Genomic DNA, 144179 nt, shown 5'->3' with positions numbered 1-144179 from the left:
TGTTCTTGTAGAAATTGTTGGCAATGATGGTGACCTACTTACCAAATAGAATTCTATCTCTTCTTTTTCCTTTCCAGTGAGCAGTCTGTGGGGGTATTTCCACTTGTCATGGCATATATGGATACCATTCTTTATTTCCAAGTGATAAAGCAGGCATGCATGTTAGGAACATTATTGTACGGAAGACGTTGATGCAAAATTATCAGTGAACACATTCCATGGGAATTTAGTGAAGGATCTTTTCCCTAGGAATCAAATCTCATTTGTAACAAAGGGATTGAGAAGCATGCACATTGTAAACAACAGTTCTTGGATGATAGTAAATTAATATTGAAAGAACTATTTCTTGTCGGTAATACAAGTTGTAAATTTTTCTTGCTTGGAGTAAGCACATACTTGAATGACTTACTATTGTAGTGTCATGAATGGCTTATTATTGTAGTGTCATATCTAATTCAAACTTCAAAGTGATTGAAGATCTACAGAAGAGTTTGCATGTCAAGGCAGTTGGAGGTTATTAGACATTAGATATCAAAACTCAAAAGAGTCTATCTGAACAAATTGTCACCTTTCTCCTTTTTCTGGCACTGTATAGGTGTTCTATGTACTATGGCCAATGTAATTGAAGGTGGACGAAGTACTTTGATATATGGAAACATGGGGTTATCGGAAGCAGTATTATTATTTTCTATAATAGTGAATCCTCCCCTTTCCCAGTTTTCTATCCTAATGGTTCTCTATCTTAACTATAGGACTATGACCATTATCTCTACATAAATTTCATAATATCAGGAGGGATCGTCACACTTACGGATTTCATTTTCCAAGGGTTCATTTAATTTGCTTTTGCATTTTGATTTATGCACAGTATCAAATTTCGCTTCTTATTCTCATTTTGCTTTAGATTTGTACTTCATTCTTCATGATTCTGCCCTCCTTATATTTATTATTTTGTCACATTTCCTTGCTTTTGCACCATCTCCATCAAAGTCAACTTTATTGCAATGTTCATCATCTAACCATGTCTCAGCCTCTTTTATGTGCCCAATAGCCTGTCATCTTTCTTCTTCTAGCTGTCTGCTTCTTTCATCGTTGTTTGCTTTACTTTGTCATTTTCTTGCATAATTTTTCATATAATTATTTCAACTAAATTACTTGCACTAGATTTGTTGCTTCATTCTTCATGATCCTTTTCTTCTTGTACTTTTGTTGCACCAACTTCGTCAAAGTGAACTTTACTGCAATGTTCATCATCTAACCGACATGTGTCAGCCTCTTTTACGTGCCCAATAGCCTGTCTTCTTTCTTCTTCTAGCTGCCTTCTTCTTTTGTCTTTGTTTTCTTTACTTTCATCTTCATGTTTTCATTCTTCTTGCATAACTTTTTATAATTTCTTCAACTAAATTATTTGCAGAAAGTGTTTCTCGTTGGAGTGCACAATGTCCAACCATGCGATCTATGATAATATATGGGCAAACTTAATTGACACATTATTGTCATGATTTGACATGACTTGACTTGATTTTGACTTGAACTCAATGATTTGCATTAATTGACACATTATTGTCATGACTTGACATGATTTTGACTTTGAATTCAATAATTATTGTCACGACTTGACATGATTTTGACTTTGAATTCAATAATTTGAAACTTAATCAACACGTTGTTGTCATGATTTGACATGAATTGACTTGATTTTGATTTTGAATTCAATGATTTGAACGCTCAACCTTTTAGTCTCCACTGAATTATGCCCCTAAGGTGTTTTCTTGTTGTGGTGCACAATGTCCAATAAGGTACTATTGTCTTGATATGACATGACCAGCTTTGATTTTGATTTTGACTCTGACTATTTGAATGCTCAATTTTTTACTCTCAAATGTGTTTGGTTTGACTCTGCCTTTAACTCAATTGTCACTGAGACCAGCTTTGATTTTGATTTTGACTCTGACTCTGACTATTTGAATGCTCAACTTTTTACTCTCAAATGTGTTTGGTTTGACTCTGCCCCTAACTCAATTGTCACCGATGACTCAATTATCGTCTTACTCTAACTCAATTGTCACTAATGACTCAATTATCGTCTTACTCTAACTCAATTGTCACTGATGACTCAATTATCGTTATTGTTTTTTTTATAAAGAATAATGTTTTCTTTCAATTTTCCAATGTGGGATGGATGCTAGGAAACAACATACTTCTCGTACCTTGCTTGGGGATGAAGCCAATCAACATCTCTTTGTAATCACATATCTAAAACTGATCTTCACCTTCACGTTTCGCCTATTGAGAATCTGAATTGAATTTAGGAACCATATATCCATAGTACAATGAGAAGTCTAAAATTATTCTTCCAATATGACATGATCCGAGTTGTATTTGATTTCTACAAGGTAAACATGCACTTTAACATGTACATACTACAGTCCTCTCAATATGGAGGGACTATTATTGGTTGGAAAAACAACCACCTCCCTCTTCACATTATCTTTCAAGCTTTGTGCATAATCAAAGAAAGAGAGTAGGTGAGTGACGTTCTTCACTCACAACGAGTTTGGTTGTGTTGGTTCCTCACACCATCTCACTTGAATAATAATTTTAAGATGTAGGATGGGCTTTCAACATGAACAGTTTACGAGGTTGGAACAAAATGTCAACAAATTTGGAGCTTCAACTATCTCTCTCTTTGATAATACATGATCGAGATTGATATATACAACCTAATTGAGCAATTTTGAGTCTCAATCTTCAAGCTGAGATACATTTATAAGTACTTGCTTCCAATTGTTTCTCTTAAATTTGTCAATTTGTAAATTGAAGGAAGGTGGGTGTTATTAATTATTGCTTTAATTAGTTGTGATTTTGATTATGATGATTTTGTTGGAAAAGTTTATGTATGATGCTTCCTTTAACTATTAATTTTAATAATATCTATAATGTATGTTTTGTACATTTATACAAAAAGTGGGTTGCAATGTTCCCCAGATATAGTCCTTCAGTTATAACGGAATTCGTGTTATAGATACCTTGGGAAAATTTTAACCTGCCCACCAGAAGGTTGGCAAGAGTTTCAGGAAGGGTTCCTAAGATTATGTGTCGTCGTTTCTCCTTTATCTTCTAAGGACTTCGGGACGAAGTCCATTGTTAAGAGGGGGTGTATGTAGTGCCCACTCTAGTCTCCTGACCCTGATACGACATTATCTTAGACACTCTATTCTTCGAGGACCTCAGATTGAGGATCTGGACCCATGACACGATTATTAGCGATTGAGATATTCATGTTTGTGATGTTATGAATGCTTTCCATTGATATTATGGTAGCATGAATGGTTATGTATCTTATCTATCAGTATTCTGGTGATTGCAATATTAAATAGTTAAGTTGGTCTCTATTTGAAATTATGACGAGGGTAGTAAAGAATATGTATGCGCTCTACTAAAATCATAATGAGGATAAATTTTATGGATAGGTATATTTCTACGATGTTACGATGTTGATAGCTTAATGAATATGTATGTCTCCATTGATGATTATTGATGATAGCCATGAGGGATGTGTCCCCTATGTTACCTACTTCCTTTAGTTCAGACTTACAATGGACAATGATGTGAATGATCAGGAATTGTTAATGATGCTATTATGATAATTGACTAACATTGAGAAACCGTGTTACTGATGATTATTGAGTATGGCAGGGAACCATCAGAGGCACTCGCATATGACGAGTTGATGACACCTGGTTTGACGAAAATTCATATTATTTCATCTTTGAAAGTCTAAGTCGATCTTAGAATCTGCCATATATGTTTAACTATATTCTGATGATATATTAATGGTTGCAGGCACAGATTAGTTGCTTGACCAAATGACTCACATATGGGTGATGGGGTTGTACAAGTGGATGGAACTACATGGGAGGGGTGGGACAGAGTCCCTGATCCCACCCACTAGCACTCCCGCCGTGACTTGGGCTGGAAGGGTTGAAGCACCTTCGCCTTGAAGATCACAATGCCATGAGGGCAGGTTCCAAAGTTGGATCGCTCATGAGGACTTTACCGGGGGGCGCGCATCAAGGCGGATTCCTTGATCCCCGACACCATTAGTCTCACTATAGCAGGCAACATAAGAGATGATAGTGGTCTATGACGTTGCACTATATTTTCCCCTCGTAATCACTGGATGCTTGAAGGGCAAGAGGTGTGGCACCCTTGGAACTTCAGGGGAATTTCTTGAAGGGCACGACCAACTTGGCACCCTTGGCATCACAAATAAACTATTAGGTGTGGCACCCTTGGAACTTCTAGGGAAATTCTTGAAGGGCACAACCAAACTGGCACCCTTGACATCACAAATAAACTATTAGGTGTGGCACCCTTGGAACTTCTAGGGAAATTCTTGAAGGGCACAACCAAACTGGCACCCTTGACATCACAAATAAACTATTAGGTGTGGCACCCTTGGAACTTCTAGGGAAGTTCTTGAAGGGCACAACCAAACTGGCACCCTTGACATCGCAAATAAACTATTAGGTGTGGCACCCTTGGAACTTCTAGGGAAGTTCATGAAGGGCACAACCAAACTTGGCATCCTTGGAATCATTAAAAATAAATAATAATAAATAAATATAAGCAAGGAATGAAAACTAGGTAAATTTACATCAAGGATAAATGATGATTAGAAACCAATGTAATTAAATCAAAAATAAAACTTGGAATAAGGAGGATCATAGGAAGAATTAAAATAGAGTACCTTAAAAACTCTACCCTTCCCATTTTGGAAAATACTAGGAAGAGTATGTGGTTTAATTAGGAAAAAGGGGAAAGACAAACATAATGGTAAGGATAAAAATTAATCCTAAACTAATTTAAACCTAATTAAGAAAAGGGGAAGGTGAATTAAAATGAGAATAATAAATTAAATTTAGAGAAATGTAGAGAAGCTCCATGTGTCAACAACCAACATAAGAATATCCATCTAGGAGATAACCTGAGTTAAATTAGGGAGTAGATTGGGGATAAAATCTTGACTCATTAATTGACTTCAAGTAATGAACACAAATTAAGGAATAAAAGGGGGAAATAAAGAGACAACTAGGAGAAGAAATAGGAACCTTGTTGAGGTGAGGAAAATATTAGTTTTAAATAAAAATTTAAGTAAATAATTTTGGGAGACCCTTGATGTGAGAATGACACATGGGTGGGTGAATAATCAAGCTATTGAATTATAAAAAAATAATTAATTATGCATGACATGACAAGTGTCACCTATGAGGACTCCTATAAAAGAAGGGGCAAGCCATGGAAGAAGGGACTTTTTGGGGGGGAACCCTATTGTTGGATGGATGAGATGTTGTGAGAGCAGTGATTACGAAGCTATAGTGAGTTTGGTGTGGTAGAGGATTTAGAGAGGGGACTCTTGAGCCAAGGTGTGCTCTCCTCTACTAGCTAGTGATTGTCTCCATTGTACAACCCCATTGCAGCTCGGGGGTCCGCGGGGAAGAAGAGTACCCAAGGAGTAGGCTGGGAGGTCAACTGGTGAGTCTTCGCATTCGGATCAAGTGCGTCATCATTCACTCGCGGAGGTGACCAACTACAAGGGAATACCAGCAACAGCAGAGCAAGCGGAGTCTCGCCTTCTGGTGAACGGTACATATGTATTTTATTACTATTGATCTCAGTTAAAGGTATGAAAATGTTATGGTATGTTTCCTGAAATGAATGGCAGGAATGTGTGTGCTAAATAAAGTTGAATTTCAATGCGTTTCTTTTCTGGTTGTCATTGCTGTTTCAAAAAAAAAATTAAAAAAAAATATATATATAGTCTAGAGAGTTATGGTCCTTACACCAACAGTCTGACATGACACATTGTTACCCATAAACACAGAACTAACATTTACATTTTATACGAAGTAAACCAATTTCTATGTGGGCACATGTGATGCGAAGCACCAGAGTCTAACAGCCAGCTATCTAAACCCTGAGAGACATTACATTCAGGTGAAGTTTCATCTATCATACATAATTCTTCAGCAGATAAAACTTTTTCTATCATACCTGAATTGACCTGATTCACTTCGTTCTTCGGGTTTTTGGATTCCTTTCGTTTCCAACAGTCCTTTTTCAAGTGTCCAATTTTACCGCAGTTCCAACATTTTTCCTTACCCTTCTTTCCCTTCGATTTCGATCTGGAAGACCCCCTTGGTTTTTCTCCTCTTTCCTTTGAGCATCCTCTAGCAACCATGGCTTCTAATGCAGCTGTTTCAGTGCTGGATTTCCTTCATACTTCTTCAGACATGAGAGCTCCCACGATTGATTCAAACTTCAAAGAATCAGCAGAGCTGAAGCTGATTGAAGTTACGAAGTGATCCCACGATTCAGGCAGAGAACACAACAAGGTTATGGCTTTATCTTCTTCCTGTATTTTGACTTCCATATCTGTTAATTGACATATTAGTGTATTAAAAACATTCAAATGTTCTGCAATGTTTGAACCTTCTTTCATTCGAAGACTGTATAACTGTCTTTTCAGATAAATTATGTTGGTTAAAGACTTTGTCATATAGAGTTTTTCAAGTTTTTCCCACAATCCAGACGTCGTAGTCTCTTCAACAATATTGAAGAGAACTTCATCCGCTAGGCATAACCGGATGGTACTGAGAGCTTGGGCATCCAAGTCCTCCTAGTCTGAAGTAGTCATGGTTGCAGGTTTCTTAGTTGCCCCATCCAATGCCTTGTGCAACCCTTGTTGCACAAGCAGATCCCTAACCTTCAGTTTCCAAAAAGCAAAATTGCTCTTTTCGGTGAATTTCTCCACCTCGAATGTCGCATTCGACATCTTGGCCATTTTGTTCTTCTCCTAGGGTTTCAGTCTTCCAGCTATCCTTTTCTTAAAAAAAAAACTTTGTTTCCCTTTTTCTTAAAAAAAACTTTGTTTCCCTTTCTTAAAAAAACTGAGCCCTTTTTTTTTAAACAAAAAAAATTTACAAATTCCTTTCTTGCAAACCCCTTTGTTATTTTTTTCTTTTAACAAACAAGGAAAAAATCCTTCCTTTTTTTTCTCCAAAAACCACAACTTGACTTGATTTCAATCTTCTATCTTTGTTTAAAAAAAAAATTCTGTTGAAAATAAACAATTCTGGAAACTCTGATCAATACCCAGATTTAGCAGTGACTCAGCTTGCCTTCAATGGCTCTGGCATGCAAGTCCTCATGCAGACTTTGCCTGGTTCTAGCAGGCAGCACGCAGGCACCTCAACCCGACGGCTTCAGCAACGATTCCAGCAGGTCCACGCAGAGCAGAGAACAACTCTTCACGCAGGTCACACGGTTCCTTCACGCAGAAAACGCCCAGCAGGTCCACGCAGATCTCAGGGAGGTCGACGCAGGTCTCAACGCTTCCTTCACGCAGCAAATCCGCAGTTTGATTCAGTTTGATTCCCTCACGCAAGTACAGAAAACCTCACGCAGGTCTACCCTCCTTCACGCAGCAAATCCGAAAAAAACCTCAAGCAGGTCTTCTCAAGTTGCCTTTCACGCCTCGCCGATCTTCACACAGCTAAGAACCAATCGCCTCGCAACAATGAAATGCTTCACGCAGATCTCAGGGAGGTCTTGATTCCTTCTTCACGCAGACAACATCAATTCTTCACGCAGGGTCTTCACACAGCTTCTCACGCGGATAGGCTCTTTCACGGAAAAAAAAAAAACGCCTCACAACTGATACAGCTTCACGCCCAATCGCTCGGCCCTCGGAGCTCTGATACCACTTGTTGTACGAATAACGGAAATAATGAAGAAAAACAAAGAAACTGAACAGAATAACCAAGATAAGAAACTGAATTGGATTGGAATTTGTTATTCAACAATGATTCTCCGGTCATTACATTTCATGGGCATTTGTTAGTTTTATATCATCGACCGTCGTTACATAACTAATATTTTGGGATAAAACTGTCTAGTTACATTTTACCCAAAGTTACTAATTCGTTGCCAAACTAACAAATATGTGGGTTTATATCCTAAGGGTTTTTAAGCTCAGAAAAAAAAAATAAAAAAAATCACAAAAGTTCGAGCACATGACCACTTTGGCTTTAATGTGTCTGTGTTCTTTACCATGATCAAACATAAAGGAGAGGGTCATTGTGCCAACGAACTCATGAGGTGGTTGCACTGGCACGCTGATTTCACTTCGCACTACTTTCTGGCACATATTTTATTTTGATGAGACTCTTGGGTTCTCAAATGTTCCCAAGAAGAACACTAGTCCCCACATTGGAGCCAAATGTCCTAGGGATATTTTGTGATACAAGGCATTCGAACGAGGGTAACTGTATTAAAAAATGTTGTAATTATTCATGATGGAGGTGGTATGCCTGCTCAAATTCGTGGTAAACAGAGATGATGAAATGCGTATATACTGGATGTTTGAAGGACCTGGGCACATATATTTGAGTATACAAAAGTTTGCTTTGAAAACATATAAATCTGAATGATTTCCTTGACATTTTCACCTACAAACAGTCTTGTAGCATGCCTCCTTATATAAACAACAGTTTGAGGGTTGAAAGCGTGATAGAGGGGTCAAATTTAGAAATAAAGGAAGATCCAAGAAGGCCCAAAACAGAGAAATCTGGCAGATTCATACAGCAAAGTTCAAATGGTGGCCTGAAGATTCCTAAGGATACACACACATAGCAGGTGCTTTTGTTGAACTAGGGCATGGAAAGAACCAGAATTGATTTGGAAATTCCATGCCAAATCAGTTTTGTAGTAGCAGAAAAAGGATGCCAACTCATCTGAAGTTTAATCGAAGTCTACAAAAAAGAAGAAACAACAGAATGAAATCATGTTTTGTATGATGCTTTGTCAATTTTGCTCAATGCCTAAAGAAGTGTAAGCAAATTCCCCCTCTTGGCATGCATGAGAAGGAAGAGCAGCAAAATTTTGAATTTATAAAGAAAAATGTATGCTTGTTTATATATTAAGATGGACAAGATTATGAGGATACCCTATCCCCCAATTGTAATAGAAAAGTTGTTCCAAATGTTGTTGTTCAAGTTCAATCCTTAACAAGTGTAGTGTGAAGGAACCGTTCATGTAGAGTGGTTGAATAAGTTTCTTGTGATGTTATATGACAAATGGCATTTCTGTCACACATAAGGCATATACATGAATCGTGCTTTGCTTAGACAATGCTCTGTTAGTCTAGGTTTATGTGGTTTTTGGTGTATGGACAGTCGGTAAGGATAAATATTTTTAGAGTTTGCAAGCAATTCCAATAAAGTGGTGATTGCTAGATGTGTTTTTTGCATAATAGTTGCAGTGTAAATGAACACAAATTATCTACTTTTTTGAATTATATATGATTGAAAAACATGTTGAGTATTAGGAAATAGATAATTGTCTACTTGTTTAACATGAATTTATTGTTATTTTATTTTTCAGGGTTTTGAAGTGTAAAAAATGGTGCAAAAGTGGTGTTTATGCATTGAAGTGTCATGCTTTCCAAATCCAGGTCGAGCAGTTATTAAATTCGTCCTTTACAATATGGAAACAAGTCATTTATTTCATGGAAAGAGAGAAGTGCCTAGAATGACGACAAACAATGAGGCATATTACATTGCCCTTGTTGAAGGGTTAAAAGAGGCAAAACAACATGATGTCAATGATATTGAAGTCTTCACCAAGTCGGAGTTGATATGTAATCAGATGAAAGGCATCTATCAGGTTTGGAAGGACAATTTAAAACCTCTTCATAAGGAAGCAATAAATTGGAGTTGTCAATTTCAACATTTTACCATCAATCTGTCTGCAGATATTGAAAAGATGTCCATTGATATAATGTCCAGAGCATTTTTAAGTACATATGTAGATGTCAAATATGACATAGGATCACCATATACTGCAACAAAAATCATTGATCACCATCAATATAGATCCCCATTGTGCGATATTTTTTTTTCAATCAATTTTAAAGATTTAAGGAAAATATATTACATTTTTTAAATATAATTTTCTTTATTAAAAGAAACATAGAAATAAGATATATTTTCCATAAATTGGACTTTATTTATTTAATTTTTAATAATAAATTAATCGTCAAATATTTTTGTAAGTTAGACAATTAAATAACATAGGTAACTATATTCTTTTTAAATGAATTAATATCAAATTGGGATATAAAATATAACAATTTATAGGTTTGGTATTTATTGATAATGAATTGATCTATATTTTTTTCTCAATTGTATGATTCCTTTTAACTTTAGATTATTAGTCCATACCTTGTCGGGACTACAGAAATCACCTCGTGGTTAACAATCCCTAAACTTGGATTACTTTGCTGAGTTTTGTAATTTTAACCAAAGTTTCCAGAAAAATGTTGAATATTTGCATTTTCATGTAAATTAAAAAATATTTTTCTTGCTTTTGAAAATCTTATTTCTAATTTCCCATTGGTTGAAGGAGCCTTGATGTGACATAATTCCCTTTGTGGAGAGTGATTTAATCTCATTATTTGTTAGCGCATGACAAGTAATTTTAAAATGAAAAAAATACTATTTTCTTAAATGGGCATTCCATTGGTGAGTGCTCTAACACTAACACTAACATTGTTAGCTTGATAGTGACACTGATATTGTTAGGCTAGCATTGTTAGTCCTATGTCCAGGTCCTTTACGTAAGCAAGGGGTGGGGTGTGTGGTATCTGCAGTCGTGGTCATCTATGTGAGAGAATATGTGTGTAGAGGGAATGTGCGTGTGGAGCAAGAATTAAAACATTTTCTCGCAAATATGAAATTATTTTAATTGTGAGCAGAAACTTAAATTTTCGCTTTAAAATTTTACAACTTTAGCTATGTGGAACAATAGGTGTATGTAGTTAGGGATATGTGTGGAGTAAACGATATGTAGAACAAGGGGTATGTGTGGGAGAATGGGTGCACAGAGGCAATGTGTATGTGGAACAAGAACATAGACTTTTTTCCACACACATAAAATTATTTTAACGTTAAGAAAACGCTTTAAAATAAAAAACTACACAAATAATTGAGAAGTCAAAAGTTGTCCACAGGGTCTTGGATAGATGGTGATCGGGTGCTTTGTTAAGGCACTCCTTGATGTGAAGTCATTGGTTCAATTCCCCGCCCCAATTTGGGTGATATATTGAACATGATGAAGATGTAGTCCTGCCAAGATTACAAAAAAAAATGAGAAATCAAAAGTTGTTGTAACAGTTAACATATTTTTTCATTCTAAACTTGTACACATTCAGCTATGCAAAACGACTGGTGTATGGAACTAGTGATGTGTGCAGAGTGAAGTATTTTTGGAATAGGGGGGTATGTGCGAGAGAATGGGTGTGTTAAGGGAGTGCATGTGCGGAACAAGAATAAAAACTTTTTTCCTTTTACATGAAACTATTTTAATTTTAAGAAAACAAATTTAAGATAAAAAAAACTACACAAATAAATGAGAAATCAAAAGTTATTGCAACCATTAACATATTTTTTCATTTTAAATTTTTACACATTCTGTTATGCGGAACAACAAGTGTATGCAGTCGGTGATGTGTGCAGAGTAAAGGATATGCAGACAAGGAGGTAAGAGCAAGAGAACAGGTGTGCAGAGGGAATGCACGTGTAGAACAAGAACAAAAAATGTTTTCCACACACAAGAAATTATGTTAACTTTATGTAGAAACTTTAAAATAAAAAACTATACAAATAATTGGGAAATCAAAAGCTATTGCAATAGTTAACATATTTTTCCATTTTAAACTTTTACACATTAAGCTATGCAAAATAATAAGTGCATAGAGCTAGGGATGTGTGTGAAGCAAAGGATGTGCAGAACGAGAGGTATGTGCGGGAGAACGAGTATGTAGAGCGAATGCATGTGTGGAACAAAAAAATAAACTTTTTTTTCCACACACATGAAATTATTATGCAGAAACTATAAAATAGAAAACTACACAAATAATTGAGAAATCAAAAGCTACTGCAATAGTTAGCATATTTTTCGATTTTAAAATTTTACACATTAAGCTATGTAGAATAATAAGTGCATGGAGCCAGGGATGTGTGTGAAGAAAACAATGTGCAAAACAAGAGGTATGTGCGAGAGAACAAGTATGTAGAGGGAATGCGGATGTGGAAGAAAAACATTAAAAAAAAAATTCTACACACATGAAATTATTATACAGAAACTCTAAAATAGAAAACTACACAAATAATTGAGAAATCAAAAGCTATTGTAACAGTTAATATATTTTTCCATTTTAAACTTTTAGATAATCAACTATGCGAAACAATAGGCGTATGGAGCCCGTGATGTGTGTGGAGTAAAGCATATGTAGAACAAGAGGTATGTGCAAGAGAACAAGTGTGCAAAGGGAATGTGTGTGCGGAAAAAGAACATAAATTGTTTCAGCACACATGAAACTATTTTAACTTTATGCAAAAACTTTAAAATAAAATAAAATATAAATATAAATAAAAAATAAAAAACTGCACAAATAATTGGAAAATCAAAAGTTGTTGTAACAGTTAACATATTTTGTATTTTAAACTTTTACACATTCAACTATGCAAAATAACAAGTGTATGGGGTTGGGGATGTGTGTGGAGTAAAGGATGTGCAAAACAGGGGGTATGTGCAGGAGAACGGGTGTGAAGAGGATATGTGTATGCAAAGCAAGAACATAAATTGTTTCCTGCACACATAAAATTATTTTAACTTTAGGCAAAAACTTTAAAATTAAAAAACTGCACATATAATTGAGAAATCAAAAGTTGTTGTAGTAGTTAATATATTTTTACATTTTAAAGTTTTACACATTCAACTATGTGAAACAACAAGTGTGTGGAGTCAGTGATGTGTGCAGAATAAATGATGCACAAAACAAGGGGTATGTGCGGGAGAACTAGTGCGTAGATGGAGTACATGTGCAGAGAAAGAACATCAACATTTTCCCGCATACATGAAATTATTTTAACTTTAAGCAAGAACTTTGGATCATGGGCGCTCATGGCTACTCAACAATGGTTGTTAAAATAATTAATGATTGCCTTTGCTAAGGACTATAGTAATTGTCTCGTGGTCAATAGTCCCTTGACTATGGATTACTTTGCCAAGCTTTTGTGACTTTTTTCTTTTTAGAATGAAATTAGTTGAAAATTTGACCCATGATATTTTAATGATCTATAGTGGACTGGAATTATATTGGTATACAATGTTGTAGGATTTCATTGTATGTTTCGTTTGAAATACATATAGATGCTAGTGGCAAAAAATATGAGTGGATGGTATCTAGAAGGCATGAGACTTTTAACACTGGGAGGAAAGTATAATTGTGATCGTTATACATGTTAGTTAGTATCCAATATATATCATGATAACATATTATGAAAATAATATATCATGAAAAATAACATATCATGAATAACATATTGTCAATAGTTAGTATCTAAAACATATCATGAAATTTTAAAAGGTAATGTGATGATTCTAACCATTAATTTTATTTATTTTGTTTGTAGGAGAATTGGTCAAGTGTTCAAAATAAGATATCATGAATAACATATCATCATTAGTTAGTATGTAATACATATCTTGAAATTTTAAAAGGTAATGTGACAATTGTAACCACTAGTTCTAGTTATTTTTGTTTGTAGGTGGATTGTCATATGTTTATCATGCAGTATTTAGCATGCACATTGCTAACACATGTTCGAATACTTTTTGGGGGAGCTCATTACAAAAATATTTTGTTCATATTACTTTCCTAGGTGATCGTTTTTCTACTTGCATCACGTCAATGATTTATTCTCTGGGTTATACGATGGTCGTTCTAGTGGTTGCATGACGTGAGGGACTTTCTCTTGAAGTTATTTGGTTGTGTATTGCACAATTTATTTGCAGTGTGAAAAAGAAGCTCAATTCGAATACAAGCGCAAAAAGTGTAGCATCTTTGTTAGGTAGGCGACGTGTCCTTCTTTCTGTATGCAAGTGCTTAAAGTGTTCACACAATATACGTTACAACTATGTAGCAATGAGGTATGAAGCTCAAAATATGGATAATATGCGAGTACTTAAAACATTTATACGATATACGTTATCACTGTGTAGTAGTTAGGTCTAAGGATGAGAATGTGGATATTGAACTGGCCAATTTGTAATGTCGTGTCAGTGAGCTAATTGTATTGGAAATTGTTTTCGTATTATGATTTTAGAACTTTTTCTATGAGATGCTAATTGATTTGAGAGACATAAATTACTTTCTTTTTTTTTTTGGGGGGGGGGTGGGGGGCGCCTTGTTACAAAAGATGTCCTTGGAAATTATTTCCTGGGTCGCTTCTTTGCTAAATGTTTGAGGTGAACAATTTCGTGTTAAATATGAAGAGGATTGAAATAACGTAAATATAAATCTTCATTCATGTGAACACTTTGTTAAAACAAATCTACATTAATCACATAGAAAAGAAAACATTGAATTGTCTCAACTTTGCCTATAATCATAATTCAACCATAACTTGGTCCATCATCATTTTTCTATAGATATTGCAACCATCTTATTATTTTTAAATGAAGTGATATCTATATCCTATCTTGAAGTGTAGGTATCTATATAAATTGTTGGAAAACATTAAACATAACATAAATGAGATATAATAATAACAAGTTAATTTTAAAGCTACGGCTAAATTATATATTAAATTGGTGTACGGAACTCTTGTTATTCAACCATAACTTTCTCCACCATCTTCAAAGAGATCACAACTACCTTATTGTTTCCAAATTAAAGTGAGATTAGTATCCTATCTTAAAGAGTAGGAATCTATGTAAATGGTTGGAAAACTCTAAACATAACATAAATCATAACATAAATGCATAATAATAAGAATAATCTAATGTTAAGGTTATGGCCTAAGTTAAATATTAAATTGGTGTATGAGACTCCTTGTTTATTTGTGTTGGACACCTAATTCGTTGAGGGTTTGTGTGGTGGAATGTGAACAACCACTGGAGTCAAAGAAACCTTGGAATATGAAACCAACGGTCATAAGGATGTACTATAAATATATATCTTTGTGAATAATAAAACATTCAACATTCTATCTTATTGGTTTGTCCATTCCATGTGTGTGTTTAACATGGTATCAGAGTGGGTGTTCTCCTACCCTGCTCAAGTGTGAGCCACTTGTTTTTGTGGCCTTTGTAAACCTATGTTCCCCTCATTACGGGTTATGTGCTTTTCTAAACATTTGTGAGAACAAAAATAACATCTCTGAGCTCTACCATTCCTCTATCATGGGCATACATATCCCTTCTTTGTCCTCTGAAGTGTTGTCCTTTATTCATCTACGAATATTGGAGCATGAGTTATGTGTGTTGGAAGGCGACGTTGATTACTACATTTTCGTTTTGAAGAGTTGAAGGCTGAAGGAGAACATTATTTCTTTATTCTTTGTGTACACTAGTTGGAGCCTTTATACTAAGAATTTAAACATGCCTTGACTCCTTGAAGTTCGTGCGTTGAACACTTAGTATGCAGTGCATGCATTTTTAATAAAGAGTCTGTGTTTTATTTGATTATGTAGCTATTTTAATCCGCGAGTATTTTGGATTTTGCATTGAGAAAAATCGCGAGTTGTTTCATTGCTCTTCTTTTTTTTTCCTTTTTTTTATATTAAAGCATTAGAATGGAGCCCTAGTCTGTGGGTAACTTTTGGATTGAAAATCAAATTGCGTTGAACGCCATAAGAAATTGGTTGAGTCCTAGAAATTGGTTGGATAAAACTCTAGTATGTGTGTTGAATTGATTTCATATACGCTGGTCATTCTATTTATTAAGAACCGTCTTTGCTACTCTGCGTTGGCTATGGTAGCGTTGGCGATGGTTTGATTGCATATATTTCCAGCGTTGATATATATTGAATGTGTTATATATGCATTGTTGAATTGAGCATCCTATGTGGAAACATTGATCGACGTTGAGTGCAGACATTGAGAGGTTGGCAAAAGACAACATCCACAAAAGAACCAACTCCACCTCCAACTCATTTGGAACACCACCTCTCTAAAACTAAAAGTTGGTATTGCTGAAAGTTGAAGGCAAGTTGACCACGAGATTTGAACATGGGTGGGATGAATAACATTTTTTCAGTCGTACTCTTGGTTGGTTCATGTGTTGACGTTGAACTTGAATACTAAGCTGCTTCGTTCATGGGACGACATCCACATTAATTTATGGCCAAAACTGAGCGTGGAATCATTGAGAATAGAGACAGACTTTTCTCAAACATCTCAGGGGATGTCCCTAGAGTCGACGTACAACTAGTTGTTTCGCGAGTATTTGGAGTATCAAATCTCATCTATGGTCAAACACTAATGTCAGAGAAGTAGACATTGATTTAACAACCAAAACTTTAATTCTTCCCAGCATCATAGTGGCATTCTATGGTGTGGATTAATATGGTTTGTTGTTCTTTTTATATTATTCATGCACATTGATTTTTACCGTGTAACAGAATTGTTTGTGGTACGTATAAATGCCACTGCATTTTTGCAAAAAGAAACAATGTTTTCCCTACAGTTATTGTATTTAACAATATTGAAATTTAGGGCATTGTGGTGATTGTTATGATATGTTTTTTTTACAAGAACGGTTATAGGATTTCATTAACTGTTTGGCTAAAGGCCACACATTCGGTTACAAAGGAAGAAGCAATTTTCAGCATGTCTTTCTATCAAGTGGGAAATGGCTCTTGCTCTTATCAACTTCCTCTTTTTACAATTGTTAAAGTACTCTTTTGCTGCTAATTGTCCAAGCTGAAATATACAAACGAACTGATGTAAAAGAAAGCAGTAAAACATGGCTCTTTACGGGATGGGTGCCCACAGAATTTCCTTATTTTTAAGAATAGTTCCAGCCTCTAAGTGTACTGCCTTGTTTGCCTCAATGTTTGCTGCTTTATTATTTGATCTCAGTGCATGGAAATAATTCAGGTGTAGGGACTTTGACATGTTTTTGATCCTTGTAATTAACCTTGCTCGCTGCAGATCTGCTGGGTTGGAGTTGGTCGCCACTGCTCTTATGGTTACTTGGGAGTCTCCAAAGACATTTGCTTCCTGAATTCCCAACTCTTTGAGGAAGCTTACACCTTGTAAGAGAGCCAACACCTTGGCTTGGATGCTAGATGAATGGCCTAGTCCCCAAGCGAAATTGTGTGGAATTGTGTTGTCTCGCATAATAATGTGTCCTCCAGCATCGACCTTTCCTGGATTCCCTTTTGCTACCCCATCAAAGAATACGGAGGGGATTAGTTGATTGGACAGCCATTCCTGAAAATCTTCTTCCTTTTTCCTAATTTTCCAGTCTTCTAGAGTTGGAGGAGAGTTTCTTGACTTGTGAAAATTAAACTTAAGGATAGCTCCCAGGTCTCTGTCTTGCTGGCTGAGATTTGAGTCGTCTCCTTTGTCTTCCAGCCACTCGATTATCTGGCATTTCACTGAGTTGGCTACTATTCTATGATCTTGATCCTTGCTCCAGAATATCCTCTTATTCCTTTCCAACCACACCTGCCAACAGATGAATTTTGGCAATGCACTCCAAGTTGTCCTGATCGTTTTGTTTTTTGGTTGTGTGCCTGGATATCTGGCCATCCAGCCTGCGAACAAATCTTGAATAGGAGTAGGAAAAATGAAATCATAATTCCAAGGATCTCAACAGCTCCTACCAAATAGCTATTGTAAATTTGCATTCAATCATGAGATGGAAGGCAGTTTCTGAGTTTGCCTTGCAAAGAATGCATCTGGAAGGCCCATTGAAGCCTCTTTTCTGGAGTCTGTCCTCAGTGAGAATTTTTTGGTGACAGAGAATCCAACAAAAATGATCAATTTTGGGAATTGAGGGGAAATTCCATATGCCTACCCAAGGGGCAGGGTTGGGAGGAAAGTGGGGTCGCTCAAGACATTTAGAGTATCCATGCGAGATTGTATAACATGCTCGATTTTTCCCCCAGCCTCTCACGTCCAGCCTGCGTGCGTGGATAGGGGCTATCCCATGCAAAAGAATTCTGAGCGATGCCAACTCAGGTTGCAAGGCGATGGGCACAGGGAGGTGTTTCCAACCTACCCAGGTATCCTCTGTCCACAGCAATATGTCCCACAGAGTGTGGACGTTTGCTGCAGCAAGCCAATTTTTTAACTCTGTAAAATTTCCCAATTCTTCCAATGGAGGTTGATCCAGGATTCTGTCACTCCACAACTGAATTTGTTTGCCATTTCCAGGAATCCAGTGAGAGTAATTTTTTATCATCGGACCAATTCTGTTAATGAACGTGCTGAAGTGAGTTCTGAGAATGTTTTTAGACTAGTCCAAACATCTGAGCCTCATTGCTCTGAAGTATTTTTTCCACAATGCAATCTGTGCCCAATTTGGATTAGGAGCAATGATTTTCCAAATTAATTTGGCACCCATGGCTAGATTTTGAGCTCTGAGATCTTTAAAATTCAATCCCCCTTCAAAAATTGGTTTAGTGACTGTTTCCCAATTGATTAGGGAAAATCTCTTATCATTTTGTTTGCCTCCTTTCCAGAAGAATTGCCTGATTAATTCCTCCATCTTTTTGATGATTCCCACAGGTGCCAGGAGGATAGAGAATTTGAAAATCGGAAGACTACTGAGGACTGCCTTGATGAGCACGTTTTTCCGGCGATGTTGAGCCAAGAGGATCCCCAGGCTTGCATCTTTGCTTTAAATTTGTCTAGCTGAGGAGACCAGTCTTTGCTTGATGCCTTCTTATTAAATATTGGCAAACCAAGATATTTGAATGAGGACCAAGTAGAGGAGGCTGCAAAACCAAGGCATCTGGCTATGGAGTTTGCAGTAGAATCAGGAATGTTCCAATAGTATATTTGACATTTACCCTTGTTTAACACGTTACCTAAGATCTTACAGAAGTCGTCCAGAATTGCTTTGAATTTAATATTTGAATGCGGTGAGCAGCTCTCAGCAGTAGGGTATCATCGGCAAAGAGGGCATGATTGATGCGTTTCACCCCTCTTGCAATGCACAATCCAACAATGTCTTGTTCTTGCTGCTTTTTATTCAGATAGAAACTGAGAACAGAAGCTTGAATGACGAATAGGAGAGGTGAGAGAGGGCACCCCTACCTCAGCCCTCTAGAGGCTTTGAAGAATTTAACGGCCCTTCCATTCACCAGGGGGGAAATCCAAGGCTCCGATATGCAAGCTTTTATCCACTTTATGAGGCTTTGCCCGAATCCCAATTTATACATTACATCAAACAAAAACCTATGTCTAACATGGTCAAAGGCATTAGCTAGGTCTAATTTAATAACCATATCTTTTTCCTTTCGGTGTTGGCTGGAATGGATTGCCTCTTGCACCAGCACGAAGTTGTCCACCAGTTGCCTGCCCTGAATGAATCCCCCTTGATTGTCTGGGATGATTTTAGGGATAAATCTTTTCAAGTTGTTTGCTATCACTTTGGTGATCACTTTATACCCAATATTACATAGTGAAATTGGACGAAATCTGTTGAAAGAGTTTGCACCTTTTTCCTTGGGGATGAGGGCGAGAAATGCCGAATTTGTGCAGCCCCCAATCTTCTGACAGTCCTGGGATTTCTGAATCATTTTGAGGAATTCCTTCTCAATAATCTGCCAACAGGTTTGTAAAAATCTCGATGTGAAACCGTTCGGTCCCGGGGCTTTATCGGGATCCATAGCGAAGAGGGCCTCCTTGGTTTCCTTGTGTGTGATTTTGCTTTCTAGAACCTAATTCATCTTGGAGGTGATGAGTTTAGGGACAGTGTCCAGGAGTCTATCATTTTGCTCAGCTCGTATTTCTTCCTTGTACAACTTCTCAAAATGCTCTGAAGCTGCCTTTTTTATGCTTGCAAAGTCTTTCAGAACGTTGTCTTCTTCTTTTATTTCAGTGATGGAGTTGTCCTTTCCTAGCTTGTGCTTGTTTGTGAAAGAAAGAGGAGTTTTTGTTGCCAGATTTGAGCCAAAGACTTCTAGACTTGATCCTCCAGTACTCCTCTTCTGCCAGGCATGCCTTATGGAAGTTTTGCTGAAGCTTGGCCTCCTTTTCCAATTCCTCTTTGGTGATTTCAGCCATTTCAAGATGAAGATGCTGGTTTTCTAGTTCTATTTGAGATTTTTTCCTTTCCGCAGCTGGGTTGGGCAGGGTCTTGGCCCAATTTTTTAGCATGGCTTTAACTCTTCTGAGTTTTTCCTCCCACACAAAGAAGGCAGAACCCTTGACTGGGTCTTTCCAACAATCTCTAACCTTATCCATAAAGTCTGCCTCTTTGATCCAGAGAGAGTTGAACCTGAATGGAATAGGCCTCAGGTCCTTGGGGGTCAGCAGTTCCAAGCTAATAGGCTTGTGATCTGATATGTTGTTGTGAAGGATGTGCGATCTAGCTTCTAATCCTAGAAGCAGGAAGGAACTTTGCACCAAAAATCTGTCCAGTCTTGCAGCTATGTGTCCCGGGCCAACCCTCTTGTTTGACCACGTGTACTTGCCAGCAATTGACTTAATGTCTATCAGATCCCAATCCTGCATGAGATCTTCCACTGATTCTCTTGTCAGATCTCTAACAATACTGCCTCCTCTTTTTTCTGACGAGAGGAGGGTGAGATTGAGGTCTCCAGCTATGATAATGTTTTCCAAATTTTCCAGATCTGCCAAGTTTTTGATGGAGTCCCAGCATATTTTCTTTTCACCTGCATTGTTAGGAGCATATACATTGACCAGACTAATAATTTCCTTAGATTCTAAGTGCTACAATTTTAACAAAATCCAATGAGTGTTCAGGGACTTAGAGATTAGAGAACTTATTTGGATTCCAGAGCGATCCAAGTCCTCCCGATGCTCCCCGGGCAAAGGTTGCATGCGCTCCGCTTTTTTTCCAAAACTTTCTGCTTGCTTAGAGGAATGCTACATCCTCTAGCTTAGTCTCCTGGATGAGAAGAATGTCTGGGGCTTCCAATCTTATTAGACTATTCATTGCTTCTTCCTTGGCTTTGGAGCCCATTCCCCTACAATTCCAGGAGACTATATTCATCATTTACTTTTGCTGTGGTGAGCTCCTTTGGAGCTCTGGGTTTGGATCCTGTTCGTCTTCGGGGTTTTTGCTAGGAGTTTCTCTAGCATTGGCTGGCTGCCTTGAAGTTTGTCTTTGTATGTTTATTGATCTCTTTTTTCCTTTGTTGACATTTGACCTCTTGCATATCTTCTGGGGGTAGACTGTGAATCCCCTATTTCCCCTTCTTCCTCCAATCCCTCGGACTCTTGGGTTTCCTCCTCCTCTTCTGACATCTTCCCTTTTGATTCCTCTAGTACGCTTTTAGATTTAGGTGGAGAGACTTCTTTCAGAATTTCTGTCTCCTGCGTATTCAAGATTTCAGATCCAAGAATCTAAAATTTGTTCCCTTAGCTTTCCATGGGAGGATGCTGAGCAGGGCCCATTTGGGGGGCTCTCGCATTAACATTTTCAGTCTTCCTGAAAGAAGTTTTGGGTCTTTTTGCAGGATTCCATCCTTCTTCCTTCCCTTTTTCCTCTACCCCTTTGGATGGGCAATCTCTAGCGAAGTGCGTGTAGACTTGACACTTCCGACATTTGAACGGCAGTTGTTCATAGTCCAATTTCTGAACATGCATCCAAGGACCTACCCTTATTTTGAAGGCTTCTGGTAATCCGACCTCCAGATCTACGTCCACACAAATTCTGGCGCAGTCGTACTGATCCTTGCTGTTGGCCTTGTCTATGAATTTCCCAAGAGTGTTTCCGATGTGTTTCAGAGAGTCCCAGTTCCAACAGTGAACCGGGAGATTGGGGAGCCTTACCCAGACCGGGACCACAGAAGGCACATCCACCGCCTGATCGAAGTCTGTCGTCCATTTATTTAGATACAACCCTTGAGGACCCATGAAGTAGGGGCCATTTCTAAAAATGAGATCCTTGTCCTCTTTTTCTGAGAATTCAAATAGGAAGTATCCTCTTCCTAGGAAGTAAGATGTTACATTGTTCTTGATCAGCGGAGCCCAGTTTCTAGCAACCCAGTTCTCTGTTGATTTCGGGGAGGGCCGGAGACCTGTAAACTGACCGACCAGAGCACGATCCGCTAGAGATAAAGCTACTTGAATTGGGCCTTCAGGAGGAAGTGCGATTTCGGGGATGTCTTCTAGCCTTTTCACGAACTTGGCAGCTTCCACAGCTTTCTTCTTCGGTAGAGTGGCCAGCAAGGATCTGAAGGCCTCAGCGGCGGAAGGCAGAGAAGGGGAGGAAGAACCCTGAGGGGGAGCCGGTTCCTCCATGCTGAGCCAGCAGGTCAAACCCTAGCCGATCGCAGCCAGAAGCTAGGGCCTTCGGCGAACAAACCCTAGCCGATCGCAGTCAAAAGCTAGAGCCCTCGGCGGACCCTCTCGCAGGGATCAGAGTGTGTAGGAGCGGGCGCGCGCGCAGTCTTCAAGTTCCGCGGGTTGCAGATCTCGCTCGTTGCAGGGCTGAGCGAGCGCGCGCAACAGATTGGTGAAATAGTTTTAATGTTATTAATTTTACTAAATCATCGATTGCTATGATATGTTAAACCATTGGAGAAAATTGTATTTTCACATAAGTTTTTTGAGATTAATAGTGGGTATTGTGCATCATAATTGCTTTGACTAGTTGGCCTCTTGGTGCACATGAAATTGCAAAAGCACTTGAGGAGCTAGGAGTTGGTTGGAGCATCTTTCATTTACTTGACGTGGAGAAAATGACTAATGGAGTATTAGAGCTACTGAATTCTCTGATACATTCTACCGTTGATGCTACAATCACAATTAGAAAAATCCATCATCGTGAATGATGAGCCTTAGTATTGCAACAAGATTGTTGCAACTGTTGGGTCCCTATAATACTAGTGATTACCCCATTACTATTGTAGTTATACCCCTTATTTATATTTTTGTGCCCCTATTACCCCCATATTGTTATTTTTGTGCCCCATAGAATCCCTCTATTGTTATTTTTGTGGCTTTATATTATTATTGTTAGGTCGGCTGGATTATATTGTGACTCCTTAGACTCCTATATATAGAAAGGAGGTTTTGTCATTTGTATCATCCAAGAATTGTTCATTTATGTAATGTAAAGGAGGTTGCCCCCTCGAAGAGGCTGAATTCTAAGGCGTGGATCTATCTTTTCTATCTTTTCTTGAGCTGGTTTCATAACATTTGGTATCAGAGCTTTGGATTCTAGGGTTTCGCTGCTCCAAACAGGTCATCGTGGAATTTTCGCTATAACTTTTTTTCTGTGACGTTTCAGAAGTCGCAAAAAAAACCCATTTGAGAAGAATTGGCGCTGAACCTTGGGTCCGAATTTCAGAGCTTTTCGCGCAATATTTTCGGAGATATGATCTGAGGAAGTTGGTCTTTTTGCAGACTCCTGAATTACATTCAAAACAGGTGACCTGGGGAAAATCGTCATAACTTTCTCTCTGAGGATCGGATTGAAATTTCGTAAAAAGGTACAGAAAGAGGACGGACTGTAGTTTCTTGTATGTGTGTTTTAGATTCAAAGGTTGAAACAGTGACTCGTGGCACGTCGTACAAGTTCGCTCTACTGAACCAGTCTAAAAGCAAGTCACTGTGGGAGATTTCACATAACTCTTCCTTGGAGAATCCAATTTGGCTCAGACTTGTGGCATTGGAAAGAGGACACAGAAGGCTACTACAGGTAGCAATTTCAGAACTGGATGATTCGAAATTACAGAGATACATCAGATTCAATATCAGGCTTCTATAAAGTGAAAAAAGGTGTGTAGTTTTTTTTTTAAATTTTTGTGTAAGCTTGGTTTAACGGAATTCAAAGGGCATAGTAAAGCATTATTATCGGTAACTGATGCCCCGAGGAAAGAAAATGCAAACACCTAGTAAGGAACCTGAAAGCTCTAGCATGACTCATGAAGAAGAGGAAGAAATGCTACATGATATATCAAAATTACAAGAACAAGTGCAACAAATGTCACGCTCACAAAAGCTAACAGAAGCTAAGATAAGTGGCGTGGAATCTAAGATAAATGGAATGGAAGCTAAGATGGATGATTCGAAGACAGATTTGAAGAGAGACATGGCAGATTTGAAGATAGATTTGAAGACAGATATGGAAGAATTGAAGAAGTTGCTACAAGAAAGTGTCACTAATGGTGAAAAGGTAGTAAAGGAAACTCATGATGAGAACAAAAGAAATGTTAATCATGATACCATAGACGCTAATGTTGGATCGAAGACTCACCATGTTCCAAAAATCGATATGAGGAAGTTTGATGGCAAGGATCCCGCCACATGGATATTACAGATGGAGCAATTCTTCGATCTCAATAATGTGCAAAACACACAAAAGGTACGTATGGCAACTTTATATTTGGAACCAAATCAGTTTGTATGGTATCAATGGCTTTGTTCTCGTAAAAATTTATCACTTGGGCAATTTTTACGGAAGAATTGATAGCACATTATGAGGATACAAAAAGCAACACTTTTTTTAGCCAATTGATAAGTCTCAAACAAAAGGGTTCAATAATGGAGCACATTGAGGAGTTCCAAAAATTGAACATAAGGGTAAAAGATATTCCAGAGGAGCATAGGATTGATGTGTTCATAGGGTCTTTAAAGGATAATATCCAACATGATGTGCGCCTTTGGGAACCTGATTCATTAGAGAAGGCATTCAGGTTAGCAAGAAAAATGGAAAGCAAAATTATGGCAACTAGGAAGCATACCATTCACAACTATAAAGACGGAAGTGTTGTTGCCCATAGTCTTCCACAACCTACAAGGTTGACACCACAACAATTGGAAGAAAAAAGAGCAAAAGGGCTTTGTTACAATTGTGATAGCAAATACACAAAAGGTCATAAGTGTGCTGAGAAGAAATTATTCTACATAGATTGTGAAGAGGAAGAAGAAAAGGAGCAAGAAAGGTCAAAAGAAGAGGATATATTCCAGGAACAAAGCCTAGATGAAGAACAAATAAATCCGACCATATCTTGTAATGCATTGGCGGGAATTACCACTCCTCAAACCATCAAGATAGAAGGACAAATCAAGAAGAAAAAGGTAATAGTGTTGATTGATTCAGGAAGCACCCACAATTTTATTCATTGTAGGGTAGCAAAAGAATTGAATTGCTTCCTATATCCAGCACCAGAGTGTCAAGTGATGATTGCAAATGGAGGAACAATAAATTGTTCTGGAAAGTGCCATAATATCAAGCTATCCATGGGAGAATATGTATTGACTAGCCCAATGCTTTCCATTCCAATGGGAGGTGCTGATGTTGTACTAGGAGTCCAATGGCTACAATCCTTGGGTACAATAGCTTTTAATTTTCAAGAACTTTTCATGAAATTTTCTGTGGAAGGAAAGGAAGTTGAATTAAGGGGTATTGCAGGGAAACCAGGAAAGATAATCAGCTCTAATGGCATGACAAAGCTTCTAAAAAAGGAGCAAAGAGGTGTAATTGCACAATTATGTTCGCTAGATGTTTCCACATTGGAATCATCTATTTCTCCAGATCTCCAAAAAGTCCTGGACAATCATTCCAAGGTATTTGAGACTCCCAAAGGTCTCCCACCTATGCGTGATCATGATCATGCTATTCATCTGATTCCAGGAAGTGTTCCTCCAAACATCAGGCCGTACAGATATCCCTATGTCCAAAAAAGTGAAATTGAACGTATGGTTGCAGAAATGCTAGAGGCTGGTATAATTCAACCGAGTCAAAGTTCTTTCTCAGCTCCAGTAGTATTGGTGCACAAGAAGGATGGATCATGGCGCATGTGTCCAGATTATAGGGAGCTCAACAAGCTCACTATTAAAGATAAGTTCCCCATTCCTGTCATTGATGAATTACTGGATGAATTGCATGGATCAATTTACTTCACCAAGTTGGATCTTCGTTCGGGATATCATCAAATCAGAATGAAGATTGAAGACATTCCGAAAACGGCATTTAGAACTCATGAGGGTCATTATGAATTTTTGGTCATGCCTTTTGGCCTTACCAATGCACCTTCAACATTTCAAGGTTTGATGAATTCAATTTTCAAACCATTCCTTAGAAAATTTGTGTTAGTATTTTTTGATGATATACTAATCTACAGCAAGTCTTGGAAGGATCATGTTGAACATGTTGACAGGGTGCTACAACTATTGGAGGAGAAACAATTATATGCAAAAAGATCCAAATGTTTCTTTGGAGTCCAGGAGGTGGAATATTTGGGTCATATTGTATCTCATGAAGGAGTTAAGGTAGACCCTAGCAAAATTAAAGCCATTAAGGAATGGAAAATCCCCACATCCATAAAGCATCTGCGAGGATTTCTTGGGTTGACAGGGTATTATCGCAAGTTTGTTAAGAATTATGGGAGAATAGCAGCACCTCTAACAACATTATTGAAGAAAGATTCATTTTCATGGACTCCGGAAGCAACAAAGGCCTTTGAACATCTTAAAGAGGCAATGTGCCAAGCACCGGTCTTAGCTACACCGGACTTCACAAAAACCTTTATTGTGGAATGTGATGCTTCAGGAAATGGAATTGGTGTTGTTCTAATGCAAGATGAAAGACCCATTGCTTTTGAAAGTCGTCCAATCAAGGGAAAGTTTTTAAGCAAAGCTATTTATGAGAAGGAAATGTTGGCAATACTCCATGCACTTAAGAAATGGCGACCCTACCTAATGGGAAGACACTTCAAGGTAAAAACGGATCATGATAGCCTTAAATACTTTTTAGAACAAAGATTATCCTCTGAAGAGCAACAAAAGTGGGTCACAAAGATGTTGGGTTATGACTTTGAAATCATCTACAAAAAAGGGAAGCAAAATGTGGTGGCAGATGCACTCTCAAGAAAGGATGAGGATGTGGAAGCATTGTTGTGTGCCATTTCTATTATCCAACCAGATTGGATAAACGAAGCAAGGGAGGAATGGAAGAATGACGAAGAAGTGTGGGCACTTATTCGAAAGCTACAACAAGATTCCAGTACTTCTGATACATTTAGCTGGCAAAATGATTCGTTATGGTACAAAGATCGCTTATACCTCTGTAAGAATTCCCAGCTAAAACAAAAGATTCTTATGGAATTGCACACTTCTCCCTTAGGAGGGCACTCAGGATTTTTAAAAACTTACCACAGGGTTAAGAAGGAATTTTTTTGGGATGGCCTTAAATCAGATATTCAAAAGTTTGTGGCGGAATGTTTGGTTTGCCAACAAAATAAAGTTGAAACAATTAAGACACCGGGTCTATTACAACCTTTATCCATTCCAAGCCAACGTTGGGAGGAGGTTTCAATGGATTTTATCACAGGTTTACCCAAGTCTGAGGGAAAGAGTGTCATCATGGTGGTAGTTGACAGACTTACCAAGTATGCACACTTTTGTGCATTATCACATCCATTTAAAGCCAGTACAGTTTCTACTGCATTTATGGAAACAGTTCAAAAGCTACATGGAAACCCAAAGATTATTGTAAGTGACAGAGATCCCATTTTCACTGGAAATTTTTGGACAGAATTATTTTCTTGTCTTGGTACTCAGTTAGCTCATAGCTCATCTTATCATCCTCAATCTGATGGGCAAACTGAGATAGTAAACAAATGTTTGGAAGGATATCTTCGTTGCTTTGTATCTGATAAACAGACACAATGGGTCAAATGGTTGCCTCTGGCTGAATGGTGGTATAACACTTCCTTCCATACAGCAACAAAAATGACCCCATTTATGGCACTTTATGGGTATCAACCACCATCCATCACATCATATTTAAGAGAAAATTCTAAGGTTCAGGCAGTGGAACATCACATCGAACATCAACAACAAGTCCTCCAACTCTTAAAGGATAACCTCGTGTTGGCACAAAATAGAATGAAACAACAGGCAGATCAACATCGCAGTGAAAGAAGTTTTGATGTAGGTGATTGGGTATTCCTACGGCTACAACCATATAAGCAAATGTCCCTAAAGCAAGCTAAGAAGGATAATAAATTATCACCAAAGTATTATGGTCCGTACAAGGTGTTGCAAAAGATTGGTACTATGGCATACAAATTGGAGCTTCCTGCAGCTTCTCGATTGCACCCAGTTTTCCATGTTTCATGTTTAAAGAAGGTTATAGGCGACAAGCTCCCAGTTCAAACAATATTGCCAGAACTTGACGAGGAAGGAAAAATTATATTGGAACCGGAAGCAGTCACAGAAACAAGAACTCGACAGCTACGAAATCGATCAATTTCAGAGTATCTTATCAAGTGGAAGAACTTATCCGCTGAAGATTCCACATGGGAGGATGAGAATTTTATGCAGAAGTATCCAGAACTACTCAAGCGTTGAGGACAACACTTTTTTGAAGGAGAGGGGCATGTTGGGTCCCTATAATACTAGTGATTACCCCATTACTATTGTAGTTATACCCCTTATTTATATTGTTGTGCCCCTATTACCCCCATATTGTTATTTATGTGCCCCATAGAATCCCTCTATTGTTATTTTTGTGGCTTTATATTATTATTGTTAGGTCGGCTGGATTATATTGTGACTCCTTAGACTCCTATATATAGAAAGGAGGTTTTGTCATTTGTATCATCCAAGAATTGTTCATTTATGTAATGTAAAGGAGGTTGCCCCCTCGAAGAGGCTGAATTCTAAGGCGTGGATCTATCTTTTCTATCTTTTCTTGAGCTGGTTTCATAACAGCAACTCCCAAGGCTACCAACTTAAATTATCAACCCAGGGTTCGTACAAACTTAAGAAGTGTCGAAACTATATGTGCAACTTACAATGTGTCCATCTTTCGTTAATCTAATGTAATATAGTGAATATCATGAAATCTAACCTAAACTAATTGTAGAAATAGAAATCAAACACTAGCCTAATTACAGGATGTGAAAGTTGCATTGAAAAGGGAACCTAGTCATAACTTAAAAATAAAGAAAGTAAACTAATATAACATGCATGAAGGAAAGAGAATGTAATCAATCACTTCATTCATAAGAGGTTAGATCCATTGACAGAGTTCATTATATACTTCATGTGGCAATCAAGGAAATCATTATTGTGTTATCCAATTGGTCTTACCCAATCATGGATTTAGAGCTTAGGGATCATTATTTATCTAGACTAAGTCAAATTTGTGGTGGGGATAAAAAATGGTGAAGGAAAGTGATGCTACAGGTTTTCTACAATCGATTGCTACAAGAGGCTTGTAATGATACAGGAGCGAGAATCTTACTAAATTCCCAAGTAAATAAAACTCAAATGGGATGGAAGTTTTTTTTTATTAAGTATGATTTCTTAGGCCTCCATTCCACGTGGAATCACTCCAAAATACCCCTGTTAACATGTGCTTAAAAATAGCAGAAATTTACTGCTCTAAAATCTCGAAATTCAAGAACTAGTGAGCTAGTTAACCTATCAAATGCCTAACCTAATCAAGTAAAAATGTATTGAGGTAATTTTTTTTATTAACTTGAATTATTTTATGACCTAATCCAAGTTGAATCAACTCAAATTAAGCTCATTAACACGTTCTAAAAAATAACAGAAAATTACTACTATTTTGCTACATGGCACTTCCAGAAATTCTAGATTTGTGAACTAGTAAACCAATCCAAGTAGCTCAATGATGAAGATGATTTTTTTCAAAGTTTTTCTAAGGATGAATTATGCTTGTGACTCTATAAATAACCTACAAAATAACTTACTTCAATCAATTAACCCAATCCTACAACAAAAGAAGCTTAGCTTACACTTCCCAGTTCAAAATGTTCATGATTAGCTTACACTTCCCAAGCCCATCATCAAAACTTGGGAAGAGATTATTAACAACAAAAATAGAGCCAGTCTTGGATATGACAAGGATGTGTCCTTTCAGATTTTGGACTATATACCAATCCAATTCAATTTCAGAGTGCTAGATTTCTTTAGGATGGTTCACATACACTTGTTCCAGATTGTGCTCCTCCATAACTACATATTGTTAGATGCCAACATTGTGAGAGAGTTGGTCATGTGAAAAATCATTGTTTTGATCTTCATCCTTGTAAGCATTGTGGTCAACACTCTCATTCTTCAAACATATGCTTCAAAAACAAGCCTCCTACAAGAACAAAGGTTCACCTTGGATGGATCTCTTCTTAGTAATGAGTTTCAACAACTAAAAATATATTTAGATCATACCATAGAATTTGTTCTAGAATATTAAAAATCCTTGCAGTTGAGTTTCCTTCATCTTCTCACCTTGTATCTGATAAGGGGGGAAGCAATGGTCATCTACAAGTTTCAAATATACATCAAGCGAGCTTGAGCCACAACATGAACTTGTTGCTTGAGCCTACATCCATAGGCAACCACACCCAAATTTAGAGTTGTAGCCTTCCTTAAACCACTGTAGGTTGTAGCATTCCTTAGAGTTGGTGGCCTTCCTTAGAGTTGGTGACCTTCCTTAAACTAATTTAGGTTGAGACCTCCCTTTTCAGGCTGAGATTCTCCCTTTTTCTGTAGGTTGAGACCTCCCTTTTCCAAGTTGGTGGTCTCCCTTTTCAGAACATTAGGGACACTTCCTCTAGTAGAAGACTTTAGCTTCTTGCCAGATTTGGAGTTCCAAGAACTGCACTAAGTGTTTCCAGTTGAGACCCCAATGGTCTCCATTTTCAAAACAATAGGGAGCACTTCCTCTAGCATAAGATTAATGACTTCTTGCCATATTTGGAAGAGTTCTAGGAACTGCACTAAGCATTCTAGTGTTGATGGTCATTCTTAAACCATCGTTGGTTAAGACCTTGAGTTCTCCCACCTTATGGCATTTTTTCAAAGAACACATTCAACTATTGGTTGCCACTTTTGTATTACAACTCTCTTCTTGGACTCATATATACCCCTTCAGATTAAGGTGGGGAATGTTGGACACCTAATATGCTAAGGGTTGGTGTGGTGGAACGTGAATAGTCACCGGAGTCCAAGAGACCTTGGAATATGAAACCAACAGTCATAAGGATGTATTATAAATGGTTTGCGAATAATAAAACATTCAACGTTATATCTTATTGCAATGTCCATTCCATGTGTGTGTTTAACAATTTGAAAAGGGATGTGATTTTGTGCAATGTGACTACCAAAATCGAAGAAGTTGTACATACTCTATCCCATTATAGATTTGAACTTGTAACTTCTTAAGAGAAAACACATGTTATTAACCATTGGACCTAGAAAAACTACACCCATACATGATATGAAAATCTACGAAAATAATGAAATATAAAACTTCATATGTATTTATGAGGAACGCAATATGTATAATGTATACTTAAAGAGAAAAATATGAAGGTAGTTTGTGATCCCTAGCCAAAATGTTGACAACAATCTTGAACCTATAACCTTTTAAAGAAAACATGTTATTAAACATTAAACCCAATCATACTGCACCCATACATAAATGTAGGTAGTTTGTGACACCTAGTCAAAGTGTTTACAACGATCTTGAACATGCATCCTCTTAAGGGACAATACATGTTAATAACCATTAAACCCAATCAAATTACACCCATACATGAATGTAGGTAGTTTGTGATCCCTAGCCAAATTGTTTACAATGATCTTGAACCTACACCCTTTTAAGAGAAACTATGTTAAGAACCATCAATCTTGATCAAACTACACCCGTATCCATACATAAATGCATACCTATCTAATTTAAAAATGCTAGCACAATAATCAAATATAAAATTCATATAGATTTATGGTGAAAGCAATATGTACACTATATACAACATGTGTGGTTTTGCTTGAATAACAATGACAAGTCAGCTTGCATTGATAGTAGCTCATCATGGTTATCCCCATTGTTGGTTTGACAATTGAGTTATAATATGTTTTCCTAGTTGATAAAAATATATATACACTATATGGTTCAATAGAGAAATATGAAGGTTGTTTATGGTCCTCGACCATAATGTTTACCAAGATTTGTTGTCTTTGCACGTCCTTTCCAATCAAACTAGCGAGTATCATTACTTCTTCATACCATGGACGAAATTTCAGCAATGAAATGAAAGAAAGAAAAACCATGGATACTCTGCAATTGAATCAATGAGGCCTCCACATTAAACCACACTTGCAACTTTGAATCCCAATATATATACGAGTGGAAGAAGATGGTATTTAATGTGTATGCTCCACACTCTAGAGTTATGATATTTGGTCTGACAAAGTGGAGTAGTAATGACTCCAGTGATTGTAAAACATGGTTGATTGATTTGATTGACGTTTACAAAGTTAAATAGTCTAAGGAACCAAAAAAATAATCATCCTAACTCATTTTCATATTCTTTTCAATATCAATGACTAAAAAACTTGCAATCCAATTGATTTTATCTTATTTAATACATATTGTTGACCTTTACATTGTTTTCCTATTAAAACTAATATTCTTATAAACTACACGTTCTATAATAAAATGCCATTTTGTCTTCACCACCATTATTACTTATTACTAAATATGCATTTAAGTGCGAAGTATTACGTAAGTGTTGGTCAATATTCTAATAACATTTAAAAAAAAAATGTTTTCGTTAAATATGTTTGGTGGCACCGAAAACCGCTACAAGGATAGAAGGTTTGAGAATGTTTCGTTAAATACGTTTGGTGAAAACCGCTACAAGGATAGACGGTTTAAAAATATCTCGTTAAATACGTTTGGTGGCACTGAAAACCGCTACAATGTTATAAGGTATAAAAATGTTTCGTTAAATACGTTTGGTGACACTGAAAACCGCTATAATGATAGAAGGTTTCTCAATTACCATGACGGTCGATAATGATATGCACACGTGGTATGCTTTTTCATATGAAGTAAACTTTCATCGATATTATCCACACGTGGTATGATTTCATATGAAGTAAACTTTCATCGATAGTTATCCGGTTATCTTGCACGTGGATTTAAAAAGGGAAAGATAATATTATACGGAATTTGGAATTTGTAATTGTGTACGGGCTAAAATTTTCGGAGATCAATTTTTTCACTGATAATGCAGTTGAGGTTTCTGTGATTTATCATAGTTATAAGAAGAATTTTGGCGTAAATCACATATAGAATCACATATAGAAAGACCTTTGTCGACGCGTTTCGAACTAACTAATGTGGTTCATAGTCAGGACAAGTGACAAGTAGAAGAAACAGATCCATTCTAACATGTTAAATAGTCTAAGCAGAGACTCCAACGGCTACAAAACCAACTTGTCCTCTAGCATGTTAAATAGTCTAAGCAGAGACTCCAACGACTACAAAACCAACCTGTCCTCTAGCATGTTAAATAGTCTAAGCAGAGACTCCAACGGCTACAAAACCAACTTGTCCCGATGAACCACACTAGTGGCCTTTCTAAGGTCTTTCTATATGTGCCGAAATTCTCTTATAACTATGATAATTGGACTTTTTATTAATATGTTCTTGTTTATAAGTGATATTTTTTGAAAAGTTCTAGATTTATTTTTTAATTTAAATTGTTTAGAATTTGGTAGGAATTTATTGAAATTATAAGTTTGATGGGTAATTTTTTCAGAACCAAAGGGAAAATCTAAAAAATCTCACATCTAGACAACTTATTTATTTATTTTTATTAAAAACTCTCACCCCACAAATATTTATTTTAAAATATCATAATATATTTTAAATCATGATAATATTTTATGCTTTTAACCCAACTTAATTGAAAAAAAAAACTAAACTATTAAATTAGATATTTTCTTATTAAATGATTTGACAATTTTATTAATACTTTTTTTGCAACTTCACATCAACTAATATTTATTTTGGAAAAAAAAAACTAAACTATTAAATTGGATATTTTCTTATTAAATGATTTGACAATTTTATTAATACTTTTTTTTGCAACTTCACATCAACTAATATTTATTTTGGAAAATCATTACATATTTTATACTATATAATTTTGGTAAATATTTTATTGATAACTAAATTGTTTATCCAACAAAATTGAACCCTACATAAATGTTAACAAGTATATAGGAAGATATAATTTTGGAATTTTTATTTTCTAAAAATTAGAAAATTATGAATAGTTTAGTTTTAATAATTTGAGAATATTTTTAATTGTATATACAATTTAACAAATTAAATTAAAGGCCTTTTTAACAATTTTTCCATTTTGTCAGGCCAGGGTAACTCCAGCAATTAATGAGCGCAAGACAGAACTAGTGATTTTATTCATTTAGACAATTGTTATTTATACATATGCAAAACGGATCAGTTCATCTTCTAGATGACTATCCAGCTTCACCTCATCCGTTTAGGATTAGGTGTCAACATTCCCCCCCTTAATCTGAAGGGATGTTGGTGAGTCCAAGCATCGTTCTGAATCTTTCAAGCTTTTCTCTTCCAAGCGCTTTGGTGAAGATGTCTGCAATTTGCTCGTTTGTGGAACAATGACGGAGATGGATTGTTTTGGCCTCAACATGATGTCGGATCAGATGATATTTAGTATTGATGTGCTTAGTACGATCATGGAACTTTGGGTTCTTGGCCAACTTTATTGCAGAGGCGTTATCAATCATGAGTGGAGTTGATTGTATTTGTTTTACCTGCAAATCTTCAAGAATTTTCCTGAGCCACACAATTTCTTTCGTTGCTTCAGCTGCTGCCACATATTCTGCTTCTGTTGTGGAATCTGCTGGTACTGATTGTTTGCGTGATCTCTAGGAGACAGCTCCCGATCCAAGACTCATAGCATATCCTGAAGTAGATACCCCAGTTTCTTTGTCTCCATCGAAGTCTGAATCAGAGTATCCAATCAAGTTGAAGTCGTCCACCTGTGTATACTTGATTCCAAGGTCTTGAGTTCCCTTCAAGTACCTTAGAACTCTTTTTGCAGCAGACCAATGTCCCTCACAAGGCTTTTGCATAAACCTGGAGAGGATTCCAACAGCAAATGAAATGTCTGGTCTGGTAGTAGTGAGGTAGATGAGACTTCCTACAAGCTGTCTATACTTTGTTGCATCCTCAAATTCCTTTCCTTCAATAGATGTGAGCTTCAAGTTTTGTTCCATTGGAGTAGAAAGGGGATTGCACTCTGTCATGCCAAATCTGTTTAACAAATCTCCAATGTATTTCTTTTGAGAAAGAAATATGGACTTTGGATGTTGGGTTACTTCAATGCCAAGATAGTAATGAACATAGCCCAAATCAGTCATTTCAAAAAAAATTTCCTAATTCTTTCTTTATGGATGCAATATAGCTTTCATTGTTCCCTGTCATTAAAAGATCATCTACATATACCACAAGATATACAACTGTTTTGCCAACTTTCTTGACAAATAAAGTTGCATCATCAAGATCAAAATGTTTGAAGTTGAGTTTCAGAAGATGCTCAGTTAGTTTTTCATACCAGGCTCGTGGTGCTTGTTTGAGGCCATACAAGGACTTCACAAGTTTGCATACTTTGTGTTCATGTCCTTTCACAACAAATCCTTCAGGCTGGGACATAAAAACATTCTCTTTTAGATCTCCATTCAAGAATGCAGTTTTTACATCCATTTGATGGACTTTCCAACCGTTCTGAGCAGCTAGTGCAAAGAGTGTCCGGATGGTGGCCCATTTTGCTGTGGGAGCAAAAGTTTCCTCATAATCGACCCCTTCCTTCTGTGCAAAACCTTTTGCCACAAGCCTAGCTTTGTGCTTGTCAAGTGAGCCATCAGCTTTGTACTTGTTCTTGTAGACCCACTTGCAGCCAATTGGTTTTGTTCCAAATGGAGGATCAACCAGCTTCCAAGTGCCATTCTTTATGAGGGCATCATACTCCTTCTGCATCGCTTCTTTCCATTCATCATGAGAAGCAGCTTCTTTGAAGGAAGTTGGTTCAAAATCTGTAGACAAGTTCAATTCACAATCATAAGTAATATCCATATCAACAGGTGAATTAGAGTTATCTACATCACCTCCATCTTGTCGGTTTGTATTTCTGGTTCCTGTTTTTCCAATTTCATCAGGATGAACACTTTCAAGTGTCTTTGTCAGCCACTTTGGGGGACCTTTCTGAGATGGTCCAGGCTGTTCTGTTGATTGAGTTGGGACTGAATCAAGATTAAGTCTCCCAATTCTATCAATTACATCACTTAAAGCATCATCCGTTGTTGGAGTGTCATGCAGGGGAGATTGTTCTTCAGAAGGAGATTCCACATGTTGATCTAGTATAGGAATCCCCCCTTCAAGATGTGGAATCTGATTATCAAACTCTTGAAATGATTTCGGTTTTGTGAATCTATCCAAGCGATCAAGTTGCCGCTCAACAACACTGTCAGATTTGGATGATTCAAGAAAAATGACATCTCTAGATAAAACAAACTTTTTATTTACTTCATCATAAAGGCGGTATGCTTTAGATGTGTTTGAATACCCCAGGAAGATACACTTACGACTTCTAGCACCAAGTTTGTTTCTATGTACCTTTGGTATTAAAGCATAACAGGTGGAACCAAATATCCTGAGATGTTTTACCGAAGGGACATGTCCATACCACAATTCATAAGGAGTCTTGTTTCTTATAGCACTAGATGGACATCTATTCTTTATATATGCAGCACATAGAACAGCATCAGCCCAAAACATTGTCTTTACATTTTTGAAGAAAAGCATGGATCGTACCATATTCAAAATTGTTCTGTTCATTCTTTCATCTACACCATTCTGTTGAGGATTATAAGGCACAGTTGTTTGATGTTTAATCCCATGTTGGCGAAGATAGTGTTCAAATTCATTTGATGTATATTCTTTTCCATTATCAGTGCGAATAGACCCAATATGAGATTGAGCATCATTTTCAATCCACTTATGAAAATTCTTGAATGTTTGAAAAGCATCAGATTTGTTCTTCAATAAGTAAACCCAACACATTCTGGTGTAATCATCAATAAATGTCACGATATATTTATTTCCATTTGCAGAAGGAACAGGCATTGGACCACATAAATCTGAATGAATAAGTTCAAGCTTCCTATGTGCTCTTGAATGTGAATCATGAAAAGACTGTTTGCTATGCTTTCCTAGAATGCAAGCATCACATTGTTTATGTTTTCTAGGAATTGTAGGCAAACCAGCAACACCATTTTTCTTCAATAAGCGGAGACTATCATAGTTTAAATGTCCAAATCTAGCATGCCATAATAAACTTGATGGAAGTGCACCTTCTTCATGATGAGAAATATATGAGAAATGTTGTGCATGAGCAGAGGTTCCTTGCAGTTTAAGAAGTCTTTCTTCTTCTATACCCCTCATGACAAGTGAGTGGTCAGATGCCTTTCTTACCTCAAGCTTGCCATCAAACATGTGAATGGAGTGACCTTGCTGGCGGATGTGGACCAAGGACAGCAAGTTTCTCTTCAGCTGTGGGAGATATAGAACATGATCCAGAAGAAAGTCTGGAAGACCAGGCAGTTTAAGCCTGATTGTGCCAAGCCCTGATGGCTTGATTTTTGACTGATCTGCAAAGTATACTGCTCCATCAACATTGTCAGTGAAATCTTCAAAGAAATCTTTCCTATGAGTCATATGACAGGTTGCTCCTGAATCAAGCAACCAGTCATTTTTTGAAGAAGCAAGTGAAGCATTAAACAGATCTTCATTTACTCCAATGTTACATTATGCCTCAATATAGTGAGCGGATTCAGGTGCTTTACCTTTGTCTGTGTCATCAGTTTTACCTTTCTGCTGATTTCTTCTCTGCTCAACCTTGTCCCATGGTAGCTTGCATGTAGAAGCATCATGTGATCCATTTCGTTTGCAACGAATGCAATGCAGATCTGCCTTTTCTGCTTGAGGATGTCTGCCCCCCTGCCTCTGAAGTATCTTCCTCTTCCTCTTCGTCCACCTCTTCCTCTTGTAGAATCTTGAGCAGGATGCTTTTCTTTATGAGCAAGGCAAACAGTCTCTTCAGAAGATTCAGGGACTGTTTTCTTTCCAAAGGCTTTCTCTCTTTCAGCAAACTTTTTCACAAGAGTGTCAAAGGTTATATCTTTAAGATTTCCATTTGCTTGTAAAGACTCAAGATAGTTAGAGTAGGTAGGATAGAGTGCTTTGAGAAAGGCAATAAGAGAGATATCCAGCTCAACCTTAGTGGATTTAATATCATGCACTATAGAATTTATTTCAGATGCAAGAGTAAGAGGATCATTGTTTTTCAGTTCAAGGGTGAAGAGTTTAATCATGAGCTGAACAACTTCAAGTGCAGAATGTGTATCATAGAGTTCTTTCAGCTTTTGTAAAGCTTCAAAGGCAGTGGAATAGGATGAAATATGACGACTTACTTCCTCATTTACAGATGCTGCGATCAATGCAAAGGCTTTGCTGTTCTTGTTTTCCCAAATGGCGAGTTCTTTGTCTGATGTGGGCTGCACAGGGTCTTTGTCTTCTTCTCCGACACACACTCCTTTCCACAGCTCATTGTAGATAAGGGTGTGTTTTACCATCCGGGACCATTCAGAATAGTTCTCCTTGCCAGTGAGAACTATTCCGACCATAGAAATGATTGAATGCATTCTGTAAAAAAAATATCTCTGCCAAAAACTTATGTTAAAAAAAAATCCTTATATCATAGCCTTATGCATCAGCATCACCATTTCTTATATCACTGCCACACTACTGTGTTTTGAGAGAAAAAAAGGCGCTAAGGGATCTCTTCAACATATATCACTTCAATATATATCAATGCATATCATGTAATACTACAGATGCTTTAGACCCAAAACTGCTCAACCACAAACTGCTATCATCACATAAAACTGCTCAATCAAAAAAGGCTGTGGAATATTTAAAGGCTGGTGCTGCCAAATCAACAACTCATAAAAAAACTTCAACGCTTACATATACTGATGACAATACTCTGCTCATGTCACAACAATTCCATGGAAAACGCAGTGATACCAATAGATACACAAGCAGCGCTTCAATAGAATCTTATAAAAAAAAATGCAGCGATACCACAGTCTTTACAAAAGCGCAGTCGCAATGAAGAAATATACAGTTGAACAACCACACCACCAATTCATTGCCGTTCTATGATGTCATTATACATTAAAAAAATGTTCTTCAGTTTTATATGATTGCCAGACATTCAAAATCCAATGGATAAAGTATGGTATACTTTATTAGTTAATGGTAATGACACGGAATAACTTCAACCAACAATTTCTGGAATAATCAAATCGGAATAACTTCAACCAACAATTTCTGGAATACCCCGCATCTCCACCATTCTTACCACAGTCCACGGGTTCTCAAACCGTTGTGCAGTTCTGGCGCCCACGGGTTCTCAAACCGTTGTGCATACAATGGGTGTGAATCCTGGTTACGGGTGCTTGTTGCGTGCAACAATAGGAGCAGTCAAACAAAACGCAGCGAATACCACAGTCATCATTCTTTTTATAAAAAGGCAGTCACCATTCTATTAAAAACGCAGTCACCGCAGTCACTACTTACATAAAGCCTTATCCATTTGAATTCAGAAAACCAGGGAACCTGGCTCTTTTTAAATGCAGCGACACACACCTGTCAATTCCACAGTTTATGGGAATAGCGTATATGGGAGCAGAGTGTTTATGGGAGCAGCGTATATGGGACGCAGAGTGTATATGGGAGCAGCGTACTCAAGAAAAAAAACGGATGCACAGATGCGTTGTCAGGTCAGACCCGGGACAGATATGTCAGGTCAGACATACCATGTCAGAGCAGGTATGTCAGAGGCAGCGCAGAGAAGGGCAGCGAATTGCCTGAATGAAACGCATGACAGAGGCAGCGTATTCAAGCCAGAGAGCGCAGAGGCAGGAGTTACAGCTAATTTTAGGGACTGGGACCTGAGCTCTGATACCATGTCAGGCCAGGGTAACTCCAGCAATTAATGAGCGCAAGACAGAACTAGTGATTTTATTCATTTAGACAATTGTTATTTATACATATGCAAAACGGATCAGTTCATCTTCTAGATGACTGTCCAGCTTCACCTCATCCGTTTCGGATTAGGTGTCAACACATTTCCAATCACCACTCCTATTTTTACATTAGAAAGTCTCACATTACAAATAACACAAGTATTTTGAATTATTTTTGTTTACTAGGTTATGTGAGTCCTATGATGACTAACAAGCCTAACGAATGGCTTCAATAACCATACCAAGGACATTTAGGCCATCAAAATCACATCACACCTGGGATTGTACTTGATCTTGACACCTCGTGTCACGCCCCTACACCGCGGTAGTCTTCCAACCGCTTGTAGCAAGGTGCGGCACCACCGAATGCTTTCTTTTCACCAATACTAACATTCGTGGACTACGCCTACTTCCACATTAACATTACTTAGCTTGTGTTTCGCAACCAAGTAAACATGTATTTATCCTTTATACTTAATGAAGCCCATACTCATTCATTATCATCATGCAATTATAACAAGAACAACCACAATTACAACAAGTATAAAGGGGAGGGGCAACTCCCCGTAATGTAAGTCTGCCCGACAATTTATTAAGAATATCAGTTTACAATAAACAAGCGTGTCTTCGCCAAACCAAGTCTCACACTTAACCAAATAATACAAAGAGAGGCAACCCTGCCTTTTACAACAGTCTTGTGCACCTCTTGCACAAAGGACGGTGCTCACCTGAGGCACCTAGAATCCTAAGCCAAGTCTTGCACCAAAACCGCACCTTAGAATCCACCTCGGGCACACCTGCCCAACCTTCAACAATGGAAAAACCCTTAACATTCCAAAACCTAACCCTAGGAGATGAAACGCCAAACTGTGGGCCCCGTTTGGGGGTAAGTTGGTACATCAACTTCCCGGGGTCATAACTTTGGCATATGATCTCCGTTTGACGCCTACAATAGCTCATTAGAAAGATCTATCCGAGCACTATCATTATTGGAACGGGCAACACCAGTCCATTCCATGGACTCGTGTTGCCCCGGATTCCCCAAAAAATGTCGTTTAGGGCCTCAAAACGGCTCCGGAAGTTCAGGACCCGAAAAACTGCTAAAAATAGTAAGTTGTGCTACAATTAAGGAAACTGAAAATGCTGAGAAAGACAATGGTGGGGGTCCAGGTGGACTTGGCAGGTGGCCACCAATATCCACCTGGATCATTCCTCCCCCCTTAGGAAGCAATGGTCCCCATTGCGTTGAGCTCCTCCATGAGATGAGGAAACTTCTGCTGAACTTGTTCCCTGGTGAGCCACTTGCCCTGCTGAAGGAGTTGGCCCGCTTTGACAACTCGATACAGTTGGATATTCTGTTGGCGAGTGTTCTTGATCTGTGTGTCCATGATCCGATCAGTTGCAGCTTGTTCCATGCAATCTGGATTTAATTCTGTGGGTTTGAGCTGTTCTGCAATGTCGGATGTGTCTAGCAATGGTGGAAAGTATGGCCGAAGGCGGTCCACATTAAATACTGGGTGCAGGCCAAGGAATGGGGGAATGCTGAGCTCAAATGCATTGTCTCCCATAGCCTTAGTAATGGTGTAAGGACCATATCGGAGTGGTCTCAATTTCCGATAGGCTCCAGTAAGGCGTTCCTTTTGCAAATGCAACCAGACTTTGTCGCCCACCTGAAACTTGTGTGGCACCCGATGTTGATCATGTCGCTGCTTGTACTTGGCATTTGATTTCTCAAGAATGTCATGGACCTGCTGGCGAATATGTTGGATGCGCTCAATGAAGCTGGTGGCCTTATCTGTTTCGGACTGGACATGAGCTGAATTCATGTGAGTAGCTGCAAGTGGCATGGCCACATCAATGGGGCATAGTGGCTGGAATCCCAAACCCACCTGAAAAGGGCTATGGCCAGTGGAGCTGTGAAGAGCTCGGTTGTAGCTGTGCTGAACGTAGGGGAGGCTCTCGTCCCATGTGCGTGGATGCTTTGAGTTATACATGCGCAGAATGTGCACAATCATCCTATTGACAACCTCTGTCTGGCCATCAGTTTGAGGATGGAAGGCTGTGGACTTCGTGAGTTTGGTGTCCAGCATTGACCAGAGACTGGACCAAAAGGTGCTGAGAAACCGACTGTCCCGATCTGAGATGATAGACTGTGGGATCCCAAAGTGCACCCACACTCGTTCAAAGAAGAGTTTAGCAGTGGCTTCTGCTGTGATATTCTTCTTGCAGGCCATCATAATGGCCATCTTTGAGAACCTGTCGACGACCACAAAAACACAGTCATTTCCATGCTTAGTGGAAGGAAGGCCTGACATGTAATCCATGGAGATGGATTCCCAAGGTCGACTAGGGGTAGGCAACGGGGTATAGAGGCCTTGCTTCTTAATGGTCGGTTTGGCAATGGCACAGGCAGTACATGATCGGATGTACTTCCCAACATCCTGTCGAAGATTCGGCCAATAGAAATAGTTTTGCAGTACTGCCACTGTTTTCTCGACCCCGAAATGCCCAGCAGCCCGACTGTAGTGTGCTTCCCAAATCATCTTGGCACGCTCGCTTGAAGGAACACAAAGGTGACCGAGGTGGCATAATAGGGCATCCTGGAGGTGAAAATCTGCAACTTGCCGACCCTCCAAGAGTGTCTGGTATGTGTGGCCGAATTCTGGGTCGCTTTTGTAGAGAAGTGGCCAATCAGAAGTCTCGTGCCCGCAAGAGTTGAGCACGGTGGTTAGCGCCATGATCGGTGGTCGACTGAGGCAATCTGCAACATTATTGGTGCTGCCCTTTTTATACTTGATATTCAAGTGAAACTGTTGCAGGTATGTAGACCACTTCTGATGGCGATCATTCTGCAATTTCCCTTGGGTCTGTATGAACTGCAGAGGTCGGTGGTCTGTGTGGATGACCGTTTCCTTCCCCAAAATGTAATGCTTCCATTGTCGGCAGGCCTGTACAATGGAATACATCTCTTTATCATAAGTGGGGTACTTCCGGACTGTGTCTGAAAGTGTTTCACTGTGATATGCCACTGGATGTCCATGTTGAGTAAGGACTGCCCCAATAGCATAGTCAGAGGCATCTGTCTCGACCTCAAATGGTTGTTGTAAATCTGGTAACGCGAGCACTGGTGCCGTGCAGAGGCGATCCTTCAACTCCCTGAATGCCTTCTGTTGAGATTCAGACCAAAAGAATTTTGCTTTCGCCCCGCCCTTGGTGACTTGACTCAAGGGCCAAGAAATATGAGAAAATCCCAACACAAACCTGCGGTAGAAGTTGGCAAGACCTAGAAAGCTGCGGAGCTCTGTTAGAGTGGTTGGAGAGGGCCAATCCCGAATGACTTGGACCTTGGCTGGATCGACATGCACCCCCTGTTCATCAATGATGTATCCCAGATACTGAACCTCGGTCATGCCAAAAGTGCATTTCTCCAAATTGGCACATAGCTTGTGTTGCCGCAGTGTTTGGAGAACCTGTCGGATGTGGTGGAGGTGCTCTTCCCAACTCTGGCTGAAGATCAGAATGTCATCCAAGTATACTACTACAAAGGAGTTGGTGAATGGCCGCAAGATGTCATCCATTAGCCTCATAAAGGTTGCAGGAGCATTCGTCAATCCGAAAGGCATGACCAACCATTCGAAGAGGCCCTCCTTGGATTTGAAGGCAGTCTTCCACACATCTGAGGGTTCAATTGGTACCTGGTGATATCCTGACTTCAGATCGATCTTGCTGAAATATTTCGCCCCCTTTAGTTGGTCTAGGAGGTCATCAATCCGCGGGATCGGGTACCTATTACGGACAGTGATCTTGTTCAGCGCCCGATAGTCAATACAGAGTCTCCACGTCCCATCCTTCTTCTGTACCAACACTATCGGGCTCCCACAGGGCGAAGAACTCGGACGGATGTGACCTTTCTGCAGGAGCTCCTGAATCTGCCTCTTGATTTCATTGTTCTCCAGAACGGAGCGCCGATAAATTGGTCCATTGGGTAGCGGCGCACCTGGGGTCAGATCGATGGAGTGCTTGACTTGACAGTGCAGAGGAACCCCTGCCGGGGAGGTGAAGATGTCTTCGTACTCCTCCACAATCTTGTCCATCTGTAGCTGCCGTGCAGAGGGACCCCGTTTGGAGGCCGCGGCCACTGTCTTCTTCTTCCCTTGAGGGCGTATCATCAGGAAAACAAATTTCCTGGTTTTGGAAATGATCTTACTGCATTGTTTTGCAGTAATCAAAGAGATGGCGGCAGGTGGTGCTACCTCTGGTATCCTGAACAACTTATTTCCCAATGTAATAATAACAGCACAGGGCCTTGATTCATACACAGCATGTCACTTCCACAAGTATGGTTGTCCTAGTAATACATCACAAACTTCAAGGGGAGCAATGTCACACAATACCTCATCCGTGAAGGGCTTGATGTTGTATGGAAGGCGACACTGCTGGCTCACGCGAAGATCTCGCCCTTGGTGAAGCCACCCAATGGTGTATGGTTGTGGATGTGCTGTGGTCGGTAAGCCCAACCGCTTCACGACCTCTGCCGAAATGAGGTTCTTTTGACTCCCGCTATCAACAATGAACTGTATCGGGGAGCCCTTTACCCACATCTAGGAGTGGAAGAGACGCTCCTCCTCCTCTGGATCTTCGGGTTCATTTTTCTGGATCTTTGCGGTAGCAACAGTGGCGCTGGGATCCGCATCAATGATCTGCTTCCCTTTTTCATACCCCTTATCGGGTTCTGACTCAGAGTCGGAACATGCATCTGATTCTGAAACCTTTAGCTCAGCCACCAGTGACTGCTTGGCCCGACACTCACTTGTGTTGTGAGTGGAGCTCTTATGGAACTCGCACCATTTTCCAGTGTCCTTTCTCGGCTTCGCGGCGTTGCTCTTTGCTTGCAGCTTCGGCTGGTTGTCTTGGGCTGTCCCGCCTTGGCTTTGTCCTTTGTTCTGTGGTTTAGGGGCACCTTTCCCCTGCTTTGGATTCGCAGATCCAAAGTCTCGCTTCTTTTGTTTAAACTTCTGCTCGACCTTGACGGCATACCGGTATGCTGCGCCGAGCGAGGGGATGTTTAGGAACTGTATTTCTTCCTGGATGTACTTGTGCAGGCAGCCACGGTATTTGAGTATCAAATGTTGCTCCGAATCCTTGATACCCAACTTTGTGCGAAGGGTATGGAAAAGATTGGTGAACTCCGGCACGTCTTGGTCCCTTCCCTGCCGCAGCGTGGTCCACTTTATGTATTCATCCTCATAGCTTCCGACAGGGTAGTACTGCTCCTTGATGGCATCCCGGAACGAATCCCAGGTGGGTGCGGCTGAAAATAGTGAGCCAGTACTTTCATCCTTCTGCTCGCAGTAGGTTTCCCACCAGTCCTTGACGTGGGGGGCTGCTTTGAGAAGAGCAAAAACAATCTTTTCCCGACTCGAAAATTCATGAACAGAAAAATAACCCTCTAGCAGATTTAACCATTTATCTACGGCATCGGCGTCTATCTGACCCTCGAATATGGGGATTTCAAAATTAACTTGTACCTTAAAGGGTGTGGCGTTTCCAGAGGAGCTGCTGGAAGCCGATGCGCCGCTTCTGGGTAGCCGCTGAAGGATCTGCGCAAAGCTGTCCATCATCGCGTTCCGTTGTCGCTCGAGCGCTTCTTCGAGCAAGATTTTGATGGGATCTCTTGCCCCCTCGTCTTTCTTCTCGTCCGCCATGGGAGGCCGTCGGGATTTGCGAGGCTGGTCTTGCAAAGGTTCAACCAGTTCAAGCCCTAACTCCTTATATCCCGACCTTGTTGGGGACATGCAAAGAAAAACAGAGAAAAAGCAGACCGCTCTGATACCACTGATCCGGATTTAAACAGGAACGCAACAAATTACAGAGAACCATATACACAAAGATGCAGCGGAAATAATACTTCATTTCATTAATGGAAAATACTGAAATATGCTTACAAACAGGAATGGCAATAAACTAGCTAGGGTGATGGTAGCTTATCTATGAGAAGAGATGTGATGGCTACATGCCTCTGAACTGTGTTACAATGAGGCTCGAAGGCCTATTTATTGTTGAGAAACAATGGAAAAACCCTTAACATTCCAAAACCTAACCCTAGGAGATGAAACGCCAAACTGTGGGCCCCGTTTGGGGGTAAGTTGGTACATCAACTTCCCGGGGTCGTAACTTTGGCATATGATCTCCGTTTGACGCGTACAATAGCTCATTAGAAAGATCTATCCGAGCACTATCATTGTTGGAACGGGCAACACTAGTCCATTCCATGGACTTGTGTTGCCCCCGGATTCCCCAAAAAACGTCGTTTAGGGCCTCAAAACGGCTCCGGAAGTTCAGGACCCGAAAAACTGCTAAAAATAGTAAGTTGTGCTACAATTAAGGAAACTGAAAATGCTGAGAAAGACAATGGTGGGGGTCCAGGTGGACTTGGCAGGTGGCCACCAATATCCACCTGGATCAGCTTCTTTATGGGTTTACATGGGGTGTGCAGCCCCCTGTCCGACCCCCAAACCATATATAATGCGCCCCCATAAGGGCCTTTACCAAGTCGGCTTGCCCTTACCGCAAGCTCCTTCCAAGTCGTTATATAAAGGTTCAACACTTAGTCGCATTCTTAAAGTGTCGCTGGTTTCGTCGCACATGACTCTTGTAAACGTCGCATTTCTTCCGCACTCCCGTCGCACTTTCGTTCGTCGCGCGCCCGTCGTGCGCCCGCGCGCCTGCCCGCGCCCTCGTGCACAGCGACTTCGCCCAGTGCCCGTCGCACAATCGCCCAGAGGCCTTACATCCTCCTCCACCTGAAATCGTTGTCGTCCTCGACAACATATCATCTTGGTAGCTCTCCACCAAGATCATCATCATCCATGATGTTGACTTCTCCACACAAAGCAAACATCCTTGCAACATATGTAGAGCCTCATCTCCATCATGCCTCGACTTAGTGACCAACTGCCACCAAGCTCACCATACCAAGGTATGCACCTCAACGGTATGCTCTCCATCAGATGTCATCTTGATCCATGATTACCGACCTCTTCGTTGCAACCTCCATTGCAACATCTCATGTTGTCTTCATCATGTGTCCCCATGTGAACTGCTGCCATGATACTCCAACATAATGCTAACACATCTCTGCCCACTGCATGCCCTCATGTCTCGAACTAGTCGGGTGATCAGTCCAACTATCACGCTCAAACCATGAGAGTGAACATCCTCATGCCATCATCAGTTGTTCCTCAAACATCTGCCACATCCTCGACTCATCAAGAATCTATCTCCATAATCCATGCTCAGGTCCATGGAACTCCATCCATCTCATCTGCAACATGTTGTCCATGATGTTTGGTGTCAATGTGCTACATGAAATTAGCCACATCTATCCCAACATCATCATCCATGTGTGTGTCTCCTCCATATGAAGAGATCATCTCCTCAAACCAACTCTCGATGTGCCACATTCAGGTCCATGAAGCAACCTCCATCATATCTGCAATGTGTCATCCCTCAAGTCATCCATAGAAACAAGTATGCACTTGTCTCATCTATCCATGTGCTGCCCATGATCATAGATCAATCAGCTCCCATGTGTCAAAGTAGTTGAGTCTCGACTCAACCCAAGCCCAAGTCAAGGCATCATCATCATCGTAACTCCATCACTCCAAAGTGTCTCATATCGATCTTCCACATCAAGTCACTCTTCCAAGCCATGCCCATACATGTACTTTGAAAGTATGCATCCCATACTGCATCAAAGTCTCTTGACCTTAGCTCCTTAATGCATTAGATCCTCTAAGTCCACCATATATGAAGTCCCTAAAAGTCACAACAATCTCATGTCATCATGAGCTCCATAATCAGCTCACAAATCCAACCAAGTCCATGGCCTTGTTGTACAAGAGTGCACAACCTCTCCATCAACTCATAAGTAATAAGTCTCCATGTCACACTAGCAAATCCATCCGCACAACATCCCTGCCTTGGCACTCTTCCTTGGATGTCCATGACACCTCTACAAGTGCTCCCACATAATGTCCCTGCATAAGACTGCCATGCTCCATGTCTCCAACCTGATGTCCATGACTAAGTTGCCCATGTAGTCCAACCAAGTAGACCCATCACAACAATCGGTCATCCTCATCCAAGCTGCAATCTTCGGTCTAGTGAACTCGGTCACCCAACCATATCATCATGTCATGAGTCCCTCCATCATAGCTCCTCCACCAAAGTGTCCACCAAGACTATCTCTTGGTCTCGGCCATGAGAAGTCCACCTAAGAGTGTGGCCTCCAATCCGTCCATGAGTCATGCCAGGCACTTAGCCAATCTTCCATATGGCTAAAGCACGACCCATTCCTCCACAACGATCATCATGTTCCTCCCTTGTCAAGAGCCTTTGTACCTTCTACCATAAGGTTACAAAAAACCCCAACAAGTCCTGCAACAATCGACAATCCTTGCTTCTCCATACAAGGTCTCATCCTAGTCATCCATGGAAAGATCCTCCATAGCATAGGCAAACTGGCTTTGCTCTTCTCTGCATACGGTCCATCCACCAAATGCCCAAATGAAACACAAGTATCAATACTTACATCATTGTGAGGCTTTTCCTCATTCATCAATGTCCGCAAATTGCACGATCCTGGTCCAACTTGATCAATCTCAAGTTCATCCTCCATCGTTATCATGTCTGCAACATCTTCAAACATCACGGCTTATTCTTCCTTGATAGCACAATCTGCAACTTCACCTTGCTCCATTGTCCATCCAAGTTGAAGAAGCTCGTCTTCAACATTCTTTTCCAAGACTTCAAGTTCCTTCCGGATCCGGGGCTTTTCTTCCTTCAACCTTTTCAACCTGTATAAGGTAAGCAAGAGCTTCCCTTCACCTTCTACCAGACTTGCCATGCCTTGTCGTTCAGCTTGGTCAAAGCACTAAGCTTTACCTCTGCTAAACCTGCTTCCACTGTCATGAGTAACCCTGCTCAAACCGAGTCTTGAAACTACCTTCAAATGCTTCAACACCTGAACCTTGTTCAAGCCTCAATATCACCTACACTTGGAAGTTCACTTACTTCACCCAGCTTCCTGCAAGACTTCTCCAAGTCTTTAGACCTGCTCTAATACCAACTGTCACGCCCCTACACCTGCGGTAGTCTTCGAACCACTTGTAGCAAGTTGCGGCACCACCGAACGCTTTCTTTTCACCAATACTAACATTCGTGGACTATGCCTACTTCCACATTAACATTACTTAGCTTGTGTTTCGCAACCAAGTAAACATGTATTTATCCTTTATACTTAATGAAGCCCATACTCATTCATTATCATCATGCAATTATAACAAGAACAACCACAACTGCAACAAGTATAAAGGGGAGGGGCAACTCCCCGTAATGTGAGTCTGCCCCGACAATTTATTAAGAATATCAATTTACAATAAACAAGCGTGTCTTGGCCGAACCAAGTCTCACACTTAACCAAATAATACAAAGAGAGGCAACCTTGCCTTTTACAACAGTCTTGTGCACCTCTTGCATAAAGGATGGTGCTCACTCGAGCCACCTAGAATCCTAAGCCAAGTCTTACACCAAAACCGCACCTTAGAATCCACCCCGGGCACACCTACCCAACCTTCGACTTAATTCCAAGTTCACCTTCCAAGTGTGCAACCCCTTAAGAGCTGAGCGCATGAGATATGCGCATCTCTCTTCTCAATCTGTGCACTTCTCTTGAACTCTGCGAAGATGTGTGAGATTCGTTGATGAGTTATGAGCTCTCATGCTCCACTCATATATATGCTTCTTTGTGGGTTTACATGGGGTGTGCAGCCCCTTGGCCGACCCCCAAACCATACATAATGCGCCCCCATAAGGGCCTTTACCAAGTCGGCTTGCCCTCACCGCAAGCTCCTTCCAAGTCGTTATATAAAGGTTCAACACTTAGTCGCATTCTTAAAGTGTCGCTGGTTTCGTCGCACATGACTCTTGTAAACGTCGCATTTCTTCCGCACTCCCGTCGCACTTCCGTTCGTCGCGTGCCCGTTGTGCGCCTGTGGTGCGCCCGCACGCTCGCCCGCGCCCTCGTGCACGACGACTTCGCCCGGCGCCCGTCGCACAATCGCCCGGAGGCCTTACACCTCGACCCTTAACATCTCTTAATTTTTGTCCATTTAACATAATAACCTTTTTACTACAAAATATCTTAACAAAGCACCCTTCCACACCTCATGAACATAATTATTTTAATTATTACGATATTTATCATGTAAATATTTTTATTTATTTTTTTGTATTCAAAGTTCTGTGATCCATAGTGAATTAAACAAAGTCTTTCGGTAATCACATGAGATATTTTTTTGAGATTTTTCTTTTGGTCGACGCCTTTCGAACCAACAAGTATGCTTCATCATCAAGACCAGATGAAGAGGCAAACCATGGCAAAGGCTTACATCGAGAGCAATGTAGAGACATAATTTCAAGTAACGGCTATATTTGAATGAAGAGGCTAACCATGGCAAAGGCTTAAATCGAGAGCAATGTAGAGACTAAATTTCAAGTAACGACTATATTTGAACAATAATGATTAAATTATAATATTAATTTATTAATATATTAAAAACAAATATTATTAAGTAATGGATTTTTGAAAAAAATATTTAAATATTTCATTAATTTATTAAAAATATTAATAGGTAACGACTATATCAAACAGTTAGTTTAAAAAAAATAATATTTAAATTAATTTATTAAAACCAAATATTATTAGTTCTTGAAAAATAATATTTAAATAATGATATTAGTTTATTAAAATATTAATATGTAAGGGCTATATTAAACCACTAGTTTTTGAAAAAATATTTAAATAATAATATTATTTCATTAATTTATTAAAAATATTAATAGGTAACGGCTATATGAAATGGCTAGTTTTAAAAAAATCATATTTAAATTAATTTATTAAAACCAAATATTACTAGTTTTTGAAAAATAATATTTAAATAATGATAATTAGTTTATTAGAATATTAATATGTAATGGTTAGTTTTTGAAAAATAATATTTAAATTAATTTATTAAAACCAAATATTACTAGTTTTGGGAAAATAATATTTATACTGTGATATTAGTTTATTAAAAAAAATATTAATAAGTAACCGCTATATTAAACAACTAGTTTCCTTTAAAGATTCTCGTGAGGAGCAAAGACCGGAAAAATCAAGTCAGAAGGTCGCTAGAAAGTATGAGAATGACGATAATTTCACAGATGTGACCTAAAGAGGAGAAAAAGCAGTAAAAATATTATCAAGAGTGACATAAAAGAAAGGGAAAAGCAGTAAAAATATCTTGCCATGCTAAGAAGGCAACTTAAAAGAAAGGGAAAGCAGTAAAAATATCTTGCCATGCTAAGAAGGCAACTCAACAGATATTTAGAAAAAGCAGTTACACTTCAAATCAATGGTTGAAAGTGTTTCCCTTGATCTAACGGCGTAGGGTAAAAGTGTTGACGATTATTGATGCATAGGAAAGCCTATCGGCCTAAATATATGGGACTTGTCAAAACCGGAAAAGTCGCATGAAAATCTTGTGGACTTTTTCAGGCGGTAAAAGACGCAATAGATCGCACAGCAGAAGATATTGAAAGCATAGCAGAGTCATTTATAAAGAAAATGTAAATGTTCCTGAAATATGAGCAGCTATGGAACTCTGAGATCTTAAAGATAACGCCAGAACTAAAATATACTTATGACCCGCTATGGAATTTTGAGATCTTAAAGATAACGCCTAAATTGCAAAATTCCACATAGCTACATTAAAGACTTCATCGGGGACTTGGAATGTTTTCAATCCTTGGAAACTCAGATGAAACAGCTTTCTCTCTGCCCAACATAGGCTTAACATGGAAACGCGTTAAATCCTTGTAATAAATTTCCAGAAGCATTGGTGCCCGCGTACCCCGCTGGAAAGCTTTCAATAGAAAGAAAATATGACATTCATATATTTAAACGGTCAAAAGCCAAACGCAGGGAAGATATCGACAATTTCGTATTACAGAGGAAAAACACGCATCACCTTAAGCCTTCAACGGATCATGAATCTACAAAACGAATCAAACTAAATTTTCAGAAATTCAAAGCACAGAGCAATAGATGTTGAAATATTATTGAGTTTTCCTCTAAAGATTATTGAGTTTCCTTTAAAGATTCTCGTGAGGAGCAAAGACCGGAAAAATCCAGTCAGAAGGTCGCTAGAAAGTATGAGAATGACGATAATTTCACAGATGTGACCTAAAGAGGAGAAAAAGCAGTAAAAATATTATCAAGAGTGACATAAAAGAAAGGGAAAAGCAATAAAAATATCTTGCCATGCTAAGAAGGCAACTTAAAAGAAAGGGAAAGCAGTAAAAATATCTTGCCATGCTAAGAAGGCAATTCAACAGATATTTAGAAAAAGCAGTTACACTTCAAATCAATGGTTGAAAGTGTTTCCCTTGATCTAACGGCGTAGGGTAAAAGTGTTGACGATTGTTGATGCATAGGAAGGCCTATCGGCCTAATTATAGATTTGAACTTGTAATTTCTTAAGAGAAAACACATGTTATTAACCATTGGACCTAGCAAAACTACACCCATACATGATATGAAAATCTACGAAAATAATGAAATATAAAACTTCATATGTATTTATGAGGAACGCAATATGTATAATGTATACTTAAAAAGAAAAATATGAAGGTAGTTTGTGATCCCTAGCCAAAATGTTTACAACAATATTGAACCTATAACCTTTTAAAGAAAACATGTTATTAAACATTAAACCCAATCATACTACACCCATACATAAATGTAGGTAGTTTGTGACACCTAGTCAAAGTGTTTACAACGATCTTGAACATGCATCCTTTTAAGAGACAATACATGTTAATAACCATTAAACCCAATCAAATTACACCCATACATGAATGCAGGTAGTTTGTGATCCCTAGCCAAATTGTTTACAATGATCTTGAACCTACACCCTTTTAAGAGAAACCATGTTAATAACCATCAATATTGATCAAACTACACCCGTACCCATACATAAATGCATACCTATCTAATTTAAAAATGGTAGCACAATAATCAAATATAAAATTCATATATATTTATGGTGAAAGCAATATGTACACTATATACAACATGTGTGGTTTTGCTTGAATAACAATAACAAGTTAGCTTGCATTTCTGGATAGTAGCTCATCATGGTTATCCCCATTGTTGGTTTGACAATTGAGTTAATATGTTTTCCTAGTTGATAAAAATATATATACACTATATGGTTCAATAGAGAAATATGAAGGTTGTTTATGGTCCCGACCATAATGTTTACAAGATTTGTTGTCTTTGCACGTCCTTTCCAATCAAACTAGCGAGTATCATTACTTCTTCATACCATGGATGAAATTTCAGCAATGAAATGAAAGAAAAAAAAACCATGGATACTCTGCAATTGAATCAATGAGGCCTCCACATTAAACCACACTTCCACACTTGCAACTTTGAATCCCAATATATATACGAGTGGAAGAAAATGGTATTTAATGTGTATGCTCCACACTCTAGAGTTATGATTCTGACAAAGTGGAGTAGTAATGACTCCAGAAACATGGTTGATTGATTTAATTGACGTTTACAAAGTTGAATAGTCTAAAGAACCAAAAAAATAATCATCCTAACTCATTTTCATATTCTTTTCAATGTCAATAACTAGAAAACTTGCAATCCAATTAATTTTATCCTCATAAAATAAATAATACATATTTTTGACCTTTACAGTGTTTTCCTATTAAAACTAATATTCTTATAAACTACACGTTCTATAATAAAATGCCATTTTCTCTTCACCACCATTATTACTTATTACTAAATATGCATTTAAGTGCGAATTATCACGCAAGTGTTGGTCAATATTCTAATAACATTTAAAAAAAAATGTTTTCAATATTCTAATAACATTTAAAAAAAAAAATGTTTTCGTTAAATATGTTTGGTGGCACCGAAAACCGCTACAAGGATAGAAGGTTTGAGAATGTTTCGTTAAATACGTTTGGTGACACTGAAAACCGCTACAAGGATAGACGGTTTAAAAATATTTCGTTAAATACGTTTGGTGGCACTGAAAACCGCTACAATGTTATAAGGTATAAAAATGTTTCGTTAAGTACGTTTGGTGACACTGAAAACCGCTACAATGATAGAAGGTTTCTCAATTACCAAGACGGTTGGTGGCACTGAAAACCGCTACAATGTTATAAGGTATAAAAATGTTTCGTTAAGTACGTTTGGTGACACTGAAAACCGCTACAATGATAGAAGGTTTCTCAATTACCAAGACGGTCGATAATGATATGCACACGTGGTATGCTTTCATATCAAGTAAACTTTCATCGATAGTTATCCGGTTATCTTGCACGTGGGGAAAGATAATATTATACGGAATTTGTGATGATGATGATTATTTTGCACGTGGGGAAAGATAATATTATACGGAATTTGTGATGATGATGATTATTTTGCACGTGGGGAAAGATAATATTATACGGAATTTCTGATGACGATGAATAATTTTTGGAGATCATTTTTTTAATTGATAATTAGACATTTTTTTTAATACGATTGTTCTTGTTTATAAGTGAGATTTTTTGAAAAGTTTTCGATTTATTTTTTAATTTAAATTGTTTAGAATTTGGTAGAAATTTATTGAAATTATAAGTTTGATGGGTAATTTTTTCAGAATCAAAGGGGTTTTTGAAGGTGTTAAATTCATATATGTAGTAAAAAAAACCAGTTTAAACAACACAAATCAAGATTTTACCACAATTTTTTCACCGACTATAATTTTACTAAAAGAATCTAAAAAATCTAGCATCTAGACAACTCATTTATTTATTTTTATTGAAAACTCTCACCCCACAAATATTTATTTTAAAATATCATAATATATTTTAAATCATGATAATATTTTATGCTTTTAACCTAACTTAATCGAAAAAAAACTAAACTATTAAATTGGATATTTTCTTATTAAATGATTTGACAATTTTATTAATAATTTTTTTTGCAACTTCACATCAACTAATATTTATTTTGGAAAATCATTACATATTTTATACTATATAATTTTGGTAAATATTTTTTTGATAACTAAATTTTTTATCCAGCAAAATTGAACCCTACATAAATGTTAATAGTATATTTTATTGATAACTAAATTGTTTATCTAGCAAAATTGAACCCTACATAAATGTTAACAGGTATATACTCCATTACATATTTTATACTATATAATTTTGGTAAATATTTTTTTGATAACTAAATGGTTTATCCAACAAAATTGAACCCTACATAAATGTTAATAGTATATATTTTATTGATAACTAAATTGTTTATCTAGCAAAATTGAACCCTACATAAATGTTAACACGTATAGTATATAGGAAGATATAATTTTGGAATTTTTATTTTCTAAAAATTAGAAAATTATGAATAGTTTAGTTTTAATAATTTGAGAATATTTTTAATTGTATATACAATTTAACAAATTAAATAAAAGGTTTTTTTTTAAAATAATTTTTTCATTTCCAATCACCACTCATATTTTTACATTACAAAGTCTTACATTACAAATAACACAAGTACTTTGAATTATTTTTGTTTACTAGGTTATGAGTCCTATGATGACTAACAAGCCTAACTAATGGTTTCAATAACCAGACCAAGGGCATTTAGGCCATCAAAATCACATCACACCTGGGATTGTACTTGATCATGACACCTCGACCCTTAACATCTCTTAATTTTTGCCCATTTAATATAATAACCTTTTTACTACAAAATATCTTAACAAAGCACCCTTCCACACCTCATGAACATAATTATTTTAATTATTACGATATTTATCATGTAAATATTTTTATTTTTTTTTGTATTCAAAATTCTGTGATCCATAATGAATTAAACAAAGTCCTTTCGGTAATCACATGAGAGAAATTTTTTTTTTTGGCCGATGCCTTTCGAACCAACAAGTATGTTGCTTCATCATTAAGACCAGATGAAGAGGCAAACCATGGCAAAGACTTAAATTCAAGTAACGGCTATATTTGAATGAAGAGGCTAACCATGGCAAAGGCTTAAATCGAGAGCAATGTAGAGACTTAATTTCAAGTAACGACTATATTTGAACAACAATGATTAAATTATAATATTAATTTATTAATATATTAAAAACAAATATTATTAAGTAATGGATTTTTGAAAAAAATATTTAAATATTTCATTAATTTATTAAAAATATTAATAGGTAAAGGCTATATTAAACGATTAGTTTTTAAATAATAATATTTAAATTAATTTATTAAAACCAAATATTATTAGTTCTTTAAAAATAATATTTAAATAATGATATTAGTTTATTAAAATATTAATATATAAGGGCTATATTAAACCACTAGTTTTTGAAAAATATTTAAATAATAATATTATTTCATTAATTTATTAAAAATATTAATAGGTAACGGCTATATGAAATGGCTAGTTTTTGAAAAATAATATTTAAATTAATTTATTAAAACCAAATATTAGAAAAATAATATTTAAATAATCATAATTAGTTTATTAATTTATTAGAATATTAATATGTAATGGCGAGTTTTTGAAAAATAATATTTAAATTAATTTATTAAAACCAAATATTACTAATTTTGGGAAAATAATATTTAAACTGTGATATTAGTTTATTAAAAAAAATATTAATAAGTAACCGCTATATTAAACAACTAGTTTTTAAAATAAATAAATAAATAATCAAAGTCAAACTTTAAAGGAAAGAAGTCAAAAATTATAAAAACTAGTAGAGACCCTAATCAAGATAAGATCATTTGATAAATAAAATAATTAATGAAAATAAAATAAAATAAATTAATAATAATAAATGGAAAAATAAATAAAATAAAACAAAATATACACAAGTCAAAATAAAACAAAATATAAATAAAATATAAATAAATGAATAAAAATAAAATAAAAATAAATAAATAAATAAAAAACAAAAATATATATATATCAAAAAAATAATCAATAAATAAACAAAATAAAGAATTACGTATTAAATGTTTTTTCATTAGAATTTATGCCGTGTTAGAAACATTTTTCCAGGTGTTTTTTGAAAACAATTTTACTTTATTTTTCAAATCATAAACATAAACATAGGAAAACAATATGGGCCCTCTCGAAAACGATGAAATTTGAATTGGGTGTCAATATAGTAAACGGCTTAATGGTTAGGAGATTGAAGATTCTAGGGCTGTGTATCATAGAAACCAGAGTCGTTTTTATCTAATTATCTGCAACAAAGTTTTGTCACTTTCTAAATTTAGTAGCCCATGTCACCTTCCCATGTTGACACCTCACTTTGGTACTATAAATATAAATACGGGCGCTTGACAACTTGTTTTCTAAATGCTATAAAACCCTCTCATCTTATTTGGCAGACCTCTGGAATTCTATACAGAATCTGTAATTTTATTTGGCGGATTCTGGATAACCTCGGCAGCGGGATTTCATAAAATTCGGCTTCTCACTGCAAAGCAATGGCCAATGATCGAACATCTCACTTGGGTCTGCCGGCGATGGATATTTCGCAGGCTTTTCCTCAAGCTACTCCGGCTTCCAAGTTCCCTCCTTGTGGCAAGTCCTCTAAACATACATCTTTATTCCCATAAGACTTAATGACATTTTTTCAATTTGCCTATAGCTTTTGTTATGTAGATGTTCTGAAAATAAATCCCGGAATGACCATCTCTGTATAATGATTTAAATTTTTGATATGCTCAACGATCTCTGTGTTTTGTTGGGTACACTTCAATCGTCAAATATCGTCCCTGGAATCACCAGTTTCATGGATTGCATTAATACCTAAATTGAATTTATTCAAACATATTCCAGAGATTTTCATTTTCCGCCTGATGCATTTTTTGTCTTCATTCTGAGAAGGGAACATTATTCTGATTTGGGAATTTGATCACTTTAAGTTGGATTTATTGCGGCTTTGGAAAATGGTTAGCAATTAATGTCGGAGAGGGAAGCTAACGAATGACTTCTGCAATTACTCGTATCAATTCCATGGAGTTGGGAATTCAAACAACATAGATACTAGATCACAGAGCCAATGGCCGTATGGTCAATGTCTTCTCTCTGTTTGGGGAAAGCCTAGGTGGAACAATAATGGCTTTTTATCCATCACCCATCTTCTTCTTGATTATATATTTTATGTGGAGGTAATTTGAAGAGTGTCTTGGGTCACCTGAGTTGCTACAAGGGGCATTCATAAGCAGATAGATCATGATAATCAAGATAACTGGCAATTTGTAAGCCCTTCCAAGTCACGGTGAGAATATGAGTGTTCAATAAATATGGAAAAACATTTGAACCCTGAGCATCACTTACTCAAAATCAGAGAACAAATTTTTAAAAGCACCATAACGGGTCCTGTTAAGAACTCCAGACTAATTGGATGGACTGTGGAAGTATATTAAAAGCACCATAACGGGTTCCGTTAAGAACTCTAGACTATATGGATGGATTGTGGAAGTATAAAAAAGGGATTTTTTTGGAATGGATTGTGGGAGTATTAAAAAAGGATTTTTTTTGATGGATTGTGTAAGTATAAAAATAGGGGATTTTCTTGAATTTCGTAACTTATTTTTATTTTATAATAATAATAATAATTATATTCTAAAGTTATAATAGAATTAGATATCAAATCAATACACTAAACATCAAATTAGTTAATAAAATAACAGTAGTAAATTCTGTACAACATGTTTCCATTTTGATACATCTTTTTATCATAGATTCGCTAGCAACAAAATAGTGATGAATGACTATGAACTCTGTATCATCAGGTCTTTAAATTTTTTTAGTGTTTTGTTGCTACAGCCTTATATATCCACAGGTCTGTAAGTCTTATGATGCGGTTTTTCCTCAGGAACACATTATATAGTTTCATATTTCTCTGTGTCCGATATGCTTTGGCTGTCCGCATCGTTTTTTTGAAGCGGAATATCTCCATATGTGGCCGATCTGCTTATGCCGGTCCTTTTCTTTGTTTCCTGCCCACAGTCTCTACAGTCTTTTTCAGTTGGTGGGAGTTCCGGTTTTTATAGCCCTGTCTCCCCAGTATTTTGTCTATGGTTTTATTTGCTGATCCAGAACTCTTTCCGGGATCCTATGCTCTGTTCTACATCATGTATATGGAGTTTTTTATATATCTTATATAAATACATCACGCTTTTTCGTTCTGAAAAAAAATTCATTAAAAAAAAAGCCAATACATCCTTTTACTTATCATAGATTTATTTTAAATCTCCTTTAAAAAAACCCAAAGCATTTAGGCAAAAACAACCCAAAGCATTTAGGCAAAAACTTCAATGTGATTAAATAATTTCCAAGTGTAAAAGTTATAAATAATTTCCAAGTCTAAAAGTTATAATGGTTTGTTGTTAAATTTTTTAAATGTTTTTTTCAATGGAAATCATACTCTCTCAGTGGGACGAGGATTAGAGTCATGGCCATTATAAGGAGGGATCATAACAATATACTCATCATCATGTTCTTAGAAAGAAATTGAATCTGGGTAGGGGAGAATCTCGGTAGAGAAGATGACAGCCATAGTACCCAACTACCGGAGATAACTCCAATTAACTCCTTTTTAAATGTTATATAGATAAATAATTTAAATAAATTTATATATAATATAATATAGTGAATACAATATTTTTTATATTAACATTGTTTTTTAATTTTTAAATAAACATTATTCCCAATAAAATTTTGTTATTCTTCTTTCTTTAGTCGCCCAACCTAAATGTTATATGACAGATGGTTGAACACAAACACATCTCCTGTCCATATGACAGATGGTTGAACACAAACACATCTCCTGTCACATGGGCTAAATGCAACAATATTCAGAGGATATTCAGAAAATGGTGCTCCATATCCATTTTTAGTCACTTTGTGGGATTTACCTTTTCATTGTAAATGGCACCGATTGTGCTCTTTTGTGGACATTGGATATTACCAAAAGCGCAGTCAAGGGAGAGGCATCTAAAGGTGGGACACTGCTGTACTAAATAAAACCCAGTTATAATTCCATTGTTAGATCTAAAGTTGGGACACTGCTGTATTAAATAAAACCCAGTCATAGTTCCAATGTTAGCCCACTTTGTTGCCAGTGAACATTGTGTAGGTGGCAGACAATACTTGACAATAGAACCATATTAAAATGAAATTGAAATCTAGATTCTAGGCCCAATAAACCCTCTTGATTTGAGTGGATGCTGGAAATAAAACTTTTGTACTTTGAAGTCTTAGGGACTTTTTTGAACTATGTAACGTTGTTCTCTGGAAACAAGGTCTTAGACGTTATTCAAGGGAGGCAAGCATTTTGGCTGGTTCCAAGTGCCACGTAGAGTCTGTGTTTCAAAGTCTAGATATCAAATGCTCATCTTCTTGCTGCTTTATTTTTATTTTGCAGTGTCTGATTATTTCCAGTTAGATGTTCTTCTAAGGCCTGAAGAGCGGGCAATTCGTATGAAAGTCAGGGAAGTTGCAGAAACAGAAATTGCCCCTGTAATTGTAAAGGTATTTTTATTTTACTGTTTCCTTTTCTCAATTTAGTTCATCTTCTTTGCGTTTATGTTGTCATTTATTTCACAATACATTGGTTTGAAGCATTTCAGATAGGTATACTATGGGCTCATATTTGTCATGGTCCAAGCATTCTTTGTGCCGTTAAAAGAATTCATGTGGTTTATGTAATCGAAATTATGTTGAGAAGAGCTTTGTTGTTTGTTGATATAACTTCGAAAACAATAAACTACTAGTTTGGCATAAGGATTTTATATTATGAATTTATCAATTAAAATATTGTATTGACATTAATACGCCATCTAAAACAAAACTTCACTGTTCATTATTATAACATCCCAACATCCCAATTAGTGATTGCCGTGTTATAAAGTATGGATGGCCGTGTTATAAAGTATCATGTAAAATATGTGATCCAAGATGTAAAATATGTGATCCAAGATTCAAGTCTTTCTGATTAGCCCATGAGCCATGTGTGGGGTGCATGTGGTTAATATAGGGTTTATAGTGGTAGTGGTTGGAATTGACCCATGTCATGCGAATACGAGTCGAATACGAGTCCGACACAGTTGCTGATTCCTCTAATGAAAAAAAATCCATTCAATTGATTTAATAGCTTGTGTTGTGTTATCCTCTTAGTATGTACATTCTCTGGTTTAATACAAAGAATTAGATTTCATAAGAAAAATTCAAAAGTTAATTCCTTACATGTGGTCTCGATTTATACGTGGTTAAAAAAATAGTCAGCATTGCTTCCCTTTGCAAGAGCATTTTGTTGGATCTGTTATGCTGTTCTGTTAAACATTTTATCCTCAGACATAGATGAACAAAAAAGTAGTATCTGCCACTACATGAGCATAGGCAATGCCACTTATTAATGTAAACTCTACATAGTTCTGTAAATACGTGTTCTGTAATCTATTTGCATGCTATACATCACAATCGGAGTTAGAATATTCTTTATTTCAACATTAAACTCCATAGACTAGCTTTGCATTCAACTTCATTATCAAACTGTATTGTATCATACGTGATGCAGATATGAACTTTAAAAGCCCGATTCCTTGGAATGTGTGGAATATAGCATATACCATTTGCATCTTTCCAATAAACAAATTGCTTGAGGCTAAGGTTTTGTATGGGGAACATATGGACTTTCAAGATGTTTTCCCAACATAGAGTAACTTGTTGGGCAGAGATGTGCAGACCCAAAATGCTCCGTCCATCAAGGTGATTTGTACATTGACTCTTGAAATACAGATCACTTGGAAGCCGATGGGATAACCTTTCCAGCCTATGAAATGACAATTGTCATGACTGAGCATATATGACAATCGTAAAATCTCTATATCTAGACAGTGTGCATGTGATATTACCTAAAGTTATTCATCCAAAGAGCTATATATGATTGTGCATGCCAACTTCAATTTCTTCCATTAATCTCAATAGGATATCAATGGGAGTGAAACGCAATAAACTGGCCTGAAGCCCAGTTGGCTGGTGTTAACCCCTGCAGATTATTTCTGTAATTCGATCATTGCTATTATTTGAGCATAGATTTCCAGACATAATCTAACACTACGCAGTCAAAAGATGTAATCTCCTGTAAATGTTTCCATCATTTATGCCAGCGTTTCGTTGCTCTGAAAGTGTTTTCACATAGTTAGAGCCAGAGGGACTGCTTCATATGATGTGAAGAGCTTATGGTTCCCTAGCCCCTTTGTTTTATTTTGGTTAACTTACATTTGGTCCTTGGAGAGCCTAGTGCGTGTATGCTTACCTTGGGATTACTGCTAGGAAGGCAATGTTGTAGTTGACACGCAAGTGGCAGTTTGACATTTTTCACAAGGGCGCACTTATTGCATAGGATGGGCACTTAGGACATGTGGAGTAACCATCCTGAAGGATGGTGTTATATACTTGGAGGTTGGGTGTGGAAGCATAGGAGCATTGGAGGCACCTTGCATGTACCTTGAGGAGGAACACGTGAGTTGAGAAGCCAATGTTGGGGGAAGCACCATCTTGCTAGAGGAGTGCTTGACATGAAGGCACCTAGACTTGGTGGGTGTACCACGTGGGGGCTTGTACAAACCATATTGTGCCATGTGGTATTCATGGTTAGTGCAGTGACCCCACATCGGTTTTTGTCATCAACTTAGGCTAAGTTCTACTTTTGGACTTGGACCATGTACTATTCTTAGCTTCCCTTGCCTAATCATAATCGTATATGAAAGGAGGAGAGTTTTTTTGATATAACTTGTATTCTATCTCAGAGATGTGATAATTGGTGTGATGTATGGGAGGATCTCGAAAGAACAATTATTTACTCTTGTAACAAGGAGATTTCTTGTGAGAGGCATGCACTAGGATTCTTTGGCTTGTGTGATGCAAGTGAAGAGTAGTGATTGTGAGATGCAAGTGTGGATCTAAGGGTTGGACGGTTGCTGTGATGCTAGCTTGTTATTGAGCTCTTAGAGAGGAAAGTATCGCTTAGTCGGACACCTTGCTAGGCTTTGTTGTTTGGTTAAGGTTTACTGTAATCGTGGATGCCCTAACTAGTTTTTAAGAAGCTTTGGACATGTCTTTGCTTGGGATAAAGTGAAAGGACTTCATGTACTTGTTTACCTCTAGATTTGTTTGTGCAATTGGAGGGTTAAGATCTAGCTAGATTCGATTTTGCTGGTTCCATTATAGATGCATCCAGGATTTCACAGTGATCAAAGCTTGCTACTGTGTCAGTATTACCAGATTCCCAAAAAACTATTATTTTTAGTAATTTGGTTTTTTCTTGGAGCCAAAGTTCAGGGGCCCGCATGTCAGGGACTTCTACATATTTTTGGTCCTTATGAGCTCACAATGTTGATGAGCCTATTTTGGATGGTAGACAAGTAGTTTATAGACATTGCTACTTTTAGCAATTTGCTTTTCCAGGCTTGCATGTTATTTCTAAGTACATATTTGGGTTCCTTGTAGAGATTTGAGTCTAATAAGACTTTTTATTTGCATGCAAGATGTTGCTATTTTTAGTAGTATTTAGTTTTACTTTTAGACATGCTATGCTTGGCAACATTCTCATAGCTTTCCTCTTCATTTTTTGTCTTTCATGTTTTTATGGAGCTAAACTACTTTTTGGGGCATGTCTATATTTATCAGTTCTATTTTTGCCAGGCACAGGATCATGGATGTGATGTTAGGATTCCAAGTGTGTAGTGATGGGGGTTTCTAGAATTTTTGTGGGTGAACGATGATGAATCATGTGTATTGTTGAGAAGGTGGATTGTTCTCCCAGTGTGACACATGGCTACTGGTTGGAGGATTTCCACTTATATTAGCTTCCAGATGACCTTGCCCTAAAACCCTAGTTTGAATTTCCAAGATAACCTAGTTCCCCTTGCTCGCTTTATCCACCCCAAACCTTAGTTTGACCTTTTTGTAGATTTGCATATAGCTAATCCTATTCAAAGCCTTTTTCCATTATTCACATGTGAGGTATTCCTAAAAGCTAGTTGACTTCTTTAATGTGATTAGCAAGTCTCTTAATTTTGCATAGCCTAAAGCCTAATTTTAATTTTCTTATTGCATCCTTGCATGCAATGAAAAGCCATAGAAAAAGATGCTGTTACTAAATTTACGAAGCAGGAAATGCAACTTGACTTTGTTCTCGTAATTAGCAAAAAGGCAGTAAACTAAGCTTGCCATTAATTTTCTTATTGCATCCTTGCATGCAATGAAAAGCCATAGAAAAAGATGCTGTTACTAAATTTACGAAGCAGGAAATGCAACTTGACTTTGTTCTCGTAATTAGCAAAAAGGCGGTAAACTAAGCTTGCCATTTAAAGCCTTAGCACGAGTTTCTAACTTTAATTAAACCAAGAAGAATCCCAAGTCAAATTTAGTCATGCTAATTTTGTCAATCTTGAAAACTAATTCGACCTCCCTTTGCATGCTTGGCAAAATCCAAACTTGGTCTCATTTATTATTGGCAATACTTTTAGTATGCTAGGGTCTTTATCCTCCAACAAAAAGTTCACGGGCAGGATAGTTATGACAGTTTTTGTGAGAGGGAGATATCCTTCCCAATGCGTACGACTTTCACTGTTTAAGGAAAGAAATGTGTGTGACTAAGACAGTGCACAAACTAGAGGAGGTTGCCTTTTGTATTGGGTTTCAATTATATTTTCAAAAGTTACAGTTCTATGATGCCGATGAAGAGCAAGCCTGTAGGATGTGTTTATGCAGTTTTTGTCTGAGAAATGGGTATGCAGCAAATTGTTGAGGAAAGTTGGCAGTTCTCTGTCGTTGAATTTCATAAACAGAAGCTACAGTAGTTAATGTTTGGACCTTTGGTAGTTTCTAAAGTAATCAGCAGTTACCAATGCCATCTGTTTATCTTTTCTGGCATTTAGGTATTCAAAATCAGTGTTGTAGGATGTTTTTAGCGGAGTTTGCAATTATCTCGAGGGGTATTCAATGATTGATTTAGTATCAGTCATTTGGGATGAAGTTGTGGAGTTTTCCAGGAGTATCTTTAGAAGCTTCACATCGAATTGCTATCCTTTTCTCTCAAGGCTTTCATGCAGCCTATCCTCAAGGCAAAATCATTAGTGATTATAGCATATCAAGCATTGTATTTCTAAAGATAGTGTTAAAGTTAGCAAGGGTCAATGAATGCTTGGAGAGTGGATACAGAATTTTATTTGGAGAAGTGCAGAACTCATCTAGATGAAGTTGCATATAGCTAAAAGCAGGGAGGTGGTTCGTTATGGATAAATGAGGAGGTGAGTTTTTCTTAGCCAGTATCGCAATAAAGTTGGAAAAAACAACATCTTTTTTGACACATAAAGCTCATCCAAACAGCAAGTCGATCTACAGTTGGCATGCATGCAGCGCTTGTCAAGTTTAGCATGCACCCCAGGTCTGGTCTATGTTTAGACAGAAAACATAAACATACTGAAAATGCCTAAATTAAAAAACATTTGCACAACGGAATATACCAGAAATTAGGTCAATGCACAAGACACAAAATTTATGCCCAAAACTGATTTTTTATAATTCCATTAATAAGAGAATCCACAGGGCTCCTGTACTAGGGATAGTGGCCCTTTACAATCCCTGTACAATGCCAAAAACAAGACAAAACACTTGTCCAAAATACATGGGCTGAGGCTGAGTCCTTTCAGCTCTCATCTGCCTTGACTACTGGCTGTTCTTTGCCATCAAAATTGACAGCCACCTGCTGTAGCACACAGGGCACTCCTTGCCCTCCTTAAACTACCCACTCAATTCCCTGCAAGGCCTTTTACTGCTGTGGTTGGCTTCATTAAACCCCTGGCCTTATCCTTTTGGCCACGACCTTCCGCACAGCAACCCTTGTAGGAAACGGATGACAACTACAGGCCTGTGTCCTGTGTCAAGGCTACAGGTCTGGTTCTCACCTAGGCCCAGACCTCCTTTGTTCCTTCGTGGAATGCTCACAAGCCCTCTGGCCTTCAGATGCATCAAACACAGGGCTCGGCCCTTCCTTCTGCCAACAGCTGGTTCCGACCACAGATCTGGCCCTCAGCTAGGGCATGGATTCCTTTCCTAGACCTGTGGATCACTTCTACAGTCCACAGATTCCCTAACAGGTCTCCTTTAAGCTGCGGCTAGCTTGCTTAACCACACAGCAATTCACTTTACAAGATCTGGCCCTTCTTTGGACTCTTGTTCATGTGGCTAGGGCTCTCCTTTGTCTATCCTTTGCTACCTGCAAACAGCAAAACCAAAACCAAGATCCAAACCCTTATCACCATAGAAAAGATCCCTCCAAAGCCCTTGCTGCCTTAGTTGCGAGTCTGCGGTTTCCTTCTTCAATTTCAGACCTCAATCAAGAAGAAATCCATCTCATATTGTCCATATGAGTTGCCCTTACGCCTTTCCATTGACCTCTTATTTATTCTTGGCCATTTGTCCTTTTGGAAGCCCCCTTTTCCATCAAAAACCTCTAACACCAAACTCAACATTAAATTAAAATATGAAATGTTTTCCTTCGGAACAAAAGCCCATCACTTTGGTACAAAGCCCACAACTTGGGTGCAAAGTCACACTTTTTGGGTGTTTCTCTCTCACAAGCCTAGCACCAAGGGCATGTGAGAGTACCTCCTGATGCTACCCAATTTCAACACTCCCTCTTAGTGAGGGAGGTACTTCCATTTCTTGGAAGTCTCTCTGTTTCCCACACTAGAACACAATCCTCTTCCATGGCTGCTCTCCAACATTCATCATAAGCTTCATCTTTCGTCATAGAAGCAAAATCTGTTGCAAGAATAGAACCCTTCTTGGAAGTTTCTTGCTTCTTTTCCTAATAGGCCTTTAAGCTAGTCCATGACTCCTTGTCAGATATGGAAGTCTCCTTTCTTCTCTTTGACGATGCACTCTTCTGGGGTTGTTGACTCTCCCTCTGAATTGACGAACTCCCTTTGGAACTTGACTCCCTCTGAGTCTCTGAAACCTTCTTCTTTCCTTGGTCAATAGGCTTTCCCTTTAGCTTATATAGACCATTCTCTTTGACTCCAAGAACCACCCTTAGGCTATAGTTAGATTCACTAGGCTTGAGCATCACTTTTCCATTCCGGAAAAGAACGTTAAACCCCTTTGCCTCAATCGCTGATACTGAAAGCATGCTGCATCTTAGCTCTGGTACCCAAAGTTCATCCTAGACTCGCAACAATCCACTTGACTCCATCTTGAATGGTACAATCCCGACTCCTTTGATGGCATGTTGACTCTTATCACCAATCTTCACATGTAGATCAGAGTCCCACTCGGTCAAGCTCTCAAACATTTCTCATGTTCTTGTCATATGCTTCAAAGCCTCGCTGTCTAGGAACCAAGTATCCTCTTGAATGGTGCTCTCAGAGAAATGAGAGATAAGAGAAAACTCCTTGTTGAATCTCCTAGTGAAATCATCCTCTTCGACTATAGCTGGAGTAGCCATCTCAAGCTTCTTCTCTTTCCCTCCTTTCTTCTTATGCAAACACTTGCTTGCATAATGACCAAACTCTTCACATGCAAAGCATTTCACTTTGTTCAAGTCCTCCTTCTTGTTGCCATTGTTGAACTTCCCTTTGCCCTTTTTCAACTTACTAGTGAGGGAAACATTCTCATTATTAGGTCTCTCCTGCTGAAGATCCTCGTCTTGAAGTTCCTCTTGGATGAAATCATCCCATAACTTGTTCGAATCCGAAAGTTTCTCTTGTCAGACTACTCCTTTGATGAATGGCTTCCACTGTTTTGAAAATCCCTTCGGTGCATTCCTCACCAACTCTTATTCTTCCACATTATCCGTTATAGCTCCAAGCTCATCATGAATTCACTGAATCCTAGTAAGATACGAAGTCATGTTCTCCCGAACCTGTCATCTTGATGTATTTTAGCTTCTATCTTAATACCACAACACTAGGTTGATTCTTTCCGTCCATAAACTATAGTTGGATATCCCTTCCAACTGGTCCTCAAACCTTAAGCCAGAAACCATTTTCCTTGTTGGATTCCGACCCAGAAATCCAAGAGGCTAGCTACCCTTTCTTCAACAACAAAACAACTTAGCTCCCTCTTAGGGTTGTCACCTATGCACAATTCGACCCAACTGTTCTTCAAAGTAGCTCTGATACCATGTTAGAATTCAATGCACCCTAGGTCTAGTCCATGTTTAGATAGAAAACATAAAAACACTGAAAATGCCTACTTTAAAACTTTTGCACAACGAAATGTACTAGCAATTAGATCAATGCACAAGACACAAGATTTATGCCCAAAACTAATTTCTAATAATTCCATTAATAAGAGAATCCACAAGGCTCTCGTGCCAAGGATAGTAGTCCTTTACAATCCTTGTACAATGCCAAAACTAAGACAAAACACTTGTCCAAAATACTTGTGCTAAGGCTGAGTCCTTTCAGCTCTCATCTGTGTTGACCAGTGCCTATCCTTCGCCATTAAAACCTATTGCCACTTGCTGTAGTACACAGGGTAATCCTTCCCCTCCTTAAACTTCCTAGTCAACTCTCTGCAAGGCCTTTTACCGCTACAATTGGCTTCTTTAGGCCCTTGGCCTTAACCTTTTGGCCATGGCATTCTACACAACAATGCTTGTATGTAACAGATGACAACTACAGGGTTGTGGCTTGTGTCAAAACTACAGGTCCAACTCTCTCTTAGGCCCAAACCTCCTTTATTCCTCTTTGGAATGCTCATAGGCCTTCTGGCCTTCACCTCTTTTTTGCAGATGCATCAAACACAAGCCTTGACCTTTCCTTTTGCCAATAGGTGGTTCCAACCACAGATCTGGCCCTCAACTAGGGCAAAGATTCCTTTCCTAGACACGTGGATCGTTTAGTCCATGAATGCAATAAGTTTGAATGATATATCTTCTTGGATGTTGAAGACCATTCCCAAGAAGCAATCCATCCAAGGTGAATCTTTGGTCTTGCAAGAGTATGTTTTCCATAGTGCTCACAAAAGTGAAGATCAAAACACTAATATTTTATGTGGCCAACTCAATGTCAATGTTGGCATTTGCGAATCTAATGTGGAAGTGGAGTATGTGAAGGTGAGTTATCCTGAAAAAACTTAACATTTTAAAACTAGATTGGTTTAGAGTAGTTTGGAATGTGAAAGGTCACTTCCTTTTCGTATCCAAGACTAATTTTGTGCTTGTTGTTGATGACTTCTTCCCAAGGTTTGATGATGGGCTTGGGAAGTGCAAGCAAAACTTTTGCATCTTAATGTGAATTTGCTCCTAATGTGGTGTCATTGATCTAATCAAGTGCTGGTTCTTGATGAGGATCAAGCTCAAACAGAGAATTGTTTTGAACAAGAACTAGTTTAGAATGTTGATTTCTATATTTTAGTTCATCTTGTTGTAGTTGTGACTCAAGTTGAAGAAACTTGATTATGTCTTGTGCATCTTGTAAACATATTCAAATATCAGTAAGATAAGATAATTTCATTAATGTCCAACAATTGACCATAAATAGGTCAATGGGATTGAAGGATACAACTAGTACAAGTAAAATGTGGGAATGTCAATGAAACTCCTAGAAAATGCAAAAACTCAATCTAGGATAAGGTGAAATGAAATAAAAAAAGGATATAATAATAGGATAGCCTCATAACATGTATATAATTGGATCATGTAGAAGGCTAGGTAAATAAGTGCAGGCCTAGAGGTTGATGATGTCAAGAATGCTCGAGTCTGATAGCCGACGCCAAGGGGGGCAACAATGGCATTGTTTGGCTTTGGAAGTCTCTTGGATCCAACGAGGAGTCTGACTGCATGATCTTGGGGGGGATGTAGCAGAGAGGGATAGTTGTAACATCCAAGGCCAAAGGAAAGAAACTCTGGAAAAGTCTCTTGCTGCTCGATTGAGGTTGGGAAGGAACGTATTGGGGGGGTGCTGTTCGGGAATCGTCTGGTACCAGACCTTATGACGCTCTTGGTGTTAGTGGACTGATGTGTTGCTTGGCACCTCTGCAATGGTCTCAAAGGTATTGGTTGGCTGCCCAAAGGGTGGGGATGAGGGGAGACCCGAGGTCTCACTACTCTACTATCTGAAATCAAGGTTACTTGCGAGCGGGAGCGAGGAGCGACATTTTCAAAAGCTCCCGGTTTGGGAGCGAATTTTTATATAATATATATTTTTGTATATTTTGATGCATATATGTCAACAAAAGCATGTAGAATGATGAACTACATATAAAAAACATAAAAACATGGATTGAACCGTATAACATCAATCATCTAGAAGTTATAATCCTCATCAACCACGTCCACAAGCTAGTAACATACAACATATCGAGTCTCAGGATTCATCAATTTTAAAGTTTCAAGCTTTCAAAATTCGATATATAACATTTATCATCATTGATCACTAAAGTCGTAATTGGTACTTGTAACCATTACCATTACCAAGTAACCAAACGATAACAAAGAATGTCTAACATGAAATGAAATGTTTCAACTTTCACGAAGCATCATATTCATAATTCATTACCAATGAGTTATAATTTCCAACTTCAAACTTCAAACTTCAAACTTCAAACTTAAATTGTCATATATTATTGTTTACAAAAGATATCATAATAAATATGAAAGAGTCAACAGTTATAAAAACTTTTAAACCACTAGAAACTAGAAAAGACAAGTAAATCTATTATCTATTGCTAATACTTGGGCCTCTTGCCGCCACGAGAAATGTCTAATTTCTGGGAAAGCATGTAGAATGATGAATTAGTTATAAAAAACATAAAAACATGGATTAAACCATATAGCATCAATCATCTAGTAGTTACAATCTTCATCAACCACAAGTCCACAAGCTACAAGTTTTGATTTATATAGCATGTAAGGGTGTACATAACCAAAATAACATTGAGTGCAATCCATCTTTGAACCGAAAATACATCAACAAACAAGCTCTAGATGGCCTCTATCATCCAAAAAAATCATGCTACAACAAATACCTACTTATCATCAAAATCATTGCCTATCTTGGGATCTTTGCTATTAATATCGCCATCTTAGCATTAACATAAGATAGAAAAAACGTAGCATGTCAAATCAATATTTTGTTTGAGTGATGGGTACATTTTTAGTAGGGCCATGATAGAGTTCGACAACCAATGTCACTAAAATCAAGGTACATAGAGGGATTGGTACTTTTGATGAGTTCCATACCCTAGTACATGACAAAATCCAATGGAAAATTGCAATCCACCCAATCTTGAAATCCTGAAAAACTGATAAGTTTGCTGGATTTTGAGTGAGATCTAAAATTCTACTTTCTCCATATGAAATCCAATGAGGTCTGAACCACTCTCAAACATCCTAAGTCATTTCATGGTAATGTTAAAAATTTAAGTAAAAGGATTAAAATGAAAGATAAAGGAGAATGTCACTTTTACTTTAAGAATTTAACATTACCATGAATTGCATATCAATACTAGGGCCATAGGCTTGATCATTAGGTTGCCCACTAAAAAATTCTTGCCTCTTTGAATTTTTTTATCTTTTTATTTTTTATTTTATTTTATTTATTTATTTATTTTTATTTTATTTTATTTATTTTTTATTTTATTTTATTTTATTTTTTAATTTAATTTAATTAATTAATTAATTTATTTTTATTTTTTTTAATTTTTAATTTTATTATTATTATTATTATATATTTTTTTTTTTTTTTTTTTGCGTTTGGAACCTGTTTCCATAATTAAAAAAAAAAGCTAGGGAGCGAATTTTTTTTAGGGAGCATGCTCCCGATTTGCTTCCAACGGGAGCGCGCTTCGGGAGCGGGTTCCGGGGGGGCGGGATGGGGGTGGGGGCACTCCCCCGCAACCCTGTCTGAAATACTTTGGAACTCAGCTCGTCGCTTGTTGCTCCGATCAGTCGGGTCGACCTGAAAGTATGATGTGATCATTCGAATCATCCCTGAGTGAGGCGAGGTACATAAGATCTGAGATCTCTGTCTAAATATCTCCTTGATGAAGAGGGATAGGCATCTTTGGTCAGGATACCAGAGGAGGGAAGAAAGGGATCCTCCAAGCTCTCTATATAGGCAATGATATCGTCCTCTGATCTCATAGTATATAGGGCACCCGAAAATGAGGTGCATCTCAGTCTCTAGCTCTTGTAGATGGTACAACTGGAAGACCCTGTCAGATCGTGGTATATGGTGATGATCCAGGTGGAAATTGGTGGCCACTCGCCAATTCCACTTGGACCCCCATCATTGTTTCTTTAAGCTTTTCAGTTTCCTTAATTGTAGCACAATTTACTATTTTTAGCAGTTTTTTCGGGTCCTAAACTTCTGGAGCCGTTTTGAGGCCCTAAACAATGTTATTTTGGGAAAACTGGGAGCAACATCGGTCCTTGCTCTCCCCAAAGTTGTAGTTCTCGGATAGATCTTTTTAACGAGATATTGTGCGCGTCAAATGGAGATCGTATGCCAAAGTTACGACCCTGGGAAGTTGATGTACCAATTTACCCAAACGGGGCCCACAGTTTGGCGTTTCATCTTCTAGGGTTAGGTTTTTGGATGTTTAGGGTTTTCCATTATTTCTCAACAATAAATAGGCTTTCGAGCCTCATTGTCACACAGTTCAAAGGCATGTAGCCGCCACATCTCTTCTCAGAGATGAGCTACCATCGCCCTAGCTAGTTTATTTCCATTTATGTTTGTAAGCATATTTCAGTATTTTACAGTAATGAAATGAAGTATTATTTCTGCTGCATCTCTATATGTATGGTTATATCTGTAATTTGTTGCGTTCCTGTTTAAATCCGGATCAGTGGTATTAGAGCGGTCTGCTCTTTCTCTGTCTTTCTTTGCATGTCCCCAACGAGGTTGGGATATAAGGAGTTAGGGCTTGAACTGGTCGAACCTTTGAAGACTAGTCTCGCAAATCCTGATGGCCTCCCATGTTGAATGAAAAGTAAGATGAGGGAGCAGGAGATCTTATCAAAATCTTGCTCGAAGAGGCCCTCGAGCGACAAAGGAACGCGATGATGGACAACTTTGCCCAGATCCTTCAGTGGCTACCCAGGGGCGACACATCTACTTCCAGCAGCTACTCTGGAAGTGCCACACCCTTTAAGGTACAAGTTAACTTTGACATTCCCATATTTGAGGGTCAGATAGATGCAGACACCGTAGATAAATGGTTAAATCTGCTAGAAGGGTATTTTTCTGTTCATGATTTTTCCGGTCGGGAAAAGATTACTTTCGCTCTTCTCAAAGCTGCCCCCCACGTCAAGGACTGGTGGGAAACCTACTGCGAGCAGAAGGATGAAAGTACGACCTCATTGTTTTTAGCTGCACCCACTTGGAATTCATTCTGGGCTGCCATCAAGGAGCAGTACTACCCTGTCGGAAGCTATGAGGATCAATACATAAAGTGGACCACGCTGCGGCAGGGAAGGGACCAAGACGTGCCAGAGTTTACCAATATTTTCCATACCCTTCGCACAAAGTTGGGTATCAAGGATTCAGAGCAGTTTTTGGTACTCAAATACCGCGGCTACCTGCACAGGTACATCTAGGAAGAAATAGAAATCCTGAAAATCTCCTCGCTCGGCACGGCATACTGATATGCCATCAAGATCGAGCAAAAGTTTAAACAGAAGAAGCGAGACTTTGGATCTGCGAATCCGAAGCAAGGGAAAGGTGCCCCCAAACTGCAGAACAAAGGACAAAGCCAAGGCGGGGCGACCCAAGACAACTCGCCAAAGCTGCAAGCAAAGAACAATGCCGCAAAGTCGAAAAAAGACACGGGAAAGTGGTGTGAGTTCCATAAGAGCTCCACTCACAACACAAGTGAGTGTCGGGCCAAGCAGTCACTGGTGGCCGAGCTAAAGGTTTCAGAATCAGATGCATGTTCCGACTCAGATTATCGATGCGGAGCCCAATGCCACCGTTGCCACTACGAAGATCCAGAGGAGGTGTTGGAAATAATACTGAGAGGGGGGGTGAATCAGTATTATCAAGTTCTTTTAATAAATCTTCCTTATTTATACTTTGAATTATTTTAGCATGTCAGTACCATAAAACAAAGAAAACAGATAGTCACACCAAAGAACACCAGATGTAAGGTGGAAACCCAATGTGGGTGAAAACCACCTGCAACAATATGTCTCTATCTTCTTTCAAATTAGAAACTCCTTTTACAATGGTTTTGTACTGGTGCAGTCCTTTACCAGTACGCAGGCTGCAACCTGCAGAGAGCTACAACTCTCTCGTTTTCCAGTCTCTCCTGGAAGGGCCCTACTTCTTTTCTTTCAAGGACCACTTTTCATAAATTTTCAAACTGGATCCATAAACATCAAGAGATCATCAAGTACAAGTAAATCACCCAGTCAACTGCAGTAACCAGATCAACAATAACAGTAAACTAAACCCAGAACACCTTATCAATAGAGAAAAGTCAGCCAACAAAAGATCTTAAGACAGATACACAAATTTTCTTTCTCTGGCCTGCGTGCGTACGCACTTCACCTTCTGCTCCCCTGCGTATACCCGCAGAGACCCTTCTGCTGCACCGCGTACCCACGCACTGTTTCTTCAATCGCGTTGCGTACTGTTACTGTAGGCACGCACCCACAGATACTATCGCGCCGCGTACTGCTACTGTAGCCACGCACCCACAGATGCTATCGCGCCGCGTACCTACGCACCTGCGGCTTCTGAAGCGCCGCGTACTTTCCCTGTGCCTACGCACCTGATCCTCTGTCGCGCTGCGTACCCACGCACTGCGCCTTCTTCTGCTCTGCGTACCCACGCAGTGCGCCTTCTTCTGCTCTGCGTACCCACGCACTTGCACTGTTAATCACCTGCGTACCTCTGGTTAGGGCCGAATTGGCAGTCCACCAGTGTGCTACAGATCGTCAGATGCCCAGATCTGATCATGCGCTCGAGAGATCACCCTTCATAGATTCGCTTTCAACTTCACTTTTATATAGATCAAGCTTTTAAAACAATAACCCAATATTTCAGATCTTAAGATATTCAATTTGCAAAAGATACTTAGCCAAGTGATCTCCTTTGCTTTATATAGGCAAGCTCTTCCTAAAATCATGGATCAATACCATAGATAACCAATACAAGGGGCCCAAAAACATGGGGCTCAATAATAATAATAATATAAAACAATACCACGGGCCAAAACCATAGAATCAAGAATGGCGGGCTAAATACCACGGGCCAAACATAGGAAACCCCACGTGAACGCGCTTCTCTGCCTTGAAGTAAGTGAACTGGGGGTACGCACCTTCTGAACGGGTGACCTGCGTGTGCGGCCGCAGTCCCTTCACGGTGTACCTGCGTGTACGCATCTTTTGAACTATTCTCCTGCGTACCTCTTAATTTTCAACATTTTGAGAGCCTGATCAGAGCATTGCCACTTGAGGGTGTTGCCATCAAGTACAACATCTGTAACATAGAGCCATACCAGAATCATAATGCCAACAATCTCCCCCTTTGGACTTGATGGCAACCTCAAAATCTTCAACGTCATTCTCCCCCTTTGACATCAAGGGCAAAGGGTTATGCTCCCCCTAAGAACATGCTCCCCCTGAATATGAACCAGATCTGCAAAGAAGAACCATAATCCACCAAACACCATAAATGACCATGAAAGAGATAGAGACATATTGCAGCAATATTCAGACCAGCATCCATGATCTTCTTCTGTACGTCCTCCATAATGCCAACAATGCATTATATGCTCCCCCTGAACCTGTGCCATTCGATCTTCAACCAATCCGCAACCCAGCACATGTACGCATATGCCCCAGATGAGCCTTGCGTACAACCAACCATCAGAAGAGATTCAACAAGATGATGCATCAACAACCCCCAGCTTTTGCCTGAGGTATTCAAAGGTCTCCCTGGGCAATGGTTTGGTGAGTATATCAGCAACTTGTTCCTTAGAAGGAACATACTCCAACTTGACCTTTTGTTCAAGTACTTGTTCCCGGAGAAAATGATACTTGATCGGTATGTGCTTGGTCTTTGAATGCATGACTGGGTTCTTTGAAATGCTGATTGCACTTGTGTTATCACATAAGATGGAGATAGGTGGTGTACAAGTGATTTGAAAGTCCTGCAAGGTCTGCATCATCCAAAGGAGTTGAGTGCAGCAAGATGCAGCAGCAACATATTCTGCTTCAGCTGTAGACAAGGCAATCGAACTCTGTTTCTTGCTGAACCAAGATACTAATCTGGAACCCATAAAGAACGCACCACCACTTGTGCTCTTCCTGTCATCCACGCTTCCTGCCCAATCTGCATCTGTATAAGCATGAAGTGTGAGCTCTGTATCTCTAGGATACCATAAGCCATAATTTTGAGTCCCTTGAAGATATTTAAAGATTCTCTTCACTGCCTGAAGATGAGTTTCCTTCGGATTTGCTTGAAATCTTCCAACTATTCCCACTGCATGCATGATGTCTGGTCGGGTACCTGTCAAATAAAGTAGACTTCCAATCATAGATCTGTAGGTTGGTTGATGCACTGCTGCTGATTCATCATTTGCACTGAGGCTACATCCTGTGACCATGGGTGTACATACTAGTTTTGCATCTTCCATGCCATATTTCTTCAAAATCTGCTTGAGATACTTGGTTTGAGACAAAAAGATCCCTCCTTCTTTTTGTTGGATTTGCAAACCAAGAAAATATGTCAGTTCTCCCAGCAAGGACATTTCGAATTCTTTCTGCATCACCAAGGCAAAGCTTTGACTCATAGCTTCTTCATTGCTGCCAAAGATAATGTCATCTACATACACAAGTATTAGTAATTTGTCATTTTCAACTTTTATATAAAGATTGCTGTCTGCTGATCCCTTGGAGCTTGTTTGAGACCATAGAGAGCCTTTTTCAATCTGCATACAAGATTTGGATCATTTCCAAGAATAAAACCATCTGGCTGCTCAATGTATACTTCTTCTTCCAAGTCTCCATTTAGAAAGGCTGATTTCACGTCCATTTGAAATACTTTGAAGTTTTGAAAGCTTGAGAGAGCAAGGAACATTCGGATGGCCTCAAGTCTTGCAACAGGAGCAAAGGTTTCTTCAAAATCTATTCCTTCTTGCTGCGCATACCCTTTACAAACAAGGCTGGCCTTGTTTCTAATTACTTCTCCATTTTCATTCAATTTATTTTTGAAGACCCATTTTGTCCCTATAACGTTCTTATCCTTTGGTCTAGGAACCAGCTCCCAAGTGTTGTTTTTTTCGATCTGCTCAAGTTCTTCATCCATTGCTTTCACCCAACATTCATCTTTGCATGCCTCTTTCACATTTTGTGGTTCAGTGGAAGAAAGTAATGCCAAATAGCTTGAAGCTTCTGCAACTGTTCTTCTTGTTTGTACACCTGCTTCTTTCTGCCCCAAAATCTGAGATTCTGGATGATTCTTCTGAACATATCTGGATGGAGTCTTCTCTTCTATCCTTATCTGCTCCTCTGGTTCTTCTTGAGGTTCTTCTTCTTCATCATTCTGTCTTTGAGGGTAGTCTTCATCTTCTTCGATATCTTCATGATTTACTTGCCTAGGAATGTATCCCTTCTCATCAATCACTACATCAATGCTGTCAACAATTCTTCCAAGTCTTTTATTGTAGCACTTGTATGCTTTGCTGTGTGGAGAATAACCAAGAAGAATGCCTTCATCTGCTCTAGGTTCAAGTTTGCCAAGTTGCTCATCAGTATTCTTAATATAGCATTTGCTCCCAAAGATTTTGAAGTGCTTTACCGAAGGAGTCTCACCATACCAGAGCTCATGAGGAGTTTGAGTGCTGTTCACCCGGACATTTGTTTTGTTGAGAATAACAACCGCAGCATATGCAGCTTCACCCCAGAAAGTTGCGGGAGTTCCAGACTCATCAAGCATAGCACGAGCCATTTGTTGGACTGTCTTGTTCATTCTTTCCACTACTCCATTTTGCTGAGTTCTAGCTGTAGAGAATTCTCTTCTTATCCCATGTTCTTCACAAAAATCGAAAAATTCATTTGAGGTAAACTCCCCACCTCTGTCGGATCTGAGGCACTTAATTTTGTATCCTGATTCATTTTCAACCAAGGCTTTAAAGGATTTGAATTTTTCGAATGCTTCATCTTTGTGCTTCATCAGTCCCAACCAGACAAACCTAGAGAAATCGTCAATGAATAATATCAAGTATTCTTCTCCTCGAGGTGTCCTTTTCTTGAATGGTCCACATACATCTGTATGTACAAGCTCAAGAGGCATGCTAGCTGATCCTTCCTTCTCTGGAAAGTTAGTTTTGGTTTGCTTTCCAAACTGACATGATTTGCATATGGTGTTGTCTGGAATTTTGATATCTGGAAGACCGCGAACTGCCTGATATTTGCATGCTTTTCTTATTTGTGAAAAGCTTAGATGCCCCAACCTCCGGTGCCATAACCAGTGTTCATCATCCTTGCTTAGATAGCATTGTTGTTGTCCTTCTTCAAATATGAATAGATTATTTGGAGTTCTTTTACCTTTGATCACCATTTTACCTGTATCAAGATCACGAACAAGACATCCATTTGATCTAAATATCACCTCGGTTCCTTGATCACACATCTGGCTGACACTCAGAAGATTATGCTTCAATCCATCAACATACAAAACATTTCCAGCTTTGACCTTTTCTTTTAACTGAGCAGTGCCTTTTCCTTTTATAGTTGCAGGAGTATCATTTCCAAAGGAAACTTTCTTTCCCTTTTCTAGAGCAGAATATGATTCAAGTTTTTCTTTATCGCCTGTCATATGCTTCGAACATCCACTGTCAATGTACCATAGATTTTCCTGTCCCTCTGCATAAAATGCTATTCCACATCTTTCTGTTTGTGGTTCCTTTATTCTCCATGTTTTGGTGCTTGAGGCTTGTTCCTTTGTCTGTTGAAACCTGCTCCTGCATTCAGAATCTTCATGACCAAAGTTATTGCAAATAGAACATTCAACTTCATTTTCAAGAACCGAAAAGTTGTTATAGGTCCTTTTTGTAATCCCGGTCATACTTCTTTGTTTTTGAGCCTCTCTAGTCATAATCGTTTTATATGCAACACATTGAACTGCTTTGTGACCAAAGTTATGGCAAGAAAAGCATTGTCCATTGAAGAAACTTCTGCGGTTATCCAATCTTCCGGCCAAACGATTGTAATTTCTATTGTCATTCATTCTTGAAGCAAATTGAGAGGATTTTACCTGTGGCTGGTTGTAGCTTTTGTTCATCCTTAAGACGGATTGCCCCTGATTTGCCTGATAGTCTTTGTTCGTAATTGGTCCCTGCTTTACCTGGTGATCTCCATTGTCCCTTTGCTCATTCCTTCTTGCTGCATCAAGATAACTTTTTGAGGTGGATGCTTGAGAAGTTTCTCCATTATAGCCCAGACCTGTCTTGTTTAGAGGAGAACGCTGTACATTGATGATCTCATCCAGAGTTTCAGATCCTTTGACAAACTTAAGATTAATAGCTTTTGTTTTCTCAATCTCTTTTCTAAGACCAACAATTTCACCTTCTAACTTTTCAAGATATTTTTCTTTTTCATCAATTTGAAGTTGTAGAGTATGAATGATCCTATTCTTTTCTTCTATACATGTCTTGAGTCTAGAAATTTCTTCACAAAAGCTATCCACATCTATAGCATCCATGTAATCATCATCTTCAAATGCCATTAAAAGTTTATAGTCATTACCTCGTTCATCTTCATCACTATTTGATAGACCATCACTATCTTCATGCGTGTAGTAGCTTTTCTTATTTGCAATCTGTTTCTTGTTCCATCTAGCAGGTTCCTTTCCTTTATCCTTATAAGGACATTTCGCAGCATAATGACCTACTCTTCCACAAGCAAAGCATTTAAAAGGTAACTTACCTCTGAACCTTCCAGAACCCCTTTGAAGATTTCTGACAAAATTTGATTCTTCTTCTTCTTCTTCTGGCATGTGACTTGCTTCATAATAGTCTCCTTTGCCTGAAGCCTTGAAAGCAGCTTCTCTTCTGTCTGATGGACCTCCCTTTCTCATTTCATAAGCAGTTAGAATTCTGTGTAGCTGAGACATAGTAAGAATTCGTAGATTTTCCTTTTCTTCTATTGCAGTCACTTTAGATTCAAACTTGGGGGACAATGATCTTAGAACTTTTTCAACCACAATAGCCTCTTTTATTTCTTCACCCAAGTTTTTCATGCAATTAACAATCTCATCTACCCGAAGAAAATAGTTAGCCACACTTTCATCATTATACACTCTGAGATTCTCATACTGAATCCTGAGGGTTTGAAGTTTAACACGCTTTACCTGTTCATCTCCTTCATAGCTCAAGACAATCTTGTCCCATATTTCTTTTGCGGATTTATATTGCATAACCTTTACGAATTCGGTTTGAGATAAGCATCCTAGCAGAGTATTGACTGCTTTAGCATTTGTTTCATATTTCTTCTTCTCGGCCGAATTTGTAGGAGTAGCTGAAAGAAAAGTGTAGCCTGTATCTATGATATCCCAAACTTCTGTACCAAGAGATTGAAGATAGGCAGTAACTCTTACCTTCCAATAATTGAAGTTTGTCCCATCAAAGATTGGTGGCCTGATTGATGCTTCCCTCTCGTAGTTGCTCATGATGAATGATCTTCCTCCAAGCGATCAAGCTTCTCTGAAGGACTTGCTTTGATACCAATTGTTGGAAATAATACTGAGAGGGGGGGTGAATCAGTATTATCAAGTTATTTTAATAAATCTTCCTTATTTATACTTTGAATTATTTTAGCATGTCAGTACCATAAAACAAAAAAAACAGATAGTCACACCAAAGAACACCAGATGTAAGGTGGAAACCCAATGTGGGTGAAAACCACCTGCTGCAATATGTCTCTATCTTCTTTCAAATTAGAAACTCCTTTTACAATGGTTTTGTACTGGTGCAGTCCTTTACCAGTACGCAGGGTGCAACCTGCAGAGAGCTACAACTCTCTCGTTTTCCAGTCTCTCCTGGAAGGGAGCTACAACCCCCTACTTCTTTTCTTTCAAGGACCACTTTTCATAAATTTTCAAACTGGATCCATAAACATCAAGAGATCATCAAGTACAAGTAAATCACCCAGTCAACTGCAGTAACCAGATCAACAATAACAGTAAACTAAACCCAGAACACCTTATCAACAGAGAAAAGTCAGCCAACAAAAGATCTTAAGACAGATACGCAGTTTTTCTTTCTCTGGCCTACGTGCGTACGCACTTCACCTTCTGCTCCCCTGCGTATACCCGCAGAGACCCTTCTGCTGCACCGCGTACCCACGCACTGTTTCTTCAATTGCGCTGCGTACTCTTACTGTAGGCACGCACCCACAGATACTATCGCGCCGCGTATTGCTACTGTAGCCACGCACCCACAGATGCTATCGCGCCGCGTACCTACGCACCTGATCCTCTATCGCGCTGCGTACCCACGCACTACGCCTTCTTCTGCTCTGCGTACCCACGCAGTGCGCCTTCTTCTGCTCTGCGTACCCACGCACTTGCACTGTTAATCACTTGCGTACCTCTGGTTAGGGCAGAATTGGCAGTCCACCAGAGTGCTACAGATCGTCAGATGCCCAGATCTGATCATGCGCTTGAGAGATCACCCTTCATAGATTCGCTTTCAACTTCACTTTTATATAGATCAAGCTTTTAAAACAATAACCTAATATTTCAGATCTTAAGATATTCAATTTGCAAAAGATACTTAGCCAAGTGATCTCCTTTGCTTTATATAGGCAAGCTCTTCCTAAAATCATGGATCAATACCATAGATAACCAATACAAGGGGCCCAAAATCATGGGGCTCAATAATAATAATAATATAAAACAATACCACGGGCCAAAACCATAGAATCAAGAACGGCGGGCTAAATACCACGGGCTAAACATAGGAAACCCCACGTGAACGCGCTTCTCTGCCTTGAAGTTAGTGAACTGGGGGTACGCACCTTCTGAACGGATGACCTGCGTGTGTGGCCGCAGTCCCTTCACGGTGTACCTGCGTGTACGCATCTTTTGAACTATTCTCCTGCGTACCTCTTAATTTTCAACACTTTGAGAGTCTGATCAGAGCATTGCCACTTGAGGGTGTTGCCATCAAGTACAACATCTGTAACATAGAGCCATACCAGAATCATAATGCCAACAGGAGGAGCGCCTCTTCCACTCACAGATGTGGGTAAAGGGCTCCCGACTACAGTTCATTGTTGACAACGGGAGCCAAAAGAACCTCATTTCGACAGAGGTCGTGAAGCAGCGGGGCTTATCGACCACATCACATCCACAATCGTACACCATCGGTTGGCTTTACCAAGGACGTGATCTTCGCGTGAGCTAGCAGTGTCGCCTTCCATACGACATCAAGCCCTTCACGGATGAGGTATTGTGTGACATTGCTCCCCTTGATGTTTGTGATCTATTATTAGGACAACCATACTTGTGGAAGCGACATGTTGTGTATGAATCAAGGCCCCGTGCTGTTACTGTTACTTTGGGAAATAAGTTGTACAAGATGCTGGAGGTAGCACCGCCTACCGCCATCTCTTTGGTTATTGCAAAACAATGCAGTAAGCTCATTTCCAAAACCGGGAAATTTGTTTTCCCGATGATACGCCCTCAAGGAAAGAAGAAGACAGTGGCCACGACCTCCAGACAGGGCCCCTTCGCACGACAACTACAGATGGACAAGGTCGTGGAGGAGTACGAGGACATATTCACCTCTCCTGCAGGGGTTACTCCTCACTGTTAGGTCAAGCACTCCATCGATCTGACCCCAGGTGCACCGCTGCCTAATGGACCAATCTGTTGGCGCTCCGTTCTGGAGAACGATGAAATCAAGAGGCAGATTCAGGAGCTGCTGCAGAAAGGTCGCATCCGTCCGAGTTCATCGCCCTGTGGGAGCTCGATTGTGTTGGTACAAAAGAAGGATGGAACTTGGAGACTCTGTATTGACTATCGGGCACTGAACAAGATCACTGTCCATAATAGGTACCCGATCCCACAGATTGATGACCTCCTGGACCAATTGAAGGGGGCAAAATATTTCAGCAAGATCGATTTGAAATCAGGATATTACCAGGTACCAATCGAACCCTCCGATGTGTGGAAGACTGCCTTCAAAGCCAAGGAGGGCCTTTTCGAATGGTTGGTTATGCCTTTCGGATTGACGAATGCTCCTGCAACCTTCATGAGGCTAATGGATGACATCTTGCGGCCATTCACCAACTCATTTGTAGTGGTATACTTGGATGACATCCTGATCTTCAGCTAGAGTTGGGAAGAGTACCTCCACCACATCTGGCAGGTTCTCCAAACACTGCGGCAACACAAGTTATGTGCCAATTTGGAGAAATGCACTTTTGGCATGACCCAGGTTCAGTATCTGGGATACATTATTGATGAACGGGGTGCATGTGGATCCAGCCAAGATCCAATTCATTCGGGATTTGCCATCTCCAATCACTCTGATAGAGCTCCGCAGCTTTCTGGGTCTTGCCAACTTCTACCGTAGGTTCGTGTTAGGATTTTCTCATATCACTTGGCCCTTGAGTCAAGTCACCAAGGGAGGAGCGAAAACAAAATTCTTTTGGTTTGAATCTCAATAGAAGGCATTCACAGAGTTGAAAGATCGCCTCTGCTCGGCACCAGTGCTCGCATTACCAGACTTGCAACAACCATTTGAGGTCGAGACAGATGTCTCTGACTATGCTATTGGGGCAATCCTTACTCAACACGGGCATCCAGTGGCATATCACAGTGAGACATTTTCAGGCAAAGTCCGGAAGTATCCCACTTATGACAAATAGATGTATTCCATTGTGCAGGCTTGCTGACAATGGAAGCATTACATTTTGAGGAAGGAAACGGTCATCCGCACAGACCACTAGCCCCTGCAATTCATACAGACCCAAGGGAAATTGTAGAGTGATCGTCATCAAAAGTTGTCCGCATACCTGCAACAGTTCCATTTGAATATCAAGTATAAGAAGGGCAACACCAATAATGTTGCAGATTGCCTCAGTCGACCACTGATCATGGCATTAACCATTGTGCTCAACTCTTGTGGGCACGAGACTTCTAATTGGCCACTTCTCTACAAAAGCGACCCAGAATTCGGCCACACATACCAGACACTCTTGGAGGGTCAGCATGTTCTAGATTTTCACCTCCAGGATGCCCTATTATGCCACTTGGGTCACCTTTGTGTTCCTTCAAGCGAGCGTGCCAAGATGATTTGGGAAGCACACTACAGTCGGGCTGCTGGGCATTTCGGGGTTGAGAAAATGGTGGCAGTACTGCAGAAGTATTTCTATTGGCCGAATCTTCGACAGGATGTCAGGAAGTACATCAGATCATGCACTGCCTGCACCATTGCCAAACTGACCATCAAGAAGCAAGGCCTTTATACCCCGCTGCCTACCCCTAGTCGACCTTGGGAATCCATCTCCATGGATTACATGTCGGGCCTTCCTTCTACTAAGCATGGAAATGATTGTGTTTTTGTGGTCGTCGACAGGTTCTCGAAGATGGCCATTATGGCGGCCTGCAAGAAGAATATCACAGCAGAAGCCACTGCTAAACTCTTCTTTGAACAAGTGTGGGTACACTTTGGGATCCCACAGTCTATCATCTTAGATCGGGACAACAGGTTCCTCAGTACATTTTGGTCCAGTCTCTGGTCGATGCTGGACACCAAACTCACTAAGTCCACAGCCTTCCATCCCCAAACTGATGGCCAGACAAAGGTTGTCAACAGGATGATCGTACACATTTTGCGCATGTACAACTCAAAGCATCCATGCACATGGGATGAGAGCCTCCCCTATGTTCAACACAGCTATAACCGGGCTCTCCATAGCTCGACTGGCCACAACCCTTTTTAGGTGGGCTTGGGATTCCAGCCACTATGTCCCATTGATGTGGCCATGCCATTTGCAGCTACTCACGCAGATTCGGCTCATGTCCAGTCCGAAACAGATAAGGCAAACAACTTCATTGAGCACATCCAACATATTCGCTAGCAAGTCCACGACATTCTGGAGAAATCAAATGCCAAGTACAAGCAGCGACATGATCAACATCGGGTGCCACACAAGTTTCAGGTGGGCGAAAAAGTCTAGTTGCATTTGCAAAAGGAACACCTTACTGGAGCCTATCGGAAATTTCAGACCACTCCGATATGGTTCTTACACCATTATCAACATTGTGGGAGACAATGCATTGAGCTCAACATTCCCCCATTCCTTGGCCTGCACCCAGTGTTCAATGTTGACCGCCTTTGGCCATACTTTCCACCATTACTAGACACATTCGACATTGCAAAACAACTCAAACCCACAGAGTTAAATCCAAATTGCATGGAACAAGCTGCAACTGATCGGATCATGGACACACAGATCAAGCACACTTGCCAACAGAGTATCCAACTGTATCGAGTTGTCAAAGCAGGCCAACTCCACCAGGGCAAGTGGCTCACCAGGGACCAAGTTCAGTAGAAGCTTCCTCATCTCATGGAGGAACTCAATGCAATGGGGACCATTGATTCCTAAGGGGGGAGGAATGATCCAGATGGATATTGGTGGCCACTCGCCAATTCCACTTGGACCCCCACCATTGTTTCTTTCAGCTTTTCAGTTTCCTTAATTGTAGCACAGTTTACTATTTTTAGCAATTTTTTGGGTACTGAACTTCCAGAGCCGTTTTGAGGCCCTAAACGATGTTTTTTGGGAAAACTGGGAGCAACATGGGTCCATGGACAGATGTTGTTCTTCCCAAGTTGTAGTTCTCGGATAGATCTTTCTAACGAGATATTGTGCGCATCAAATGGAGATCGTATGCCAAAGTTATGGCCCCGGGAAGTTGATGTACCAATTTACCCAAACGGGGCCCACAGTTTGGCATTTCATCTTTTACGGTTAGATTTTTGGATGTTTAGGGTTTTCCATTGTTTCTCAACAATAAATAGGCCTTCGAACCTCATTGTAACATAGTTCAGAGGCATGTAGCCACCACATCTCTTCTTATAGATAAGCTACCATCGCCCTAGCTAGTTTATTTCCATTTCTGTTTGTAAGCATATTTTTAGTATTTTACAGTAATGAAATGAAGTATTATTTCTGCTGCATCTCTATATGTATGGTTATATCTGTAATTTGTTGCGTTCTTATTTAAATCCGGATCAGGTGATCTGTCTCCACCCAAAATCGATGAAACCCAAATTAAAGTTGCCCCAGTGGAGAAGCTCTGTTCAAGGTAGGCTGTCTATAACATGGTTGCTGTCCTGTAAGAAGCCTTGCACAGTCATCTAGTTGTAAGTAACAACATGGTTATGTTTTGATATAATATCAGATTGCTGTAGGTGACAGCATGAAATTAGAAGGATAGATTCAGATGGGTCTGCTGGAAGGAATCTGAAGTTACAGCCTAGCTGCTTTGCTAGGCTGCAAGCCATAGCAAGCAGCTAAAGGCTGATATACTCATTGCTGCATACATAAGACTACATGGTGATGTAAAGGGCAGCATGATCAGTAATGGGCATGGGCAGCACAATGATACATGGACATATAGGACAGCATAATGATGATGCATAGGCAGCATTATAAGATCATAAACATGAAGGGAAGCAACATGATAAGATCATGTGCATGGGCAGTACAATAATACATCAGCAGGGGCAGCAGCATGATGATGATGCACATTAGTTTGAGCAGCATTATGATGGATAAGATCATGGACATGGACAGCCGCATGGTGCAGTATGCAGTGGTGCAACTAGAGAACCAGATGCAGCACGATGATAGGTATCAGTTGAAGCAGAATGTCTTCAACTGATCTCATCGTTATAGGAGATGATCTATGCTTAGATCTAGATAAGTCAAAGTGTTGACTTTTGTTGTAAATGTACTCTCTCTCTCTCTCTCTGCTGAACTTTGAAGATAAAAGAAGATTTGATCAAAGGGTTTCCCCACACATTGTGGGGTTTGTCCCTGGCTCGCGCCACATCTTGTGTCCTCTTGTCTTGGCTTGTCTTCTGCGTTTTATATTTATGTTCTATCTGCAGTTTATCGTAATGCTGATGTGATTGCTAACTGTGGAAATTTTAAATAAATTGCTCTAGCATAGAACATACCTAATCTTAACATGGTATCAGAGCTGAGGTGAAGACAATGCCCAAGCAAGAGTGAAAGAGCAATCACCGAAGACAGTTGGGACAAGACAGAAGGATCAATGGGTTCCTCATAATTCACCTAAGGTGAAGTCAAAGCAGAGAATGTTATCAGAATGGCGCAACGGAAGATTTTGATGGTCCATCTTAAGATCACTTCATTGGGAAGTTCGGATCTAAGGGTGGAAGGAAAGGTGGATGCCTTGTTGAAATAAGTTCGGCCGTTGTGCATGGCAGAGACACATCTCTTGATGAAGATAACAATCATTCCTGGGACATCTTCAATAATCAAAGGAATGACTGGTAATGCACGTCATCAAGGAAGTGGTCGACTCCTCCACGAAAGCAAGAAACCCCAAAATCTCTTTTATGTACCTGATCGAACCTGATGTCCATCTCGGAAATGGAAGTCAAAGGTTACAGGGTGGCACTTATCGATGGAAATGTACGTGTTTGAAAATAGATCTTTCAAAGATGTTTTTGAGTTCAAGGTTGTATCAAGTTGCAGGAAGTCCACTGGGGACCATGTCCATTGACTCAGCACCGGAGGTCTGTGAGTCAGATGGTGACTAGGATGCCTGAATTCAAAGAGAAGCATGAAGCTACATGTCTGAAATGTACCGAAGAAAAATATTATAAGGGGATCATTCCCCTCATGCAGCAGGTCCACAGGCTTGGAACAACTCGAGGAGTTTGAGACTCATGATCGAGAATCTCATGTATACAGGTGGAAGAAAGCCCTCTATGGCTTGAAGAAAAACACCTCGGGCGTAGTATGAGAGGATTGATAGCTATCTAATGCAGCTGAGATTTACTAGGAGTGAAACCGATCCAAACCATTACTCAAAGGTTGTGGATGATAAACCTCTCGTACCGACACCTATGTCTGATAGGTGCAGACCCTCTCATTTATAGGAGACAGAGGGAGTTGGATTCTGAATGTGGAAAGATAAGCTGCAGGCCTGTGACTACCTCAAGGATCTTAACTTTCAGAAGTTATATGGTAGTGATGTCGGACCTGATTTGGGAAATGCCTCTGAGTTTCATAAACTCATTTGCGTTGATGTTCTTGGAGAACCTCCGTCCGGACATTTGTGTTGCAGTTAGCATGGTGAGCTCATATTTGGTTGAGCCTCACTAGATTGGTGCCAAGAATCTTTTGAGACATCTTCAGGGAACAATCTCTCATGGATTGAGATACACTGCCAAAAATATGAAACCACATGATTATTCGAATGATGAGTGGGCAGGCAATATGGAGGATCACTAGAGCACTTCCCAGTGCTGTTTCTCTTTTGAATCTGCCTCGATATCCTGGATGAGCAGGAAGCAGAAGTCGGTGACTCTGAGCACCACCAAGGCAGAATACATTGCTGATAGTATGGTCTTCTGTGAGGCAGTCTAGTTGCTGAAGCTCTTCAGTGAGCTGTTTGTACCAGTGTGGAAAAAGTCTCCAAAAAATCCCGATTTAATCCTAAAAACGCGATTTTTTGAACTAAGCGATTTAATCCCCCGACTTTTTGGCGACTTTTTCACAAACGAAAAAATCGTGATTTTTTTCCTTATACTCCCGATTTAATCGGGAGTCGACCCAAAAAGTCTTCCTCCCTTCCCAGGCCGCGGATAAAGAGGCCGCAAAGGTCAAAATGTTGTAAATTGAAGCTTTCATCCATGCATTTTCAAGTTATTGCATTGTATTGTTTGTCATACTTCTTGCGAGCATAGCAGTCTCATTTGTAATCTGTTAGTTTTGAGGTTAAGATATGTTTTTGTTTTCCAAGGAAAAACAAATCTTTATACTTCATATTTCTAGTTAGAAAGCAAAGTATACATTGGCTAAGCCTCCAGGATTTCAGTGATCCAGACTCTAACAGCCGCTTCCCCTTCAAAAGATTACAAAAGTACCAAAAGGACAGGCATACAACAGTGTTCCGTAGAAAGAACCCCACACCATCAAAAACATTGTTACAGTTGTTGAATGCTTCCAGAAGAAACAACAAAGAGGAGGTAATGAAGATCAAATAGCAACAACCTGTCCAAAAAAAAACAAAACCAGTGCCTCAAAAAAGAACCCATTTTTCAGACAGGAACAAAGTACCTGTGAAATCTTGTGATAGCAAAGATCCTTCCTGCAATGAGAGCACGTTTTGAAAGGGAATCTTCTTTAGTGGTGAATTCCATGTAAATGTGGGGAAAGGTTATGTATCAGAAGTGGATTTTACCTCCAAGAGTTTTTGAATAATAGATGCCAAGGCTAGGTTAATAATCTGACATCTACTGTTTTCTCAGAAAATAAGCAGCTTGGATTCACCAAGCGTTAATTTTCACATCTACTGTGATACTCACTGTTAATTTTCATTGGACCTACCACCTGACACCTTATTACCCAATCAAATTACAATCTACTGAATAAATGCATGACTTATTTCTTAATACAATTAGAGGATCTCAGTGACTGATTACTTGATGACTTTTAGATGACTCATGATATACATTTATTATATTTTTTGTTGATATTTTGACTCTTAAGAGTTGAGATTCGAACAGGACTCAAAATTCAGGAGTTGATTCACTATTTTGATATGTGATGTAGCATTAGATTTCATAGACATATTATATATTAGTTTTCTTTACATGTTTATGTGGAAATGCATTTATTTGATGTTGTGGATACTCTAGATGTTAAAAAAAATAAAAATAAAAATGAATAATTTTGTGTTTTTTTAATTTTGCCGACTTTTTGCTGACTTTTTCAAAAAACTCCCGACTTTGACGAGTTTTTCAACTTTTCGACCCTTGTCGAATTAATCCCGACTTCGACTTTTTCCACATTGGTTTGTACACATGATGAATACCACTGTGATTCTTTGTGACAACCAGAGGTGGGATTCGATTATTGAGGAATCCCGTATTTGACAATTGCTCCAACAGATAGACATCAAATACTGCCTTATTTGGGATATGGTAAGTCGATGATCAAGGAGGCTCCATCGCACTGAGATGATGTACAGGACAGAGCCCCGAGGAAAGATCAAATTTGTGATTTTCCCGAACGACTTGGAGTCATCAAGAGACCTTTGTAAAAGGGTCCTGCATGCTGCATACATTGAGCTCTGGGAGCTCTGGGGGGCTTGCAGTTCTACTGGAGCAACATACGACCACAGGGTGACTCACCCTCCCCTGGTGGTGCGCACTGGAACAAGATGATTCGCTCTCTTGTGGGACAAGATGATTCGCTCTCTTGTGGAACAGGATGATTTGCTCTCCTATGTAGCATGATTGATGTGTTCTCCTGTGAGGCCGGGATTGATGTGTTCTCCATGGTGGCCTGGGTTGATGTGTTCTCCTTGGCGATTGTAGCAGGATTGATGTGTTCTCCTGTGAGGACAGGATTGATTAAGTTCTCCTGTCGAGGCATCCTACCCATGCAGTCTGGGACTCATGGGAAGTACCTCTCATCTGATCAATGAGCAGGGAAATGAAGTTAGGGACCATAGTAGTACCGATGGACGCATCGTTGTATCTACTGTACTCCCTACGCTAGGATGTCCTCCATTGATCTAGGATCAATGATACTGGTCTGGGACCAGTGGTCGGAGTTGTACATACTATGACACTGACTTCGGGTCGGCTGAGACTGGTTTGGGACCAGTGGTACATACTCAGAGACTGACTTCGTGTCAGTACAGGACTGGTTTGGGACCAGTGAGAGTCATACATACTATGACGTTGACTTCGGGTCGGTTGAGACTGGTCTGGGACCAGTGGTACACTCTCTGAGCCTGCGATACTGGTCTGGGACTAGTGGTAGGAGTTGTACATACTATGACGCTGACTTCGGGTCGGCTGAGACTAGTCTGGGACCAGTGGTACATACTCCGAGACTGACTTCGTGTCAGTACAGGACTGGTCTGGGACCAGTGAGAGTCGTACATACTATGACGCTGACTTTGGGTCGGTTGAGACTGGTCTGGGACCAGTAGTACACTCTCTGAGCCTGCGATACTGGTCTGGGACCAGTGGTAGGAGTTGTACATACTATGACGTTGACTTCGGGTCGGCTGAGACTGGTTTGGGACCAGTGGTACATACTCCGAGACTGACTTCGTGTCAGTGCAGTACTGGTCTAGGACCAGTGAGAGTGGTACATACTATGACGCTGACTTCGGGTCTGCTGAGACTGGTCTGGGACCAGTGGTACACTCTCTGAGACTGCGATACTGGTTTGGGACCAGTAGTAGGAGTGGTACCTACTATGACGCTGACTTTGGGTCGGTTGAGACTGGTCTGGGACCAGTGGTACGCACTCTGAGTTTGACTTCGGGTCAGTGGAGAATGGTATGAGACATTCTCGATCAATTCTTCTTCTTCATAGTTAAGCAGAGTAGAGCTAGCAGAGCCAGCAGAGCTGAGCAGAGCAGAGCAAAGCCAGTAGAGCTGAGCAGAGTAGAGCAGAGCCAGCAGAGCTGAGCAGAGTTGGGCAGAACAGTGCAGGGCACTGATGGCAGAGATAGTACAGTCGGACTTATGGATCAATGGATGGAGTTCTCCCTAGTTGAGAGGGAGTGTTAAATTGGCAACTAGGGCCAAACTCCATGTGGGTCGGCTTATTTATGGCAGCTGATATTTTTATTGGATCCCTCTCGTCGAGAGGTGTAGGATTGATCCAAAGATCATCCGATTCCGATAATTATTTATGGAGATATGAATTTATTTTGTTTATGTAATTATTATCAAGCCGACCAGCTCTTATGTAGGCTCTAGAAGCCCAACCGACGTGTCTATTCATCATCCTCGTTTTGGTATAAATAGATGAGGATTTGATATCATTTGCACACATGTATTCTTGAGGTGATCTCCTATCCACGTCTTGGGTTTTTGGAGAAGGAGAGGACCGAAAGAATACGCTGGACTAGAAGGAGCCCTAGCTGCAAGATAATGCCCTAAACTACACACAGACATAAAAGGCCTTATACGCAAGCAGTGGAAATATATATAATATACGCTAGTAATGAAGATATATATATACGCTGAAATGACCAGCAATACAAGCACAGGAGGGAGACCTTACGCAGTTCATATATATACACGCTGTTCAAGTATACGCTGTTCTTTGTGGATGTTATCCGCTGTCTTTATACGTTGTTCTGCGTGGATGTTATACGCTGGTCATATAATTCATGGAGAGCACTCATACGCTGTCTTGAAGCCCACAGCAGTCAATGGAACCATTATGAACTAGCACTCACACGCTGTCCCATACGCATCAATACGCTGTTTATCTCACACGTTGTTCATTCCTGAGTTATATACGCAGTTCATGTAAAGATATGCTGCTCGTGGAAGGAACGCAGATATATATAGAACATGTTGTTTGGAATGCGGTCATAGATAACCCGCAGTTATATATGGAACGCTACAGCCAAGGTATGAAGCCCTCAGTTTGTATTATATATGGAACGCTAATCATGCCATAACCCTGGATCCGTTGTCACAAGGATTTATACGCAGTTATGAACAGTCATACATTGAAACGCATACATGACAACGCTGGATAGTCATACGCTTATATAAACGCTGGACGCTGATGTAAACGCTGGACAGTATTACATATACGCTGGAATCATGGTCTTACATATACGCTGGAATCTTGGTCTTATATATATGCTGGGCAGTCAAATGCTGGTCAGCAAGACAAGGGTGCCACTATCATCCAAACAACAGCATTTAAATATGCATTAGGACGCAGTCGTTAAAGACCTCAATCCACAGTTGAGAAGCTCTGTTCAAGGTAGGTTGTATATAACATGGTTGCTGTCCTGTAAGAAGCCTTGCACAGTCATCTAGTTGTAAGTAACAACATGGTTATGTTTTGATATAATATCAGATTGCTGTAGGTGACAGCATGAAATTAGAAGGATAGATTCAGATGGGTCTGCTGGAAGGAATCTGAAGTTACAGCCTAGCTGCTTTGCTAGGCTGCAAGCCACAGCAAGCAGCTAAAGGCTGATATGCTCATTGCTGCATACATAAGACTACATGGTGATGTAAAGGGCAGCATGATCAGTAATGGGCATGAGCAGCACAATGATACATGGACATATAGGACAGCATAATGATGATGCATAGGCAGCATTATAAGATCATAAACATGAAGGGAAGCAACATGATAAGATCATGTGCATGGGCAGTACAATAATACATCAGCAGGGGCAGCAGCATGATGATGATGCACATTAGTTTGAGCAGTATTATGATGGATAAGATCATGGACATGGACAGCCGCATGGTGCAGTATGCAGTGGTGCAACTAGAGAACCAGATGCAGCACGATGATAGGTATCAGTTGAAGCAGAATGTCTTCAACTGATCTCATCGTTATAGGAGATGATCTATGCTTAGATCTAGATAAGTCAAAGTGTTGACTTTTGTTGTAAATGTACTCTCTCTCTCTCTCTGCTGAACTTTGAAGATAAAAGAAGATTTGATCAAAGGGTTTCCCCACACATTGTGGGGTTTGTCCCTGGCTTGCGCCACATCTTGTGTCCTCTTGTCTTGGCTTGTCTTCTGCATTTTATATTTATGTTCTATCTGCAGTTTATCGTAATGCTGATGTGATTGCTAACTGTGGAAATTTTAAATAAATTGCTCCAGCGTAGAACATACCTGATCTTAACATCTTTGAAGAGAAAAGTGCAAGATAGTGGTATCTCTCTCTCCCAATAGTAGAGTATTTATAAGCCCTAACTCTATGGAGGAAAGAGATGAAGCAAAAAAGGACCTCAAGGTGAAATGGTGTGGACCCCAAACTCTGCTTGAATAATTGACTACAAATTTGTGGGTTTGTAGTGAATGGTACACTAGAGAAGCAGGGTCTGGATTCTCTCCATCGTGGTCCAATATGACTATAATAAATTGGGTAACAAATCTCGAAAGCATAGAGGACCATGGGTCTGATAATGGCCTCCATGAGGTGGAGATTGGACAGATGTTTTGGAATTGTGCCTATAAGCACTGTTGCTTGATGAGGGCTAGGGAGCCTCTCTAGACATAACAACCTCTACAATATATGAGAAAACACTTTTACATAAGGGTAAAATGAAAAAGCTTAAGGGTCCCCGAACTCATGTGTCATAGCAGATCCACTCTGAGACCCCCACACACCCACCTTGGCCATGATCTCCTTGAGATGGTTAGTGTAAGCCATGAGGGAAGGGACTATCATGAAATGGGGAGTAGAGGTTGGGCCATGATAAACCACGAAGGGTCTAGAGCAACCACCTAGATGAAAAAACACTTTACATAGGTCACTGAGCATGGTTTAGTACAATAGAAGTGATACAAAGGTCACACTTTTGGCTGATTGTGATACCATGTTACAAATCATCATGATGGCACATCTCATGATCACGATACTTTTGGCTCTGACATCATTGAGATAAACATAGGATTTGCTAATATGTTGGAACATATACGGTGAAGAAAATGAGATACAACTAAAGTGAAAATTGGGTGGGAGGGGGGAATTTGTAGCACTCCCCTTTTGGCACACATGCTGAGGCAACCTATATTAAAGATAATATTTAGAAAGTGGTTTCTCTCATGTTAATTCGCTGGAGAATATTTGGCCCTATTCACACTCATACATGCCATTTTTATTGACAATTTCATTGACTTTGCACATATGTTGAGGAGGTGGTTGAGCTTGCATAGTGTTTGAAAGTTAGTTATGCATATGACTTACCCACTTGCCCATTTTCACATTCATCTAAACATTTTTTAATTCACCCATCTTCTAGGCACACTCTCTTAGGTGGTGCAGTTCCACTAGAAGGTCCAGTTACAACTTTGAAATAACTTTGTTCACACCACGTTTTCACCTTGATGATGGTATTTGACTTGAAATTAGAGCGCCCTTACTATTCTAAGGAGATTCTTCCCATGTTTCAATATTTGCAGGAGTAGGGATCACAAGTATATCATTATTTTATTCTATGGACTTGGTCTCTTGCTATTTTTGGATTGGCAGACCTTCCTTGGTGGACTTGTTGCTATTGAGAGACCATTCATGTTTGAACGGGTTCTCGCTATTCTCAGAGGGCACACTTGTTGAGGCTCTTTCTTAATATCTTGGGAGGTGGTTGCAACCACTTTGCACTACTCCTTAGGTTGCAACTCTTACACATATTTTATCATTATTTGTTGGATGTCTCTCCTAGGCATGCACCCTAGACTATTTGATCCTTTCACGAAGGGATTAAATAATTATTTGATGACTAATTCTAGAACTTTGTAATATTATTTTAATATTTGTTTGAATCATCAATCATGATCACTTGGGTATTATTTTTTTATTTGAGGTGATTGAGCCAAGAATTTTATAAATAAGAGGCTCCTTTCAATTGTAAACGTTGCTATTGAGTGAGTTATGGTAGAACTCTTTCTCTTGGAACATATATTTGGGATTTTTTGCTTTTATGTTGTGTGAGGCCAATTTGTGAGCAGCAAAGGATTGGATCAAGGTCATCAAGTAAGATCTTCTTCAAGGTGCATAGCTGGGTGAGATTTTTTTCTTACCCTTTCTATTTTATTTATTTTACGCTTAGACATTTCTAATCTTGTTGTTTCAAAAAAGTAGTAACTAGGCTATAAACACTTAGGAAAATAAGTTTATTGATTTAATTATGAAATTATCATCTTTAAGATGTTTGCTTGCATAAATTAGACTCAAATTTCCAACCATATTAAAGCTTAGTGACATGCTTTAAGGCAGCCCTTGGATCCTTTAATATAGATTCCATAAAATTGAATGACTCTATTAGCCCAAGGATTGGCTATGCACTAGTTTAACTTTCTCATCCATCCAAAATTAGATTGTTCATCCTACCTTTACTTTATCTAATTTGCTATAAATTGTTTTCATTTGTATTTGAGCATCTCTATCTGTTACTTTTTTAGAAATTTCTCAATTTCTAGCAATTGTAGTAGTCTAGGAAATTAATTTATTGATCTTAAACTAGACTAAATCATCCTTTAGACTTGCTGTGAATTTTATTTAAATTTATGTTTCGAGTTTAGTGCATTTCTGGTGCTTATCTCAGAAATTTATTTTTGCAGCGCTTAGGTCAGAAATTTGTTTTTCCAGCTAGCATTATGACCTAGGACCCTTGGATCTTAACCATAGATTAGGCTATCACCACTTGCTTGCTGGAAATTCAGAATTTAAATTTCTGATTGTTGTTTCATGAAATTTTATCATGTTTTTGTATTTTAAGCAAAATAGCGACTTAAACATTCTGGAAATTACTTGTAATTTTCTTTGTTAAACTAACTGCTATTTCCAACAGTTAATTTATTGTAGAAAATTGAATTTCCAAAATTGCTCGGGGTTTGAAATTTGCATTTCTAGATCACAATTTAGATTCAATTCATAAAGATTGCACTAGGAAATTTCATTTAAAAGTTTCGTTGTTAAATTTCTACATATTGCATCCAAATCTAAATGTAGAAATTTATTTGCAAATTCCATTTTGAGCATTGTACTTTTACTTGTTTACTTTACTTGCTCAACTCGTTTCAAAATTCATTTGTAAATTTGAAACATTTCTTCATCACAAAATCGTTAGACTTCAGTGTTAGCACAAGTCTAAGAACCTTACAGAAACTATCCTACATCAGAGTTGGAACTTGGTTGGAACCTATACAGACACACCTTCACTGGACACACCCCAAGACAGATTCCTAACCAAACTCATTGGTCTACAAATACTTTATTGACATGCTTAAATAAATTGCACTTAGACTTTTCTTAGGGACACCCTCCTTGAGTTGGAGAAGAACCAACCTAAAGAGAGGAAGAGCTACTGTGGTGTTAGTGAGTAACCTTATTGAGTTACACAAATTAACGTCTTATGATTGTCCCTTCACATTTTAGGGGTGCTAGATTTTGTTGTTACATTTCCTACAGCGAAAGGTTCTATGTGTTAAGTAGGTGACTTCATTGAAATGAGGTGGAAATTTCAGATTGGGCAGATTTTTGAAATTTCTACAGTTTACATTTTTTGCATTGCTTCAATAAGGGAGAGAAAGGTTATGATTTATTAGCCTTCTTTGTTACTTCACCGATTTGCACTTAATGATAAAAGTTCTAATCCACAAGGTGCAACCTGAGGGGGAACTACTAGAATGATTACCACTCTCACTAAGCAACCTATCCTCATAATTTTGGTTGGCTCCTCCAACTCAAGGGTGGTATCCCTAGCAATTATTATTTTTAAAGCTATATTCAGTGAAACTAAAAGATTATGTGAAGAGATAACTCCAGCAAAATAATTTTTCTCGTTTTTTTGTAGTCTAATGAGGATGAAGGGTAATGGAAAATAGGGGTCTATTGCCTATCTAAATCTGGGAAAAAAGAAAGAAACTCATGAATGGCTAAGACACATAGACCTGTTATACATGTCACAAGAAGCCTTAGCTGCTTGTTAAATGACAAAGAAATGTACATGGAAGGGTCCTTAAAGTTTCCATATTCAAGCAATGTTATAAGAGTGAGTCCTACAATGAAGTATCAATGCAAACTCTTAACAAGATGATAGATGCAAGACTACACATTAGGAAATATGACATCAAAAGGGATTAAGAGTATAATATTTCTCATATAAAACCCTTCCACCTATGGTAAATGAGCTTTTCATTGTGGATTCTCATAACACAATGTTTCCAAGCAACTCTTAGCATCCTCCAACAACAATTGGCAATAAAATTTGGCTTCACATATGATAAGCAAGAACCCTTGAAATTTCCATTACTCCTCCATGCGAGATATTCAACAAAGCTCAATGAGGAGAGACTCCTCACAAACTAACTGTGACAAATGATTAAGAGAGCAAACCCTTATATTGGTTTGAGCTCCATCGTCATCTATGATAAAATAGCATCCAAGGTCAAAACCCTATATCTAACCTAGGGAGGAGTAAAGAAACCACAATGTCTAACAATTAACCAACAATATATTAAATAAGAAGTGGCAATTAAGCCACACCACATGTAGTATCCAATAAACATTTTCCTTGAAGGTAGGACATCTCAATTAAAAGGGGACGAGAACAAATCAAAGCTCCAATGTCTAGCCTCCAAGGCCTCCAAGTGTAGTGCTCCCATAACAATATCCCCAAACATGCAATGGAACCCTAGATCTAGGGTTTGGATCCTCCTACATCTCCTCCAATGTGGATATGTAGCAATCCAAGGTGAGATGTCCCATCAATAGTGCATAAAATTGTGTGCCATGTGGCATTAAGAGTTAGGGTGTTCTCCACCATGGGCACACATCAATAATAACTTCCCCAAATAGCAAAAGCACTCAAGCAATAAAGGTGAAGCACTCAAAACGAGTGGTCAAAATAGGTTGAGAAATTTTTTGGTGGCAGATTTGAAAATTCCACATCTTTGTCAATATTGGTGAATTGTCTATTATAACCACAATTATGAAATGTTGTAACCATTTTTCTTATGGTGGCATTGATCTGGCAGAAATTTGGGCACTTCGTCAAAAGATAACTCCTCTTGAATCTAGGATGCCCTTCAAATATGCAATGAAATCCTAAATCTAGGGTTTGTAACCTCCTAGATCTCTTCCAATGTGAAATGTCCTCCTCAAGAACATTAAAAAGTGTGTAATGACCAAGTAAAACCCTCTAAGATTGGATGTGTGTCTCTATAAAATATCATAGGTATGAGTGTATGCAACCTTTTTAAGGTGGACATTTCCTCAAAATAGGGCATGGACCGTGTCAACACTCCAAAGATAGCATGAGATATTCAAGAGAAGTGTCCCATCAATAAGGCATGTAAAGTATGTAAAATGGCTTGAAATGGTGGGCGCCCTCTTTATATCAAGTGCCAAGCAATTGGATCGATGAAATAAGGCATAAAATCTATGAAAAACACGTGGAATGTCATTAATGCTCAATTAACTCCATAAAGAAAGGGGGCAGCCCCTCATCAATTAACGAATATAATTATGCCTTGACATGTGTGCAAGATACTCCTCTAAATATGGCATGTATGAACAATGATGCATTAGAAGGTGTGCAAGGTGGCCTTAGAAGGTGGAGCATTGGACAAGTAAGTGCCAATAGGAGTGCAACGAACCACCCAAGCTCAAGGTCCAAGATGTAACAATCTTCCATAAGCATTTCATGATTTGGCTCCATAAAGTAAGGAGTAAATGTGTAATGTGCTAGATCCAAGTCAAGTCATCAACCAATTCATCATGAAGGGGAACGACCTTATCAAAATATGCATAAAATGATGGTAAATGAGTATATGCCTCCATATATGAGCCAAAGAACAAGAGCGCTCCACTCAAGACCATGATCCACCTCATAAATAAACCATCCATGTGTGAAAAACACCTATAAAACCTAGGGCATTAGAGAAATGGGCCTCTAACCATGCTAAAATCCTCTCATCAAATTAATAATCCATATGCAAAAAGTGAGGAGTATGCTGAGCACTCAATGGCATGATGAAGATGCCATTACAATGTTATCTCGGCCCAAAAGTTTTAGGATGTTCTTCCCATAAAGTCACATTTAAAGATGTATCATCAACTATCCAATTATCATAAGGTCTCTATAACCAAGTTTACTATCATGAAGCCCATCAAGGGTAGCCGAAGTGGTTGGAACTCACGGTGATAATGTTGGTGATTTGTTAAATTTGGCAACTAGGGCCAAACTCCACCTTGGACAGCTCATATGATGCAGCTGATATTTTTATTGGATTCCTCTTTCCGAGAGGTGTAGGATTGATCTAAAGATCATCTCATTCTGACATGTACAAATGGAATTATGAATTTATTTTGTTTATGGACAAATTGTCAAGGTCGGCCAACAATCTAATGTAGGCTCAGAAGCCCAACAGTCACATCTATTCATCCTCAACGTTGCATATAAATAGAAGGTGCATTTGCCTCATTTGGACATCAATCATTCACACACATCTCTCTCTTTCATCTGATTGGTTCGTACACTTTTCTAGGCAGCATCTCTCTCCACATGTGCGAAGAAGAAGACAGGGATTTTCTGTTTCAACATTGACTGAATTTCAAGAAGGGTTGACCAGCATTGACCGAGCTGCTATTGATTTGACTGCATTTTTCCTTGGAGAATTTCTGTTTGGGTAGGCCGCATTTTTGGGCACAAAAATCGAGGCAATCCGAGTTGTTTGACCAGCATTGACTGTAGGAGGGTTTGACCGCAGGTTTGACTCTGCGTTGACCAAGTTTGACTAAGTTTTTCAGGACTATTTTGGGCTGATTCGGATGACTGTTGGAGGCCGAGTTGACTGGGTTTGACCAAGCTGTTTTGGAGGATAAATTATGCCCTGTTGACTAGCGTTGACTTTCTGGTTAGGGTTTCTTGTGGCTATTGTTTGACTGGACATTTGATTAGGCAAGTGAATATTGCATATTGTACTCTCTTTGTGCTGAACTTTTGAAGAATAATAAGAAGAATTGATCAAAGGGTTTCCCCACATTGGGATTTGTCCCTGGTTGATGCCATATCTTGTGTCCTCTTGTTTTGGCTTGTCTTCTACTGCTTTTATTTATGTTCTATCTGCATTTACTGTCATGTTAATGTGATTGCTAATCTGGAAATTGACATTGGGCTAGTAAGAAAATTGAAGTAAATTGCTCTTAAGCATAGAACATATCATTGTTACCTAAAATTAACATGGTTCCAAAGTTGAGGTGAAGACAAAGCCCAAGCAAGAGTGAAAAGAGCAATCATTAAGAAGAGTAATCACTGAGATTTGTTGGACAAGGACAAGAGTCAATGGCCTCTGCATCTTACTTCAAGCCTGATGACAAGCTCAATGATAAGTCTGAGTATCATGCATGGAAGATGTCTTTTGATTTGACTTTGGAAGAACAGGATGTTAGGGATTATGTGCCGGGAAAGATTTCTGAGCCTCCTTCAAATGCATCGACTGCCATGAAGACAAAGTACAAGAAGGGTGAAGTCAAAGCAAAGAAGATTATCAGGGATTCTATTAGCAAGCATTTGGTTGCATACATCTCCGATTTGAACACATCTAAGGAAATGTATGACAGGTTGGTTGGCATGTTCAAAGCTAGCAATGCAAACCAAGTTCTCTTTCTCAAGAACAAATTGAAGGACATAAAGAAGGGAAGAGGTGAAGATATGCAATCCTACTTCATGAGGATTAACGAGATCAAAAATGATCTTCTTCCGATTGGAGAAGTTGTTGCTGATAGGGAGCTCACTCTCATTGCCCTTGGAGGATTCCTTCGTGAATGGCATGTGTTCAACACTACTATTCTCAACAACCATAGGATTCCAGGTTTTGAAGAATCGCTGACTAGATGTTCTCAAGAAGAAACAAGGATGATGGGAATGGATATGCTTTCAAATAGGAATGATCCCACTACATTCTCCGCTCATGCTAAAAAGAAGACAATGCAGGTTCAAAGAAGTAATGTCAAGGAAGAGCGGGTTTCAAAAATGGAAGGAAGGGAAGATGCCTCATTTGCAACAAGTTTGACCACTATGCTAGGGAGTGTCCTAATAGAAGGGATACCTCATGATGATGACAACCAACAACAATTTTAGGGGCAACAACTATCAAAGGAATGACAGGTTCAACACCAGAGGAAAAAGGAATGCTCCCATTACTCAACATGGAAAGGGTTGCCCTCCCAAGAGATCAAGAAACTCCAGGTATGATGAATCTAATGTTGTTGATAACAAGCAAAAATAATTTTATCTTATATCTGCCCTCTCTACTGCCTTTCCTCCGGATACTTTGGGAAATTGGTTGATTGATAGTGGTGCCTCAAGGCACTTCACTGGGTATAAGGAAGCTCTTTCAAATTTGATAGAAAATGATAGAAATTTGGAAATTATCCTTGGAGACAATGCCACTTATCCTGTGAAGGGAGTTGGGAATGTTACTCTTCAATTGAATCAAGGTAACACCATTCATCTACAAGAAGTACTATATGTACCCGATCTAAAGAAGAACCTGGTATCTATCTCGGCAATGGAGGACAAAGGATTCAAGGTGGCATTCATTGATGGAAAGGTACGTGTGTGGAATAAAAAATTCAAAGATGCATTTACACTTGGATTCAGAGTTGATAGCTTATATCAAGTTGGAAGAAGTCCATTGGGAGCTATGTCTTGCAACACATCTCTTCAATCTGAATTATGGCACCGGAGGTTTGCTCATCTACATTATAAAGCTCTACCTGATGTGAGGAAGATGGTGACAGGTATGCCCGAATTTAAAGTAGAACATGAAGGTGTTTGTCAGGGGTGTACCGAAGGAAAACATACAAGGGGACCATTCCCCTCAAGTGATAACAAGACCATTGACATATTGCAATTTGTCCATTCTGATCTATCTGGTATGATGCCTGTGAACTCTTTTGGAGGATATTTATCTAGGAAACTGGATTCGTCCTAAACCCCCTGCAAATCCCGAATCCGGCGAATCCGACACGATTCGGTCCGGATTCGTGTCCAAATCACAGGACACGTCGTGTCCGAGGGTGTGTCGCGATTTTCAGGGGCGTGTCGCGATTTTAGGACACGTGTTCGGTTTCCAGGACTCGCTAAGCTCAACGCGGGTATGAAAAGGGCGTGTTTACTCATTAATATTTTCATTTGGTAAGTGATTTGTGCTGTTGCAGCAAGGAGTAGAGCATTTTGGCAGCTTCATAATCAAGTCTAGGCCCTAGTATTGATATGCTATTCATGGTAATGTTAAATTCTTAAAGTAAAAGTGACATTCTCCTTGATCTTCATTTTCATCCTTTTACTTAAATTTTTAACATTACCATGAAATGACTCAGGATGTTTGAGAGTGGTTCCGACCTCATTGGATTTCATATGGAGAAAGTAGAATTTTAGATTTCATTCAAAATCCAGTAGACTTATCAGTTTTTCAGGATTGGGGGATTGCAATGTTTCCATTGAATTTTGTCATGTATTAGGGTATGGAACTCGTATTTAATCAAGAGCACCAAACCAAGAGCTTTTGAATATGTCGCTCCCGCTCCCGTTTTCGCTCTCGCTCCTCGCTTTCGCTCCCGCTCCCCGCTTTCGCTCCCGCTCCCAAGTAACACTGTTCCTGATGATATGGGTCTGGACACCATTGTTGAGTTGGCATTGGCCAACATGGATCTCAATGATCCAGTGCTAGAGCCTGTTAGATTTGATGACTTAGAGGGGTCAGCCTCCATACCAGCAGATGCAAAGGCGACTATGGATACAGGGGAGGAGGAGGATGTAGAGGAGAGCAGTGGGGACCATGATGATGGGGATAGTGATGCTGATTCTGATGCTGATTGATGCCTTGAGGCTTGTATACCTGTAGTTGTTTTATATTTTCTATTTCTATTTGCCATTGGCATTGCACCAACACTACCTATGTAACACATTTTGATTTGATGACTTAATGAGAAAACTACAGTTGTCAGTGTGTTTATCTTACTATCTTGTAGTTGTAAGGTCTTTCAGTTATGAATTATGAATCATGATTTAAATTTTTAATAGATTTATCATTTATGTGACCAGTACCACTGACATTTATTTGAATTTTGTATGTACTATGCATGCTAATAGCTATAGATGAAGATCTATGTTTGAAATCAATAAATTTGTATCATTAATTAAAATTTGTGTAAGAAATATGATAATATCTAATTTTTAATATATATATATATATATATATATATATATTTAAATATATTATATATATATATATATATATATTTTTTTTTAATAAAATAATATATAACGTGTCCTGTTCCGGGGGGTCAGCGTGTCCCGAATCCGACACCACGAATCCCGAATCCTACGTGTCCCGAATCCCCGTGTCAGGTGACTTAGATATTTATATTATGCTATCTCTGTGGATGATTTCTCTCGCAAGACTTGGATTTATTTCTTGAAGAAGAAGGACGAAGTATTCTCATGGTTCCGTTCCTTCAAAGCCTTGGTCAAAAATCAAACTGGGAAGAAGATCAAAATATTGAGGATTGATAATGGAGCTGAATATGAATCAAATGAATTCAATGACTATTGTAGAGAAGCTAGCATTAAGAGGGAGACTACTACCACATATGCTCCTGAGCAAAATGGTGTTGCTGGAAGGAAGAATCATTCTATTATAGAAGCCACTCGTGCCATACTACATGATCAAAGCCTTCTGAAGTTTCTATGGGTCGAAGTTTCAAACACTGTCGTGTATGTTCAAAATAGATGCCCTCATCAAGCGCTGGACTCTAAAACTCCCGAATAAGTTTTCACCGGTAAGAAACCTGATGTTTCTCACTTTAGAATCTTTGGTAGTCCCATATATTTTCATGTGCCGAAAGAAAAGAGAAGCAAATTGGATGCTTTTGGGAAGAAAGGAACATTTGTGGGCTACAGTGAAACTTCTAAGGCATATAGAATCTATGTGCTTGGTCAAAGAGAAGTGCAGATAAGTCATGATGTTACCTTCAATGAGGATGCTGCCCTTTGGAAGATTAGTAACCTTCCTATTCCAAGGAAGGACAAAGAAGCAGATACAGGAAAAGCAGGGAGAACCGCAAGATGAGTCGATGTCCGATGCTAAAGGACCAATGGATCCCATTGATCCACCTCCTCATGAGCCCTCCTCCTCGAAAAGGAGGCCCTCATGGCTTAGAGAAACTCTCGAAGATGCCAAGAGAGATGTTGCACCAAGGGGGACATTTCGTGAAAGCAAGAAGCCAAATAGGTACCAAGGGTACTTCACTGCCATGAGCACCATTGTTCAATCTGAGCCTTGCACATTCGAAGAAGCTGTGAAGCACCAAGTTTGGAAGGATAATATGAACGAAGAGTATGAGTCGATTATGAAGAATGATGTCTGAGATGTGGTCCCTAGACCCAAGGACAAATCCGTTGTCACCTCGAAATGGCTCTACAAGATCAAGCATGGAGCTGATGGAAGCGCTGAAAAGTTCAAGGCTAGATTTGTTGCTCGAGGCTTCTCTCAAAAGGAAGGTGTGGACTATGATGAGATATTTGCACCTGTTGCCCGATATACCACCATCTATTCGATTATAGCCCTTGCTGCCTCGCAAGGATGGAATCTACACCAAATGGATGTCAAGACTGCCTTCTTACATGGTTCAATTAAGGAGGAAGTCTATGTAGAACAACCCAAGGGGTTCGAAGTTCAAGATCGTCAGACACATGTATGCAGGTTGAAGAAAACCCTCTATGGGTTGAAGCAAGCTCCCCGAGCTTGGTATGAGAGGATCAACAACTATCTGATGAAGCTGGGATTTACGAGAAGTGAAGCTGATCCGAACCTTTATTTTAAGGTTGAGAATGATAGACCTCTCATCTTGGTACTTTATGTGGACGATCTCTTTTTGACAGGTGCAAACCCTCTTATTCATCAATGTAAGAGGGAGTTGGCTTCCGAATTCAAGATGAATGACCTAGGAATGATGCATTATTTCCTAGGATTGGAGGTCTGGCAAAAGCCCGGTGAGATTTTCTTTTCTCAAGGAAAATACATTGCGAAGCTACTTGAAAGATTTGGGATGGTGGATTGCAAGTCCGTGACTACTCCAATGGAACTTAACTTCAAGAAGTTATGTGGAAGTGCTATTGGGACTGATTTGGGAAATCCTTCTGAGTATCGTCAACTTGTGGGGGCCTGATGTTCTTGTTGAATTCCCATTCGGACATATGTTTTGTAGTGAATACATCGAGTCAGTTTATGGTCGAGCCTCATCAAATACACTAGATTGCTGCCAAGAATCTCTTGAGATATCTCTGGGGCACAATCACTTATGGACTAAGATACATTGTCGGGAATGTGAGGTTCCATGGTTATTCTGATGCTGACTGGGCTGACAATGTGGTGGATCGAAAGAGCACATCTGGATGTTGCTTCTCTCTAGGTTCTGCTTCGATATCCTGGATTAGCAGGAAGCAGAAGTCGGTTGCTATGAGCATCGCTGAGGCTGAATCAATGTTTTAAAAGTCCGACTCCGACTCCGACTCGGCCGAGGGTCGACTCCGACTCCGACTCCGACTCGGTATCAACTCGGCCGGCTCGATTTCAATGACTCGGTCATTGTAAAAAATACATTAAATATTTATTTTTTATAAAAACACATAATTTTAAAGATTTTCATTCATGTTTCCAAACACACAGCATTAGAATATAGATAGAAGACAACATATGATCAAAGTAGGCTCATGAATATATCCATTATATCAAAATGGTACCCAATGCATTGTCCAATACATACACGATGATGATATAGAGATCAAAACAAAAACACATAACCAAGGAGGCTATAAATGGCCTCTACAACAAAAGTCTGTGACCAGTACTACTGGCTACTGCTAGAGTTGCCAACATCATCTGGCTCAGTGTTACTTGGAAGTTGGGAGCAGGAGCGAAAGTGGGGAGCGAGAGCGAAAACGGGAGCGGGAGCAACATTTTCAGAAGCTCCTGGTTTGGGAGCGAATCCCAGAGGAGTTCGACAACCAATGTCACTAACATCAAGGTACATAGAGGGATTGGTGCTCTTGATTAAATACGAGTTCCATACCCTAATACATGACAAAATTCAATGGAAACATTGCAATCCTCTAATCCTGAAATCCTGAAAAACTGATAAGTCTGCTGGATTTTGAATGAAATCTAAAATTCTACTTTCTCCATATGAAATCCAATGAGGCCGAAACCACTCTCAAACATCCTGAGTCATTTCATGGTAATGTTAAAAATTTAAGTAAAAGGATGAAAATGAAGATTAAGGAGAATGTCACTTTTACTTTAAGAATTTAACATTACCATGAAATTTGAATAGCATATCAATAGTAGAGAGCATTTGAGTGTGTTAAATAGGGTTTGGGAGGGGGAAATGGACCCCAAATAACATTTAACTAATTCATAAAACACATTGGAGTTCAAACCAATCAGCAAACACTTCAAAATTTCATTAAAAAAATGTCAAATCGTTGTTTTGATGGGGTTACAGGCCACTGGTTATGACTCGGCCGAGTCAATACAGAAACGGCCGAGTTGGCCGAGTCAGCCATGACTCGGCCAGTCGAACCGTTCCAAGGGCCGGGTCACAGCAGAGGGTAATGGCTCGGATCAACCCGGCCGTTTCGGTATCGAAACGACCGTTTCTTAAAACAATGGGCTGAATACATTGTTGCTAGTATGGCCTCTTGTGAAGTGTTTTTAGTGCGCTGTTTGGACATGTGCTGGATACCACCGTGATTGATTGCGACAATCAAAGTGGGATTCGTCTTTTTGAGAACCCTGTGTTTCATGACCGCTCCAAGCATATGCATATCAGGTACCACTTTATGCGGGATATGGTACAACGGGGAGCAATAAGGCTCTGTCATATTGGGACTGATGATCAGGTCGCAAATATTCTTATGAAGCGCTTGGGGAAGGTCAAATTCTTAACCTTCCGTGAACAACTTGGAGTCGTGGAGAGACCCTCTTATGAGGGTCCCGTATGAGATGGATATTGAGCTCTGGGAGCTCCGGGGGGCTTGGGGTACTTCTTGGAGCGATGAGTGACCATAGGGTGAGTGGTTCACCTTCCCCTAGTGGTGTGTGATGTACAGGGTGAGTGGTTCACCTTCCCTTGTGATACCCCATGTTGAGATATGCATAGGATGAGTGGTTCACCTTCTCCTATGGCATATGAGTAGGATGAGTGGTTCACCTTCTCTTGCCGATACATCCTACCCATGCAGTCTGGGACTCATGGGAAGTATCTCTCATCTGGCCAATGAGTAGGGAAATGAGGATAGGGACCATAGTACTACCGATGGACGCATTGTGTACTACTGTACTCCCTATGCTAGGATGTTTGATATTGATCTGGGATCAATGGAGACTGACTTCGGGTTAGTGGAGAGTAGTATGATACACTCTCGATTATTGGAGATTGACTTCGGGTTAGTAGAGAATGGTATGATACATTCTCGATCATTTCTTCATTATTTCTTCATGGTTCAGCAGAGCAGAGCAAGGATGATAGGGATTGCACTGATTGTTAGATGGTTTGGTAGGTGGAGTTCTTCTTAGTTGAGAGGGGGTGTTAAATTTGGCAACTAGGGCCCAACTCCACCTTGGACAACTCATATGATGCAGCTGATCATTTCTTCATTATTTCTTCATGGTTCAGCAGAGCACAGCAAGGATGATAGGGATTGCACTGATTGTTAGATGGTTTGGTAGGTGGAGTTCTTCTTAGTTGAGAGGGAGTGTTCAATTTGGCAACTAGGGCCCAACTCCACCTTGGACAATTTGTTGGGAGCTGTAGGATTGATCTAAAGATCATCTCATTCTGACATGAACAAATGGAATTATGAATTTATTTTGTTTATGGACAAATTGTCAAGGTCGTCCAACAATCTAATGTAGGCTTAGAAGCCCGACAATCTCGCCTATTCATCCTCAACATTGCATATAAATAGAAGGTGCATTTGCCTCATTTGGACATCAATCATTCACACACATCTCTCTCTCTCTCATCTGATTGGTTCGTTCACTTTTATGGGCAGCCTCTCTCTCCACACGTGCGAAGAAGAAGACGGGGATTTCTGTTTCAGCATTGACCGAATTTCAAGAAGGGTTGATCAGTGTTGACCGAGCTGCTATTGATTTGACTGCGTTTTTCCTTGGAGAATTTCTGTTTGGGCAGGTCACATTTTTGGGCACAGAAATCGAGGCAATCTGAGCTGTTTGACCAGCATTGACTGCAGGAAGGTTTGACTCTGCGTTGACCAAGTTTGACTGAGTTTTTCGGGACTGTTTTGGGCTGATTCAGATGACTGTTGGAGGCCGAGTTGACTGGGTTTGACCGAGATGTTTTGGAGGATAAATTCTGCCCTGTTGACCAGCATTGATTTTATGGTTAGGGTTTCCTGTGGCTGCTGTTTGACTGGTCAGATTTCACTTTGATTGGGCAAGTGAATATTGCATATTGTACTCTCTCTGTGCTGAACTTTTAAAGAATAATAAGAAGAATTGATCAAAGTTTTTCCCCACATTGGGGATTGTCCCTAGGCGCCACATCTTGTGTCCTCTTGTCTTGGCTTGTCTTCTACTGTTTTTATTTATGTTCTATCTGCATTTACTGTCATGTTAATGTGATTGCTTATCTGGAAATTGATATTGGGCTAACAAGAAAATTGAAGTAAATTGCTCTTAAGCATAGAACATACCATTGTTATCTAAAATTAACACCACCTCAATTCAAATCCTTGATAATCTTGCTTGGTATGGTTTGTGGGCTTCATAGCAGGCCAGGGATTTTCCTTGGCAGTGGCATTATGCGATCCTTGGTGGAAGCAATGATTGTATGTTCTAATAAAGTCTTCTAGCATGAAAGGAAAGCAATAACCATTATAACTAAAATATCAACATCATCAAGATATGCATGACTACACCAATAGCCTCATCGAGTGAAAGCACAACCCCTAGGCCATCAACCTGTAAGCCTGTATATGTGATCAAAGTACGTGCAGTGAAAAAATTCACTAGTGTAGGCCTCATGCAAAATGAGGAGTAACACTACCAAAAAAATTTCTGGCACAGTGAAATGTTTCAATTCCACACAAAAAATATGCATCTATCTAGTTTTTGTCTTGAGCTTCAATATGAACTTGGTTGTTTTAACTATTTTTTTGTTTTCCAGTACTGGGAACGAGCAGAATTTCCATTTGAGATTGTGTCAAAGCTTGCGAACATTAAAGTGGCTGGAGGCACCATTAAGGTCTGAGGCAAGATATAAATGCTCTCTTGTTTAAGTACTTATTATGGTTTTTATATTTAATATAATATAGAGAGTGATTCGTTTGTAGGGATATGGCTGCCCTGGTCTATCTATTCTTGGGAGTGCTCTTGCAATGACTGAACTTGCAAGGGTAGATGCTAGCTGTTCTACATTTATGATGGTGCATACTTGCTTGGCAATGCTTACAATTTGTAAGCTCAAAATTTCAACCTACATTTTCTCTCCTTTGTTTGTCACATTGCATCCACCATAGGAATTTTGTTGTGACATATGGCTGTGCCTTTCATATGATATGTACCATTGTGATTATCCAATACATCTTACCTTATTGTTTGTGGAAACATTTGAACAGCAATGTGTGGAAGTGAGGACCAAAAGAAAAAATACCTACCAGCTTCAGCTCGACTTGATATTATAGCATGTTGGGTTTGTATATCCTCTTCTGTAGTACACGCTATTCATCGTTCACATCAATGTTTTTTACACTTGAGATGTACTGATAAATGTGCCATGTGATGTTTTTTTCATTTTCACAGGCTTTGACTGAACCCAACTATGGCAGTGATGCAAGCTCTTTGAACACAACAGCAACCAAGGTCTGTTGTCATTACAGTGTCATTCAATTTTCCTGTCATAAGGATTTTTCCTCTCATATATCATCTTGACTCTTGGTTAATTGTCGTTTAGAAGAACGAAATTAGTGGCGTAACTCTTGTGTTGGCACACCATCTTTTTTAGAAAATAAGGAAAATAAATTCTAATCAATATCTCATTCATTGATGACGCGATTTTCTGAATAATAATCAAAACAGGTGGAAGGTGGTTGGAAGTTAGATGGCCAAAAACGATGGATCGGAAACAGTACCTTTGCAGACATACTTATAGTTTTTGCCAGGAATACAACCACAAATCAAATCAATGGGTAGGAGAAATAGTAGCAAAGATATGTTGATTTGATTAAAACAAATATTACTTATTTGTTCTGTACCTTACATATCAATTTATATGAACACCGTTGTATGATGAGCCATATTGACTACGGTTTCTGCCTCTGAATACCAATGGCAAAATGAAAGCATTGCAAGAACAACTGCATGAAAAGTACCAAGCTTCATTTTAAGGAAAGGGCTTCACATACGAGAATCATTTTTTATATTCTGTTGAATTGTTTCCTGTATATCTAATTTCCATGCATTTTCTACAGGTTTATTGTGAGAAAGGGTGCTCCTGGGCTGAGGGTAGCAAAAATGGAGAATAAAATTGGGCTGAGGTGTGTTCAGAATGGGGACATTCTTTTGAAAGGTGTTTTTGTTGCTGATGAAGAAAGACTGCCAGATATCAACTCCTTTCAAGACACAAACAGGGTATGTCTCACACAGTTGCCTGGTAATATTTGGATCTCTGAAATTCACTAGAAATCTGGATAAAGGAAGCTGATCTTTGCCAATGTGTTTTATTTTGGTGGATCCATTTGATATAATCACCCTATTGCTTTTTTATAGATTTCTTTCTCTCTGAAGTTAAACGTCTGTAATGCAGTCTAATATCGTAAATTTAATTCCATAATTAAAAGTACTGTTAAATAATTTTACACCATTAACAATAGCTTTAAGTGTGTGTGTGGTTTGAGAATACTACTGAGTTTATGCCTTGATTCTATTTCAGGTTCTTGCTGTATCACGTGTGATGGTTGCTTGGCAGCCCATTGGTATCGCAATGGGTGTCTATGATATGTGTCACAGGTGCAATCTTGGTTTATCTTGGACATTCACCTTTATTACATTTGACCCTTGAGCTTTCACTCAATTTATTGACCCTTAAGTATTGACTCAATTTATTTCCACACAGATTACTTAGGAACACAGCTCCATTTCTATTTCACTGTACAGGTATTTACAGGAAAGAAAGCAGTTTGGAGTGTCATTAAATTCTTTCCAAATCAACCAAGAAAAACTCGTTCGTATGTTGGGTAACATTCAAGCTATGACCTTAATGGGATGGCGACTGTGTAAGTTGTACGATGATGGGAATATGACTCCAGGACACGCCAGCTTAACCAAGGCATGTGAACTTAACTGTGACAATCATTCTATCCAGGATTTGGCTAGAATCAGTTATGTAATAGAGCACTTTTTGAGAGTTCTGACAGGTTTGTGCTATGTATAGGCATGGAATACCTTGAAAGCGAGGGAGGTGGTCTCTTTGGGACGAGAATTGCTTGGTGGCAATGGAATCTTAACTGACTTTCTAGTGGCTAAGGTATGTACTGGCCCCCAGGATATGTATTGATGCTTGAAACCCTTAGCACTGAAGTGTAAGATATACTAACTAGTGCACAAATACGGTTTTCTGAGAAAGTGTATAGAGAAAAAGAGTATCAAGAGGCTGGTATAATGTATTTATAGAGTAAGAGTATCAAGAGGCTGGTATAATGTATTTATAGAGTAAGAGTATCAAGAGGCTGGTATAATGTAGCATATCACTACTTTTGATGAGCATGTTATCTTGATTCTTAAGTAGTACTAAAATGGTGGGAAGTGTATTAGTTGCTTTTTCCCTTGTGGTATAGAGCTTTGAAACGCTGGATTAGCAGTTGTATTCCATTGAAAGAAGACCCGCTCTCCAAATTTTGAATTTTTTTTATGGTTCCGTGCATGGAGAAGATTGGAAATTAAGCTGAAATGTGAAAATTAGCATGAACATTGCTTCCTGTAATGAAATGCATGTTTGGTATTTCTGCAGGCGTTTTGTGATTTAGAACCTATATACTCATATGAAGGAACATATGAAGTCAATTCACTGGTCACTGGGCGAGAAGTTACTGGAATTGCAAGTTTTAAAGCACCGCCTGCTCGTAAACAATTAACTGCAAAGTTATAGTCAGAATTCATCTTCCATGGACAATTCCTTTATCAGTATTGTTGATTATCTAGATGTCGTTACTGATAATGCATAACTTTAGGGTTACAAATGTCAGTTGATAAGGGAAATGCAGCAGCCCTAGAAACAAACAGTAGCAGCAAACAATTCTGTGTCAGTCATTGTAGGAATTTATGATAGAGTGATGCCTAAATAAGAGATCTCCAAAGTGGATTATGTTCTAATAATGTTTGGGCTACAATGCGTGCAAGGTGATGGATGTTTTATCCTAAATTTGATATTTGTCAAATCACCTAGGGCTGTATAATGATGTGGACATAATCTGTGAAATTGGCTAATGGAAACCTGTGCATGGGATCAAAATGGACCCAGAGATCTGCAATAGACATTTAACATCCCTATCCTTTTTCCGACATGGATGTTTGATAATTGAATATTTTATCATGATCCTGTAGAACATTGAAAATATCTCAGCAGAATAGCTGTATGATCTATGTTCTCCGTTTTCATTTTTTTCCGTGTCCATTTTACAGTAGATTGTGTTGCCATCTTGTCCTTCGATTAACATTAAAGAATATTTCTTCATTTGTTTGCCATTTTTTGAAAAGAAATACTGATACATATATGTGTATAACTAAAAGTGATGTGACTGTCATCCCTTAAAAGGTTACGTGCTCAGCTATCTTTACATCAAAATGGCTTTACCTGCCAGTCACTGTAGACATTTGCGATAGCACCAAGTATCACGGAGAACGGCAACCTGCCAATAGGGTTGTAACATAAGCATACCTGTAAGAAGGCCTGTAAGGGTTGTGCAGTCGAAGCCTCTTTAACAAATAAGTGCCTTCAAAAAACATGGCCAACATCTTCTGTATTCTTGAAATAGCTGCAATTTGCATTTGTTAATCCCATTTTACGAAGCCTTCATTTAATTGGGATTGCCATGTAAAGAACTTGGTTTTATTTTACCTCCGGTGGTTGAAACAAATTCAGCAGGCTTATCACACACACCACATTTTTCATCGAATGGAACTTGACTTACTATGGTAGCACTTCACATCCCGTATGAAGAAGTCTTCATTAGGCATCAAGGAGTCTTGCAGGAAGGGTACGATTTAGGAGCTAAGGTTGTGCAGGTTGTGCCCTTGCAGGGGTTCCTATTGATCTATATAGAACCAATGACCTGACTAACAAGTATCATGATTAAAAATAGAGTCTAACAAGGAATCAATGCAAGGCCACCTGAAATAGGGATGTAAAGAAGAACGCTGCCCATAAAAGAAACGAAGGAAAAAAACACCCCACAATTTTTGTTTGAGGAAGAGCCTGCAGTGAAAATGTCTATAGTTCCAATGGATGTTAGGATTTTTTTTTGGTAACACTGAAGAGTAATATTTTATAAATTCTGCACCCGGAACACAGCCAAAAGTCCAGGAGATGGGATGGTACCCAAGATCAAGAACATAACTAGCTGTGTGCAAGTTGTGGAGTAGTTAGATTTAAGTCGTTCAACTAAGGCGACCAACATATGGGATGGTTCCCAAGATCAAGAACATAACTGGCAGGATTTTCTTCCAAAAACCACCCTTGTCACTCAACAATTTAGAAAAACAACCCTGAGTGCATTGATAACATGATACCAAAATGAAGCCCATACCTTAGAAGCGTGAAGGGATGGTTCCCAAGATCAAGAACATAACTAGCAGGATTTTCTTCCCAAAAACGACCCTTGTCACTCAATAATTTAGAAAAACAACCCTGAGTGCATTGATAACATGATACCAAAATGAAGCCCATACCTTAGAAGCGTGAAGAAAATTTCTAACTGGGAGATGTAGGATTAGCCTCTTCTTGTGTGGAAATTGCTTGATTTAATAGCAGGTTGGGGCTGCAATCCTTACTAAATGTGCACCTATTCAACACCAACATATGCAACCAAACCTAAACCCTAAACCTTTGCAACCAATATTCCATGATTGAAAGCCCAACCATTACTCCATCTTCATTCAAGGAACCTCCATCCAAAATTTCCATTCTAACCATAAATTCCATTTCCATTCTAACCATAAATTCTTTAGTACTTGCTTAGTACAAATCACCCTACACTACAAGGATTTGGGGGTGGCATTTATCATGATCTCTCTCAACCACATGGAAGAGGCCCTCTCTCCTGTGTTTATTATAACTGAAACTGTGGAAAGATTTATCTTATAATTCGAATAAAAATAACATTTTATTGTATTGATTTTTACATTAAAAATAGATATTTCAAAATTTAAAAAATGCATCTATTTTCAATCATATATATATAGTGTTGAAAATATCGGTATTGGCAAAATATTCACGAGGGTCCTGAAAACATCTTTTCAGCCATATTAGCGAAAATATCAGCGAACATAAAAAAAAAAACGCATAATATATTCATCTTCTTTTTTTAAAACATATAAAGCAATAACAACATGAAATAAACACATTGGCACATAAATATGAAGAAAACAATTACATATATGATGTAGTGGATGTAAAATAAAAATGATACATCAAATGTGATACCAAATCCTATTGATCCCTGATAATTGTCCAATCAAGTACTCAAATGTCGAGAACCAATACAAAATAACATCACATATATAAAAGTATCTCATCATCATGAATTATATGTAGCAAAACAAATAAAACTAGTAGTTAGCTATCTGAGACTAGTGACCTCTCCTCTTTTTAGGATAAAATAAGATGGACTATTTGCCAGGCTTGCCCCTAGCAGTAGAAGGCCTAGACCTTGCACCTAATGTCAAATAATGACTGATGGGTATGGAGCTGTGCTCTCCTATATCTATAGCAGATGGTGCTGATGCTAATGCTCCCACAGTCTCCTCCTCCTCTTCCCTTGAGTCCTCCTTGTGTTGCTCCTCCCCCAAGTCCTCCTCTTGTTGCTCCTATACTAATGGTTCCTCTAACCATGTAGGTGACTCTTCCAAGATGGGCACCTTAGACTCCACCCTCCATTGAGACTATACATCAATATTGTCCAAATAGATGGCATCTGGATCCATTGATTTTTCTATTTGCTTCACTCAAAGTCGGAGATTGTAATGCACATACAATGAATCATTGAGGCATGAGAACTCCAATTTGTAAGGGTGTAAAAAAAACTAATGAGCTTTGACTCTTGACACTTGAGAGTTATAAATTAAAATTACAATAAATATAATTGCTCAACTGAAGGCTGAAGCTCAAAGTTATACCTTTTGCATCTTTTTGAGCATATTATCTCAAATACACTCCAATTGTGTTGACAGTCTTAAGAGCTATAGGTTTGACTCAGGATTCCTATGGCCAATTTATGCAAATTTGGTGCCCTTGCACCATAGCTTCGCTAGCAAATATTTACAACAAAATAAAGAAATAAAAAAGCTAAAAACTTAAAACATAATTAAACTTTCAAATAAAACATAATTGAATTTTAAAAATATAGAACTATAAATAAGTAAATTCTAAATTGAAAATTCTAATGAGTCATGACTTGTCACTTACTTGGCATGAAGAGGGTCATTTCCCTAATAGCATCATCAAAGCCAAATAGGCCAACACAATCCCGATAAAATTCTATTTCACGATTGATTTTGCTACGAAGCACAGGATCAGGTACCATCGTATGAATACAGGAATGGAGCCCTTCCATCACCTCACCATCAAAATCAAAGCCACATTTGTGTGAATATGTGGGGTTGAGGAAGAGTGTTGCTGCATGAATTGGTCGATGAAGCATCCCTGTTCACCAACTATCATTCACATCCCATAACATCATCTGTCTATTAAGCCCAACAAAACACTTGTCTGCATAATAAGCATGAATGGCCTCCTTGGCCCTATCCACGGTTTCATACAAATAAGCCATTGCAGGATTCCCCCCATCTACCAATCTCAGAACATTTATTATAGGTTCACTAACTAAGCACATTTTTACTCCCTCCCAAAATGTGTCGATGTACACCATTTTTGCAATGACTCTCCCTTCTTGTCTCTTGTTGTATCTACAATCATGCCACTCATAAAAAACAAACATTTGCTTCAACTCAAACTGGCCTTGAAGCAAAGACTGAGGAGTAATAAAGTTGGTGGCAAAATGTGTGATTGCAGGGTGCCACAACTCCTTGTTTCTAGCGTATCTCTTCATGGGGTTAAGAACAAAAGCTTGGTTATATATAAACTTGGGGATGCTCTTAGCCATATCAATCACCTCCTTGACGAAGGAGAGTTTCCCCATTTCCTCAAGCAACAAATCAACATAATGTGCTGCACATGGAGTCTAGAACAATGTGTGGTGCCTCTCCATGAGCATCTTGCCGGCAGACACATAACTAGCTGCATTATCTATTATGACTTGCACCACATTTTGCACACCAATCTCCTGGATGAACCCATTTAACAACTCACATATCAATGTTGCATCTTTTATATGTGCCGATGCATCCACTGATTTAATAAACATGGTACCTCTAGGACAATGTACCAAGAAATTTAGAAGGGTTCTACCCTTCCTATCTGTCAAACTACCAAACATCATTGTACATCTAGACACCTCCCATGTCTGCTTCAACTCCGCCAATTTAGATTTGATGTCCTGTTTTTTTGTTTGAAAGATTGGCACCCGCAACTCTTTATATGTAGTGATTTTGTACCCTGGGCCCACAATGCCAATAACATCACACATTGACGACCAAAATGGATTGGTTTTGGTGATGTTGAGAGGTAAGCTGCTCCAGAAAAGACTCCTCCCCATAACTCTATTTGCTTCTTTCTTCTCCTTTTTTTAACAACTGATTTTATGGAAGGTTGTGCTCCATGTTTGGTTCGTGGAAAAAAAATGGTCTCCCACTCCTAGTAACATTACCACTAGCAGGTGATGTCGTGGAGCCCCTCCCACTACCCTTAGCCTCAAAATCAGAAGAAGATATCCCAACAGATTTACTTGCACGTTCAACCTTGTTTCTTTCTCTCTGTGTTTTTCATCAATTGCTTCAAGAGGTTTTTGTATAATCTCCGCACTAGATTCCAAACAAAGCTCAACATTATGTCTGGGGAGTCTAGCTAGATGGTATTTCAATCGTGTAACCCCTCCCGTCATCTTGTCTCCACACAATATGCATGTTAGATATACCTGATTTGTCCCACCATTAGGTTCCCCATACCCCCAAGATGGGTCCAAGGGCTTTGGCGTATTTGTAGTGGATTAATTCAAACTTAGGGCACAAAAAAAACAAAAAAATTAGCATTAAACCCCCATACACAAAAAATAACAACCACCTCATTTTAAAAAATAAACTTTTTATTACATTTGCAATGAGAAATGGCAATAAGAGGGTGCATAAGAAAGTTAACAAAAAAGAATGTAGCGCGTTGTCCAAATATGGAGAAAACCTTTGCATTGGCTCATGGGCATGAAAATCATAACAAATGGAAAAAAAAGAAGCAAAATGTTGGTAGGTAAAGAGGCAAACAAACATAACTCTAAATCTATGAACAAAATCATTAACATAGGGGTTTTTAAGAACATCCCTGTTAATGGAAGAAATGAAGTTTGTCTCACTAATCTTGAATCTTTGATCCACAAAATATTTTTTTGTTGGTGATGATAATGGTTGTTTGATCCTCAATCCGTCATAGAAAACCACCACAAAGCTCTTCCCCTTCCTTCTCCAAGGCCAACAAAGCAAAATGACAAAAAAACCAACAAACAATTTTGTAGCTCGGCCCCCGCGTCCCTGACGATTTTTTCCATTGTTGCGCGATATTTTGGCGATACATCAATTATTTTTTGAAAATCGAGTGATATTTTCAAAAGAGAAAATATTGCAATATTTTCCAGCCGAGATATTGTTCGCCGGAAAATATCGCGATATTTTGCCGAAATTATATAATTTAGTTAATATTATTTTCAAAATAAAAATAGCAATGAAGTCTAACTGTTTTACATTTTTTTCCGTGGTAATTTAGTGAGAAAATTAAATTTTGGGTGATAGAATTATTTTTAGTTTTTCAAAAAATATTTTTGAATGTATAAATGGATTTGGAGTAATTAAAAAGCCCTTAGACATTGAATCTATACATATTTAAGAACTCAAATACGCCATTCCAACAATTTTTGGTTAGATTTTGGGTAAAACTAATAAAAAAATATATCAAAGGAAATGAAAAAATGTAAAACTTTTAGACTACACTAAAACTAATTATAATTTTTTTTCTTGGCTAAGAGCTAATTATTCTCAAATGTAATCAAACACACCCATCCAAAACTCAAAGACTTGAAGACATCTAGCAGGAGTAAAAACCCTACCCCTTTCTAAAACCATTAGCAGATTATTCTTAAGTAGTGTGTTTTTTTCTTGAATAAGGGTGATGAGCAAGCTTAAGGAATTGGAGCTAATGATGACAATCCTCACTCTAATTTGACTAGGAAATAATAGTGAATAATAATGACCACACTATTGATTTGACATTTATGTTAAAATAAATTCCCTACTTTAATAAAAATCAAAATAAATTATCTATTCCTAAGTAGTGTGTTTTTTTTCTTGAATAAGGGTGGTGAGTAAGCCTACATTAAGGAATTGGAGCTAATGATGACAATCCTCACTACTAATTTGACTCAGAAATAATAGTGAATAATAATGACCCCACTATTGATTTGACATTTATGCTAAAATAAATTCCCCACTTTAATAAAAATAAAAATAAATTATCTATAAAAACTGAGAGGAAAATAAGATAATTATGTAGATGGCCTTATTTTAAGGGGGAGAAAGCTATAGATGCAGATTTTTGAGTGGCGGCTCACCACTTTCTGGTTGACGTGACTCTTATTGGTGGTCATCCACCTCCAGATTCTACGTGCTTCCGTTTGATAGAGTCCCCTTTGTGGCCCCTCCTCCTCTTGTCCCAGAGGCTCCTTCGACATCTACGTGCTCTCAGATAGAGCCCCCCTTTGTGGCCCCTCCTCCTCCCATCCCATAAGCTCCAGGCTAGGCGTTCGACAGAGTCTTGACTCCCTTGCATTAATTCGTATGACGCCCTACACCACCCTCCATCGACCAACCCTGCATTAACTATGAAATGAAAATTCAAAAATGCGTTGTATTCTCATTTACCCCTTAACAACGCCAGAGTTCTCAGGGTTGTTCTCCCCCGCAACCCGTCCTCGTGGAGCACTCTTAGAGCTGCTGGTCCCTTGCCATCACCATTTCTTGAACTAAGCTGAGGTGTTCCATCTCGACAAGAGGCAAAATTTATTCTCGACAAATTTGTGGGTATATTTCTCCATTTAAAAGTCCTCTCATACACTGATATTATTTCGAGAGACTTTCTTCTGATCAGAATTTATGGTTCCCTTTACAAAATTTTTCATGGTGGCCATGTAACTAACTGTTGTATATTTTATATAATTATAACATACTAAGTAGATTAAACAATCTCATTATTCACCCCTATTACAATTGAGCTGTGAACTTATTAATGCACTCCATTTACAATATTCGTCGTAGTATTCAGAACAGAAGCCTAATATTTGTAACTGGGTCAAACATAGTAATTTAGTTACTACGTTGAAATCCCGCCATTGATGAACTTCATCGAAAACCATAGCCTCGTCTATACTTGAAATGAAACAAAGGAAAAATATGATTTAGATCGATACTAAACTATTCCTGAAAGAAAAAATCTAAACATTGGTGTTGGCAATTTTTGTTAGGTAATGTTTTGAAACAAAAACCTTTGTGGGGGTAGAATGAGACTCATTACATCAAGAGGGGATGTCTCTGTGTAAGTTGGCCTATTTGTATGAGTAAGGCTAATGAAAGAAATTATCTTAGCTTTTTGTAAATTATTTTTTTACTTTGATAAATTTGATTTATAAGTATGTTACCCCTTAACAAAACCAGAGTTCTCTGGACCGTTCTCCTCTGCGACCCGTCCCCGTGGAGCACACTTGGAGCCGTCGGTCCCATAGCATTGCCATTTCGCGAACTAAGCTGAGGTATGTAATTTCTAACAATCAGAGGTTCTAGTGATACATGACAATATTTTTACTGTCAGATTTCATACCCACTCTCAAAAACCCCGTTATTGCTCTTATTGTGATATATTGTTGGCACTGTTATCATTAGGAAAGCTTGACATTGACAAACGCTCCTTGGAGGGTAGGCCTTGAAAAACTAGAAGCCATCTGAACACACACAACTTGAAAGAAAGTCTAAAGGTCCACCCTGTTTCTTTGTTCTCGCAACAATATTAGCATAAACTTTATGCGTCTTAAAACTTATGTGATTCCTTTGCTCAATGGATTGATCTATATAGGCCTGGTGTGTTGATGCATTGGGCATTCTAATCTGGGTAATGGAGCAGATTTTTCACAGGTTTCTTACATGGCCATCTCTTTATTTGGTGGATATGCCTTAGTTGGTGCTTCTATGATGGATATCAACATTTCGGTACATTATTTAGTGGATTTCAGCCTATGGATGAGATTATATACGTGTTGATCCAAACTTATACATGAACACAACATAATCCATATACAAACATAAACATATACATGGAGCAGAAATAAAACTTCATTTCATTAATATCAAAGAATTGAAATATGCTTACATACATAATGGAAATACATTAGCTCAGGCAATGGTAGCTTATCTTTGAGAAGAGATGTGGTGGCTATATGGCTTTGAACTGTGTTACAATGAGGCTCAAGGGCCTTTTTATTATTGAACAAGAAAGAGAAAAACCTAAGCAACCAAAACCATAACCCCAAGAGATGGAACGCCAAGAGTTTGTGGGCCCTATTGGGGTTAGTTGGGCAACCAACTTCCTGGGGTCATAACTTGGTCATATGATCTTCGTTTGGTGCGTACGATACCTTCTTGGAAAGATATCTCCAAGTACTATAGGATTTGCGGAAGGACCCTGCCTACAATTATGGCCGTGCTTCAGACCTCTGCCTATGGATATGCGCCTGCTTCAGACCTCTGCCTATGGCTATGGGCCTGCTTCAGACCTAAAAAAAATGTTGTTTAGGGGCTCAAAACAACTTCGAAAGTTCAAGACCTGAAAAACTGCTAAATATAGTAAATGCTTCTATAATCAAGGAAATTGATGAAACCGACTAGAGGTTTAGGTGGAATAGGCGGGTGGCCACCAACATCCACCTAGATGAGTCCTCGCCCCTTAGTAAGCAATGGTCCCCATTGCGTGCAGAGCCTCCATGAGGTGAGTAAATTTCTGTTGACCCTGGTCCCTGGTGAAAGAGTTGGCCTGCTTTGACAACTCGATATAGTTGGATCCTCTACTGGTGAGTGTTCTTGATCTGTGTGTCCATGATCCCGTCAGTGGTGGATTTTTTGATGCAGCTTGGGTTGAGCTCTGTTGGTATGAGCTGCTTAGCAACGCCGGATGTGTCCAACAATGGGGGAAAGTATGGTCGCAGTCGGTCCACTTTGAATACTAGGTGCAGGCCAAGGAACGGTGTTCGAAGTGTTGTCCCCTACAACCTTGGTGATGGTGTATGACCCATATCGGAGCGGGCGAAGTTTGTAGTGGGGCCCAACGAGGCACTCTTTCTACAAATGTAACAAAACTTTTTCACCCACCTGGCACTTGTGTGTCACCTTATGCTGATCATGACGTTGATTGTACTTAGCATTGACTCGGTCCAATATGTCATCGACCTGCTGGCGGATGTGATAAATGCGCTCAATGACGTTGTTAGCCCTGTCAGCTTCGGCCTGGACATGAGCCGAATCCGCTCGAGTAGATGCAAATGGTATGGCCACAACAATGAGACATAATGGCTGGAATCCCAACTCCACTTGAAAGGGACTATGGCCAGTTGAGCTATGGAGAGCTTTTTTGTAACTGTGCTAGACATAGGGGATGATTTCATCCCATGTGCGTGGATGCTTTGAGTTGTACATGCGTAGAATGTGCACGATCATCCTATAGACGACCTCTATTTGGCCACCAGTTTGGGGGTGGAAGACCATGGACTTAGTGAGCTTGGTATCCAACATTGACCAGAGGCTTGACCAAAATGTGCTAAGGAACTTGCTGTCCCGATTTGAGATAATGGACTGTGATATCCCAAAGTGTACCCACACTCGTTCAAAGAAGAGCTTAATAATGGCATCTTCTGTGATACTCTTCTTGTAGACTGCTAGAATGGACATCTTAGAGAATCTGTTGACGACCACGAAAACACAGTTATTTCCATGCTTAGTAGAAGGAAGGCCTGACATGTAATCCATGGAGATGGATTCCCAAGGCCGACCAGGAGTAGGCAGAGGAGTATATAGGCCTTTCTCCTTGATGGTGGGTTTGGCAATGGCGCACGTAATGTAGGATTTGATGTACTTCCTAACATCCTGTCGAAGGTTCAACCCGTTGGCTAGTGGTGTGCCTGGGGTTAGATCGACGGAGTGCTTGACTTGACATTGTATGGCTATCCCTGTGGGTGAGGTGAAGATGTCCCTGTACTCCTCCACGACCTTGTCCATTTGCTGTTGTTGGGAGGAGCCTTGTTTGGAGGCCGTGGATGTGGCCACAATCTTCTTCTTTCCCTGAGGGCAAATCATAAGGAAGACAAATTTCCTGGTCTGGGAAATGATCTTATTGCATTGATTCACAAATATCAAAGAGATTGCGGTAGGCGGTGCTACCTATGGTACCCTGTATAACTTATTTCCCAAAGAAATAATGACAGTGTGAGGCCTAGACTCATACACAACATGACGCTTCCACAAGTATGGTTGGCCTAATAATACATCACAAACTTCAAGAGAAGCAACATCACATAGTACCTCATATGTGAAGGGCTTGGTGCTGTAGGGAAGACCACGCTGTTAGCCAACGCAAAGATCTCGTCCTTGGTGAATCCACCCTGTGGTGTACGACTGCGGGTGTGGTGTGGTTGGTAGGCTCAACTGCTTCACGATCTCTACTGAAATGAGGTTCTTTTGGCTTCCGTTTTCGACAATGAATTGTAATAGAGAACACTTTACCCACATCTGTGAGTGGAAGAGCCGCTCCCCCTTCTTTGGATCTTCGAGCTCAATCTTCTGGATCTTGGTGGTGGCAACAATGGCATTGGGCTCTACATCAATAATTTGCTTCCCTTTGTCATTCCCCTTGTTAGGTTCCGACTCAAAGTTAGAACATGCATTTGATTTGGATGCCTTCAGCTTGGCCATCAATTACTGCTTGGATCAACACTCACTTGTGTTGTGAGTGGGGCTCTTATGGAAATCACACCATTTCCCTACGTCCTTCTTTGCCTTCGTGGTGTTTTTCTTTGCTTGCAGCTTTGATGGGTTTTTTGGGGTTGCCCGTCTTGGCTTTGTCCTTTTTTCTACAGTTTGGGGGTGCCTTTCCCTTGCTTCAGATTCACAAATCCAAAGTCTCGCTTCTTTTGTTTGAATTTATGCTCGATCTTGATAGCTTATCGATAGGCGACGTCGAGCGAGATGTTCAGGAACTCCATCTTGTCTTGGATGTACTTGTGTAGACAACCGTGGTACTTGAGTACCAAATTCCACTTAGAATCCTTGATACCCAACTTTGTGCGAAGGGTATGAAAAATATTTTTGAACTCTGACACGTCTTGGTCCCTTCCCTGCCGCAGTGTGGTCCACTTTATGTATTTATCTTCATAGCTCTCGACAGGGTAATATTGTTCCTTGATGGCGTCTCGGAAATAATTCCAAGTGGGTGCAACTGAAAATAGTGAAGGTTCCCTCTCGTCCTTCTGTTCATAGTAGGTTTCCCACCAATCCTTGACATGGGGGGCGGCTTTGAGAAGTGCAGAAGTGATATTTTCCTGATTGGAAAAGTCATGAACCGAAAAAGCTCATTCCAACATATTTAACCATCTATCTACGACGTTTGCATCTATATGGCCTTCAAATATGGGAATGTCAAAGTTGACTTGTACCTTAAAGGGAGTGGCGTCTCCAGAGTGGCTGCTGGATGAAGATGTGTCACCTATGGGTAGCCGCCGAAGGATCTGCGCAAAGTTATCCATCATCGTATCGCTCGAGGGATTTTTCAAGCCATATTTTGAAAGGATCTCTTGCTCCCTCGTCTTTTTTTTCTTCCGTCATGGGAGGCTGTCAGGGTTTGTGGGGCTGGTCTTGCAAAGGTTCAACCAGTTTGAGCCCTAAGTCCTTATACCCTGATGCCGTTGAGGATATGCAAAGAAAAATAGAGAAAGAGCAGTCCACCCTGATACCACTGATCCAAAATTATACAAGAATACAACAAAATACAGATACAAATATAAACACAAAGATGCAATAGAAATAAAACTTCATTTTATTAATACCAAAGAATTGAAATATGCTTACATACAGAATGGAAATAAACTAGCTTAGGTGATGGTAGCATATCTTTGAGAAGAGATGTGGCGGTTACATGCCTTTGAACTGTGTTACAATGAGGCTAAAGGGCCTTTTTATTATCGAACAACAAGGGGAAAACCCTAAACAACCAAAACCTTAACCCCAGGAGATGGAACACCAAGAGTTTGTGGGCCCTGTTGGGGTTAGTTGGATACCCAACTTCTCGGGGTCGTGATTTGTTCATATGATATTTGTTTGGCGCGTACAATACCTCGTTGGAAAGATCTCTATGAGTACTACAGGATTTGTAGCAGGCTCTCGCCTGCGGCTACGAGCCTGTTGTGGACCTAAAAAAATGTCGTTTAGGGGGTCAAATGCCGTTTAAGGGGTCAAAACAACTCCAGAAGTTCAGGACCCGAAAAATTGCTAAAGATAGTAAATGTTGCTATAATCAAGGAAACAGATGAAATCCCCTGAAGGTTTAGGTGGAATAGGCGGGCGACCACCAATATCCACCTGGATCATGTATGTGAGAGAACGCTAAGATCTAAGGTGCATATCATGATGCTATGTTGATGAATGATGAGATAAACACTTGTTTTTGTGGAGTGCTTCACTTATTCCTCTTTCAATTTAGGTCTATTTTCCTTGGGTACAAGGGGGGTTTTAGGTCAAATTTCTTCTAGCTCAAAGGGGGCGTCACTAGAAGGTGTATAAATTATGATAAACCTTTAAATAAAATGAGATGGTGGACCAAAACTAGTGCCAATCCCAGGGTAATGGAGTCAAGGACCAAAGAAGATATGAAATGCTTATGGAGAATATATATTCAAGACACACATTGATGTACCATGACCATCACAATGAATTTTTTGGTTATATGAGAGTTGTTAATTTTAGGTATGTTCTATGCTAGAGAAATTTATTTCAATTTTCACAGTTAGTTCAATATCTTTTTCAGATTAGCAATCACATCAGCATTAAAGTAAACTGCAGATAGAACATAAATATAAATCGCAGAAGTCAAGCCAAAACAAGAGGACACAAGATGTGGCGCTAGCCATGGACAAACCCCAATGTGGGGAAACCCTTGATCAATTCTTCTTATATGTTCTTCAATAGTACAGCAGAGAGAGAGACAATACATTTACAACAAAAGTCAACACTTTGACTTATCTAGATAAGAGCATAGATCATCTCTAAGAAGATGATACATGAGATCAGTTGAAGACATGCTGCTTCAACTAATTCTCCAAGGTGACTCCTTCACCTATCTTTGTGCTGCATTCCGTCATCATGTTGCACCTCACCGCGCTGCACCATGTTGAACCCATCATCACTATGTTGAATCTCATCACGCTTCATTAATCATGATTGTACCCATCACTGTACTGCATTATGTGCCATTGCTGCACCATGTTGCCATCCTGACCTATGTGTTGGTTGCACCTTGCTTGCTTGTTGTCCTTAGCATGCTTGTTGTTGCATGCTTCGTGTATTTGCTGCTAAGTACCATACAACTGTCCCAATGTTAGTTAGCTATCCCTTGCATGCTGCCCTCCTTCAGAGACAGATGCTTCAGTTGTTTCGGCAGTTTCCAGCAGTTTCGGCAGTTCCGACTTTTCTGGCTTTCAGGTAGTTCCAGCATTTTTGGCAGTTCCGACTTTTTTGGCTTTTCCGGCAATTCCGGCTTTTCTGACAGTTCCGGCTTTCTGGCAGTTCCGACGTTTCCGGTAGTTCCGACTTCCAGTAGTTCTGGATTTTTCGGTAGTTCTGGCTTTTCTGGCAGTTCCGGCTTTTCCGGAATTTCTGGCAGTTCCAGCTTTCCCGGCTTTTCTAGCTTTTTCGACTTTTCCGGCAGTTTCGAATTTTCTGGCAGTTCCGGCTTTTCCGTCAGTTCCAAATTTTCTGGCAGTTCTGGCTTTTCCGGCAGTGATCTGAATTGGATCCTAAAACACTCTCTAAGTTTTCATGACTGTTTCAAATTATGCTAAAAGATTCAAGTCCTAGAAAAGAATCAAAGCTATCAGAAGGAATCCTCGTAACAGTTGCAGTTGTGGCCAGAGCGGAGCAACGAGGACCCTCGGTCGAGCGCGCAGACCGTTGGCCCATGGTAACGCGCACTGGCACAAACTGGCAAAACCGGAGGCCAAATCAAGAAACGGGGGTGGTTTTTGATACGCGATTAGTGCTAAAGGCGTCTCCCTCAGTGAAGGAAATCCTTGAAGCGCCCGGACCCGAAATCGCTATAAAATTCAGAAAAGTAACGCATTCGGCTTCGTAGCGCAGGATTCCACAAACCAGCAGGATATCGGAAGGCCTCGAGGCAGTAAGCAGTTTTGACTGAGTCCTGCCCGATGCCACACATCGAGCGACACGCTTCCTACGGATGAGAGAGAAAACGCCTGCATCGGATGGGTAAACATCGTGTGACTTGTCCGCCCGATATGAAGGACGACCGTAGGATCTAGGGGGCCCAGATTGACGGCGGAGATGCGTCCTGATGACTAACCGGATTTGACAAATCAAAAAGCGAGGTGACAGGGGATTTGAAGTCCGACGTGGATGATGAGTTGGCAAACGATTCATGATTTGTGGGAGATCTTGAAGCAAACGGAATTAACGGCCATTCAAAAATGATTCAAGGAATCTGACACCCAGTTCGTTGGGAAACAGGTGGCCACCTTCTTGCGAGGCGTTACCAAGTGATGATGATGCAGAGAAGAGGAATTCGAATGGACAGAGGTAAAGGAAACCAGAAGGTCGGGAAGCAGAAATGAACAGTCAAAAGAACAGACTGGCTTTAAAACCATGCCCTGACAGAAGTAGAAAAGACAACACAAAGAGACAGAGAAGAGTTAGCTAGACGCAGGAAGCTAATAGTAGAGAACAGAGAGTAGAAGCTGAGTTGACTTGAAGGCAACATCGAGCCAGACAAAGCCAGAGAGAGTCAGAGAGTCTGTGTACTCCATTGAAGGCTTGAGAGGTTCAAGCAAACTCCTCGGCATAGGCCTGTCATACTACTGTGACCCTCAGAGGTCGAGTTCTAGTAAGGAGAGTTTGTGCACTCCATTCCTACTGACTTCATTCTGTTTAGTGAGTCTCGAATCGAGTTCACTGTTGTAAAAACTCTGCTTGAAAACATAATAGAGAGGCCACCACTGAAAGGCTAGACCAGGAGACGTAGCCCAGGAGCATTGGGTGAACTCCTGAATAAACTTGTCTTGTTTACATGTTTGACTGTTATGTTTTCTCTGATTGCCTCATTGTCTACGTATTCTAGCAATCTTATCGATCCGTTGCATAAGTAACATAGGCACATCCATGCACATGAGTCTGTAATACCTTTAATTCTTTGTCCTGGATAAATTCCAGATCAAGTGGTATCAGAGCTCTAGGTTACTAAGGTTAGACAAGCTTGTCCTGGATCTTGTTGTTGAATGCTAACTAGATGAAAACTTAAATTAGGAGTAGGAGAGTTGGCTGAAACTAACCCAGAAATTGGAAGAGTCTATTCTAAGAGGAAAATGTCAGAAGAAAATCCCTTGGAATCAGACCCCCAGTTCATGGATAGTTTTATGACCATGAGATTCATGGTGGAGGAAATGTATAGGGAATTTAAGAAAAACAGAGATGAAGATTCATCAAACTCAAAACAAGACAAAGGAGTAGAAGAATCTCTCCTCCATGACCACTCTAAAGGCAAAGGGAAAGAAGAAAAATTTCTCCCCTAATAGCCCTGAAAATAGAAAGAAGACATCCTTGATTAAATTAGATGTTAAATTTGATTTACCAATATATGATGGAGAGTTGAATGCAGAGAAGCTGGATAATTGGATCAGACAGATTGATGTTTATTGCAGAGTGCAGAGCATTGACTCAGACAAGAGTAAGATTCAGCTGGCCAGCCTACGCCTTGGAGGCACTGCCTTGGTATGGTGGGAAGGCAGGACACAAGCTGACATGAAGAAACATGGTAAGATTCTTTCTGTCTGGAGTGAATTTGTTTCTGCAATTAAAAAAAAATTCTATCCACTAGCCTACATGCAACAAGCCATAATGAGCTGGTAAACTCTTCGACAACTAAAAGGGAAAGTGTACAAGGTTACACCCAAGAATTTAGGAAAAGAGCTTTGATTCTAGGAATTTCTTTAAGACTCACCTGAGACTCTGTTGAAGTATATAGGTGGTCTACACAGCTACATGAGACACACTATCCTCATGTTTAATCCCACTAGCATAGATGAGGTATCCGTTTAGGCTATGCATCTAGAAGCTAGAGGTAAGAATGGGAACCCAAAAGTTAGGGGATCATCCAAACCCACTGCAAGCAAAAATAAGGAGAAAAGAAAATAGAAATGGAAAGAGAGGAAGACAAACATTGTACAGTGAAGCAAGTCTTCATGCACTCACTATAAGAAGGATGGACATGATGATGAACACTGCTGGATTTTGCACCTAGAGCTGAAACCTAAGAAGTTCGAGGGCAAGAAGAAGAAGACTGCTGCAGCTATTCAAAAGGATTTGGGGTCAGACTCAGGAGATGAAGCAATAATCGCAACCACAGGTATAAAAGGTAAAAATTCTAAAGCATCTACTAGTAATTCTGCACAATCTACTGATAATGAAGAAAATGAGAGAAAAAGACATGAGCTTTTTCATATTCGAGTTATTTCCAATCATCAAAAGATTGATACTTTGTTTGATAGTGGCTCACAAGTAAATTTAATTTCTGAAGCAATTGTAAAGAAATTGGGATTACTAACCACACCTCACAAGAAACCATATCCATTAGGTTGGTTATGTGATAAAGCAAAGCTACAAGTGACTAGACAATGTAAACTTAAGTTTTCTTTTGGGTCAGCATTTGTAGATGAGGTTGAGTTAGATATAGTTCCTTTGGATATATGTGGAATTGTTTTAGGAGGTCTTTACTTGTATGATAGAAAAGCTATTTTCTATAGAGCTGAGAACAAGTATCTACTCGTTAAAGATGGAATCGAATATATTGTAAGAGCTCATAAGCTCAAGAATAATTATACTCTCATAAACCTAGGGTAGATGAAACGAATTGTAAATTCATGTAAACAATTTTTACTGATGGTTGTAAAGGAAAAGAAACCTGATAAAACCAATGTATTTGAGGGCTGTGATACTAAACAACAAGCTGATTTAGAAAAATTTGTTTCAAAATATGATATATTGTTTCAAGAACCTAAAGGTCTGCCGCCCAAAAGGGAATTTGTGCATGATATTAATTTGCAGCAGGATGCTCCATTGCCTAACATCGGAATGTACATGTTGTCCAGTTTAGAGAATGCATAAATCAAGAAGCAGGTACAGGAGCTGCTCGAGAAGGGGTTCATCAGACCTAGCACATCACCATGTGGGTCTTCAATTTTTTTGGTGAAAAAGAAAGATGGCTCGTGGAGAATGTGCATTGATTACTGAGCACTGAATAAGATAACGATAAAAAATCGTTATCCCCTTCCTCGCATAGATGATTTATTAGATCAGTGGAAAGAAGCTGTTTATTTTTCCAAGTTAGACTTGCATAGTGGCTATCATCAGGTCATAGTTGCAGAGCAAGATGCATGGAAGACTGCTTTCAAAACAAAGCAGGGATTGTATGAGTGGCTAGTTATGCCTTTCGGCTTAACTAATGCTCCTGCTACTTTCATGAGAGTAATGAATGATGTACTCAGACCTTTTCTTGATGATTTTGTTATTGTATATCTGGATGACATTCTTATATTCAACAAAATGTGGGAAGAACATTTAAAGCATGTTAAGCAGACACTAGATGTTTTGAAAAGAGAAAATCTTTATGTTAAACTCTCAAAATGTGAATTTGGCAAAACATCTTTGAATTATTTGGGACATATAGTAGGGGGTGGTGAATTGAAGATAGATCCCTCTAAGGTTGTAGTAATTGTAAATTGGCATAAACCCAAATCTGCTATAGAAGTTAGAAGCTTCTTAGGAGCAGCACAATATTGGAGAAAGTTTATTTCTAACTTTTCCTTAATTGCAGCTCCCCTACATGATTTAACATGATTGAACAAGGTGTTTCAGTGGGGAGGCAAACAAAAGAAAGCCTTTGACACCTTGAAAGAAAAGATTAGTACAACACCAGTGTTAGCACTGCCCGATCTTCAAAGACCATTTGAGATTGAAACAGATGCCAGTGACTATGCCCTGGGAGTAGTGTTGATGCAACACGGTAAACTCATATGTTATCATTCTGAGACCTTTAATTCTGCAGTAGTTAACTATCCCACATATGATAAAGAATTGTATGCATTAGTACAGAGTGAAAAAGTGGAAACATTACTTAATGGGCAAAGAAACAGTGATACACACTGATCATCAACCACCTCAATATCTACACTCCCAAACTAAGTTGCAGCAATCCAGACACTATAGATGGACGGGTTTTCTACAACAGTTTCATTTAGTCATCAGATATAAAAAGGGCATACACAATAAAGTTGCAGATATGTTATCCAGACCAATTATAAATACATCTACTATACTTAAGCATAACTCAATGTTGCATGAAAGCTACATTGAACAATATGCTCAAGATATAGATTTTAAAGATGTATATGCAACTTTAAGTCAAGACAGACGAGTAGAAGAATTGTATTATCATGTTAAGGACCAACTCTTGTATCATTTTGGGAAGCTATGCATTCCACAAACTGAAAGAGTAAAGATAGTTTGAGAAGCACACACTTCTATAATATCAGGTCACTTTGGTGTAAGTAAAATAGTTGCACAGCTGCAAAGATTTTGTTATTGGCCAAAAATGAATGAGACAGTTTCTAGATATGTAAGAGGGTGTACCATGTGTGCTAAAAGCAAGCCCAACAATAGAAAACTAGGCTTGTACACTCCACTACCAGTTCCTTCTCATCCTTGGGAAAGTGTTTCCATGGACTTTGTTGGAGGACTGCCTAAATCTAGAAAAGGTCATGACTATTTATATGTTGTTGTGGATAGGTTCAACAAAATGTGTATTTTAATACCTTGTAACAAACAGATTACTGTTGAACAAACTGCAAAGTTGTTCTTTCAGCATGTATGGGTTCATTTTGGATTACCCACTTCTGTAATATCTAATCGAGACACCCGATTTGTTGGGAAATTTTGGTCAAGTTTGTGGGAATTGATGGACATCAGACTGAAGAAGAGCACAACTTTTCATCCGCAAACAGATGGCCAAACAGAAGTGGTCAATAGGAAAGTGATCCAGTTGCTCAGAGGCTATTGCAGCAAGCATACCAAACTTTGGGATGAACATTTATGTTATGTACAGCATGCTTACAACCGACCTAAACATTCTTCTACACAGAGATCTCCTTTCGAGACCTGTTTTGGTTTCACACCAAGGTCTCCCTTGGATTTTGTCTTTGGTAAAGACATAACAGTTGATGGACACAGTGATGTGGACAAGGAAACCAAGTTCATTGAACAAATCCAAGAGATTCACCAGGTAGTACAAGAACAGCTGGAAAAGAGCCAAGCCAAGTACAAGGCAAGGCATGACAAGCATCAAATGGAGCATAGTTTCCAAGTTGGTGATCAAGTCTGGTTGTATATCAACAAAGACAGAATGCAAGGTGAAGGTAAGAAGCTGAAGCCAATAAGGTATGGAACTTTCAAGATACTCAAGAAAATTAGTGAGAATGCTTTTCGCCTTGATCTACCAGCGTACATGCACATCTACTCAGTTGTTAATGCAGACAACTTGAGACTATTTGAACCTTCATTAATCAAAGATCTCGAAGAGAAGAGTCAATTGCCTTCTATTGATGATCTGTTGCCTGAATATCTTAATGAATTGCAGGAAGATATAGTTTTGGACAGGAAGGTAAGAACTACACGCAGAGGGGATGTTGAATACCTCAGGATTGGACTCAAGGGTTCAAAGCCAAGCAGTGCGAAATGGATAGAAATTGAGCAAGCGAGGAAGCAATACCCTCACTTGATTGATGCTTAAAAGAAAACCAACTTTTGGTGGTCCAAAAGATTTTTCAGTGGAAAGGCCGTGATTCGAATTGGATCCTAAAACAATCTCTAAGTTTTCATGACTGTTTCAAATTATGCTAAAAGATTCAAGTCCTAGAAAATAATGAAAGCTATCAGAAGGAATCCTCATAACAGTTGCAGTTGTGGCCAGAGCGGAGCAACGAGGACCCTCGGTTGAGCGCGCAGACTGTTGGCCCATGTTTACGTGCACTGACGCAAACTGGCAAAACCAGAGGCCAATTCAAGAAACGGGGATGGTTTCTGAAGCGCTAATCGCGTATCATAGGGCGTCCCCCTCAGTGAAGGAAAGCCCCGAAGCACCCGGACCCGAAATCGCTATAAAATTCGGAAAAGTAACGCATTCGGTTCCGTAGCGCGGGATTCCACAAACCGGCAGGATATCGGAAGGCCTCGAGGCGGTAAGCAGTTTTGACTGAGTCCCGCTCGATGCCACACATCGAGCGACATGCGTTCGGCGGATGAGAGAGAAAACCGCCCGCATCGGACGGGTAAACATCGTGCGACTTGTCCGTGCGATATGAAGGACGACTATAGGATCTGGGGGGCCCAGATCGACGGCGGAGATGCGTCTCGATGACTGACCGGATTTGACAAGTCAAAAAGCGAGATGACAGAGGATTTGATGTCCGACGTGGATGATGAGTTGGCAAACAATTCATGATTCGTGGGAAATCTTGAAGCAAACAGAATTAACGACCATTCAAAAATGATTCAAGAAATCTGACACCCAGTTCGTTGGGAAAAAGGTGGCCACCTCCCTGCGAGGCATTACCTAGTGATGATGACGCAGAGTAGAGGAATTCGAATGGATAGAGGTAAGGAAACCAGAAGGCCGGGAAGCGGAAACGAACAGTCAAAAGAATAGACTGGCTTTAAAGCCATGACCTGACAGAAGAAGAAAAGACAACACAAAGAGGCAGACAAGAGTTAGCTAGACGTAGGAAGCTAATAGCAGAGAATAGAGAGTAGAAGCCGAGTTGACCTGAAGGCAACATCGAGCTAGATAGAGCTAGAGAGAGTCAAAGAGTCTGTGTACTCCATTAAAGGCTTGAGAGGTTCAAGCAAACTCCTCGGCATAGGCCTGTCATACTACTGTGACCCTCAGAGGTCGAGTTCCAGTAAGGAGAGTCTGTGCACTCCATTCCTACTGACTTCATTCTGTTTAGTGAGTCTCGAATCAAGCTCACTATTGTAAAAACTATGCTTGAAAACATAATAGAGAGGCCACCACTGAAAGGTTGGACAAGGGGACGTAGCCCAGGAGCATTGGGTGAAATCTTTAGTAAACTTGTTTTGTTTACATGTTTGACTATTATGTTTTCTCTGATTGCCTCAATGTCTATGTATTCTAGCAATCTTATCGATCCGTTGCATAAGTAGCATAGGCACATCCATGCACATGAGTCTGTAATACCTTTAATACTTTGTCTTGGATAAATTTCGGATCAGGTAGTTTCGGCAGTTCCGACTTTTCCGGCAGTTTCGGCTTTTCCGGCAGTTCCAGCTTTTTTGGCTTTTTCGACAGTTCCGACTTTTCTGATAGTTCTGGCTTTTTCGGCAGTTCTGACTTTTTCGGCTTTTTCGACAGTTCCAGATTTTCTGGCAGTTCCGGCTTTTCCAGCTTTTTGAGCAATGTAGAGCTTATTCTCCCATCACTGCATTTAGATATAGGGCATGTTATCTAGGGTAGCATATACCCTAGGGCACTCCCTCTAGTTCTCATCTTCATCAAACCCAAAACAGGATGAAGTGAGATCACAAGAGTGTGTGTGTGCGTGTGACAAATGACTTCAAGTCCTCTTCTATTTATAATAAAACATAGAGGTTGAATAGACATGACTGTTGGGCTTCTGGGCCTACATAAGTTGTTGGCCGACTTGACAATTTGTCCATAATCAAAATAAATTCATATCTTCATAAATACTTATCAGAATCGGCTGATCTTTAGATCAGTCCTACACGTTTCAATGAGAGGGATCCAAGAAAAATATCAGCAGCCATAAATAAGATGACCCACATGGAGTTTGGCCCTAGTTGCCAATTTTAACACTCCCTCTCAACTAGGGAGAACTCCATCCGCTGATCCATATGTCCGACTGTACTATCTCTGCCATCAGTGCCCTGCACTGCTCTGATTTGCTGAGCTCTGCTTCGCTGAGCTCTGATATGCTCTACGCTGCTGAACCATGAAGAAGAAGAATTGATCGAGAATGTCTCATACCATTCTCTACTGACCCAAAGTTAGTTTCATCAGAAGAGAGTGTGTAACATCACTCTTACTGACCTGAAGTCAGTTTTTTTGATCCCCTATCAATATCACAAGAGAGTCTCTCAAACCACTCGTACTGTTCCCAGATCAGTTTCATTGATCCCAGATCAATATCACAAGAGAGTGTCTCAAACCACTCATACTGATCCTAGATCAGTTTCATTGATCCCAGATCAATATCACAAGAGAGTGTCTCAAACCACTTATATTGATCCCAGATCAATATCACAAGAGAGTGTCTCAAACCACTCATACTGATCCCAGATCAGTTTCATTGATCCCAGATCAATGGAGGTCATCCTAGCATAGGGAGTACGGTAGATACAACGATGCGTCCATCGATAGAACTACTATGGTCCCTATCCGCATTTCCCTGCTCATTGATTAGATCAGAGGTACTTCCCATGAGTCCCAGACCGCATGGGTAGGATGCCTCGGCAGGAGAACGAATCATCATGTCCATAGGAGAACGAATCATCCTGTCAGTGTATGCCACAAAGAACGAATCATCCTGGCCCACAGGAGAACGAATCATCCTGTTCCACAGTCGCCACGAAGAACGAATCATCCTGGCCCACAGGAGAACGAATCATCCTGTTCAACAGTCGCCACAGAGAATGAATCATCCTGGCCCATAGGAGAACGAATCATCCTGTTCCACAACACACCACCAGGGGAGGGTGAGTTGCCATGTGGTCGTATGTTGCTCCAGTAAGTACCCCAAGCCCCCTAGAGCTCAATGCATGCAACATGTGGGACCCTTATAATAAGGTCTCTCAACGACTCCAAGTCGTTCGAGAAAGTTACAAATTTGACCTTTCCCTGGGGCTTTGACAAAAAATGTCTGCAACCTATACATCAGTCTCAATGTGATGGAGCCTCTTCGCTCATCGACTTACCATATCCCAAATAAGGCAGTATCTGATGTCTATCTGCTGGAGCAATCATCAAATATGGGATTCCTCAATAATCGAATCCCACCTCTGGTTGTCACAGAGAATCACAGTGGTATTCATCATGTGTACAAACAACTCACTTAAGAGCTTCTGCAACCATGCAGCTTCACACGAGATCATACTCGTAGCTGTGTATTCAGTCTCGGCAATGCTTATAGCAACCGATTTTTACTTCCTTCTCATCCATGATATCGAAGCAGAATCCAAAGAGAACCAGTAATGAGAAGTGCTCTAGTGATCCTCCACACTGCCCGCCCACTCACCATTCGAATAATCACGCAGTTTCATATTTCCGGCAGTGTATCTCAATCCATGAGAGATTGTGCCCCGAAGATATCTCAGAAGATTCTTGGCACCAATCTAGTGAGGCTCAACCAAATATGAGCTCACCATGCTAACTGCAAAACATATGTCTGGATGGAAGTTCACCAAGAACATCAGCGCGAATGAGTTTATGAAACTCAGAGGCATTTCCCAAATCTGGTCTGAAATCACTACCATATAACTTCTGAAAATTAATATCCTCGAGGTAGTCACAGGCTTGCAGTTTATCATTCCACATTCAGAATCCAACTCCCCCTTACTTCTGTAAATGAGAGGGTCTGCACCTGTCAGAAATAGGTCGTCCTCATAAGGTGCTAGTATGAGAGTCTATCAAACCTTTGGGTAATGGTTTGGATTGGTTTCACTCCTAGTGAATCTCAGCTTCATATGACAACTATCAATCCTCTCATACTATGCCCGGGGAGTTTTGCTTCAAGCCATAGAGGGCCTTTTTCCACTTGTATACATGAGATTCTTGATCACGAATCTCAAAATCCTCGGGTTGTTCCAAACCTATGGACCTGCTACATGAGGGGAATGATCCCCTTGTAAAATTTTCGTTTGGTACATATCAGACATGTACTTTCATGCTCTACTTGAATTCAGACATCCCTTTCCATCGATGAATGCCACCCTAAAACCTTTGACTTCCATTTCTGAGATGGACACCAGGTTCTTCTTGCGATCAGATACATAAAAGAGATTCTGTAAATGAATCGAGTTACCCTTATTCAATTTAGAGTTAACATTCCCTACACCCTTTCCGGGATAGGTAGCATCGACTCCAAGTATAATCCCACGATTGTTTCCATCTCTACCAAATTAGAGAGTGCACCCATCTATCCGATGAAGTGCCTTGAAGCACTACAATCTATAAGCCAGATTCCCACATAATTTGAAGGAGAGGGCTAATACAAGATAACGCTTCTTTATCTTATCAGAAACAACATTTGATTCTTCATACCTGGGGTTCCTTGCTTTCTATGAAGAGTTGGCCATTTCCTTGATGACCTGCATTACCTGTCATTCCTTTGATCATTGAAGATGTCCCTGGAATGATTGTTATCATCATCAAGTGATGTGTCCCTGCCATTCGGACACTCCTTCACATAATGGCCGAACTAGTTATCTGCCTTTCCTTCCACCCTGAGATACGGTCTTCCAATGAAGTGATCTTTGGGTAGGCCATATTCCGCTGTGCCATTCTGATAATATTCTCTACTTCGACTTCACCCTTGGTGAATTTGAAGAGGGATGAGGAATCCATTGATCCTTTTGTCCTTTCCCAACCGTCTTTGGTGATTGCTCTTTCACTCTTGCTTGGGCATTGTCTTCACCTCAGCTCTGATTCCATGTTAATTTTAGGTATGTTCTACGCTAAAGCAATTTATTTCAATTTTCACAGTTAACTCAATATCTTTTCCAGATTAGCAATCACATCAACATTAAAGTAAACCGCAGATAGAACATAAATATAAATCCCAGAAGACAAGCCAAGACAAGAGGACACAAGATGTGGCGCTAGCTAGGGAAAAACCCCAATGTGGGGAAACCCTTGATTAATTCTTCTTATATGTTCTTCAATAGTTCAACAGAGAGAGAGAGAGAGAGAGTACGTTTACAACAAAAGTCAACACTTTGACTTATCTAGATAAGAGCATAGATCATCTCTAAGAAGATGATACATGAGATCAGTTGAAGACATGCTACTTCAACTAATTATCCAAGGTGATTCCTTCACCTATCGTTGTGCTGCAATTCGTCATCATGCTGCATCTCACCACGTTGCACCATGTTGAACCCATCATCACTATGCTGCATCTCATCACGCTTCATTAATCATGATTGTACCCATCACTGTACTGCATTATGTGCCACTACTGCACCATATTGCCATCCTGACCTATGTGTTGGCTGCACCTTGCTTGCTTGTTGTCCCTTTCTTTCTTGTTGTCCTTAGCATGCTTGTTGTTGCATGCTAGCTATAACATTGCATGCTTGGTGTATTTGATGCTAAGTACCATACAACTGTCCCAATGTTAGTTAGCTATCCCTTGCATGCTACCCTCCTTCAGAGACATATGCTCCAGCTGTTCCACAGTTCCCGGCAGTTTCGGCAGTTCCGACTTTTTTGGCTTTTCCCGCAGTTCAGGCAGTTCTGACAGTTTTGACTTTCTGGCAGTTTCGGATTTTCCGGCAGTTCCGACTTTTGGTAGTTCTGGCTTTTCCGACAGTTTTGGCTTTTCCAGTAGTTCCGGCATTTCCGACAGTTCCGGCTTTCCCGAATTTTCTGGCTTTTTCGGTAGTTCCGAAATTTCTGGTAGTTCTGGCTTTTCCGTTTTTTCCGGCAGTTCTGACTTTTCCGGTAGTTTCGGCTTTTCCGGCTTTTCCGGCGTTTCCGGCAGTTTCGGCTTTTCTAGCAGTTCCGACTTTTTCAGCTTTTCCGGCAGTTTCGGCTTTTCCGGCTTTTTGAGCAACGTAGAGCTTATTCTCCCATCACTGCATTTAGATCTAGGGCATGTTATCTAGGGCAACGTATACCCTAGGGCACTCCCTCTAGCTCTCATCTTCATCAAACCCAAAATAGGACGAAGTGAGATCACAAGAGTGAGTGTGTGTGTGACAAATGACTTCAAGTCCTCTTCTATTTATACTAAAATTTAGAGGTTGAATAGACATGATTGTTGGGCTTCTGAGCCTACATAAGTTGCTGGCCGACTTGACAATTTGTCCATAATCAAAATAAATTCATATCTTCATAAATACTTATCGGAATCGGATGATCTTTAGATCAATCCTACACCTCTCGGAGGGATCCAAGAAAAATATCATCTGCCATAAATAAGATGACCCACATGGAGTTTGGCCCTAGTTGCCAATTTTAACAAGAGTGGATGAAATCCCTAACAGTAGATGCACCATCAAAACCAAAATGTTTAAGGCCGGGAAATAATTTGTAACCCTAATAATGGAGGAACAACCATAACATGAAATTATAAGAAAGATGACAAAGTAAGATAACGTTCAAAAGAGTGGATAGCTAGGCAATACATCACATTTTCAATAGCAATCTCATGGGATTAAATGAGCCATTAACATGTGCAAACATCCAATATGAAATTATAACAGAGCATGCCAAGCTTAAAGATTACATCAAGGGCTACAAAGGCTTAAACATCTCACAACTAGTTCCTTCTTCGTTGTGAAAAACTGCCATTTACAAAATTTATTTGCAGCAGCAAAAACATTAGTTACTCTAGCATAAAACTCTAGTCATCCAAGAAGATAAGAGGAATGTTGGGAACCTTACAGGTGCTTGCCCCTTGATTTCCTCCTTCTACAAAATGTTCAATTAGGCTTAGAAGGGTTCTCCTTATAAATCCAACCATGGCTAAACAATGGAAAAACCTAGTCTTTATATAGACTTCTATCTTAACCACCTTACAATAAAATGATAATTTAGATCCACAAACTTCTCTAATAAAAAATAATTTCCGCTAGATCCATGATTTTTTTCTAGAAGTAACAATATTAAATTTTATGAAACTCTTATTAGTTGAAAATTCCTCAATCAGGCTAATAAAATCCCTTGAAATGTGGATCTCCATTGAAATATGCATTCAAAATGGGATTGTTACCCCTCATTGTAACAACCTCAGGTTAAAAGTTCATGCAATAAAAGTTAATAGAGGCAAAATAAGACCAAGGTCAAGGGACACTTATTCTAAGCTGAATGTTGGGAAAAATATCTTAGTGGGCATCACTTGTTGTGTTTATGGCTAAGGGAGATTGACAAAGGCAATGAAAAAGGATTTGAAAAGGCAAAGAGACATTAATTGACATTTTCATGACATTAATTGACATTTTATTTATGAAAATGTAGGAAATTAGGAGAAAAGGGACTCTGAAAGGTCACAGGTTGCATGCGAGGAGAATATTGAAGGAAAATAATGGAAAAATGAAAAAATTAGAGGCATCAAGAATAAAAAGACATCAGAGTATCAATTGGTAGCTTTTTGTCAGTTCAACTTTGGAATAAGTCTCAGAGAGGAGAAGAGCACCAAAAGGAGAAGGAAAGAAAGCAAGCAAATGAAGGACAAGGAAAGCAAAGGAAAACAAAAATCAAGCAAGGAAAAGTTGGATCAAGCAGCTTCAACAGGAATACTTGCAGGTAACAGGTTGCATGGATGATTTCCTAGATGGTTTTAACATGCATGGTATGTGCATGTTGGTATACGGTTCTTTCACTGTCATTGGCATGGATTTTTCTAGGTTGTAACAGTGGATTTTAGCCTTGCCTTGCCATTTCCGGATAGCCATGGTGTGTTGGGAATTTTCTCGGTTTGAACTTTGGATTGCCGGAATATTTTGGATCCAGGTGAGGTGGTCTCAAGAAAATTCCAAAAGGCCTAGGAATCCCTTGAGAGGTAATGGTGGGATACACAGTGAAGCCTGAGGGTGGACACTGGAAAATTCCTCAAGGTATTAGAGAGCAAATTCCGAGGCATCCAAGCTCGATTTGGTTTTGTGATCTCGGCATCGGTTTAGGTGAGATCACAGTATGGTGAGGGTGGAGGTGGTTTAACCTATGGATTCCCTTGGTTGTTATGGATTGGTTTATCCTATGAGATCCCATATTCATGCATGGAATATGGAACTAGGTTGATTGGCTAAAAGAAAGATTTGGTTCAACCAATCTATGGTCGGGTGGTACGTGGAAATCTCAAACCTGGTTGGATTTTGCCTATGTTTAATAAGAGTTAAGTTTCTTTTGCTTTTGATGAGTAAATGTACTTGCTATTATGTGGCTTTAATGGATGTTCTCTCATTGTTATTTATCTAGTTATATGCTGGTTATAAGCATGGTTATTTGACAAGTTCTTAGTCATGACTCTTTCCATGTTTTTACTTGTAACTGAATGAATAATGAATGCAAACCCTAATTAATGTTATGACAGCTAATGTGATAAGATTATTGAGAAATCTACGACATATGATTTAGGTGATTTCTCTTCTAATGATAGCTTCTTGTGAATGCTTTTTACTTCATTAGATTATGATCTTCTCTTTTGTTAGATTATTATAGTGTTCTTCATCAAACAACTACCAAAGCACAAACAATAAAGAGATAAGAGACACGGAATATAAGCGGTCAACCGGGGCCAAAACCTCTCCCACTTGAGAGGAAAACCCAAACAAATTCTTCTTCTTATAGAGACTTCAATTGACGAAGACCAAGACCAAGACCCTTGACCTATTTGCCTCTCCAAGACCAAGTCACAAAGATTCTTTGATAAGATCCTTCTTCCTTGAGTCAACTATAGTCAACTCTCTTGCTTCTTTATCCTTCTTGGCTACCCTTCAGAACTTTGGTCCCTTGAACAAATTTGAAACTTTTCGAACCTAATTCAAAGAGCCCTAAGTGCGGTCCTTGAGCAATTTTTACCTTCAACCTTCTTCGCTGGAGAGAGAGAGAGACTCACCTTCCTTAACTCAGCTAGAGGATCTATTAGACTTCCTTCAAATCTGCCTTCTTCATGATGACTATAGTAAATGAAGTATCTTGGCTCTTTCTGTAGTGCAGGATTATGAAATCTCACACGTGTGAAGTGTATATTACCCAAAAACAGTTCTTAAACACTTCGGTTTTTCTTGCCTTATATTCGCTGGTCATATGGCTCCTTTTCTAGTGATTTCTGCACTTCACCTTATTTAAGACCTTGACCAAAATGATTGCTTCTAAAATGAGGCTGAGATGCCTATTTATAGTGGTTGTCCACAAAAATAAGATGACTTGAGTTGAATGTGAGGCGACATGTCCTTTTGATGTAGATCCTTTACTCCATCTTGAAGCCGACTTGAAGGAGATGCTTTAGCTGGGTCTTGGAGGGCCTTTTTATTCTTTTAATGACTCATACAAATATGTAACATGCCCAAGAAGGGTCCTTCATACATGACATTGAATCAATTTGAATTTTATGACTTGATGAGAAAACCTAAAGGTTCACAATGGGAACCTTAACTAAAATAAAATTCCTTGATCATGAAACCCATGATTCAAGTACTACAAAAATAATTTTATTTTCTTCTTTTTACATCAATTAAATATGTTATTATGAAGACCAAACCTAGTTACATTTTTCAACACTCCCTCTTAACTAGGGAGGTATTCATAATGGTCATTCTCAATCTGAAGAATTCTCATTAGAAGAGTTGGATTGGTAAATCATCTATATAACATCATATCAACCAACGTTATCACATAGCAATTCCTTGACTAACAACTCTATCTATCCACAAGATCTGAGCTCAATGCTGGCGAGATCAATGATGTATAGACACCCTTATCATTGTCTCTTCTCGGAATAAACCCCACCCGGGTTCTCAGGGTGTGTTCCACCAAGACGATTCTTATCTTGGATTCCGAATCCTCAAAGAATACTGGTCCTCTATGAATACTCTTATGACTTGGATTCCCTAACTCCTCCTCAAAGAAGATTGGATGTTAGATGTTTACCAATCCTCCATTCTGTCTTCCCAGGTGAAGACAAGAATGATGTGTCTATCTCTCCCTCTTAATTAGGGACGACATACCTATTCCAATGAAAGAATGTACTCACTCCTACGGAAGGAATGTACCTAAGCTCCCTCTTGTCTTAGGAATTTTCTTCTAAGTTTCTACCAAGTAAGAAACTTGTTTCAGGCTTCCTCTTAATTAGGGACCCACAATAGCTCCTCAGGTGGAGATGATAGGACAACCAACTGCTTGAAGAAATCCTCCTCACGATGTCATGGACTTCTCTTCTTTATTCAAGAGTATTCATGTTTTTGGACTTCTTCGTTGGGCACATACCATCCATCACTTTTATCCATGAGTTAGGTCATGTCATTCCTTTCATCAGAATGTGATCCATCAGTTCCTATCCGGCCTTCCTTCATGTCATGTCGCCTTCTTCATGTCATGTCTCCTAAATGATCTTTCATCCTACTACATGGACATTAGTGGTGGAAGATATCCAAAGCTCTT

The 144179-nt window shown here is 39.3% G+C and overlaps 1 protein-coding gene across 1 annotated transcript; it reads left to right on the top strand.

The window, feature by feature from the left end:
* The first annotated feature begins 57471 nt into the window (after window positions 1–57471).
* On the top strand, window positions 57472–113558 carry LOC149145759 (acyl-coenzyme A oxidase 4, peroxisomal-like). The gene is made up of 12 exons (XM_089453177.1): window positions 57472–57742; window positions 60594–60700; window positions 110187–110264; window positions 110353–110476; window positions 110638–110711; window positions 110822–110881; window positions 111098–111207; window positions 111490–111649; window positions 111951–112027; window positions 112175–112346; window positions 112452–112544; window positions 113028–113558. The coding sequence occupies exons 1-12, from the start codon at window positions 57646–57648 to the stop codon at window positions 113163–113165; spliced, it is 1290 nt and encodes a 429-aa protein (XP_089309303.1). The 5' UTR covers window positions 57472–57645; the 3' UTR covers window positions 113166–113558.
* The last annotated feature ends 30621 nt before the right edge of the window (window positions 113559–144179 follow it).

This window comes from Pinus tabuliformis, chromosome X, assembly GCF_031772625.1.
Source record: "Pinus tabuliformis cultivar Carrire ecotype Pingquan chromosome X, CPIR1, whole genome shotgun sequence".
NCBI classification, from domain to species: domain Eukaryota; kingdom Viridiplantae; phylum Streptophyta; class Pinopsida; order Pinales; family Pinaceae; genus Pinus; species Pinus tabuliformis.
The sequence above is the reverse complement of the archived record's forward strand: the minus strand, read 5'-3'. Positions and strand labels throughout refer to the sequence as shown.

Bases quoted from the DNA above. Each gene is read 5' to 3' on its own strand.
- LOC149145759 (XM_089453177.1), top strand. From the start codon at position 57,646: ATGGCCAATGATCGAACATCTCACTTGGGTCTGCCGGCGATGGATATT. The intron at 111,208-111,489 runs GTAGGAGAAATA...CATTTTCTACAG, and splicing joins ACCACAAATCAAATCAATGG to GTTTATTGTGAGAAAGGGTG. The intron at 112,028-112,174 runs GTGCAATCTTGG...TTCACTGTACAG, and splicing joins GTCTATGATATGTGTCACAG to GTATTTACAGGAAAGAAAGC.